Below are 110093 nucleotides of genomic sequence, written 5' to 3'. Positions count from 1 at the left end.
TTTTTTAACTAAACTATCAACTCCCGTCAATTTTAAAGAAAAGACCTTGGGATAACAAACAACCCCTTCCAATTTATTTTGAAGCATGAACTTAAGATTTCTTTTACTCTGGGTGCAGTTTGTGTTACCATCTATTTGTGCTGCTACTCACAAAGTAGAGAAGAAAGAATCAGAGTGTCCTGCCCTGTAAGTTTTTTAAACCATTACAGGGGCATATGCAGGGAAGATGCTTTCCTGTGGTGCTTGCCTTAGTGTTTGACAAAAATCAGTCTAAGATGTCTTTTAGTTCAGTGGATCATGAAAATAAAACACTGTATGAAAATCTGAAACAAAATTAACAAATTAAGGTTAAAATAACTCATTTTCCACTTAAGAATACTCTATGGTACAATTCTTCTTATCAAATGTTACCAAAAACTAACTTTAGGCTGTAAGCCAAAACATTTCATAAAGTAACCCATATTAGTTAGGAAACAAAGGGTTAAGTTGTAGATTGCTTTCATATGTAATCCAAGTTATGCAGGCATGTGCTTAATGCTATTAAACCAGTTACTGTGTGTTTGACCTCTTGATATACTAAGCTTTTGCCTTTCACAACAGCTGGGTCTGCTAAGAATCATTTCCCAGTTCTCTTCATTGTAGATCAGATGACTCTCGCTTTATCACCCTTGGAGGCCGCATGAAGGACAAAGCAGAAAGATACACACACAAAACTAATGTTTATGTGGGGGGAGGGGAATGGGAGACATACTTGGCCCTCATCTTCCAATGAACATAACAGAAGGGAGACCAATTGAGACTTGAAACCACTGTGTTATTCTAACCATTATTTAGTTATAATCTATCCACCTCCTGTTCCCTTCCTATTGAACAGTCTCCTTTGGCTGCTCTGACTTTTGTAAATATTTCATTCACTTAGTTATGGTTTATCATTTGGACAGAATGCTACATCGGGGATTCTTCTCCCCTCAAGACCTCAAGGGAAAATGATTTCTATATACTTCGTATATGATATATGAACATACACTCTATTCTCTTCATTGCTTTAAGAAGCAACCCAAGTGTATCAACAATGGAGAAATCTTCATTTCTCAGAAATGTTTCTGCCCTCTAAAATGTACTTCAAAGTAACATTAGGAGGGTTCATTTTTTTGGCAGGTATGTTAGACAAGGAAGTAAGATATTTTTCTATCTTTTGCATAACCTAGCTGTTTATTAAAGCATCCATCCCTATGATTTTGAATTTAGCTATGAGAAATGCTCTGTAATTGGCTACTCCTGTGGTCCTAATGTATCACTGAGTATTTCTGCTATTTTGCAACCTAGCTGCACCAAGTTCAAAGCACATTCTTAAACTGGTTTCTAATAAATATAAGCAGTATTTATACTATTACAAGTTTCCTTAAGGATTACAGTGTAATTCAGTATTAGAGTGAATCCATCTGAAAAATGGATTCTTACAGAATTTACTTACAAGATACCTTGGATGTTGGTAATTACTTTTAAAGTTTCTCTAATTACCTAGAAATTGGTAACTTAGAACTTCACCTTCACTAAATTAATATTGTGTTAAATTCCAGTGTACTACAAAATTTAAAATAGTATGAATGAGGCTTTACCAGCCAGCCAAGATACTGACATTTGGGCACAGTGATTACAGATGGCGACCATGGACAGCGCTGCTGATTCGCTGCTGATTCGGCAGTGGCTCAAGGCTGCTGTGCTATGCTGTGCTGTGCTGTCCTATGCTGTGCTGACCTGCTTGAGTCTTTATGCACATTTGCTTTGAGAAAGAAATACTCGATTGTTTTCTTCATCTAAACTCGCTTTTCTTTATCTCACTGAGAAACAGGTAACTTCTTAAATCAGCCGTTAGCTGACCATGTCCAAAATGTACGTGTATGTGTGTATGGTTGGAATTGCACCATTTTACATTATAACACCATTTAGTATACTTTAGTGGCTACTTTATAGAAGATATATATTCATTACATAATAGTTAATGATGAAAATGACATTATTGTATCAGACTAAGAATGCTGTAATATGAGAAACTAAAAAATAGATGTTCTACATGAGGACTGAAGTAGACTTGTTTTTGCTAACAAAAAGTGATACTGTATTAACAGAACAAAAGTAACCTGAAACATAATTTGAATCACTATCTATGACACTGGTAATATTGATCCTAACAAAAAGGATGAAATCTTTTTTTTCCTGTAAGTCATGGGGCTTGAACTTGGGGCCTGAATGCTATCCCTAAGCTCTTTTGCTCAAGGCTAGCCCTGTACCATTTTGACCCACTGTGCCACTTACGTTTTCTGGTGATTAGATGGAGACAATGCTTGATAGGAAATGTACTCATTACTTTACTCATGTAACTGTAACCCCCTCTGTACACTATTTTTACAGGGAAAAAGGAAGTCTTACGGACTTTCCTGCCCAGGCTGGCTTCAAACCAAGATCCTCAGATCTCAGCGTTGTGAGTAGCTAGGATTATAGGTATGAGCCTCCAATGCCCAGTGGATATAATATTTATACACCAGTTTAAACAGTTTGATTCTAGAAGGATAGAACTAGTAATTATAATTAATAAAGAACTTTAGCGGGCTCTTGCTGGTTTACACCTGTAATACAATTCAGGAAGCTGAGCTCTGAGGATTGTGGTTCCAAAAAAAAATTATTTAGACCACTTAATTTAAATTCAGAAAAAAATGATTTATGGATGCAGATATACCTATATTCTTAGAAAAAAACAAGAATCCATTTAATCTACTTTGCTTTGTTTAAACATTCATGTTTACATATCTAATCAATGAGAGTCAAATTTCAAGCTGCTTAATTTACCTTCTCAGTAATTAAAAAGATTATCCCAAATTTGCCAGGCACTGGCAGACTGACACCTGTAATCTTAGTCACTCTGAAGATCACAATTTGAAGCCAGTCCAGGCAGGAAAGACTATAAGACTCTTAAGTCCAATTAAGCACCAAAGAAACAGAAGTGGTTCAAGAAGTAAGAGTGCTACTCTTGAGCAAGAAACCTCAAGGACAGTGCTCAGGCCTTGAATTCAAGCCCCAAGGCTGACACAAAAAACAAATAGACCAAATTTATTTTCCTGAAATACTTACTGCACAATAAAGTATACATTACTTATATACTAAAATGTAAAGGAAACTTGAACACTAAAATTTGTGATTTTCTTTAAAAAGAGCATTGTAATTGCAAATTTTAAGATAAACTTTATAGCATTCATTTCCCAAGAAAATACTGGGAGTAAGAACATTATTCTCATATTTTACCACTTAAATACTGTGAATACCAGGCGCCGAAGGTTCACACTTGTAATCCTAGCTACTCAGGTGGCTGGGATCTGAGGATCGCAATTCAAAGCCAGCCCAGTCAGGAAAGTCAGTGAGACTCTTATCTCCAGTAAACCACCAACAAACTGGAAGTGGTGCTGTGGCTCAAGTGGCAGAGCGTTTGCCTTAAGCTGAAGAGCTGAGGGACACTGCCCAGACAAAGAGTGCAAGCCCCACAACCAACAACAAAAAAAGCTGTGACTATTAAAGTACAATATGCGTTGGCCAAGTAATACTTAAAAGCCTCCATTGATCTTTGGTCCCATTATGCATTTATTTTGTGCACACACAAAAAAAGCTTTTCACCCTTTTCTATGATTCCATGATTCTCAAAATGATCATTTCATTTATATATATAACAAAAAGTTCACATTTGTTTGGGAATAAAGATTAGTTGATTTTCTTCTGACTTCTTCCATGTTTAGAATCCCACATGATTATAATGTTAAAGTATAACAAGAAAAACAGGAAGTTCATGCAGGATATAAAACACACCAATACAGAAAATAAATCTGGCAATTTCTGAGGAGGATCCAGTGAGACGGTCATCAATGTCAGAAGGAGCATAGTGATTACTGAAGTAAGAAACTAGGAGAGAAAAAAAAAATATTTAGTATAGATAGCAAAATGAATGCACTGCTAACATTGGTTTGTAGTTATTGTAGATTTAAGGAGAAGTGAGAGTCCAGTCTCTTCAGCAGATGGATCTCAACTCGGGCTTCATGTTAGAATCATCAAAGAATTAAAAATACCTCCATGATGGAAGTAGAGATGTGGCTCAAATGGAAAAAATACCACTCCTGAGTGGAAAAGCCAAGGTAGATCTTTGTACTTGTTAGGGGCAAAGCTTTCCAAGTAGTTTCCCTGTGTTAACAGGTAGGTGGGAGAACCTGTCTAATACCTCAAACTACCAAGGTTTAAGGAAGTATTTGGGACACTGAGTAAACTTGGGCTATTATAGCTACACCCTATCTCAAAACTAAAAAGGCTATGTGGCTCCAGCCCATAATCCTAGCTACTTGGGAGGCAGAGATACGGGATCATGAATATTCTTACAGTAGTGTAGTAGTTCTTTAACACTCCCTGGCTTTTCATTGTCTAATATAATGATATATTCCATAGTATGTGGTAACTCAACCATCTCTTGGGTAACCAAGAGGTATTAATGTTTTTCTTGTTCCAAATAAAGACAAAAGACAACAACTACGGTAAAAGCCAGGGCATCTAGTCCATACCAGTGGCTCATGCCTATAATCCCAGCTACTCAGGAGGCTGAGACCTGGAAGATCATATTTGAAGTCAGCCAAGGCAGAAAAGTCAGAAAGATTGCATCTCCAGTTAACCAATGTCAATCTGGAAGCATGCCTCAAGTGGAAGAGTACCAGTCAAGCAAGCAAGCTGAGCCAGAGCACAAGGTCCTAATTTCAATCTCTATAATAGAAAAGAAAAAAAGCCAGGATATCTTTTCATAGTTGGAGATTCATCTAGCTTCTTTTGGGTCTCTTCTTAAGTTTCATCCTCATGAATGGTGAATGCAGGCTGTTAACTGTTTTTCAAGGGAAATCAGTGATACGCTCATGATTTATTGGAATATCCAATAAAAGATAATTTGTCACATCTTTGACCTCTGCTGCAGCATAGTGATGGGTCCTCAATACGTGCCAGTAAGCTTGGATTTGAGGCTGCTGGCAGGAAGAATCTGCCCCAATCTTAAGAGAGAAAATCTCACCTACTTAACAAAGGCATATAGAACTTAAAGTAGACAGGATCCAAGAAATACTTCTAGAAAACACTGGACTTAAGAAACAAGGAATCAATTTTAAATGTAGCAAAACCAATTGAGGAGCTATATTACAACAGAAAGAAGATCAGAATCACTACAGATTTCCCCACACAAACACTCAATGCAAGGAGAACCTGGAATGGTATACTTCAAATCCTGAAGATCAACAACTGCCAATCCAAACTGATGAGCCTAGCAAAACTATCATTTACAATTTAATTATTTTGTCATCCTAGACAAAAATTAAAGGAATTCATGAACACTAAACCAGAACTGCAAAACATACTAAAGGGAAGCATACATCACGTAATACAATTTTTCCAAGTCTTTCCATTTCCTAACAAATGGGGCAGTGTCATTCTTTCTGATAGGGCATAGGTCATAGGGGAGCTCTATGTGTAGTCTTTTGAGGAACCTCCAAACTGCTTTCCAAAGTGGTTTGACAAGTTTACACTCCCACCAACAATGCAGTCGGATTCTAAAGGGAAGCATACAATCTGAAGAAAAGAAAGTCAAGGAAACACATCAGATAAAAATCACTAGATGGGCTGGAAAGGTGGCTCAGTGGTAGAGCGATTGCCTTGCATGCCTGAGGCCCTGGGTTCGATTCCTCAGCACCACATAAGCAAAAAGAAAAAAGCCAGAAGTGGCGCTGTGGCTCAAGTGGTAGAGCGCTCACCTTGAGCTGAAGAGCTGAGGGACAGCACCCAGGCCCAGAATTCAGGCCCCACGACCAGACCCCCCCCCCCAAAAAAAAAAAACCACTAGAGGACTAGTAAGCAGTTAAAGAGTAAAGAAGCAAAATTCAGGAAATCAAGAAAATGGCAGGAAACATGACACACTTCCCCATAACCTTAAACATTAATGGACTCAATTCCCCAATCAAAAGAAGTAAAGCAGATTGGATCAAAAAACAAGATCATCCATTTGCTGTTTCCAAGAGACCCATCTCACAGTAAAAGATAATAAATTGCTTTCATGCAAATGCATTTTGCAGGAAGGCAAGAATGGCCACATTGGTATCTGATCAAATAGACTTCATTAAAATCACTATAAAGAGACAAGGAATGTTATTACATATTAACAAAGGGAATGATCCAAGAAGAGGAAATCACAGTAGTATTTATGTACCCAAACAATGGAGTACCTAAATACATTAAATATTTTTGAACTTTAGAACATGATAGACCCCCAACACAATAATAGTGGGAGATTTTAATATTCCGCTCTCACCAAAGGACTGTCAACCAAACACCAATACTCCTCTAGCTTTTCCATGAACTAGAAACGGAACAAATGAAACCAGTATCATACTCACCCCAAAATTGGGTAAGGATCCAACAAAAAATGAGAACTATAGACCCATTTCTCTAATGAACACAAATGCAAAACTCTTCAATAAAAATACTAACCAACAGAATCCAGAAACAAAAAATCATAAATTATGACCAAGTAGGCTTCATCCCACAGATGCAAGGCTGGTTTAACATATACAAATCAGTAAATGTAATTCATGTCAGCAGAGCCAAAGATAAGAACCACATGATCATCTCAACAGATGCAGAAAAAGCCTTCAACAAAATACAACATCTATGTTCAAAGCTTTGGAAAAGCTAGGAATATAAGGAACATTCCTTAAAATGATACGGACTATATATGACAGACCAACAGCCAACATCATACTGAATGGGGAAAAACTAAAACTATTTCCCCTAATATCAGGAACAAGGCAAGTATGTTCACTCTATCTACTCTCTTTAATAGAGTTCTGGAATTCCTAGCCAGAGCAATAAGGCAAGAAAGGGTCATAAAAGGGACTCACATAGGGAAAGAAGAAATCAAACTATCCCTATTTGCAAACGACTTGATCTTATACCTAAAGGACCAAAAAACTCCACCCCCAAGCTCCTAGAACTGTTCAACCATTTTGGCAAAGTAGCAGGACACAAAATTAACCCACAAAAGTCAGTAGCCTTTCCAGATGCTAACAATGTAAAAGCAGAAATGGAAATCATGAATAAAACAACTCCATTTGCAATAGCCTCAAAAAAAAAAAAAAAGTCCTAGAAGTTAACCTAACCAGAAACATATAAGATCTTTGTAGTAGGGGATGGGAATGTGGCTTAGTGGTAAAATGCTTGCCTAGCAGTACCACATAAACTGAAAAAGCCAGAAGTGGCGCTGTGGCTTAAGTGGTAAGAGTGCTAGCTTTGAGTACAGAGAGGCTCAGTGACAGAGCCCAGGCCCTGAGTCAAGCCCTAGGACTAAGGGGGAGAGGGGAGAGATCTTTATAGTGAAAACTCTAAAAATCTGAAGAAAGAAATCAAAGAGGGCACCAAGAAATGAAAAGACCTTCCATATTCATGTATAGGTAGAATCAGTATTATGAAAATGGCCATACTGCCAAAAATTATATACAAATTCAGTGTAATCCCCATCAAAATCACAATGATGTTCTTTATGGGAAAACAAAAGACCTAGAATAGCCAAAGGAATTCTAGGCAAAAAAAGGGAATGTGAGTGGTATCACAATACCAGGCCTAAGACTCAACTACAGAGCCATAATAACAAAAACAGCTTGGTATTGGCACAAAAAGATCAATGGAATAGATTAGAAGAGCCAGAAATAAAACCATACACTTAAAGTTATCTGATATGTGATAAGTGAGCCAAAGACACACAGTAGAAAAAAAATAGCCTCTTTAATAACTGGTGTTGGGGAAACTGGGCATCCATATGCAGAAAACTAAAAGTGGATCCTTGTTTGTCATCATACATTAATATCAATTCAAAGTGGTCAAAGACCTCAATGTCTAGGAGAAACATTAGAACTTACAGGTATAGGTAAAAATTTCTTGAATAGAGTTCCAGGGACACAACAGGAAAGACTTGAAAGTGGAACCACAATAAAACGAAAAGTTTCTGCACAGCTAAGGACATAATTACTAAACTAGAAAGACTGCCAACCAATTGGGAAAAGACCTTTACCAGCAATATATCAGACAAAGGTGTAATATCCAATATATACAAGGAGCTCAAGAGGCCAACCCCTACCCAAACCTAATAAACCAATCACTAAATGGGCAAGGGAGCTAAGGAGAGATTTCTCAGATGAGGTAAGAATGGCAATGAAATAATTGAAGAAATGATCATCATCCCTGGCCATAAAAGAAATGCAAATCAAAACAACTGAATTCCAGCTCATTCCACTAAGACTGGCCAACATTGTGAAGTTGAACAACAAATGTTGGTTGGGATGTGGGGGAAAAGGTACCCTTCTGCACTGTTAGTGGGAATGTAAACTAGTATAACCACTCTGGACATTAGTCTGGAGGTTCCACAAAAAAACCAAACATAGACCTTCCCTACAACCCAGCCATACCACTCCTGGGCATCTACCCTCACATCATGAGCCAGTATATATGATAAAGACACCTGCACATTCATGTTCACTGCTGCACTAGTCCCAATAGCCAAGATAAGGAAACAGCCCAGATGCTCCACCATAGATGACTAGATCCAAAAATGGAATTTGACACAGCCTTTAGAAAGAACAAAATGTCATTTGCAGGAAAATGGATAGAACTAGAACAAATCATGTTAAGTGAGGTAAGGTAAGCTCAGAGAAACAAACAGCACATTTTCTCTGATATGCAGAAATTAGATCTACAATGCACTGGAATGTGACAAATTATACAGATTATACAGATTTCTAGATACTCACACACAGCAAGGCCAAGGAGGTTGTTAAAGTAGTGCAGGCACTGTGGGCATGAAGGACCAGAGACACCAAGGGATATAGCAAGCAGCCTGCCCCAAAATTTCTGAAAATGCTACAAATATAATTACTCTAAGACCCAGCAATTCTACCCCTAGATATATATTCAAGGAAAATGAAAACACTATGAGCTCAATCCTTTGAACACAAACGTTCATAACAGTATTATTTATAATAGCCAAAACATCCTAATGTCCTTTGAGAAACAAAATATGGTATGTTTGTATAATAGAATATAATCTGGCAAAAAAAAAGGAATTTAGGTATTGATACATACTGTGATATGGATGAATTCCAAAAACAGACTAAGTGAAAGAAATGACTCATAAAATGCCTCCTTTTGTGTGAATCCATAGCAAGGACCTTATTGTGTATTGTGTCCTACCCCAAATTTCAAAAATTGAAACCCTAGCCCCCTATGTGATTATATCTGGACTTAGGGCTTTTAGAAAATCAACTATGGCTGGGTACTGGTGGCTCACACCTGTAATCCTAGCTACTCAGGAGGCTGAGATCTGAGGATTGCAGTTCAAAGCCAGCCTGGGCAGGAAAGGCCATGAGACTCTTCTCTCCAATAAACTACCAGAAAACCAGAAGTGGCACTGTGGCTCAAGTTGAGCTGAAGAGCTGAGGGACAGTGTTCAAGCCCAGAGTTCAAATCCCATGACAAAAAAAAAAAAAAAGTCAGCAATGGAAATAACTGAGGCCCTTAACCAATAGCACTGGGATCCAAAAGGAAGATACTGGATGTCTCCATGTGATCACAAAAGTAGATTCTGTGTGAGAACATAGCATGAAAGTGGCCATTTATCAACAAGAAGAATGGCCTCACCTAAAACCAATCCTGCCAACACCATGTTCTGGACTCTAGCCTCCAGAACTGTGAGGGAATAAATTTCTGTTCAAGCCACTCAATCTGTGGTATTTGGTTATGGCAGCCTGAGTTATCTTTGACATTCCACTTATAGGATGTATCCAGAATAGACAAATCTATAGACAAAGAAAGTAGATTAATACTTCTAAGGCTGGGGGTTAGGATGAAAAGTATGAGAGATGACTGCTAATGGATCCAGGGAGGGTTCCTTTCTGTGGTACTGAAATAAGATTATGGTGATAGTTATAAAAATATGTGTCCATACTAAAAGTCACTAATATATACACATTAAATGAGTGGATTGCATGAATAGTATCTCCAAAAGCTATAGAAGACATCAGTAATTTTTTTTTAAAAATAGGCATGCTAGAAAATGTATCATTCCTTAAAACAACTTACCAAATATCGTATTAGTTTGGGTAGAAATGTAAAACGCGGAAGATACCTCCTTACAGAAATGCAGAAAGATTTCAACTTCAGTTCTTCTTCTGAAGTCTTTCCAAATACTGGAAAGAAAGTTGTACAGGCTACAAAAAATGCCATCACTGTCACAACTGAAGGCATTAGGAGTTCATCCTTTAGTAGAAGAGGTAGCATACTGTAAACAGGAAAACCATCAAAACAAAATCATCAATTCAAATCACCACTTTGTAAAAAGTTTTATGTATTTATAAAAATAAAGAAAATGGCCAGGCGCTGGTGGCTCACGCCTGTAATCCTAGCTACTCAGGAGGCTGAGATCTGAGGATCGCGGTTCAAAGCCAGCCCGGGCAGGAGAGACCGTGAGACTCCTATCTCCAATAAACCACCAGAAAACCGGAAGTGGCGCTGTAGCTCAAGTGGTAGAGCACTCGCCTTGAGCTGAAGAGCTGAGGGACAGCGCCCAGGCCCAGAGTTCAAGCCCCACGACCGACAAAAAATGAAAGAGAGAAAGAGAGAAAGAAAGAAAGAAAGAGAGAGAGGAAGGAAGGAAGGAAGGAAGGAAGGAAGGAAGGAAGGAAGGAAGGAAGGAAGGAAAGAAAATGTTACATGGGAAATGATACATAGTTTGACTCACCTAAAGGTTGATACAAGCAAAAACCAAGTAGCCATAAAAGGAATTTCATGTAAAACTAAGCAGACTGGCCTAAAATGACAAAGAAAAAAGTTTTACTATTACAGAATATAATTTCAACCTCTGCTTGTAAAAAAATATAAGTAACATTTTATTTATCAGATTTTTAAGGGTAGCTTACAAGGAAAAAGCCATTTGTCCACATAACACTGATTCATTTTTTTATAGTAGTCTAATCTGTGTCTACAAAGAAGGTATCAACTCTACACAAGCACTTGAAAACTGCTACAATCATATGCCATTAGTGGAATGTTTTTATTTTCTGTCATACAAACAGTACCTTAAGGAAAAGATCAGATAAGCCCTATCTGAACATTCAGAGAAAGAAAGGTTTTCATATTTTTCTTTTCTTGTATGACAGGGTCTCACTATGGAGCCCAGGTTAGCCCTGAATTTGTGATTTTTCTGCCATCAGCCTTCCAAGCTATGGAATTGCAGGTATGGGCCACCACACTCAGCCTATCTATTTCATTCTACTTGGAAAATATAAGATGAATCCCCATGACAGCTTTTTTTTTCAAACTTTGGTTTTTATGTTCTTCAACTTTACATATTAGCTAAATTAAAAAATAAAGTTTTAACAGAGAAGATCATCATGTCAGTGAGGAAAGGAAAAGAAAGAGAAGATAAAGGGAAAGAAATACTAATGGGAAACTAACAGCAGGAAACCGAGTCATAAGAGACAACATGAAAGCCGGGCGCTGGTGGCTCACGCCTGTAATCCTAGCTACTCAGGAGGCTGAGATCTGAGGATCGCGGTTCAAAGCCAGCCCGGGCAGGAGAGACCGTAAGACTCCTATCTCCAATAAACCACCAGAAAACCGGAAGTGGCGCTGTAGCTCAAGTGGTAGAGCGCTCGCCTTGAGCTGAAGAGCTGAGGGACAGTGCCCAGGCCCAGAGTTCAAGCCCCACAACCGACCAAAAAAAAAAAAAGAGACAACATGAAAAGGGCTCTCCTTTAGGAACAAAAAGCACAATGCCAATGAAGTAGGGCTGTTGGGTTATCAAACAGCTGTCTAAGATCATAGCTCCAAATTCGCTGGCCTCCCTTACCCTTGTTCCAATACCTTCTGGATGCAAATATGTGAGTATTCACAGAAAAGGGGTTAAGTCAGAAGCTTTGAGTGCTAATCCTATTTCTGTCACTTACTGTGTGACTGTGAAACAATAATTAGCCTGTCTCATGCCTATATGGCATCATACTAATAGCTTGTATTGTTAAGTAGTTGAAAGAATTCTGGGAGTATCTAGTATTTATTTTTATCAATAAAAAGTACACTTTTCTAATGGTGATGGCGCTGAATAATTGTTGCTTCTATTAATATTTGGGCTTCCCTCACTTTTAAACCTGCTCCTAAAAAGTTTGAGCATTCTCCCCTTTATCAGAAGGAAGCTTCTCTCCATATCACCTAGCACATGAAATTAAATCTTGGGATTAGAAACTCATTGAAAGCTCCCATACTAAGAAATAATACTATGGCATTTTCCATTTCACTGCTTAAATATATTCTAAATCAGAATGCATTCACTAGTAACAACATAGTAGTTGCTCAATATATGCGATTTTCCTAGATCTTAATTATTTCCATTAATTTGTTTAATATATAATGTAGATATATGTAGATACTGCTCTGAAAAGAATATAAAGATAACTAGAACTCAGCCCTTAACCTCAAGGTACTTTATTGATAGGAATAAACTCAAGCAATAAAATCTCCTACATTTTAACCTCTGCTCTCATCTCCTTCACCTTGTTTGAAGCCATACCTGGTTCCTCATTCCTTTTAGAATAAAATCCAAAGTTTCTAATGTCACCTACAAGGTCTTATACAACTTGGACCCATTACCTTGCTAAGAGGTAAGATCTAACCTAAGAGAAAAGCATGTCCTCCCAGCTTTCAGTGAAATGAGACTACTGTGTTCAGAGTAAGGACACTATTCACATAGGCCAGCCCAGCTGCTTTCAGACCAAAACTCCACATAATAAAAGAAATACTGCATTCTATTTGTCATGGCTCATTCTGCACATATATCTTCCACAGAAACCTTACAAACATAGTCAAGTACAATTTTTGTTGTTCTTCTTTGTGAATGGAATGGAATAAATAGTAGTACCCAGTTGGGATTGATCAAGGAGTGGATGCAAGTATCCCAAAGTATTCTGGTCAAATACTGTTTAAACAATATCAGGAAAACATGCCCCAATTATCAACCAGTTCTTTCTATGAAGATTGGGAAAATTTTAATCGTCTTATAGTAGTCTGGTTAAGGACTACCAATAAGTTATTTAAAAAAAATCTTCATCTAAAGATCGTAAAGACAAGGCAAACAACAAAAACAAGAAAAAATGTAGGAAAAATCCTGTAGATGTAAATGTAGAAAACTATCAAATAAATGAGAAAGTGAATGGAATGAAAAAGGCAAAAAAAAGGAACAGGCTCCAATCTAAAAAAAGCCTCTTTGGAGAACATTTTTTCATTAGCATTAAGAAAATAACAAAACTAGGTGCTGGTGTTTCACACCTGTAATCCCAGCTATTCAGGAGGCTAAAATCTGAGGATTGCAGTTCAAAGCCATCCCAGGCAACAACAACAACAAAAAAGCCAGAAGTGGAGCTGTGGCTCATGTGGTAAAGCACTAGCCTTGAGCAAAAAGCTCAGGGATAGTACCAAGACCCTGAGTTCAAGCCCCTATTCCCCAAAAAAGGAAAGAAAAAAAAAATAATTAGAAAGAAATGGGAAGGAGAAGCATATCAATAATAATTCTATTATTTTGGCCTAAAATATATGTTATAACTAAAATTGTAGATATCATTCTAGGAAAAAATGACTAAAATCACTATATACAAAAATACATATTTGTATTTTTATATATATAGTGATAAAGTGCTAGCCTTATGCACAAAAGCTCAGGGACAGGACGCTGGCCCTGAGCTCAAGCTCCCAAGACTGGTGCACGCACGCACACGCACGCGTGCGCTCACACACACACACAAATTGTTTAGCTTTAACATTTAACCAACACTTATATGTAAATTACAAATTTATGTATATAATAAAAACAATAAATGCAAACTTCAAAGATTTCTACTTACAATGATACCAACAGAATGGACTTTTCATGTACTTGGAAAGAAAATAAAAAGAATGACAGTGCACAGCTAACCTTTAAAAAAAGGGGGCAGGGGGAATAAAGTGTTACAACATGCAAAATATACCAGCTGAATTATGAATCATAATCGAAATCAGTTCAAGTGAATTTTTAATGTTAATTACAGCTACTATCTAGAGGTCAAACAGAAATAGCACTAATGTGTCTACTATTTAATCAGATTTTAAAATGTACATATTATTTTTAGAAAACATACAGCTAGATATATATAGCTACATAAAATGAGTTCACTGAGATTCAATATGTAATAAAATTACTTAACAATAACCATACTTTCATCTTCTCTTGCTATTTGATTAAACTAAAAAGTATTAAGTTTACAAAAGGGTCAAAAATCTAAAACTGGTCAAATCTATAGTTCTTTAAATGTATGCTTCAACAAAATATACTAACCATTTTACAAATTCATCTATTTGGGGTTTTAAGTAAATTACTTAGATCTATTTTCAGAAGGTTATATTTTACATATTAGATATGTCTATATACGTATCTAATCTATCTCCAAATCCAAAGGTATCTCCTAAATATATCCTTCTACTTCTCCCCATTTCTCTCTGAAGATGGTGGCAGAGTAGTCCAAACCACACCCGTCTTTCTCCTGTAGTAACCAGTAACACTTCTCCTCACTGATAATGTTGTTGCCCCCTTATATTCTACTCTCCCAAAAGCTACCATGTCACATCATGAGATTTACCTTTTTAAATCCTCCCTTAGATTCCCTCTATACTTTGAATAAAATCCAAACTCCTAGAGGTCTAGCTTCTGTCTCTTGACTTCTAATTCATTCATTCATTCATTTCATACCAGCCACTTCATGCTTTTCCAAATTTGCAAGCCAAATTTGTTCTTGTCTTAGGGTAATTTTTTAAAATGAGAAAAAATTTTTTTAATTATTTTTCTTATATCCCTAAAAGTAATTATCTTCTAATACCATTATAGGTATTCACGTCCTAAAATTCTATTCCATTATTTTGAAATATACATTTTAGTATGCCATTTCCTAGAAAAATCAGATTGTTTCTCACAAATTTGAAAACATTTCATAAGTCCCTTGAAAACATCACAATACAACTTTACTAACCATGTCAAATCTGTCTAAATATTAACAATGAATAACATGTTCACAGTTCATTCAGAGAATGAAACTTAAAGAAACCATCAATAAAAAGATAATTAAAATAATACCAGATATAATATCACACACTTGTAATCTCAGTACTTGGAAGTCTGAGGCAGAAAAAAAAATAAAAAGTCTATGCCAAGCCAGGTGCCAGTGCCTCACACCTGTAATCCTAGCTACTCAGGAGGCTAAAATCTGATTACTGTTGTTTGAAGACAGCCTTAGCAGTAAAGTCCAAGAGATTCTTATCTCCAATAAACTACTTAGGAAAAAGCAGAAGTGGCACGGTGGCTCAAGTGTTAAAGTACTACCTAGGACTGGCACCAAAAGAAAAGTATATGCCATCCTGAGCTACAGAAACTTTGTATCATATATTGGAAAAAAAAAAAAAAAAAGCTGGGCACCAGTGGCTCATGCCTATAGTCCTAGCTACTCAGGAGGCTGAGATCTGAGGATCACAGTCTCAAGCCAACCTGAGCAGACAAGTCCATGAGACCCTTTTCTCCAGAAAACTAGAGGTGGAGCTGTGGCTCAAAGTAGTGCAGTGCTAGCCTTGAGCGAAAGAACTCAGGGACAGTGAGTGTCCAAGCCCTGAGGTTCAAGCTTCATAATAGACCACTGGGAAAAAAAACAAACAAAAAACAACAACAACAAAAAAAAACAGGAACTTAACTGCACTGTGGCACAGAGGTCACTTTTGAAATATTCATCTGTCATGCTCTGCTCTTATTTTTAGAGTGCAATGTATGTAGTACCTGTCCCAAAAGTAAAGCTAATTCCTAAAATGAAACCCACCGGGATTACTATTTTCATAAACTAAATGCTCTTAATACTTTAGAAACTAATGTTATTTTATAGAACAAAATAGAAACAAAATTTTAATATTATAGAAATATAACCAGGAGTAATGCTGACACAAGTGACTCATGATTGTAATCCTTGGAAGGACAAGATCCAAAGGATCACAGTTTGAGGAAGTCCAGGCAGAAAAGTTCTTGAGACCCTTTCTCAATCCATAGGGCTATTATAATATAAAACTCTCATCCTAAGATATGTAGGAGGCCAAGATTGGAAAGACAGAAGTTCTAGGACACTCTGGGCAGGAAAGTCCTTAAGACTCCATCTCAAGGAAGGAAAGTTGGATACAGTGGCAAGTGCCTGGAATTCCAGAAACTACAAGAAGCCTAAAATATTCAGATCAAGATCCAGGCACACCCAACAGGAAGTGAGGTTCTATATCAGAAATAAGTAACAAAAACTAGGGCTACAGGGGAACTTAGCAGTAAAGCACCTACCTACCCAGCAAGAGTCCCTGAGTTCAAACCCCAGTTATTGCCCCCACAAAAGAAAAAAATACAACCAGGAGAATTTATAAACCCACTCAGAAAAACCCTAAACTATAGGAAATATACCCAATCCATCTTAAACTGACATGGCACCTTCATAAAACAGATCTACCCCTTCCCATCCCATTTTTCAATCCTCTTGTACATAGATTAAACTGCTAACCATTCAACAATATATTCAAAGTCACCTGTAATTTGGTCTACTGTTTTACCTCTACCTCTTTCCTATTCTGAACACACACACACACACACACACACACACACACACACACACACCCATAAATTTTACTGCTTAAAAGGTTTCTCAAAACATTTCCTTTCACACACACACACACACACACACACACACACATACACACACACACACACACACACACACACACACACACACACACACACACACACACACACACACACACACAAATTTTATTGCTTAAAAGGTTTCTCAAAACATTTCCTTTCCTACACTTTGAGCTCTTCTGGTTGTGAATTTCTCTTCTACTATAATCTCCTATTCCAAAATTTGCCCAACTTTCAAATTTGGCTCAAATCCCATTTGCTCTAAGCAGCTGTCTAAATACTTTCTCCAATGTCTCCCTTTCCCATACCATCAGCATAGGACTTGATTTGTACCTGACAGACTTAACACCATCTGCTTGATAGCGTAATTATTTAAGTATGTTTATCACTATTTTCTCCTCTGTATCCTCTCATTAACCAATACAAAATAGAAATTGAACAGTTGTTGAAGTAAACTGGAATGTCCTACTGCTTAGCCTTGTGCCCAACACAGCACCAAAATATGGGAGACACTCAATAATTGTCAGCCAATAAATAAATGTCTTACTTCCCAAATCAGCAATTCTTGTTCAAAGCAAGAAAATAACTATTAATACTTTTAAAAGATCAGTTTTAACAGACTTAAGTACCTAAAGTAATAAAAAACTTACCAAAGTAAATTTGAATCCTTTGGGTGAGGGCTGAAGTGTTAACTTTATGCATGCAGGAAGCACACTCAAAAATGTAAAACAAAAGCTAAACAATGAATAAAAATAAATTATGTGGGTTTTTTTGTAGCCATATGAAATAGCTAAAACAAACATATGTCCTAAAATATAAAGATCATATTTTTATCAATTTAAATTGATTTTAAACTAAAGCTAATTTTCATTTATTAAATTTAAAACCAAGTAACATTTAAACAAAATCTATACAGAATTACCTGTAGACTTTGTACATGACTATATGATACAATACAAAATAAAATATATTTTAGTATCTAATACCATGTACAGAAAATATATAAAGCTATATAGTTGGAGGCCAAATGTCAAACATTTCCTATAAGAAATTCAGAGATAGCTACATTTTTAACACAAACATAAATTTACTCCCAAAAGAACCGCTCTAGCTCTCATTTCACAAAAGATGAAAATCTGGTTTTCAAGCCCATGATAGATCAGAAAGAGCAAATTATTTAAAAAGAGAGCAAGCAGGAAGCTAGCGGAGTTCCTCTTGGTATGACTGGCCACGGGGAAGAAATATATTCAGCAAGCAGCAAAGTCAGCCACTTAACAGCAAGGATAACAGTCCTCAAAGCCCTGAAAACAAGTACATAAACTAATACAGTAATGTGTTCCCACTTCCAGTGGTTGTGTAACTTGTCAACTTGGCTAGACTTAACTAAAGTCCTCCAAATTCCCTGCCTACATGCTTCCTATTTGGGTGACTATGAGGGGTATTCTCACTAATCTCTCAATTCTTTAATTTTTCTGGTTGACCTTGGCAGATATAATTCTGAAGAATATAACTCTTCAAGATGATGTTAAATCATGTTTAATGTATGTTCTGTTCAAGTTAGAAGTTCAATTTTATTAGACTGGGAGTATAAATCAATGAAGTGCTGGCCTAGAACACACAGGGCCCTAAGGCCAATCCCCAGCACTGTTAAAATAAACAAATAAATAAATAACACCTGTATTGTATGCCTTGTATAGAGGCAGAAATTTAAGGGAAAAATATCAAATAGAGAAGATTTCATTTCCTAATATTGACAGATTAATGACTTTACTTAATTTTGCAATAACATATAACACCATATGTAAACTATGTCTCTTACCTTATTATTATCTGGATATGACGTGGCAAAATATCCTTAATCTTCAGGAAAATGCTGAAGCTGCACCAAATATTGGCAACTTTATCCTTAAGAGAGATTTGTTAGGTTTACATTTGGTATAATTGAAAAGTTATCCCTATAAAGTACAACCCTTAAATATTAAACAATAAATAAAATTTGAGACACATAAAAGTTCTGTTCACATTTATGACAAAGATTAAATTCTTCAATCAATAAACATATACCTATACTCTCAACATACTTCTTTTGTCTTTCTGCAACTGGAGCTAATATAAACCATTAACTATAATGTAGACATTTCCAAGAAATACTTAGTATTTTTTCAGAGCAGTACACTATCCTTAAATATATTACCAAATTTATTCCTTTAGAAATTGCTCTAAGAAAACTTTTCTTCCTCTAATTTATAAGACACATTACATTTAGCTGACTTAATTACACATCTGAATTTATTTAGACCAATCTACTAGATACTAGCAATAACAAGAGCTAATTGCTAATAAATCAAAATGTTTTTTTTAAAAAAACAACAAATTAAATTTGTAACTGCAGGCTCTCCTGGTCATAAACCCATCCTCAACAAGCTGCTTGATTCACAGCTGTATAATAAAGACATCAAGAAAAATCACTATCAATGACAACTGTACCATCCTACTTCCCTCTGCCAGATCAAAGAAAATCTCTTCAGAATTGGAGGGCAACAACTGAATGGAAGAATGGAAGAGAGTGGCAACACTATCAAACATGCCATCAACATAGTCACATACGCCAATTCCTTCATTATAATTCCTTTCTTAGTTTCTTTCAAAACACTGATTCCATCCTCCTATAAACCCACTGAAAGATAAACCCATTGAAAGATGAAATTTATGAGTTCCAATATTAAAAAGACATATATGCATTAATTCTTTTTTAAAGAAATGTTTTTCAAAAGCAAATTATCTATAAATATGTTGTCTCTAACTTTATTAAAAGGTCTTGTTTCAGAAAAATGGTTTGTTTAATTTAATTACTAAATCTAAATGATCAAATTATTCATGTAATAAAAGTTTAACAAGAGTGATTAAACTAGCATTAAATGAAATGAAATGAAAGATCTCATTAAAAATTACTATGAATGAAGGTTACATATCTCATAAGGAATTATGAGTTCTTTCAGAAGCAAACATGATTATTAGTTTAACAAATAATTTCCTCAGACTAAAAAGAGAATATAAGCCAAAAAATTACAGAGCTATTAACTTTTTATCTACAACTTCTTGTATTATCTTTCATCATGGACCCAATTTCATTGGAAAAAATTATGAATTTAATGGTAAAAATACCACCAATTCATGCAATATCCTAGAAAACTGTGTTCGAGGTTCCATATTGGTTAAAGTAACTGTCAGGGAATGGTTGTAGGAGGAAAGCAGTTGGGGTTTCTGTTCCTGTTCTACAGAAACTCCCCAGAGGTTACAATTACAATAACAGAAAGTACTAAGTTTTGGAACATGCCTCAAATAACCCACGATCAACTGGAAAAAGTCTTCTTAGAACCTGCAGTGTTTGTTCCCATTCTGTAAAGAATGGAAGCCAGCAGAGAGTGAAGGAGGCTACAACAGTACAAACCAGCTTCATTAGCAGCACACACCTAGAATAAAACCAGAGGGGAGCAATAAGATAGGGAAAGGTAAATAGGTCTGCAAAATCAGTGTGAATCTCATGGAATACAATGAGTGCAATAGTAACTATGCTACCAATACAGATTTAAGATTTGCGGGGAGGGAGTTGCTCACAACAGAGTTGATCATTTCACAACTGTTAAGATGTGCACCTCTCCAACAAAAAGCTGTTAGTGCCAATCTAATTAAAATTTAACTTCGATGACATTTCTATGGGGAAAAAAGGGATGTAGTCATAAAGAAAAATGTCAAATGGGGACATATTTCTAGTAAGTATACAACATACTAAGCTCTAATATAATGAAATCCACAGCACTAGTCTTAACAAACTCCACTATTTCCTTATCTTCAGAAAAGATACAATGAGGAAAATATTTAGGAAGATTTAGAATACAAAACACAGCTTAAATCACTTTCTTCATCCATCTACAGCCAACACATTTATAAGAAATCACCAAAAACCAAAATAAAAGACTACCTTCCTCCAAGTAAGTATGCCAAATCAATTCTCTGAAGAAAAACTCTGAATTCTATCTAGAGTTAAAAGTCACTCACCCCTTTCCTTTGAGGCCTTTTTTAAAACATTTGCCAAGTAAAAAGCAAAAAAATGGCAAAGAGTGGTAAAGTTCCATCTGTTTATAATTTATAGCTAAGCAAAACGCCAGTGACCCTAGCAGGTCCCAGTCACAAGAAACTCCAAGAACACCCCACAGAGCAAAGCCAAGACTCACAGAATTGTATATGTTCATATGTCAAGGAAATTATATCAATAATTAAAAGAAGGTCTTACATTTATCAAGTATATTTCATATGATTTAAAAATAATATATGCACCATGAAAGCCACATCTAGGTAGAAATTGAAAGTTATTGGCCAGACTTGGTTACACATGTCTGTAATCCTAGTACTTAGGAAGCTGAGGCAAGAAGACTGTGAGTTTGAGGCCAGACTGGCACATGAGTTCTATGCCAGTTTGAACTATACAGAAAGACCCTGTTTCAAAAATTTTTTAAACAAAAAAAATTTTTTTAAAAAAAAGCTAGATACCAGTAGATCACACCTGAAATCCTAGCTACTGAGGAGGCTGAGATCTAAGGATCACCATTCAAAGTCAGCCTGGGCAGGAAAGTTCATGAGGCTCTGTTTAACCACCAGAAAACCAGAAGTGGTGCTGTGGTTCAAGTGGTAGAGCACTAGCTACTCTTGAGCAAAAGACCTGAGGGACAGGGCCCAGGCCCTGAGTTCAAGCCTACAACAGACAAAAAAAAGAAAGGAAAAGGAAAAGAAAAAATTTTAAGGTCTCCAAAACAACTATGAAGACCTCTGGTACCTAAACAAATCACTATAAAGTCATACATCAAAAGATAAGTAAAGGGCTGGGAAGGTGGCTCAGTGGTAGAGCACTTGCCTTGCATGCATAAGGCCCTTGGTTCAATTCCTCAGCACCACATAAGCAAAAAGAAAAAAGCTGGAAGTGGTGCTGTGGCTCAAGTGGTAGAGCGCTAGCCTTGAGCTTAAGAGCTGAGGGACAGCACCCAGGCCCAGAGTTCAGGCCCCATGACCAGACCAAAAAAAATAAAAATAAAAGATAAGTAAAATAATTGTATAAATATTAATAAATATATAATGCTTAAAATCCTCCCATGAGCTATTTTAAGTGCTTTGCATACATTAATTCATTTAATTCTTAAAACAAGCTCACAAAGCAAGGGTTATTATTATCCCATTTCTCCCATGTGGAAAGAAGCACATAATAGTTAAAAAATATGTCCCCATGAAAACTTAAAAAAATATAAAAACAGAGCTTAATTCCAATCACAAGGAAGAAACAAACTTACCAGAACGTCTAAAATGAAAATGTGAATCAAAAAAATAGAGTACATTAGGAGCTCTTACAGTATTTAGTTATTAATTGCAGTTGCTTGATTTCTGGTGTTAGGCAAAGGACTGTTAAGCAAACCTCTCCTACTAGCCATGTCTCCAGGTCTTTTTTGGTACTGGTTATTTGCAGACAGGGTCTCACTTTTTCTGGGCATACACCTAGATGTAATCCATCTATCTTACATTTCCTGCCACCATGCCCAACTTTCTTTCCTTTTGAGGTGGAGTTTCATAAACTGATTTTTCCCTGAGCTGGGCCAGACCTCAATTCTAATCTCAGCCTCCCACATAGCTCAGATAATAGGTGTACAACACCACACTCAGCTATTATTGGCAGAGAAGGGGGGTCTCATGTGTATGCCCAGGGCTGGCCTCAAATCCCAACCCCCAAGTAGCTAGGATTACAGATGTGGGCCTCTTGGTGCCCAGCCTATTATATCATTGCCAGTGAGAATGTTAAATGGTATTCTACACTTAGAAATAATGAGATTATCTAAAATTGGACATCTTATAACTCAGCAATTTCACCCATGAAAACATACTTGTATGTGCACAGATACAAGAATATTTGTAACAGCAGTATTTTTCATAGTTCAAATCTAGAAACATACTAAATGTCTATCAGTAACAGAACTATCTCTATTCATGCAATGGAATATTTAAAAAACAATGTTAACAACTAGAGCTATATGCACAACTACATGAACAAGTCATACAAACAAAATGTTTAGCCCAAACAGCAAGCACAAAGGAATCTCTACTGTATGCTCCTTTTATGAAAAAAAAATTTTTTAAAGAAACTTTAAAGGACAAAGAGGGGCAGAACTAAAGTATAGTAGTACTAGCAGTATACCTTCAGAAAAAAATGGAGCAAGTAATTGGGAAGTATACATATAAGGGCAGTTTTTATATACTGGCAATGTTCTAGTTCTTTTGCTGTTGTTGGTTGTGGGGCCTGAACTCTGGGCCTGGGCACTGTCCCTGAGCTCTTCGGCTCAAGGCTAGCACTCCACCACTTGAGCCACAGTGCCACTTCTGGCTATTTCTGCTTAGGTGGTACTGAGGAATCAAACCCAGGGCCTCATGTATGCAAGGCAAGCACTCTACCACTGAGCCACCTTCCCAGCCCTTGTTCTAGTTTTTGATATGAGTATACTTTACCAATAAAATGCATATTTGAATAGTCATATGAAATGTCATATTTCAAAGTAAATATAATTTTTTTAATATTGTAAATAATTTATCTTTTCTTTTTTTGAAACAAGGTCTCATGTGTAGATCAGGCTAGCCTCATAATCCTCATGCTGCACAGGAAGCAGTAAAGGCAATGGGACCAAGGACTAGTTATATATTCTTCCAGGGCACAACCCCCAGTTACTTACTTCCTCTAAGTAGGCCCAATTCCTATTTTCTACTATTTCCCAATAATGCCATCAAATTACAAATCCATCAACTGATTAATTCATTCATTAGGTTAGAGCCCTCATGATCCAGTCACTTCATAAAAGCCCCACCTCTGAGCATTGCATCAAGGACCAAGACTTATACACGAGTTCTGAGGGGACATTTCATATTCAAACAATAGCATTAATATCTTATAGCATTGCATAAATAGTTCCTATTAGCACCCAAGCATGTAAGACATTATTGGATGACATTATACAAATTAAACGTAGATTTCAAATCATGTGACTGATTTTATTTCTAAATTAGTAAAGGATACTGAAAATGTCCATAATCAATAAGAATAAGACCTGGATACAGCAATATGCATAATGCATTGGCAATCTGTAAAGAGAAACATTGTGAAATAAGTCATTTCATTACTCAAACAGGGTAAAGGCTTTTACTTAATGTAATAGCAAATGTTCCCATTTTCCTCAGCTGTTTTTTATCAAAATATTCCATTTTCATAAAACAACTGGTGTTGTTCACATACTGGTGTTTTTAAAGAACTTAGGACCCTTCACTCAAAAGGAAAAATCACTACAGGGTATTGGTCAAAGGAAGTATTTTTAGATATACAAATCAAAGAGGTTAATCTAATGATTAACCTATCTAATCATTAAACATAAAATGGTCAAAAAAGAAGTGTATAACTACAACTATAAGATCACAGCAACTACTCAAAATGCCTTTTCAGTTTCATCAGTCACATCAGCTCAAAATTCATATCTATCAGTTAAGCAATAAATTCAGTATGTACATAGTAGAATGAAATTCAGTACTTTCATTATTACTATAGTAGGACATTAAGTAATTATGATACTGGTTTCTCAATGAAAATTAACTGATAGTGCATACACTGCTCCCAGCCTCATTATCCTTTATTTGGGAGAGGGAGGGAGATGAACAACAAATCCTTTTTTTGAGGGGAGTAAGGGTAGGGGGTGGGTAATTGAGGGTTGAACAAGAGCCTCACACTTGCTAGGCAGGTGAATCATTCCACCAATCCATTTTTTGCATTGTTTATTTTTGAAGTAGGGATGCTTTTATACACAGACTAACCTTGGCTGTGATCCTACTTGTAGTATCCCATGTCACTGGGGATGACAGTCACATTCCATTGTGCCCAGCCATTGGTTGATAGAGTCCTGTGAACTTTTATGCCCAGGCTGCCATGAATCACAATCCTCCAATCTTTGCCTCCCAAATATCAAAGATTACAAACTTGGGCCACATCACCCAGGCAGTATGAGCTCATAAAAATAAATCTCAAACCAGGTGAGAGTGGCTCACACCTATAATTCTAGCTACTCAGGAGGCTAAGATCTAAAGATTGTGGTTTGAAGCCAGCGTGGGCAGGGAAGTCTGTGATACTCTTACCACCAATTAACCACCAGAAAACCAGTAGTGCTGTGGCTCAAAGTAGTAGAGTGCTAGCCTTGAGTGGAAAAAGCTCAGGGACAGTGCCTAGGCCCAGAGTTCAAGCCTCAGTACCAGCAAAAAATAAAAATAAATATAAATAAATAAATTTCAGAAATAAAATGCCAGATTACTTTAAAACTTACCTTTTTTCTTAGTTCAATTAATTAACTAATTAATTTCAGAGCCAGGCACCACTGGCTCATGCCTATAATTCTAGCTACTCAGAAGACTGAGATCTGAAGACTTATCTCCAATTTACCACAAAAGGCTGGATGTGGAGCTGAGCTCAAGAGGTAGAGAGCTAGCCTTGAGCACAAAAGCTTAGGGACAGCACTCATGCCTAGAGTTCAAGCCCCAGGACCAGCAAAAAATAAAAATAAATATAAATAAATAAATTTCAGAGATTAAATGCCAGATTGCTTTAAAACTTACCTTTTTCTTAATTGAAATTTCTTTTAAACAACAACAGTACAAAACTACTGCAGGTATGTAAACCAGCAAATCAGCAATTAAAACTGAAACACAAGCAAATAATTTCAAGCATGAGTACATGGGGATCTTTAACTGCCTTTCTTTCTCAACCTTGATTAAGAATTCTATTAACACAAGGCTCCTACCAACTATGTACCAGGTCCTGACACAATTAACCCTTTCTGTTTTCTTCATCTGTGCCTAATTTCAAATATATTACAAAAGAGTTTCTTCATTGTCCCTAGCAACTCATACATCCCATCAATTAGATGTACTTAATCTTTTCTCTTTGCTCTAACTTTAGCTTAAAAATGAAGAATGCTCAAAGCAAGAAAAGGTATTTTTTTGCCTCAGTATCTGTATACTCTGAATTTTCTCATGAGGACAATTCAAATGTGATTTATAGGAGAATGTGTATGTGTTTTTGTGTGTGTACACACACATATGCACACGCATGCACACACACACGCGCACACACACTAGTGCGGGTGCTTGAACTCAGAGCTTCACACTCTCAGCCTTCTTACTCAACGGCTGGCAAACTACCACTTGAGCCATGCCACCATTTTTGCATTTGGATGGTGAACTGTAGATGGCCTCAAACATTTTTGCCTTGCTGGCTTTGAACAGAAATCCTCAGATTGCAGCCTCCTGATTAGCTAGGATTACAAACAAGAGCTAGCAAGCACTCTACCATTAAGCCACCTTCCCAGATCCAAGAGAATCATTTTTAAATGTTAGTATTTTATAGGGTTGAGGTATACTAACTCAAGAGGCAGAGTACTTTCCTAGTAAGCCTGAGGCCCAAGTTCAATTACTGGCACCACAAAATAGGTAGGTAGGTAGGTAGGTAGGTAGGTAGGTAGGTAGGTGGGTTAAGTGGGTGGGTAGAAAGTTAAGAGAAAGGAGGAAGGGAGGGAGAGGAAAGAAAGCAATGGGAGAAGGAAGGGCAGAGGAAAAGGGAAGGAAAGTAATTTTTAACTATTAATGCATATAAAGAGCTTGAGGGTGGGTTGGGTAGATTGGCTCATGGCCTTAATTTCAACATTGAAGCAGGAAAATCAAGAGACTTATCGAACACTTTCCTTCTGATAGACAGATATCTGTTTATGTGTTCTTTTAGAACCTTTACAGAAATAAATTATATTCTCCAATAGGACAACCTAGCTGTCCAGTGACTTTTTCTTGTACCTTACTAAATGTAACATGGAAAAAAGGTAATAGTAAACTGTCAGTGTTACTGTGCACAACCTACAATCATCTACAAATGATACATTTAAGATGATACTGTGGATGTAGCTCAATAGTAAAGCAATGCCTAGCATGATCAATTCTATCACTTAAAAAAAAAAAAATCCAATATGGTATAATCCCAGCACTCAGAAGATTGAGGCAGGAGGATCTAAAATGAGGCTATTCTGGGCTACAGAACAAGACCCTGTTCTCAAAATGGAAAAAAAAGACACTGACAAACTGAAACATACCTAACTGGTCATCTAAGGAATAGTTAAAACAATATTCAACCTGGAGGAATGCTTTCCAATGACTGCAGGTCATTCAGTATATAAAGGAACAAATTTATTCTATTCTAATCTATTCTAGAATGACAAGGAAGTTATAATTCAAGAAGAAAAATTTAAAAAAAAAAAAACAGAGCTCTCTGAAAATAGAATAAGGCATTGTGTGTGTGTATGGGGCGGGGGGAGGTGGGGGCCTTGAACTCTGAGCCTAGGCGCTGTCCCTTAGCTCTTCAGCTCAAGGGGAGTGCTCTACCACTTGAGCCCGAGCACCACTTCTAATTTTCTGAGTGTTTTAGTGAAGATAAGAGTCTCACAGGGCTGGGAAGGTGGCTCAGTGGTAGAGCGCTTGCCTTGCATGCATGAGGCCCTGGGTTCGATTCCTCAGCACCATATAAGCAAAAAAGAAAAAAGCCAGAAGTGGCACTGTGGCTCAAGTGGTAGAGCGCTAGCCCTGAGCTGAAGAGCTGAGGGACAGCCCAGGCCCAGAGTTCAGACACCACAACTGGACCCAAAAAAAAAAGTTTCACAGACTTCACTGCTGGGGCTGACTTTGAACCACGATCCTCAGATCTCAGCTTCCTGAGTAGCCAGGATTACAGGCATAAGCCACTGGCGCCCAGCAGAATAAGGCATTCTAAAGGTTGAGTTTGATAATGGTTCAGATAGTGAGAACATAGCTGGCAAAGGAATAAAGCATTGGAAGAGAAGGAGAAAGATGTGGGAAAGAGAAAGAGAGACAAGATAGGTAATCTCCTGGACCTGAAGATTCTAAAAAAACAGATTCACAAACAGACAGCTACACTAATTTAGACTAATTAATGAGAACGCCCAGCTAGCACTAAAATCTTAGTCATAGAAAGCTTATAAAGAAATCTAAACTTGGGGCTGGGAAGGTGACTCAGTGGCAGAGTGCTTGCCTTGCATACATTAGGCCCTGGGTTCACTATTCCTCAGTACCACATAAGCAGAAAAAGCCAAAATGGTGCTGTGGCTCAAGTGGTAGAGCTCTAGCCTGAGCTGAAGAGCTGAGGGACAGCACCCAGGCCCAGAGTACAGGCCCCATGACTGACCAAAATAAATAAATAAATAAATAAAAAAGAAACCTAAATTTGTTACTTCCAAACTCCTAGAACAGCACACACAGGTACTCAATAAAGTTAAGATGGGCCTGTGGGTACAGATTAGTGATAGGGCATTTGCCTACCATGGGCATATCTCTGGATTTTTATCCCCAGCACCACAATGTTGAAATGCAAAACGTGAAAAATTATTCAATTTAGCAACAATGAACAACTAGAGATGTATGAGACATAATGGTGAGGTTGACTTTAAGGAAAAGTGAAAAATTAGGATATGGAAGCAGCCATCTAACCAACTGAAACTGCAATGCACAGCTCTGCAACCTCAGAGAAGTTATATACCTCACCTATCTGTGCCTAAATAGCTTCCTCAGCTTAAAATAAGTTAGAAGCTAGCTATGTATCAGTGGCTCATGCCTATAATCCTAGTTACTCAGAAGGCTGAGTAAGATCTGAGGATTGTGGTTCAAAGCCAGACTGGGCAGCAAAATCCATGAGACTTTCATCTCCAAATAATGAGAGAGAGAGAGAGAGAGAGAGAGAGAGAGAGAGAGAGAGAGAGAGAGAGAGAGAGAGAGAGCACACCAGAAATGGTGCTATGGTTCAAGTGGTAGAGCACTAGCCATGAGCAAAAAAGCTCAGGGATAGTGCACAGGCCCTGAGTTCAAGCCCTAGGATAGACACACACAGACACAGACAAACACATGGACACACACACAAACACACAGCCCAGGGACAAGCACCCAAGCCCTAAGTTCAAGCTCCAGGACCAGGAAAAAAAAAAAAAAGACAAGAACAGTATTCATCTCATTTGGTGACTCAATTAGAGATAATAAAATACACAGAATTATTCCTTTCTACTCCTTTGGTTTTTAGTTTACATATACTTTTAGCTTTATATCAGATATGTATATATATATATATATATATATATATATATATATATATGTCTATACATATGGTAGTTGTTCAAATTTAAAGTCATTAGGTACTTTTTATTAATTGGTCTGAAACTGTCAAAAACTCAAATTTGATACCCAATTCCTATTGTTTACCTGTGGTACGCATGAAGAGCTTATGCTCCGGACTCTCATATCCTCGTGATGCATGGAGAGCAATCCACTCTGGATTTATAAATTTTGCCCTGCAAACCAAAGCACATACACATGTACTTTATTCCTCACTTCTTTTAGCAATAAGGACACTACAGGACATGGGACTTACTTTGAGAATTAGCCATTGCTTGTAGTAATCAGTGATGAAGCTTTACTCTTTATTAACCAGATGAAACTCACTTAAGCTATAAAACTCATGTCTTACAGCTCATAATCTTTTAGTTATAACTATTGATGATAATAAACTGTTATTAATCATAAATCACTATATAAAACTAAATTAGTGGGCTAGGGATATAGCTTCGTGGTACACTTCTTGCCTAGCATGAAGCCCTAGGTTCAATTCCTCAGTACCATATACACAGAAAAAGCTGGAAATGGTGCTGTGGCTCAAGGGGTAGACAGCTAACCTTGAGTAAAAGAAGCTCAGGGACAGTGCCCAGGCCCTGAGTTCAAGCTCCAGGACTGGCAAACAAAAAACAAAACAAAAAACTAAGTTAGTATTAAAGAGACGTGAAGTTTTCAATCATATTATAACATGCATGCTGAAAAGTATAACTAGTTGTTATGATGTTTAGGAGTTTATTTTCAATCCATAGTTTATTTTTACAAAATATAAAAAAGTTAAATGTTAGAATAAAAGAACATGGAAAATGAGCTCAAGAAATACTATGAAAATATTCCTTGAAGTTTTGCTGACAAACTTTAAGTCTGAGATGAAATACTAGTAAGAGTAGAACTAGGAAACTCCACTAAAACAAGTCTCATTTTCCATAAACTATTCCATTTCTTCAAAGGAAAGAGGAACTCCAATCCCAAATCTTAAATCAAAGTGAAACTTATTTGGGTGGTTGAACAGGAGGGGGGATGACACATATTTAATATGGGCACAACTAACCAGTATTACATATATCTCTCAGTGATCAGTGTACAATTAGTAATGTTTCCACTCCAAAACAAGGCTGCTGAATTTTTATATCTTGATCTAGCCTATCATCCACAAAAATTATAGAAATGTACAAATTTTGATACTTTCTTAAAATCCATTTGTAATACACAGTAAAACTGAACTATAGGGGGTATCTTTCCTCTCTTCAATAAAGCCAGATCAGACTTTCTTATGTCTACCAATGGTATAAAAATTCAGTTACATTAAGGAAGAAAAACTTACACATAAGCACACAAAAAGCTATGGTAAGCTGTGAGAGGTGGATAGTCCAGTCCCCAATATTGTAAATTGTTATCACTGCTGTTAAAATACCTGGAAAAAAAATCAGAAAAGAAAAAGAAAATTAAAAAGCACCATTCCATTATCAATATTCAAGATTTATTCAACATGTATTATCTAACTGAATTTCATCTTAAAACTTAACTATTACAATAATAATTAAGCTGTGAAAAGATATAAAGCAGATATTTTAGGCAAATTAGGACTAACCACTTTTCAGTTAATTGATCTAATCAATGACTAATACTCATACAACAAAAATATACAACCAAAAAAGACAATTTGCACATCATATTCTTAACACACTAAAGAAATGGTATTTTTTTTAATTCACAATTTTAAAAGATAAAAGTCAATTTCAAAAATACATTAAGATCTAGCTTAGGGAAAAAGAAATACCTGCAGGCAGGCCTTGTTGTCTTGAGGAAACCAGCTAAGCAAGCGCTATCCCACCGAGCTTTCCCCAGTCCTAGGAAGGCTTGGAATTAAAGTTATGTTTGAAGTGAGTGCTGGTGGCTCACACCTGTAATCCTAGCTACTCAGGAGGCTGAGATCTTAGGTCCCAGTTCAAAGGGAGCCCAGGCAGGGAAGTCCATAAGATGTTATCTCCAATTATCACCTAACCACCAAAAAGCAGGAAGTGGAGCTGTGGCTCAATGGAAGAGCACTAAAAATTCAGAAACAATGTCCAGGCTCTTTTTGTTCAACAACAAAAAAAAAATTTTTTTTTAAGATTATGTTTGAAAGGGCTGGGAAGGTGGCTCAGTGGTAGAGCACTTGCCTTGCATGCTTGAGGCCCTGGGTTCGATTCCTCAGCACCACATAAGCAAAAAATAAAAAAGCCGGAAGTGGCGCTGTGACTCAAGTGGTAGAACGCTAGCCTTGAGCTGAAGAGCTGAAGGACAGCGCCCAGGCCCAGAGTTCGGGCCCCACGACCAGACCCAAAAAAAAAAAAAAAAAAGAAAAAAAAGATTATGTTTTTGAAGAAGTCTCACTATAAGTGCTATGCCTCAAGAAATAAAAATTAAGCTTCCATAAACATTCTTAGTCCTGCCGGGCGCTGGTGGCTCACGCCTGTAATCCTAGCTACTCAGGAGGCTGAGATCTGAGGATTGCGGTTCAAAGCCTGCCCGGGCAGGAATGATCGTGAGACTCCTATCTCCAATAAACCACCAGAAAACCGGAAGTGGCGCTGTAGCTCAAGTGGTAGAGCGCTTGCCTTGAGCTGAAGAGCTGAGGGACAGCACTCAGGCCCAGAGTTCAAGCCCCACGACCGACAAAAAAAAAACTCTTAGTCCTATCCTTTGTAACTAAGCAGCTTCTCCCATCCAGTTTACTTTGTCATAGGAATAACTTGTAATAATGTATATCAAACTACATAATCTACAAGCCGCCACTGCTCATAAGCCTGTTTATAATAAGTCACAGTTACAAATTACAATCTCATACTTCAGGATTAAAGTTTTTAAGCTGGTACTCAACATAATCTTCATTAAATAATCTATTGCCCTTATTCAGTAGTACCAGTTGGCCATTAGCCAGACAACTGCTGGGACAGATATGGCCATGAGAAATCAAGTAATTCAATTAATCAAGTAATTCTAAAAATCAAGTAATTCATTTTGATCAATACAACTTGGTTTTCAGCTTCTTATAAAGCAAAAACTAGTTTTCACTCACTTTCATGTGTAGATTCACTGGAAATTAGCGAGAGAGGTGCTAAAATGATGGCAAGCTGTAAGCATTCAATATCTTCAAATAAAGTATATTATCATAAAAATAAAATTCAGCCAAAATCGTCCATACCATTGTTTAATAGGTAAATTATAAGTGACTTCTTGCCAGTGTCTCTGAGCTTCATAATCCCCAAACATGGGAGGTTTTCCAGCACCTACAATAAAAAATAAAAACAGCAGAACACTAATGGACTTCAGTACACCAGTGATTTTAAATTTTCTTATAAAATTTTTCTAGGGCTTGGGATAAAAGTCAATGGTAGAAAATCTGCCTAGCATGTTGGAGGCACTCTGTTCAATCTCTAGCACCAAAAATTATTAATTAAATTAACCAATTAATTAAAGCGAAGGAGGGAGAGAAGGAAAATAGGAAGGGAGGGAGGAAGGGAGGAAAGAATTGTAAAAAAAAAAAAAAAAAAAGAATTGTAGAGACAATGCTGGCAAGAACATAGCAAGTTACCAAAAAATCAAGGAATGAGATAGAATCCTGGCACTGCTAGCAAATTGAGCAACTGTGTGATAAACAAACTACTTATCTTTCCTAAGCTTTAGCAAATTAAAAACAGGAACAATATAATTTATCTAGAAAACTACCAGAATTATAGATACAAAGGATCCAGAATAGTACCTAGTACATAGTAAACATTCAGTCAATAAAAATACTATTTCATTACTGTCCATACTATTAACATTTTTAAGTTATAAGAAGGATTGTCAAACTAGGTGCAGTGGTACACTTGGGAGGCAAAGACAGAGGACTAAGTTTAAAACCAGCCTGGGCTATATAGTGAGACCCTGTTTTTAAAAAAAAGTCAGGGGCTGGGGGTTTAGCCCAGTGGAAGGGCGCCTGCCTGGCGCGCACAAGGCCCTGGGTTCGGTTCTCAGCCCTGGAAAAAAAAAAAGTCAACTACACTGTCTAAGAAGTATCAAAAATAATCATAAATATGTCATTTGCAAAGAGCTTTTACAAATTAAATATAAATAACTTACAGTGGCATACAGAACTAAATACAGACTATGTATTACATAGCCATTAGTCAGGTCAGGCTTTGAGTTTATAAACACTGTCAGTTTATAACATTTTCTATTTCAAAACTGCAAAGAAGGGATAAGGGACTTTTAGTAAGTAACACTTGATAGTACACAATACAACAACCCTTTGCAATAAGTATTAGTATTATCCCCACTTTAATTGACTTATCAAGTACCAGGATTTGAATTCAAGACCTCATGCTTGCTAGGATGCTCTATCACTGAGCCAGAACTCCATCTGTTATTATCCCCACTTCACAGCTAGAAAAATAGTGACAATGGTCACTGAACTAGTAAACACCTACTCAACTGTTTTTGCAGTTCTGCAGCAAGTACTGAGAAAGTCTGGCCAGGGACACAGAACAAATTAATACATCCAGTTACAGAGAATGCTTTATTACTAGAACTAGGTTCTCCGGTAAACTAGGCTGCACTAATTGCAGGACCCCTTTCATCTAACCAGAACCAAAGTACTCAGATCCTATTTCATTGCCCTCTAAGTTCACACCCAACATCAGACCAAACAAAATGAAATATACCAAAAAACGTTCCTCTAGCAAACCTTATCTACCTCATCCAGTCCAAACCTTTTCAGGGTTGGGTCGGTTCCTGTTAGCCCACATTCTTCACTACATTTGGGAGTGTGCAACTTGTAAATTCCAGCTATGTCAAATATTATATCCTGTGGTTTTAATCTGGATTTCTTTCATCATTAATGAAATAGAGGATATTTTGTCATTTGCATTTTTCTTCCTATGAAACACTTTTGAACATTCCCATGAGATGTTTTTTCTTTTTTTTTTTCTTTGGGTCCGGTCGTGGGGCCTGAACTCTGGCTTGGGCACTGTCCCTTAGCTTTTCAGCTCAAGGCTAGCGCTCTACCACTTGAGCCACAGCGCCACTTCCGGCTTTTTTCTTATATGGTGCTGAGTAATCGAACCCAAGGCCTCAGGCATGCAAGGCAAGCGCTCTACCACTGAGCCAACTTCCCAGTCCCCCATGAGATGTTTTTTTTTTATTTTATTTTTTTTTTTTTTTATTTTTCCGGTCGTGGGGCCTGAACTCTGGGCCTGGGCGCTGTCCCTCAGCTCTTCAGCTCAAGGCTAGCGCTCTACCACTTGAGCCACAGTGCCACTTCCGGCTTTTTTCTTTTTGCTTATGTGGTGCTGAGGAATTGAACCCAGGGCCTCGAGCATGCAAGGCAAGCGCTCTACCACTGAGCCACCTTCCCAGCCCCCCCATGAGATGTTTTTATCTAATGTCCCTATTTTTTTTTAAGTTTCAGTATTGGGGTTCTAACTCAGGGCCTCATATTTGATAAACCTGACCACTTGAGCCACACTCTCAACTCTTTTTTGCTTTAATAATTTTTCAGGTAAGGCCTCACATTTTTGCCCAGATTTTCCTGTCACAATCTTCCTATCTAAAGCCTAGTGGGATAACAGGTATGGACCACCAGGTCTGGCTTATTGTTTTGTTTTTTTTTAAATTTTATTTTATTTTATTTGTGAACATACTGTACAGAGGAGTTACAATTACGTGGGCAGGATAATGCATACATTTCTTACCAAGCATTGCAGTCTCCTCCTTTGTTTACCCTTCACATCCCTTCCCAGCCTCCCCCCTCCCCCCAATCCCAATCCTCCTCCCCTCCCCCCCACCGACCTGGCTTATTGTTTACATAGGGTCTCACTAACCTTTTGTCTGTTTGACACCAAACTGCAGTTCCCCCCAATCTTCACCTGCAAAGTGGCTGAAATTACAAGTGTAAAATATCACACCCAGCCCTCAGAATTTAACTAGTGATTGACTACAAAAGTGTTGAGAGCGGGCACTGGTAGTTCATTCACAACTGTATCCTAGCTACTCAGGAGGCTGAGGCCCAGAGTTCAAGCCCCATGACCAACAAAAACAAAAAGTGTTGAGAAAGCACAAAATGGTAGACACCGGTTTCTAAGTCAGCAAATAAGGTGAAAATCACATGAGTCAAATATACTAATTAGTCTGACAGGAAGATGTATCACATATTAATGTTCACTAAAATCTAATCTAGATTTTTCTACCTATAGAACAATGAAATAAATTATTTGCATTGAATGACTCTATTCTACCAATGCTCCTTAAATATTAAATTTCTACTCAAGAAGGTATTCCAAGCATGGGGTAATTTCAGGAAAAGTAGATTCATGACAGAACATCACACAGTGAGTAACTTAAAAATTACCCAGAGTAGCTGGGTGCTGATGGCTCACGCCTGTAATCCTAGATACTCAGAAGGCTGAGATCTGAGGAACACAAAGCCAGCCGGGGCAGGAAAAGTCCAGGGCAGGAAAAGTCCACGAGACTCTTATCTCCAATAAACCACTCAGAAAACCAGAAGAGGCGCTGTGGCTCAAGTGGTAGAGGGCTAGCTTTGAGCTAAAGAGCTGAGGGACAGCGCCAGACCCAGAGTTCCAGCCCCATGACCGACAAAAAAATAAATTACCCAATATACACATACATACCCATGCATATACACATGTGCATGGGCACACACACAAACACACAAAAAATACAGCAGCCTCTCAGAAAGAACCATGTCTTGGGCTGGGAAGATGGCTCAGTGGTAGAACGTTTGCCTTGCACGCCTGAGGCCCTGGGTTCGATTCCTCAGCACCACATAAGCAAAAAGGTAAAAAAGCCGGAAGTGGCTCTGTGGCTCAAGTGGTAGAGCGCTCTCGCCTTGAGCTGAATTGCTGAGGGACAGCGCCCAGGCCCAGAGTTCAGGCCCCACGACCGGACCAAAAAAAAAAAAAAAAAAAGAACCATGTCTTACTCATTTTTGTATTTTCTGCTAGTAGACTCTCCATGATGATAAATTCACCTAATTCTCATGGAATGTTGACATAGCATGATTATGTGTATGACATCAAAGATTTTTAAGTTCAAAGAATATGTGAGTCCCTGACTTTTTATTTACTGAATATGCAACGTTAATTTAGATGGCAGATCAATTATACCAAGACTGATTAAATACAATGTCCAAATACTTGTCTTGCCTAAAATATCCTACTTTGAAAAAAATACTTTTCTTTTGAGACAGGTTCTAGCTACATAGCTCAGGCTAGTCTTATAAGCCTCTTTCTATTCATGCTACCCACCCCCTATTCCATTCATGTCTTCTACCAACTCATATGCAATCTTCAAGAATCACCTCAAATTTTCCATTAAATTTCTCTTATAAATTAAAAACATACTGACCAGCTAGGCATTAATGGCTACTGTAGTTCAAAGCCAGCCCAGGTAGGAAAATCCATGAGACTCTTATCTTCAATTAATTACCAAGAATCAGACACAGAGCTGTGGCTCAAGTGATAGTGTACTAGCCTTAAGCAGAAGAGCTGAGACAGCACCCAGGCCCTGAGTTCAAGCCCTATTATCAGCAGGGGAAAAAAAAAGTGACCATTAGTTATTGACTTCTTATATTCCTTACACTTTCAGTATCATGTTTTGCCATATAACTATACATTTTCCTACTTGCTTCCAAGCAACAGTTTTATTTCCTAAAGATAGAAAAAATTATATTCTATTCAAAGGAAACATTGGCAGGCATATATAGTACATTCAAAACATAATTAAGCCAGACACTGGTGGCTCACGCCTAGAATCCTAGCTACTCAGGAAGCTGAGATCTGAGGACCAAGGTTCGAGGTTCGAAGCCAGCCTGGGCAGAAAAGTCCCCATGAGAGTCTTATCTCCAATTAACCACTCAAAACTCAGAAGTGGTACTGTGGCTCGAATGGTGGAGAGCACTGATCTTGAGCACAGAGGCTCAGGGACAGTGCCTAGACCCTGAGTTCAAGCCCCACAACCAACAAAAAAAAAACATAATTAAGCTGAATGTGTAGTTCAAGCCTGTAAACCTAGCCACTTGGGAGGTAGAGATCACAGTTCAAAGCCAGACCAGACATAAAAAGTTCAAGATACTACGTCTCAATCAATGTCACCTGACACAGAGGAAAGCACAAATAAAAAAATGGCGTGGGCATAATGAGATCCTATTTTGAAAATAACAAAAATGGGGCTGATAGAGCAGTTCAAGTTGTAGAATGCCAGGTTAGCCAAGCACAAGTTCAAACCCTAGCATCAACAAAAAGTAATTATAATAATAACCGACTTGCTTAGTTAAGCTGGAAAAAACCTACAATATTTTTAAATGAAAATAATTCCCCAATAAATTGCCTCATTTTTACATGTGTATTTTAGAGGTATGTGTATGTTTGTTTCTATTTCAATGAATACAACCACTGAATACTAATTTATGAGAAAAGTTGATTTTTATTTCTCATTTGTTTTTGGACCACTGACATGATGAAAGTCAGAAATGTTAAGTAATTTCCTATAACCAAAAAAACTCAACTGTCTAGATTTTTTGCAATTACTCTAGATTTGTGGTCAGTGTAGAAGAATTTATTACTATTCTCTAACAAATAGAAGAATGGATAATGACTCTCTTTAGGGTTGGGAAACAAGTTTTTATCCAGAGTCTGACCTACTTCAATAAATTCAGCTGACACTGGCTATGAAATTAGTACTTAAGTTTTAAAACTGCTAAAGTGCCCTTAAACCAACCCAGAAGGACAACCCAACTGTACCTGTGGGAGCTCCACTTGGGAAGGACAAAGAGGATTCCTTCCACAGGGTGATTAATTCTACAAATTCGTTTACACAAGATTCAGAATTACACAAAGAAAACATACTAATGCATATTTATACAGACTTAATTGTGTCTCATTCTTACGAAAATGGCCAGTACTTAAATGTTCATTTTATTAATATCTGAATTCATCAGAATTATGCTTGAATTTAAAGAACAAGTAGTGTGTTAACAATAGATTATAGTACCTTTCACATTACTTGTTATTTATTTATTTATTTACTTTTTGCTAGTTCTGGGACTAGACCTCAGGGCCTGGGGGATGCCCCTGAGCTTTTTTGCTTAAGGCTAACATCTATCACTTGAGCCATAGCTCCACTTCTGACTTTCTTTTTCAGTCCTGGTTAATTGGAGATAAGTCTTGTGGACTTTCATGCCTGGGCTGGCTTTGAACCCCAATCTTCAGATCTCAGTGCCCCCAAGTGGCTAGGACTAAAGGTATGAGCCATCAGTGTCTAAGCTTGCTTACATTGCAATTTTAAACATTCTAAAAGAAAGATTTGGCTAGAATTTTTCATATAAAATTGTCTTTTATGTTTCTAGTTAATGAACTTGTAAGAGCACTGGGTGCCAGTGGCTCACACCTATAATCCTAGTTACTCAGGAGGCTGAGATCTGAGGATCACAGATGAAGCCAGCCCAGGCAGAAAAGTGCTCATGAGACTCTTATCTCCAATTAACCACTCAAAAACTGAAAGTGGCACTGTGGCTCAAGTGGTAGAGCGCTAGCCTTGAACACAAAGAGGCTCAGGGACATCACCTAGGCCCCATTTTCAAGCCCTACAACCTTAAAAAAAGAACTTTTAAGTTCTTACAAATTACCTTAAAAAGAAGAATCTAACCAATTACATAGAGTAGAATCATACTCTAATATGTTGAAAAAGCTCATTTTGTATGACTTTTTCCTTCAAAATAGCCAATACAACTTTTAGGATAAAAAAATTATTAAAGTAAAAAAACCTTTCTCTGTTTAAGTGCTGTTATTTTGTCTAAAAACATCAATATACTTTGGATCAAGTACAGAGGATTTGTGAAAGGAATTCTCTACAAGAAATAATAAACAACAACCATCACTAAATTAAGAAACTGTCTACTCCGCATATTTTTTTTTTTTGTTGGTCGGTCATGGGGCTTGAACTCTTGGTTGCTGTCCCTGAGCTTTTCAGCTCAAGGCAAGCGCTCTACCGCAGTGCCACTTCTGGTTTTCTAGTGGTTAATTGAAGATAAGAGTCTCATGGAGTCTCCTGCCCGGGCTGGCATTGAACCTAGTTATTCAGGAGGCTGAGATCTGAATAGTTAGAATTACAGGCATGAGCCACCAGTGCCCGGCTAGATTATTTAAAAGCAAAAGGCAATATTTGTTCAGTATTTTTAGTTCTATGAAAATTAATTTACATGAACATCCTAAAAATTTAAGGAGTACAAATTTTAGAAAGAAATTCAATTACAGTAACATATTTAAGTAGTTTATCTAAATAATGGATAATTTCCAAAGGAGGAATAATACAGTAATAATAAAGCAAGCTAACTTTAGTTTCTACACTTTAGTGTGAAAAAGAATCTGGATCTATATTGCTTTGTCACACTGCATATTGCAGGAATCTGGACCGATAAGAGTCTTGTCACACTGCATATGGTGAAGGGAATTTGAGAAACACAGATGCAGGAAGCAGACCACTAGACCCTTGTTATGTAAGCAGGGCTTTCTTGCTATACCCAGAGGGACCACCCTTATCTACCTCCAAAATGAACAGGCTTTCCAAGTTTCCCTCAATTTGCTACTCTTAGCTCATCCTCCATGAGTCCCTATATTTTTCACAACTTTCTTCTCTCCAGCAAGCCTAGTACAAAGACACTCAGGTTTAACTGTTTCCTCAGCAATTCTTCTTCTACAAGATCCCATGTCATATGAAATTTATCTTGAATAAATATATATGATTTGCACTTATGTCTTCTTATATGAGCCCTAGCAGAGAAACTCGGAGAGAAGAAAAAGGTACATTCCCTCTCCTAGAAGTGCTTCCCAAGTACAAATGTCAGGTGGGAGAATGTGTTACTTTGTCACAGTGATGAAGACTGGCTAACACAGACCATTATGAAACAATTCTCTTCCTGTATTTATAGCACCTAATGTAATACCTAAGTGTTAAATAAACACTTGAAATGTTAAGCTTGATTATATCCCCAGTCTCCAGAACCACACTCCAGCAACTCTTCCTTCCTCACAGGTTTTTTTCTCCATTGATCTCCTCTTCTCAACCTAGAAATGTACTTTTAAAACCATCAGCAACAACGAACTATGACTGCATTTCTGTCTCTTCAATATCTAAGACATAATCGTTTCATATTTTGCTATATTTACCATTAGTATGAAGTTTTGTTTTCTCATAACATAAAGTGCATTTCGTTTTTAAACATTTCCTTTAAATGTTCTGTTTTTGTTTTTTGTACTACCAGGCTTCACAGCTGCTTGAACTATATTAAGCCTTTCAATCTTATTTACTTGACCACACCAATAAAACCTTGAATTTTCCTGTTTCAATTAGAAAACTGAAAACTGTTACCAAAACATATTCAGGAACTGAAGGTGTGGATCAGTGGTCCAGTACTTTATTAGAATTATGAAGACCTGGGTTCTATCCCCAGCACTGAGGAAGTAGGGGAACCCTACTCAAAGGAAATATTTACCTATAGTTTAAAAATAGTTTTAAAAAATGTTCTACCTGAATAAGAATTAAAGGAAACAGCCCAACGCACTGTCAGTCCCATTAAGACCACTACTGTCATCCAATACCACTTTTCCATAGTTCTTCAAATTCAGAGAAGAAAACAGGACCAGGATCAAAGTACTTTTATCATAGAGTCAGTCGCTTATTTCCTTGATTAGAGGAATGTTATCACTTCTTTGGAATTACGTGTTTGGATGATCTTAAATGATGATTTGCTTCCAAGCAGTCCGAAACTGATTGTGTCTGTGAAGAAACCTAGGGTCGAAAAAGATATCAAGAATTAGCTTAACAATAAAATCTCTACACCAAGTAGAAAGATGTAAAATGAGGGGGGAAGGGTGGAGATAGACACTGAAGGAAAGGAGATTCTATTAAATTTTTTATTCCCTATTCTTTTTTTCTTTTAGTTTTTTTTTTTTTTTTTTTTGGTCTGGGCCTGAGCTGTCCCAGAGTTCTTCAGCTCAAGGCAAGAGCTCTACCACTTGAGCCACAGCACCACTTCCAGTTTTCTAGTGGTTAATTGGAGATAAGAGTCTCAGGAACTTTCCTGCCCCAGCTGGTTTTGAACCTCGATCCTCAGATCTCAGCCTCCTGAGTAGTTAGGATTACAGGAATAAGCCACTGGCGCCCGGCTCCCTATTCTCTGTAAAATGTGACCTGTTTTCACAAGAGTGTATTTCTGAGAAAAGAAGATGCACAGCTAGTGGCACAGTAAGTTCTATCTAGAGCACATTTACCTACAAGGAGACAGAATACCACAAGATGGACCAAGAGTAAATTTCTCTTTGATGCAGGGAAAAGGAGGAATTTTACCTTTGTATTTAGTAACTCAAAACCCTCAGTTCAAGCCCCCCATGCAACCAAGAAGAGGGCAGGAACGAATCCCTTTCTCTTTCCTCCTATTGACTTCATTCTCCTTTGGTCATTTCACTGTTCCTAGGAACTTGCCTCTGTGAAGCAACATAAAAAGAAAAATGCTAAATTAAATCATTCTCTAATTGAATTCTGGATTTGACATAGGTTACAGCTACTGTAAACTATTCAAATCCTTGTATTCCCATTGCTTGAATTGCTTTTTATCAACATTAATATATTCCAGAACTGCAATACAACAGACTATTTCTTACCAAGACATATTAAAATTCAAACTTTAAATAACCCCTAAATTTAAAAAAATATCACTAAGGGGCTGGGAAGTTGGCTCAGTGGTAGAGCGCTTGCCTTGCATGCCTGAGGCCCTGGGTTCGATTCCTCAGCACCACATAAGCAAAAAGAAAAAAGCCGAAGTGGCGCTGTGGCTCAAGTGGCAGGGCACTAGCCTTGAGGTGAAGAGCTGAGGGACAGTGCCCAGGCCCAGAGTTCAGGCCCCAAGACCAGCCCCCTCTCCCCCCCCAAAAATGACATGATCCTCTTCCAGAGGAGGAAGTTCCTCTTTAATAATTTCAGGTGTATTTCTTAAAGAGTTAGAGGGGCTGGGAAGGTGACTAAGTGGTAGAGCGCTTGCCTTGCATGCATGAGATCCTGGATTCAATTCCTCAGCACCACATAAACAGAAAAAGCCAGAAGTGGCACTGTGGCTCAAGTGGTAGAGGGCTATCCGTGATCTGAAGAGCTGAGGGACAGCACCCAGGCCCAGAGTTCAGGCCCCACGACCGGACCCCCCCCAAAAAAGTTGGGGGGTACACAGAGATGGGGAAACAAAGGAGGAGGCACTAATGCTTGATAAGAAATGAACTCATTTTTGGTGGGGGTGCGGGGGGAGGCTGGGAAGGGATGGGAAGGGGAAACAAAGGAGGAGGCTACAATGCTTGATAAGAAATGTACTCATTATCTTGCCCATGTAATTGTAACCCCTCTGTACAGTATTTTCACAATTTAAAAAAAAAAGTTAGAACAAATGGCTTATTTCTAAAGTGTCCTTTAAATCTGATTTTGAAAACAAATTGAATCTGCATTACTTCTAGAAATTTTCCCACTTTTGCTGGGCATTCTACTTTTTTTCTGGGGTCAGGAGGGAAGGTTAGGGAGAGGATGGCTGGTACTACGGCTTGAACGTGGGGCCTAAGTACTCTCCCTTAGCTTTTTCACTCAAGGCTGGTGCTCTACCACTTGAGCCATACCCCCACTTCAGGATTTTTGGTAGTTTATTGGAAATAGAGTCTCACAGACTTTCCTGCCCTGAAAGTCTTGAACCACAATCCTCAGATTTCATCCTCCAGAGTTGCTAGGATTATAGAATGAGCCAGGCATTTCTGGTAGTAAAATGGATAGGCCTTCATGTCTTATACAACTGGGTCATGCTAGGAGCTGAAGGACATCAAGATCATTTCTTCCGGAGCTCCAGTGGCGCTTAGCACGCGGTACTTATAAGATCATTTCTTTTATATTTTTTTATTTTCTTTATATTTTTTTCTTTTTTCTTTTATATTCTTTTATTTCATTTATATCTTCTACACTTAATATGAAATCTAAGTACCCCACACAGAAGCATATCTATGACCTGGCCTTTGCCAGCCTTTACAACTTCCTTTCTTGCTAGAACCTAACAAGTTCACTCAAGCTCAGCAACTTTGTGCTTCTGTCACTCTGTTTGGCCAGCTCTTAGCTCATTGGCTAATTAATCTTTTGTCATTCATGCTATATCTCATGATGATATATCATCACCACATCCTGATCAAATATCCCTTACTTTTTATAAGGTTACCGTGTCTTCCTGATTCTCTTCATCATTAGAAAGTATATTTTCAAACAACAAAGAATATTCTCATACAAAATTCTGAGTAAAACAAACTAAATACTAAAGAATACTACTTATCGGCAAAAGGCTCATAAAGAAGCAGAGGTTGGCAGCTAGATGGCCTACAAGGAACAAAGAAGGGATGGTGATTGGGAGGGGATCTAAGTGGTTAAAAGATGTGTTGGACTGGAGGTGTGACAAAGCTGTATTGCATCTGCCTAGAAAGCTTGAGCCTTGAGTTTAGGCTCCAGTACTACTTCAAAAAACAAAAACAAAAAACCTTACTTTGTGACGTATTAAAAATACTGTTAGTGGAAAACTGCTTTATTTTAATTAAAAAGTACAAATTATTTCTATTACAATACTTTTCATTGACATTTTCATATCTGTATACTAATATACTTAACCCACTACCCTCTTTTGTCTCCCTTCTCACTAGTCCCCCCCCCAAGTAGTCCTCTTGTACCTCATGAGAATTGTTTCTTTTTCTTCTTTTTTTTTTTTGGGGGGGGGGGGGGTCCAGTCGTGGGGCCTGAACTCTGGGCCTGGGCGCTGTCCCTCAGCTCTTCAGCTCAAGGCTAGCACTCTACCACTTGAGCCTCAGTACCACTTCTGGCTTTTTTCTTTTTGCTTATGTGGTGCTGAGGAATCGAACCCAGGGCCTCATGCATGCAAGGCAAGAGCTCTACCACTGAGCCACCTTCCCAGCCCCTCTTTTTCTTCTATAAGAAAGGATTCTCCATTAACATATATAAATGATGGGGGGGTTGGCTGTTCGTCGTGACACTTCCAAAGAAACGAACAATACACTGTGATCAAACTCACCCCCTTACACCTCTCCCTAACACTTCAAAAGTAGTTTCATTTTTCTATTCTCATTTATACAAATAAACTAATGGATGACATAACAAATAATAAGATAAAGGGAAATGACATTTACATGTCAGCTAAAATAAAAACCCATATGAGGGGCTGGAAACGTGGCTTGGCGGAAGAGTTGCCAGCCTAGCATGAAGCCCTGGGTTTGATTCCTCAGTACCACATAAACAGAAAATGCCAAAGTGGTGCTGTGGCTCAAGTGGTAGAGCGCCAGCCTTGAGCAAAAGCAGCTCAGGGGCAGTGCCCAGGCCCTGAGTTCAAGCCCCAGGATTGAAGGGAAACAAACAAACAAACAAAAAAGCCTATACGAGTAGAGATGTTGTGTGTAGTTCTTAGTACTCAGAAGTGTGTTGGCCAAGAAGCAGGAAGCCAACTTGCTGCGTGGTGAAGATTCGTGTGTGTGAGTGAGCTAGAGTGACGGAGACGGTGACTCCTCCTCCCCGCTTCTCTTCAACAGGCCTAAAAGCACAAACCGCGTCTTCCCAACTTTCCCCCCGCCGAGCAGGCGGGGAACGGGCTAACCCAGCGCCCGCCGCGCGGGGCCCCGCTGGGCCGAGCGGCTCGGGGCGCGGGGAGGCAGGGCGGCCGTGGGGAGCCCGGCCAGCGGGCCCCCCCCCCCACACACACACACTCGGGGCCCGCGCGGCCGCCCCGGCGGGCACGCAGGACCGCCAACCCCCTCGCTTTCCCGGAGGCCGTCGCTCAGGACCGCGGGCCCCGGGGGCGCCCCACGACAGACCCAGGCCTCGCGGCGCGTCCCCCAGGGCGCAGCGGGGCTGGGAGTCGAGTCCCGCGCCTGCCCGTGGCGCGTCGCGAGCCTCCTTCACCTCCCTACCCTGGCCCGGGGTCTACAGGCCGGGAACCGAGGCTCTTACCCGCCGCCGGCTGCCAGCTGCAGGAATTCGCGCCCACAGCTTGTCCCGGAAAAGCGCCTGCGCAGTCGACCCCGGCACAGCCTCACGAGCGAGCGCGCGGGCCAGAGAGCGAGCGCGCAGGACGTGACGGGCGGGGCCGAGAGGGAGGCAGAGGTTTAGGGGGCGGGGTTCCCGGAAGGCGGGGCTGGGAGGGGGCAGAGGTTTTAGGGGCGGGGCCTAGAGGAGGTGGCGGCTTAGGAGGCGGGGCTCAGGAACCCGAGAGGTGCCACCGCCCGGGTTAGACCCGGGGCAAGCGGAAAGCCCCTCGCTCTTCTTTCCCGGGATGGCGGCCAAGGCCACAGCCGCTGCTTAGCGCACGGATTCCTATCAGGGGCGGGCCCTGGCCCGTGTTGCGGAATGGACCGTCTTGGCTGGTCCCCGTCGCGGGGCAGCAGAACAAGGCCAGCCTACCTCTCTCTCCCAGCCACGCGTCCGCGATGAAGAGAGGTGGTCTGGAAACTCACTTCGTGTGAGACACGTGGGTCGCACCTAAGAACAGCTCTGGCCGGGCAGGGAGGTGCAGCACCTGGGATCCAGCACCAGGGAGGCTGGAGGCTTGGAAGCCCGCCAGGGCTACATAGGAGCAAGATCCTGTCTCAAAAAGGAAAAACTAAACGTCCCCCCCCCCCCCCCACTAGTAGCTGTTAGGCATGTCCCCATCAAGACAGCTTAAACATTTGCCAAAAATGGTTGCATTAGCCTTCCTCCGGAGAATACTCTTATTCCCCCCCTTCATTATCCTGCCATTCTGAAGGCCTCTGTGTCTCTCAGCTGTGCAAGGAACCAGCAGGGCTACGTGAATTTCCAGATCTAAAATTTTACTATTATTTACAAGACTGTCAACCTGTGATGTGGAGCTGCGGCTCAAGTGGAAGCCCGCCTTGGGTGAAAAGGCTAAAAGACAGCTCCCAGGCACGGACTTCAAGCCCCAGTACTGCCGCACGTGCACACACACACACACACACACACACACACACACACACACACACACACACACTTATCGTGAGCCTAGAAATATGGAGAAATACGGCTACGTCCCTGCCCAATTTGGAAAGGTACTTTTACACATAACTGCACCGGGCTCGGTGGCTCACGCCTGTAATCCTAGCTATTCAGGAGGCTGAGATCTGAGAGTCGCGGTTCAAAGCCAGCCCAGGCAGGAAAGTTCTTCAGACTTTTTTTTTTTTTTTTCAGTTATGGGGCTTGAACTCTGGGCCTGAGCTCTTCAGCTCAAGGCGAGCATTCTACCACTTGAGCGACAGCACCACTTCTGGTTTTCTTTCTTTCTTTCTTTCTTTTTTTTTTGGTTGGTTGGTCGTGGGGTTGAACTCTGGGCCTGGGCGCTGTCCCCCTACCACTTGAGCCACAGAACCACTTGCGGCTTTTTCTGCTTATGTGGTGCTGAGGAATCAAACCCAGGGCCTCATGCATGCGAGGCAAGCACTCTACCACTGAGCCAACTTCCCAGCTCACTTCTGGTTTTCTGAGTGGTTTGTTGTAGATAAGAGTCTCAAGGCTTTTCCTGCCTAGGCTGGCTTCAAACCTTGATCCTCAGATCTCAGCCTCCTGAGTAGCTAGGATTACAGGTGTGAGCCACCCACTGTCAGCCCTTGAGACTCTTATCTCCAATAAACCATCAGAAAACTGGAAGTGGTGCTGTGGCTCAAGTGGTAGAGCGCTAGCCTTGAGCTGAAGAGCTCAGCGACAGCACCCAAGTTCAAGCCCCATGACCAACCAAAAAAAAAAAGGGATAAAAAGTAATATATAGAAGTACATATTCGATATCACACTATTGCTATACACATTAAACACTTACAAGTTGTGACTTGGGCTCACTGTAAAGGAACTAAACAGAAAATGCTTTTCTAAAACAGTCAGCTGAACTTTGAAGAAAAAGCTAGATATAGCAAGCCAAGAGAATGGGAGTCCTAATCTAAAAAGATGATTGAAGCCACAGTTCTTGCAGTTTAAAAGTGCAGAATGTTTGTTGGTGACGAAATGGAGAGATTGTGGAGAACCTTATCTTTTTATCTTTTTTTTTACAAGTTTAGTTTCCTTATTCAGTTTGCATACATGCACACAATGTATTTTGATCATATTTCAACCCCTATCTCCCTTCAACTATTTCCTTTCACCCTCTTCCCTGGGCTTCCCCTCTCTACAGTCCCCATTTTACATTTATCTCATCTTTTTATCATGTTTTTCTTCCTAACTCTGGCTTTTTTTGCTTAACATAATCTCTAGTTTCATCCAATTTTCTGAAAATAACAATTTCTTATCTATGGCTGAATAGTATTCCATTTTGCATACATACATATTTTCCTTTTGGATAAGACTGCAGTTTAAACTCAGGGTGTCCTACAATTTGAGTCACCCCCACCCCACCCCCAATCTCTTTTTACTTTTTTTTTTTTTTTTTGGTCAATTGTAGAGCTTCATCTCTGGGCCTGGGCGCTGTCCCTCAGCTCTTCAGCTCAAGGCTAGCACTCTACCACTTGAGTCACAGCTCCACTTCCAGTTTTCTGTTGGTTAACTGGAAATAAGAGTCTCAGAGATTTCCTGTCTGGGCTGGCTTTGAACCTTGATCCTCAGATCTCAGCCTCCTGAGTAGCTAGGATTACAGGCATGGGCCACCAGCACCCATCACTTCAGTTATTTTTTAACTAGGGTCTCATATGTATGCTTGGTCAGGTCTTGTTTTGTTTTGTTTTGTTTTTTGGGTCCGGTCGTGGGGCCTGAACTCTGGGCCTGGGCGCTGTCCCTCAGCTCTTCAGCTCAAGGCTAGCACTCTACCACTTGAGCCAGAGCGCCACTTCCGGCTTTTTTCTTTTTTTGCTTATGTGGTGCTAAGGAATCGAACCCAGGGCCTCGAGCATGCAAGGCATGCGCTCTACCACTGAGCCACCTTCCCAGCCCGTGCTTGGTCAGGTCTTGACTATGGAATCTTATTTATGTTTCCCCAGCATATGAGATGACTGCTGTGCAGTATCACTCTCAGGTCTTTTTTTTGCCCCAGCTCTTTTTATTACTTGAGACGAGTGTCTCCTGAACTCTTTGCCCAAGCTGGCCTAGAACCATGATTCTACTAATCTCTGGCTCTTGAGTAGCTAGGATTACAGGTATGAGCCACCACACCCAGTTTATGCCATATTTTCGTTGTCCATCATTTGATAGACAGCTAATTCCACAGTGTTGCGATTGTGAATAGTTCTGAAACAAACACAGGTTTGCAAGTAACTGTTGGATGCTAATTTACATTCCTTTTGATATATGCCCAAAAGTATGGCAGTGTAGGTAGTTCTATATTGTAGGTTTTTCTGAGGAACTTCCATACTGATTTTCATAGTGCCTGAACTCTTAATATTTCTCCTCCCTATACACACACACACACACAGAGGGAGAGAGATACACACACACATTGCTAGCATGTGTTTCTATTTGTTTTCTTGATTATAGTCATTCTGACAGGGATGAGACAGAATCTTAATATCATCTTCATTGCATTTCCTTTATGGCTAGGATATTGAACATGTCTTTATGTATTTAATTTGCCATTTGTTCTTCTTTTGAAAATTATTTTTCTATTTTATTTAATCACTTATTAATTGGGTTGTTTGTTCTAGACGTTAATCCTTTGCTGGATAAGGAGCTGGAAAATATTTTTCCCACTAGAGCACAATGACTTATGCCTATAATTCTAGCTATTTGAGAGGCTGAGAGTGGGAGGATTAGAGTTTGAGTACAGCCTAGGCAGAAAAGTTCTTTAGACACCCCTACCCTAGCAACATATTGCTAGATGAGGTGGAATGTACCTGGCATACTAGCTGAATTTAGGAAGACAGCAATCCAGGCAAGTTCTGGGCACAAAAATCCATGAGATTTGTCTCAACAGAAAAATCTGGGCATGGTATCATTGCAGCTGCTAGAGGAAGCCTAAAACAATCAGATTACAGTCACATATATGCCTGGGCAGGAGGCCAGATCCTACCTCAAAAGAACAATGCAAAAAAAAAAAAAAAATAGGGGCTGGGAAGGTGGCTCAGTGGTAGACTGCTTGCCTTACATGCATGAGGCCCTGGGTTCGATTCCTCAGCACCACATAAGCAGAAAAAGCTGGAAGTGGGGCTGAGGCTCAAGTGGTAGAACACTAGTCTACAGCTGAAGAGCTGAGGGACAGCATCCAGGCCCAGAGTTCAGGCCCCATGACTGACAACAACAACAAAAAAAAAAAATTGCTCAAGTGCCTGCCTAGCAAATGTGAGACCATGAGTTCAAACTTCAATACTGTCTATTTTATGTAGGTAGTATCTACATTGAAGGAATTCTCCTTTTCTTTTTTAGTACTGGGGATCAAACCCAGGGTGTTGTACTTGCTAGTCAAATGCATTATTCCATCCCCTGACAATTATTTTCAGCAATGTGCAGAAGCCTTTTTAATTTGGTGCAAACTCACTTGTCAATTTTTGCTCTTACTTCCAGGGCTATTGGAATATTATTCAGAAACTATATCTTCAAATGTTTTTTTTTTTCTATTTCTTTTGTGTAGTTGTTTCAAAGTTTTAGATATCACTTGAAGGTTTTTGATCCATTTTTAATTGATTTCTGCACAGGGTGAGACAGATGTAGTTTTAGCCTTCTATATGTGTTTTCTAGATATCACTTATAGAAAGGATGTCTTTTCTCCAATATATGTTTTGAGCACCTTTGTAGAAAATCAGGTAGCATGGTCTAGAGGTGAAGCTGTGGCAGAGTGCTTGTCTTGCATGCACAAAGCCATAGATTCAATACCTAGCTCCAAGGAAAGGAAAGGAAAGGGGAAAAAGGAAAAGGGAAAAGGAAAAGAAAGGGAAGGAAGTTGGGCACTAGTGGCTAATGCCTATAATTCTAGTTACTCAGAAGGCTAAAATCTGAAGATCACAGTTTGATTATTTATTTGTTTGTTTATTTATTTAGGTCCTGGGGCTTGAATTCTGGTCTTGGGCACTGTCCCTGAGCTCTTCAGCTCAAGGCAAGCACTCTACCACTTGAGCCACAGTGCCACTTCTGGTTTTCTGGTGGTTAGTTGGAGATAAGAGTCTCAGGGACTTTCCTACCCAAGGCTGGCTTTGAACCTCGATCCTCAGATCTCAGCCTCCTGAGTAGCTAGGATTACAGTCATGAGCCACCAGTGCCTGGCCCACAGTTTGAAACAGCATTAGCTTAAGCACAAAATCTCAGGGGCAATATCCAGCCTCTGCATTCAAGCTCCAGGACTGGCAGGAAGAAATAAAAGAAAGAAAGAGGAGGGGAGAGGGACGGAGGAAGAAAGGAATGAAGAAGAGAGAGAGGGAGAGAGAGAGGGAAGAGGAGGGCAGGAGGAGGAAGGAAGGAAGGAAAGGAGGGAAAGAGAAAGAAAGAAAGAAAGAAAGGTAGAAAAGAAAGAAGGAAAAGGAAAGAAAGAAAGAAAGGAAGGAAGGAAGGAAGAAAGCAAGCAAGAAAGAAAGAAAAAAGAAAGAAAGAAAGAAAGAGAAGGAAGAAAGGAAGAAAGAGAAGAAGAAAGAGAGGAAGTGGTGGTGTGGCTCAAGTGGTATAGTGTTAGCTTTGAGCTGAAGAGCTCAAGGACAGTGCCCAAGCCCAGAGTTCAAGCCCCAGGACCGACAAAAGACCAAAAAAAAAAAAAAAGGAAGAAGAAGAAGAAGAAGAAGAAGAAGAAGAAGAAGAAGAAGAAGAAGAAGAAGAAGAAGAAGAAGAAGAAAGGAAGAAAGAAAGAGAAAGGAAGGAGGAAGGAAGGAACAAAAGGAAGGAAAGGGAGGAAAAAAAGACAAGAGAATAGTCATATGTCTGAAACTATGTGGGCTTATTTCTGGATCTTCTATTCCATTGATCTACATATTTGCCTCTGTAGTCTAATTTGAAGTTAGATACTGAAGTTAGATACAGCATTCTCTTTTTGCTCAAGATTACTTCAGCTCTTTGTGATCTTCCATATAGATTTAGGACTGATTTTTCTGGTTTTGCCATGGAAATTTTGATGTCAGCTGCATTATTTTTAGTATCATAGCCATTTTTACAATATTACTTCTACCAATATATGAACATGGGAGTCTTTTTATCTTTTAGTGTCTTATTCCATTTCTTTCTCCAGTGTTTTATAGTTTTCAGTATGGAGGTCTTCCATAACTCTAATTAGGTTTATTCCTAGGTTTTTTTTGCAGTTATTATGAATGAGTTAATTTTTCCAATTTCTTTTTCAGCCAAGTGTTATTGGTATGACTTCTTCTCCATCCAGCCTATTGATAAGTCTTGCAACTGAGTTATTAAATTAGATTTATTGAGCTTTTTATTTCAAAACTGCATTTTAATTTTTTTTAGGATTTCAATATCTTTACTGAATTTCTCCTATACACCTTTCATTATTATTTTTTTTTTTTTGTCAGATGTGGGGCCTGAACTCTGAGCCTGGGCGCTGTCCCTCAGCTCTTCAGCTCAAGGCTAGCACTCTACCACTTGAGCCACAGAGCCACTTCTGGCTTTTTCTGTTTATGTGGTGCTGAGGAATCAAACCTGGGGCCTCATGCATGCAAGACAAGCACTCTACCACTGAGCCACCCCCTTCATTATTTTCATTGTTTCATTCTTTTGAAATTTATTTCAGTGTCTGGAAGGTGGCTCAGTGGTAGAGTGCTTGCCTTGCATGCATGAGGCCCTGGGTTCAATTCTTCAGCACCACATAAATAGAAAAAGCCGGAAGTGGTGCTGTGGCCCAAGTGGTAGAGCGCTAGCCTTGAGCTGAAGAGCTGAGAAACAGCATCCAGGCCCAGAGTTCAGGTCCCACAACTGACAAAAAAAAAAAAAAAAGAAGAAGAAGAAGAAAGAAATTTATTTCAGACATTTATTCATTTGTTTTTTAATTCATTTATCATTCTTACAATCGTTCTTTGAAATTCTCTGAGATTTCATCCACTCTAGTATCATCAGAATCTGTTATTATGAGATTGTTACTTTTGGAAAATTCATGTCATCTTATTGTTTTGTATTTCTTGTTTTTCTGCATTGAGATTTTCACATTTGAGGCCAAGTTATTAACAGAAATATTGTCCCTGTTCAGGCAGAATTGGATAGTTTCTCTTCAATGAATTGCCATAGCTCAGTAGCCAAATATTCACCAGGAAACTCAGAGCACCAGATCTGGTCCTTAGCACCACTCACAGAGAAGAAAGCTAGCTAGAGTCTCCTAGTGTACAGGTTTGTGTTATGTGTAGGCTGATGGTGGGGCCAGTCAAGGGTTAATTGTCCTCTTTAGGATTGCTTTAGATATTTACTTTCTTGGTAAAACCAAGAAGCCACCCACTGCTGGCCACAAAAAACTTTGCTGCCTAGGGTGAAGAGGGTAGTGGCCGACCAGGTTCCCATTTCTCCATAGTTACTCAGCCAAGCTTAGCATAGGGCTGTAGTCCAAATGTGCCAGGGAGTGTGGGAGAGGGGAGCAAACAGAGCACTAAGTTTGGTACTAGAGAGGCAAAATTGAGCAAAGCATGCTGTCTGAGTGTTGGTCTCAGACTTTTCAGACCCTGCCCAGCAGTTAACCAACCTGTGAGAAGGAGGAGATTTGGGAAATCATGCAGTATATGGGATCTGGGCTCTGAGCTCTCAGTCCCACTGGGGAACCTCATCACCCATACAGATAGAAAGCAGAACCAAGCACTTTGCCAGCCAAAAGCTTGGTGCCGTTTCTGTAGTGACCCTCCAGTGTTGAGGTTTGCTTCTCTCCAGAGAAAGTGGGCCCAGCAACCACAGAGCCTGTCTCTGCCCCTGCTCACTGTTGTTTAAACTTCTCAGTGGGTCCACATCAGATTTCCTCCTCTCCATGACCCCTGTTATGGCCATCTCACACCAGAGTGGCAGGGTGTCTCCACATTCTCTGAGCCATAACTGTTCCCTGTTTTCAGGTCTCCAATATAGCTCGGTTTCAAATAATAGGCCCTGTGTCAAGATGGCACCTAGCTATAGCAGTCTAAGATATGCAGAACAACAAAATAGCTTTCTTCTCCAACCCTTGTCTGCCATGCAAGAGTCACTATTATAGCAAATCATCACACTGGGTTTAACATTTGCTAGAGTTATGACCTCTGGATTACCAGAATGTGGTAATTGGTGGTAATCCGTCCTGTCTGTCCTAGGGTCTACAGTAGCTATGAGCAAATAGCTCAGAACACAGTCAGATACAAAAAATGGAGACAGGGAATGCCAAGCTCTCCTCCTGCTTTTAGTTAATTCATGAGTTCTACCAAGCAATCAACTAAGGAAATGGCTTTTTCCACATAAGTAGCTCAGATAACTGATACAAGATGAGCCTGAGTTACATAGCAAGACCCAGTCCAAAAAGAAAAAAGAAAAAGCTAATTAAGATCTTTAAATTTGTTGTAATTTTGCTTTATGACAAAGGTTGTATAGTATCACTCCTAGGTACCAATCCAGCCCTGATTAAGCAAAGGGGAAATAAATTCCTCCTTGCAGTGGAGGAGTCTGAGCTATCTCTAATCTACCACTGATGGTTTGGGATGAAAGTGCAAATAGAAAAGAACCCAACCACTGTCCCAATCACTTACTTGTCACTAACCAGGAAATCAGAGTTAAACCCTCTTAATTTCTTGTCTTTCTACCACATCCTTCACAAAACAGCAACCTCTGGTTACTACTACATGTATAAATTTTATGGCACAAATAGTATATACCTACTTTGAGGCTGAATTATTATATCCTGAAATTCTTTTTTAACCCCCAACTCCCTACTACATTAGGAATGGCTATACTTGAAGATAGGAATTTTAAAGAAGCAATTAAATCTAAATGAGGTCATCAGGGTGGTTCCTAATCCAATATGACTAGTATGATAATCAGATTTCTGTCACTGTAACAAAATACTTGAGGTAATCAACTTAGAAAAAAAGAAGGTTTGTTTGGCTCTTTCAGGGGTTCCAGCAATGGCTGATTGGAATCAATGCTTTTGGACTTAATGGCATGACATCAAAGCAGAAGCATACAGCAGAGAAGGCTACTCACTTCAACAAGTAAAAAGAGAGGGAAGAGGGGCCAGGGTCTCAATACTTCATTTAAAGGCATAGTGACCTAACTTCCTTCTGCTAGGCCACACCCCCAAGCTTTTGCCTTCTCTCAGAAGCACCACAGGCTGGGAATTAAACCTCCTCCTCCTCCACTTCCTCTTCCTCCTCCTCTTTCTCCTCTTCCTCGCCCTCCTTCTTCGTCAAAGTTGTTGTTTTCAGTTGTGGGTCTTGAATGCTGTCCCTGAGCTTTTTTGCTCAAAGCCAGCATTCTACCACTTTGAGCCACAGTACAACTTCCATTTTTTTCTGGAGATTAATTGGAGATAAGAGCCTCACAAACTTTCTTGCCCAGGTTAGCTTTGAACCATAATCCTCAGATCTCAGCCTCCTGAGTAGCTAGGATTACAGGCATGAGCTACCAGCATCTGGCCTGGAACTAAACCTTTAATACATGAACTTTGGGAACATTTCAGATCCAAATTCTAATGGTAAGGTGTGCTTGTTAGAATAGGAAACTTGGACATGGACATGCATGTACACACAAGAAAGATTATATGAAGACTGAAGAAGGTAATTTTTTTTGGGGGGGGGGTCCGGTCGTGGGGCCTGAACTCTGGGCTTGGGCGCTGGCCCTCAGCTCTTCAGCTCAAGGCTAGCGCTCTACACTTGAGCCACAGTGCCACTTCTGTCTTTTTTCTTTTTGCTTATGTGGTGCTGAGGAATCGAACCCAGGGCCTCATGCATGCAAGGCAAGCGCTCTACCACTGAGCCACCTTCCCAGCCCTGAAGAAGGTAAATTTTACGCCCAGAAAACTTAAAAACTCTTGGAAACTTTCATATGAGATTCCTAGGACAATGAGGAAATATATTTTTGTTGTTTACACACCATGGCCTGTTACATAAGGTTACAGAAACCCTAACAAATTAATGCATACCTCAGTAAAAGTGTTGTATTTTGCTTTTTTATTTAGTATTATTTTTTTGTCAGTCTTGTGGTTTGAGCTCAGGCCGTGCACTTGCTAGGCAAGCATTTCAGTACATAAACCATATGACCAGCCCTTTTTGCCTTTCATCATTTTTCAAATAAAGTCTCACAGTTCTCTTGGGCCAGCCTGGACTTCAGTCTTCCTATTTATACTTCTCATATGGCTGGGATGACAGGCATGTGCCACACTTTTTATTATTATTGCTATTGTTGTTGTTGTTTCTGATTGAGATTGGGTTTTTCAAACTTTTGCTTGTGCTGGCCTTGAGCTGCCATATTCCCATGTACCACGCCTGGCTAGATCTTACTGGTGTCAAGGGAACATGCCTGATAAAACATTTAAAAGGGGGTATTTTTTTCATACTTTTTCTTTAATAGGTTAATCAATAAACCTAGGTAAGTGAGAACAGCTCAATAAATGCTTTAATGCCTATACTTCTCTTCAAGTACTGAATAAAAAATTATGAACACCAGAATTATGAAAATGATAGCTGGAAAGGTAGATCAGAGTACTGAACTTGCCTAGTATGGGAGAAGCCCTGGGTTAGAACCCCAATATTGTATAAAAAAAAAGAAAGAAAGAAAAAAGAAAAAAAAAGACTTAGGAGCTAATTTGAAGAAATTCCCTCCAGTAAAATACACTACAAGCACAATAGCTACAATGACTTGAGAAACAACAAATATGTATATCAACTTCAAATATGGATATCAAATTTGGATATCATAGGGTTTTTTTTCTTTTTTTGGTGCCAGTCCTGGGGTTGAACTCAGGGCCTGTGTTCTGTCACTACACTTTTTTGCTCAAGGCTAGCACTCTACCACTTGAGCTACAGCTCCACTTTTGGCTTTTTGTGGTTAATTGGAGATAAGAATGTCATGGACTTTCCTGCCCACTCTGGCTTCGAACTGCAATCCTCAGATCTCAGCCTCCTGAATAGCTAAGGTTGCAGTCATGAGCCACTGATGCTGGATTGTATATCACTTTCTCTATGTCAATTTTCTTTAGGAAAAAAAAGTCACCAATGGAAGAAGCTAGTAAAGAAAAAAAGAACAAAGCAGTTATTCTGTTCTTATATGAATGATTCCAGTGGGTTGCTAAATAATTGTATCAAACCAAATAAAAATTAGTGAGAGCCAGGGACCAGTGGCTCATAGCTGTAATCCTAGATAAATCCATGAGACTCTTAGCTCCAATTTACTAGCAAAAAGCTGGAACTGGCGACATGGCTTAAGTGGTACAGCATCAGCTGTGAGTGAAAAAAGTGAGAGCTAAAAGTGTGGAGCTTAAGACCCAGTGCTCAAACACACACACACACTCACACACACAGAGGCACACACATGCACTCATTAGTGACAGCAAGATTCTCTTAAAACTAAGGATAGTATTTGGAAGCCCAGCATGGTGATACAAGTCAGTAATCCCAGTACTAGGGAGGGTAAAATAGGATGATCAAGACTTCAGATCATCTTGGTTAATCAATAGACCCTACCTTTTGAAAAGATAGTATTTGCATTGCAGTAATGTCATAAGGAACTATGACTATTCAAAAAAACTGAAGAGTGAGGAAGGGGTGAATCTTATCAGGGTACATTGAAAACAAATATGGATATGTCAAAACGGAACCCCCTTCTACAACACTAGATGCTAGTTTAAAAAAATATTGAGGGATTGATGCAAGGGAACCTTTTTAAATCTAAAAATGAGGAGGATTCATAAATATTTGGAAATAGTACTTGGCCATAATAATTAATAACAGGGGTGGTATTGTCTGAAGCCAGGCAGTTGTCCTCGTCAAAAAATGCTTCTTATGTGGTGACTTGTATGTGTTTATAGTTCTTTTCTGATTTCAGTATTAGGTTACCTTGTAGTTGTAAGAGTATGTTTGTGTACCATTCTATATTTTTAATAGTGTAAAAAAAAAAACTCACAGAAAGGAGATGCTGGTACCTCATGCCTATAACCCTAACTACTCAGGAGGCGGAGGTCTGAAGCCAACCCAGGCAGGAAAGACCAAGAGATTCTTATCTACAATTAACCAACAAAAACACCAGAAGAGGAACTGTGACTCTTAGGGTAGAGCCTAGCCTTGAGTGAAAAAGATAAGGGACAGCACCCAGGCCCTGAGTTCAAGCCCCATTACTAGCATATACCTATGCACATGTGTACACATGCATGGACACACACACACACACACACCACTAAAATAATATAGGATCATGCTTATATCTTTACAGCTAAAGTGTTCTTTAATGTGGCAGTATAAGGTATTCATTGGTTCATGGACCTCAAATCTCCAAGGAGTGAAACAAATGTACATCTTTCTCAGCCTAGGATTTTGAATTTAAATTTAAGTATGTAATATATAACTTAGCCCAACATGTTTCTGAGAACTGTAAGCACCTTTAATTCCAATAATAAGCAACACTTTTGGGTCAGTGTTGAAGATTTTTAAAGTCAATGTGATATCACAAATGCTGCTTTATTACTTTATCTCCAGTGTCTTTCACAACTGAGTGAATTGTCACACTCTATTATGTGGCACACAGATCCATTGGCTTACAGCTGTCATGATACTTGTCTAAAATGGTCTTTGAAAATGAAAATTTGGGCTACATATAAAGAAGGTAACCTCCCAGTAAGAACTATTCAAACCAAAAGTCTTCCCGAGGGAAATGGTGAGAACTCCATTTTAAATTCATATAAATCAAGAAGGTAGGAGGTTCTATCCTGTAATGTTTCCAGGAAGTACATCAAGATTTAAAGTAATATTTATTATTATTATCTTCAAATAGCTGTACAAAGAAGTTTCAATTCAGTGTCAATTAAAGTCAATTTATTTTTTTAATAAAGTCAATTTTTAAAAATAAACTTTCACTACCACAAGGAATCAAAGTTCATACCAATGAAGCAGAGTAAAACACAAAATAAAACTGTTGCTTCTGCTTGACTTTATTTATTTACTTATTAATTTGTTTGCTTATTTATTTTGCCAGTTATGGGGCTTAAACGCAGGGCCTGGGTGCTGTCCCTGTCTTTGTGTTCAAGGCTAGTGCTCTACCACTTGAGCCACAGCAACACTTCTGGTTTTTGAGTGATTAATTGGAGATAAGAGCCTCATGGACTTTCCTACCAGGGCTGGCTTCCAACCATGATCCTCAAATCTCTACCTACTGAGTAGCTAGCATTGCAGGCATTATCCACCGGTGCCTGGCTATTGACTTGATTTTCTATTTTTATCACCAATTTGTGTGTGTGTGTGTGTGTGTGTGTGTGTGTGTGTGTGTGTGCGCGTGCGCACGCGCGCATGCTCGTGCACATGCACGTGCGCATGAGCTCACTCATGTGAGCACTAGGACTTGAACTCCTGGCCCCATTCCACTCGAGGCTGCCCTTCTACCACTTGAGCTATACTTTCCATTTCTGGATTTTTGGTAGATTAATTGGAGATAAGTCTCATGGATTTGTCTGCTTGGGCTGACTTTGAAATGATTCTCAGCCTACTTAGTAGCTAAGAGTATACCAGATAAGCCATCAGTACCTAACTTTGGTCACCAAGTTTTTCTTTACAATGCTCACTGAATGGTTAAAGTTTGAGGCAGTGACCATTACGTGTTGCTTGTTTCTGTCTAGCAAAGCAACACGTGGTGATAATCAAAACACCTGATTGATTGTGTGCCTTTATAAGACCTGCAAATCCTTAGCTCGGGGCTCTCCTCCTAGCCTCCACTGTGTCAGAGTGTAGGACGAGGCCCGAGCTGCAGCCCGTTTAAATAAAACAGCTGTAGAATCTGACTCTCGGTGGTCTTCTTGTGGGAGGTCCTGCTACCTTGGCATTATACTCACTAAAAAGGAGTGTTAAGAGAGGGACAGGACACAAATGATATAGGAGGTTTACCTCTAGGAAAATGGGTTTAAAAATCTACATGAGATGTCACATATGCTAGATGATACCAAACATATAACAACAAATTACTTGAACAGCTCTTATAAAGTGAAAGGAAGACTAGGTTGACTTTGTTGATGTAAAGGAAAATAGCCCTTTGTATGTACACAGTGAAGACAGGCTTGGAAAATCTCATGTATAAAAAATTATTTCCTATCATTTTTTTTTTCCAGAATAGAAGCTGAACTGAAAAGAAATAAATTCTTATTGAGCCCATAATAGTTAAGCAACAGAAGTAACCTATCAATGCCCTTTCTAGGATTTCTTTTCTTTGTACCACTACTGGGACTTGAATTCAAGGCCTCTTGCTCAAGGCTGGCCCTTTACTACTTGAGCCACACCTCCACTTCTAGTTTTTGTTGGCTCATTGGAGATGAGAGTCTCTCAGATTTGTCTTCCCAAACTTGCTTTGAACATTGATGGTCAGAACTCAGCCTCCTGAGTAGCTAGGATTTACAGGCATGAACTACAAGCACCTGGCTCTCTAAGATTTCTTCCAGAACTCTGTCTGGGATTGAAAGATGTCAAGGAACAGGAAAGCATTTTCTCCCTTTAGTTATAGCACATAAGTCTTCAAGGAAGTGTTTGATGTGTAAGGCTGGGCGCCAGTGGCTCACGACTGTAATCCTAGCTACTCGGGAGGCTAAGATCTGAGGATCACGGTTCAAAGCCAGCCCGGGCAGGAAGTGGTGCTGTGGCTCAAGAGGTAGAGTGCTCACCTTGAGCTGAAGAGTGCAGGGATAGCATCCAAGCCCAGAGTCCAAGCCCCATGACTGACAAAAAAAAAAAAAGTGTTTGATGTAGAGAAATTTGTTTTAAAATTTTCAAACCTAGCTGGGTGCCAGTGGCTCACATTAGGTACTTAGGAGGCTGAGATCTGAGGACCGTGGTTCACAGCCAGCCTGGGCAGAAAATCTGTGCAATTCTTACCTCTAATTAGCCACAAAAAGAGCCAGAAGTGAAGCTGTGGCTCAAGAAGTAGAGCACTTGAGCACAAAAACTCATGGACAGCACTCAGGCCCCAGGACTAGTAAATTGAATTAAATTTAATTTAAATTTTAAAAAAATCAAAACTCTCTCAAAGCTGTTGTGGAATATTGTTGTGTTGTTTGTTTTTAGTACTTGAGTTCTTGCTTTTCACAGTTGTTTTGGGAAAAGATGGAATTAGTGTTTTACCCTTGGTATACATTTTAGCTGATTGGCTGGGTGGGGCCACAGAGTAGTAACTTGGATTTAAATAAAGGAGGAAGGCTGGAAAAGAAAAGCAGGAGGGCTGGGAAGGTGGCTCAGTGGTAGAGTGCTTGCCTTGCATGCCTGAGGCCCTGGGTTCGATTCTTCAGCACCACATAAGCAAAGAGAAAAAAGCCGGAAGTAGTGCTGTGGCTCAAGTGGTAGAGCACTAGCCTTGAGCTGAAGAGCTGAGGGACAGCGCCCAGGCCCAGAGTTCAGGCCCCACGACTGGACCCCCCAAAAAAAAAGAAAAGAAAAGCAGGAACAGTCATTCTCCAAAATAGACCCAGTAAAATACCATTATGATTCATCAGCTTCATGCATTCTCCTCTCAAAGAATTCCAAAGAACATTGTGACTTAAATGAAATGTACCAAAGCAGGCAGCAAGTTACATGAATTCTAATTTGACTTCTAGTTTTTCCTTTGCTAGAAGCTTGCAAGCAGTGTACACTTTTCTTCCCAAATGGATTTTTTCCTATGGGTACCAGGGCTGTGGGAAACTTTCCTCCAGAGGTTCCTCTTCTAACTTTTTTCTTTTTGTAAAATACTCAAGGCCTTTAAGCCATTTCACAGAGTAAGATTTAATTGCATTCTAGATTGCTTTTTTTTTCCTGGTCCTTCTTTGCTATTACTGATTTGATAGAATCCCCTAAGTAGAGATTTTTTTTTTTTTATTGAGTCCTGAAATCTAAGACATCCAGATCAAATTTTGGGGAACCTTAATAAAGTTCTCTACTTTCTCAGCACGTTTATCTTACAATGAATTAATAAAGTTTTGGTAGTTGTTTAAATAGATTAAATGTCACACTTTAAATAGAAAGAGAAGGCTCTACCTAACTGACCTATTTTTCATCTGTGATTTAGAAAAAAAAAGGCAAGATTAGCATGGATATTGCATTTTCAAGGACCTCACCACTATTAAATAGACTGTTAAGTGCATTTTATGGCTGAAGAGTCTGTTCCCAGTTCAGTCTACAGGACGTGCGAAGTTCATCTCTACCTGCTACATTGAACATTCACTGACTAAAATACTTTCTGTGGAGGTAATACCTATGCTCTGTATCTTTTAAGTACATAACTCTAAATATTTTAGGATAAGTAAAAATGTAACTCTATAAAAGCCCTAAGTCGATGTGTTGTCCCTTAAGAACAATATAGTGTTCATATTTATCGATGATATACATCCTTTGCTCCATTAGCACTTGCAAATCATAAGGTGACCAAGTGTTTGAAAAATAACACAGGAGTTCATAAAATGAAATCACAAGTTTTATTTAAAGCCAAGAAAGCAACAATAGCTGGTTGGAACTGTTTCCTCACATCAACTCAACTTGCTCATGGGCTTTCAAGGCTATTTGAGAAGTGGTTTATGGACTAATGTTCTAAGTTGAACACAATCATTGTTTCCCTTCATCCTCACTAAAATCTGGGCCCAGTTAAGATGGTAAAAAAAAAAAAAAAAAATCTTAGAAGTCATTTAAATAAGGATACAAGTGGACCTGTTGCAACAATGAGAAGTACAAGTTGTCCCGTCGAAAAGGAACTTTACAACTTTGGTGGGGTGGGGGGATTGGGGAGGTGGGGGGAAGCTGGGAAGGGTGGGAAAGGTAAACAAAGGAGGAGGCTACAATGTTCGATAAGAAATGTACTCACTATCTTGCCCATGTAATTGTAACCCCTCTGTACAGTATTTTCACAATTTAAAAAAAAAAAAAAAAAAAAAAAAAAAAGCTTAGGCCAGGGCTGGGAATGTGGCTTCATGGTAGTGTTTGCCTAGCATCCATGAAACTCTGGGTTCAATTCCTCACTATCACATAAATAGAAAAAGCTAGAAATGTTGCTGTGGCTCAAGTGGTAGAGAGCTAGCCATGAGCAAAAAGCTCAGGGACAGTTCCCAGGCCCTGAGTTCAAGCCCCAGAACTGGAAAAAAAAATGCTTAGGCCAGGAGCTGGTAGTTCATGTCTTTAATCCTAGCTACTCAGGAAACTGAGATCTGAGGATCATGGTTCAAAACCATGGGACAGGTGAGTCCATGAGACTGTTATCTCTAATTACATAACAAAAAAGCAAAAAATAGAGCTGTAGCTCAAGTAATAGATCATTAGCCTTGAGCAAAAAAGTCTTGGGACAGTGCAGAGACCCTTAGTGTAAGCCCCAGGACACACACTCACACACACACACACACACACACACACACACACACACACACACACACACACACACAGAGTCATATTGTCTTTTTTTTTTATCTAGGTGGCTTAAACACAAGCTAAATTGTCATAAATGAACATAAGATAAAAATGAAAGATATATAAATTAAGCAATTATCTTTTTGTATTCCTTTCCTTCCATTGCGGCACATCATCTATTATATTATTGTAAACAAACCCAGAAAGAAATACAACTGGTTATAGATTCAGTTAAAAAGGACCTTTTGCCTGCTCTTACTCATTTAGCATGTCAGAACTTTGATTTTGTTTGGTAGTCTCCATCTAATCCATATACCCATGCATTAGTAGTAACTAGAGGAATTCTTCAATTCTTGGGGCTGGGAAGGTGGCTCAGTGGTAGAGCGCTTGCCTTGCATGCATGAGGCCCTGGGTTTGATTCCTCAGCACCACATAAGCAAAAAGAAAAAAGCCGGAAGTGGCGCTGTGGCTCAAGTGGTAGAGCGCTAGCCTTGAGCTGAAGAGCTGAGGGACAGTGCCCAGGCCCGGAGTTCAGGCCCCACGACTGGACCCAAAAAAAAAAATCTTGATGATAGGGGAAGACTGTTTGTTCTGAGGACTCCCAATAGCCCAAGCATCATTCTAAGCATTTAAATCATTTTAAGTCCCCCACTTCAACTTTCCATGAGGAAATCCTACAGATTATTCTAATTAAAAAAAAAAAGTCTCTTTGGCTTCTTCCTTTCTCTTGCAAATAATGATGTAGCCAGTAGACATGGTGGCACATACCTCTAGACCTACCTACTAAGGTAGGAGAGGTAAGAGGACTGCTTGTGCCCAAGTGTTTAAAACTAACTTGGGCCACACAGTAAAACCCTGTCAAGTTAACTGAATGACTGGGATAGGAATGTGGCTTAGTGGTAGAGTGCTTGCCTAGCATGCATGATGCCCTGGTTCAATTCCTCAGTACCACACAAACAGAAAATGCCAGGCATGGCACTGTGTTCCAGGGGTAGAGTGCTAGACTTGAGCAAAAGAAGCTCAGGGACAGTTCCTGGGCCCTGAGTTCAAGCCCCAGGACTGGCAAAATTAATAATAATAGTAATAATAATAATAATAATTAAATGACTGAATAGAAAAATAGGTCATGCACTTACCTAGCATGTATGAGGCTCTAGATTCAATCTTTAGTAACACACACACACACACACACACACACACACACACACACACACACACACACACACACACACAGACTTTATACTAGATAATCTCCAAAGTCTTATCTAATTCTCAGAATGTTATGTTTTGGCTACAAATGGCATTGTTATTTTCTTTTAACTAAGTGGTACTTTTACTGAGAAGACTAACATATACAAGTAATGGATTTTAAATTCTATGTATCTCCTCTCAGTAAGAAATGGAGTCTTGGAACTATGCTAGATCTGGGACTTATTTTAAGAGGCAGACTGTGGGAGTTTTATGTGAAATCCTCTGGAATCTAAATATAAAAGGGCTTCACAGTGATTGTTCTTATTTTCTACAGGCATCTTGTGAAGAAACCAAAGCCATACTTTCTTGAGATAGATGGCTCAGATGATAGCCAGTATCAACATCTAAACATTTAAATGACGCCATTTTAGACCATCCACTCTTGACTAGTCATGAAATGACTGAAGCCACATTAGTGGCTCCAAACAAGGCCAGGAAAAATGACTTGCTGAGCCAAGCCTTAAATGCTTTGAGCCTTGTTTGTTTATTGCTTTCTCTAAGACAGGATCTTGCTATGTAGCCCAAGCTGGTCCTGAAGTTGTGATCCTCCTGTCTAATCTTTCTGAGTGCTAGTATTACAGGAATGCACCATCACACTTGGTTTTATCTCAGAATCATAACAATGTTATCTGCATCATGGACCCAGCTTTGGAGAGTCCACTTCTAAATAATTAAACACCTTCATTGTTTTAAGTCAGCATTATTCAGATTACCATTTACTTGCAGCTGAACAGATTCTGAGCTATTGCTTTCAGTGTTCAAGATTTTACAGAATTGGATTACATGAAGCATGTATGGGAAAGGCTTTGTATATTTTGCTTAAATTGTGATTCTGAAAGGACCATAGTGTTTTGGAGCCATTATTCTTCCTTCCTATATTCTTTTTTCTTTCTACTCTCTCACATACACTGAACTCCATGTACCTCCATTCACCTAGCTAGCTCATACTTACCATTTCCATATCTTTTCAGCCTGCCAGAAGTCCACCTCTGCTCACTACAGTTCTGGTTATATGTTCTGTCTTTATATATGGTGTATTTGTGCCACCCTGGCCCTCCTGAACATATCACAGTCTACCTGTGAGCTCCTTGAAGTCAGAGATTATGTTTCTTCTTACTTTGGGCTGAATCTGTATATTAAAGGATAGCAGGAATTGGTTTCCCTTCATTCCTCGGATTTCCTTTTCTTTTTCTTGGCTTCATCCTGGGCAGATTCTTCCCTCATGGAACCAGATGGCCACCAGTAGCTTCAGGCTCACCTTTTACCAACTTGGCAGCCCTGATGGAAAGAGAGTGTCTCTCTTACATTAGGTCCAGAAAAAGACCTGGCCTGACTTTCACTGGCCCAGACCTGCCTGGGCCCCACAGCAACTACTCAAGCAGAGATATGGGGTCAGCTCCACTAGAATCACAAGCATGAAGACAATGAGGAAAGTTTACAAAGGAAATTGAAATTTTGTGACTAAAAAATGGACAGTAAAATAATTGATAACCACTAGAAAAGGGAATATATATATATATATATTTTTTTTTTTTCTTTTCTTGAGCACTTACTATGCTCCTCAGACATCAGACTAAGATGTTTTTGTTTGTTCAAAAATATATTTACTGGAGACATAGGCAGGAAAGGTTGACCAACAAGTACTAAAGTATAGTTAAATTGGAGCAAGAAGTTTTGGTGTACTATTGAACAGTAGGGTAGCTATAGAAAATATTGTACTGTTTGTTTCAACAAGCTGGAAGAAACTTTTAAAAATTTTTTCTTTCTTTCCTTCTCCCCCCGCCCCTTTTTTAAATTGGAATTGAACTCAGGACCACATACTCTCACTTGACTTTTTTCACTCAAAGCTGACACTACTACTTGAGCTACATCTTCACTTCTGGCTTTTTGCTGGTTAACTGGATTTGTCTGATTTGTCTGCCTGGGATGGCTTCAAACAGAGAGCTTCAGACCTCAGCCTTCTGAATAATTATGATTACAGATGTAAGCCACCAACATCCTGCATTTTTGAATGTTTTTACCATATAGAAATTATATGTTTGTTTGAGGAGATAAGTATATCTAGCTTTATTTAGAGATTATACAAATTTACATATATATTGAAACATGTGGACAATTTTGTTTCTGTGTATCAATTAAAACATATTTAAGGGGCTGGGAAGGTGGCTCAGTGGTAGAGTGCTTGCCTTGCATGCATGAGGTCCTGGGTTTAATTCTTCAGCACTACATAAGCAGAAAAAGCCAGAAGTGGCTCTGTGGCTCAAGTGGTAGAGAGCCAGCCTTGAGCCCCACAACCAACAAAAAAATAAAACAAAACCAAAAAAACATATTTAATCAGCCAGGCACTGATGGCTCATACCTGTGTTCCTAGCTACTCAGGAGGTCACAGTTCAAAGCCAGCCTGGGCAGGAAAGTCCATGAGACTCTTATCTCCAATTAACCACCAAAAAGCTGGAAGAGTGGAGCTGTTTTTCAAGTGGTAGAGTGATAGCCTTGAACACAAAAGCTCAAAGACAATGTCCAGGCCATAGTACGTGTACATGCATGTGCACACACACACACATACACACACACACACACACACACACACACACACACACGCAAAGCCCACAAATACTTATATTGGTTTAATTCTTTTTTTTTTTTTTTTTTTTTGGGTCCAGTTGTGGGGCCTTGAACTCTGGGCCTGGGCGCTGTCCCTCAGCTCTTCAGCTCAAGGCTAGCGCTCTACCACTTGAGCCACAGCGCCACTTCCGGCTTTTTTGCTTATGTGGTGGTGAGGAATCGAACCCAGGGCCTCAGGCATGCAAGGCAAGCGCTCTACCACTGAGCCACCTTCCCAGCCCCTTAAGGATGATTTTTTTTCTTTTTTTTTTTTTTTTGGTCCGGTTGTGGGGCTTGAACTCTGGGCCTGGGCGCTGTCCCTCAGCTCTTCAGCTCAAGGCTAGCGCTCTACCACTTGAGTCACAGTGCTACTTCGGGCTTTTTTCTTTTTGCTTATGTGGTGCTGAGGAATCGAACCCAGGGCCTCAGGCATGCAAGGCAAGCACTCTACCTCTGAGCCACCTTCCCAGCCTGGTTTAATTCTTACATTATGACCTCCTTGGCCTGAGACTCTGCCATAGTCCTTAACCACTACAAAACTGCAACCAACCACTTTACGGGGGTTTTCCCTCTCAATCAATTTTGCAGAGGCCTACCCACTCCCCTAGTGTTTTTGTTGTCATCGACCTTCATAACGTTAATTGGATGCTGGCACAAAGGGTCTCCACCAACTCGACACACATGGGCTCATTGCAGTTGGATGCAAGCACACAAAGATGTGCTTGGTGCTTGTCTAAGGCTTTGACCGCTATGCAGCTTCTGAATGCTAGGCCTCTGTGGATGAGGGTGGTGTTCAGCGTCCATTTAGTGTCCATTATACCTCCAGCAGCAATGCCTTCTTTGGCCATGGTAGTGGAGGATTACATGTGAAGTCCAATCTTGAGCACACCCCAGCCTCCACCTCTGCATGATTTGGTGGCTGCAGGGGAAGAGCTCCTCTTTTTTTTTTTTTTTTTTTTTAGTATTTAATGTAAGCTTTTTATGTAGTTTTTGTTTTGTTTTGTTTTTATTGTGAAAATACTGTACAGAGGGGTTACAATTACATGAGCAAGATAATGAGTACATTTCTTATCAAGCATTGTAGCCTCCTCCTTTGTTTCTCCTCCCCATCCCTTCCCATCCTCCCCCCACCCCCCAAGAGCTCCTTTTTACTTCTTTCCTAACCCCTATATTCATCAGGACTTAGAACCCAAGAATTAGAATGCTAGATGCAAGGAGCACATAGTAAAAAGCTCTTCTTTTTTTTTTCTTTGTCGGCCGTGGGGCCTGAACTTGAGGCCTAGGTGTTGTCCCTGAGCTCTTCTGTTCATGGCTAGTGCTCTACCACTTTGAGCCATTGCTCCACTTCTGGTTTTCTGGTGGTTAATTGGAAATAAAGAGTCTCATGGACTTTCCTGCCCCTGCTGGCTTTGAACCACGATCCTCAGATCTCAGCTTCTGGAGTAGCTAGGATTACAGGCCTGAGCCACCACCAACTGGCTACTTCTTTGTTTTGGAGACAACGTTTCACTGTGTAGCCCAGACTTGAGCTCACTATATAGTCCTGGTTACATGGTAAAAAAAAAAAAAAGATCAGGTTTGTATCATCATGTAATGTTTTGTTTAGTTTTGTGTTTTGAGAAAGGATCTCACTATGTAGCCCTGGCTAGCCTAAAACTTTCCATCCTCTTGCCTTAGCCTCCTCATGACATGAAGCACCAAGCTGGATCTTTAGATTAGAGTTAGAGACCTTTAGATCTCTTCCTTATCCAGATGGCCACCAAATCTTGTTCTGAAGGCCTGCTGAGGTCGATTCAAACTCCCATTTCACCTCTAGTGGAAAAATACAATACCCTATCCAGCACCTCTGGAGTGACACGGAGACTTATTCTCAGAACATTTGGTTCTGACTCCAATCACTTTGTCTTCTGTGTTCCTGGTTTTCTTGTACTATTGCTTCTCTTTCCTCAGTCTCATTACTGATTCAAAAATGTCACTCAGCCATATTATACAAAGATAAATGCATTAATCTCAGATACCTCTTAGGCATGTGCTAGTTAGAAGACTTGCCCAAAATGACCTCGCTGACAAAGGACAAGACTGGGCCAAGAAGTCAGGTTTCCTTTCTCCATTATTATACACCATCCTCAAGTGTTGGATGTCCTTGAATAAGGCAGGTGATAAGGAAACTGCCTGTTTTATGTTTTATGTGCCCATTCACTGGCACAAAAATACAACTTGAAGAGGTTTTAAGTCTTAGTTAACAAATCTATTTCTTATTAATAAGCAATCTGTTATAGTCTGCTCAGATTATAACATATACCATAGACTGCATTGCTTAAGTATCAGAAATTTTTTGTAATACTAGATGATGAAGTCCCAGATCAAGATTTAGTGGGATTAGTTCTTGGTGAGACTCTCTCCCTGACTTGTATAGGAAACTTTCTTACTCTGTCTTCATGTGGACTTCCTTTATTTTATTTTTATTTATTTATTTATTTTGTCAGTTGTGGGGCTTGAACTCTGGGCCTGGGCGTTGTCCCTCAGGTCTTCAGCTCAAGGTGAGCACTCTACCACTTGAGCCACAGCGCCACTTCTGGCTTTTTTTCTGTTTATGTGGTGCTGAGGAATCAAACCCAGGGCTTCATGCATGTGAGGCAAGCACTCTACACTGAGCCAAATTCTCAGTCCCCCTTTATTTTATAAGAGGACAGAGAGAGAGAGAGAGAGAGAGAGAGAGAGAGAGAGAGAGAGAGAGAGAGAGAGAGAGAGAGAGAGAGAGAGAGAGAGAGAGTTTTACAAGGCCAGCTGCTCTATCAAATTAGGGTCCCACTCTTACAATACCATTTAACTTTCCTAAATATCATCTCTGTAACCAAGCATAGTGATCATCTCAGCACTTGGGAGGCTAAGGCAGAAAAATCATGAGTTCAAGGCCAGCTTGGGTTACATAGAAAAGCCCTTTCTTCAAAAACAACATTTTAAAAAAGTATGTCTAATAGTCACATTGGGAGCTAGAGCTTCAACATATGAATTGGTGGTAGGAGTAGGGGGCATAATTCAGTCCATAGCACAGTCTATTAAATATTAAGGGAACAACTGTGTCATCTTTGAAAACCTCACTTGCCTTCCCAACTCTTAGAGCTTCATCATGAAAGTAGTAACTTATCATCTGGATGTTGGTGGTTCATACTTATAATCCTAGCTACCCAAGATCCTAAGACATGGAAGGTTGTGTTCCAAAGCAAGCTTGAACAGAGAAGTCCACTAGACTCTACCTCCAAAATAACTAGTAAAATCTAGACTGGAGAAGTGGCTCAAGTGGTAGAGCATTTGCTATGAGCAAGAAAATGAGAGATCCCTGAGTTCAAGCTCTAATAGCAATGGCGAAAGAAAGAAGGAAAGAAAGAAAGAAAATTATGGGTAAATTAAGTTTCATCAGTAAGAAGCCAGGCACTGGTGGCTCATGTCTGTAATTCTAGCTACTCAGGAGACTGAAATCTAAAGATTGAGATTCAAAGACAACCTGAGCAGAAAAGTCCATGAGAGCCGGGCGCTGGTGGCTCACGCCTGTAATCCTAGCTACTCAGGAGGCTGAGATCTGAGGATCGCGGTTCAAAGCCAGCCCGGGCAGGAGAGACCTTGAGACTCCTATCTCCAATAAACCACCAGAAAACCGGAAGTGGCGCTGTAGCTCAAGTGGTAGAGCGCTAGCCTTGAGCTGAAGAGCTGAGGGACAGCGCCCAGGCCCAGAGTTCAAGCCCCACGACTGACAAAAAAAAAAAAAAAAAAGAAAAGTCCATGAGACTCTTATCTCTAATTAATCAGAAAGCCAGAAGGAGAGCTGTGGTTCAAGAGGAAAAGCTTCAACCCTGAATGAAAAAGCCAAGTGAGCAGCATGAGGCCTTGAGTACAAACCCCAGCACCAGCACCAGCACACACACACACACACACACACACACACACACACACACACACACACACACACCTTCATTGGTAAGGCAAATGAACCTGCAGATCATCTAAAAATTCCTGAGTGCCTACTATGTACCAGTTACAAGAGCATTACTGCTACAAGCACGTTCCACATATTAACTGTTCTCATCCTCACACCTGTTAGGTAGATACCACTTCCTCACTTGCAACCGATGTAAAATGTGTTGTATTTTTATAATACTGGCACTACCTCATGGATCTGAGTGATAAATTAATTTGAGTAATAAGTTAATACAGTGTCAAGTGTAAGTTGGTACTGCACATGTGTTGCCAGCCTTTTTTAAGAACTACATTATTCATCCCCCTCAACACTTTCATGAAATAGGCTCTGCTTGTTACAGATGAGGACAGATCACAGTAAGGTTACCTGGATAGCATGAGCAGTAGGTAGTAGAGCTGGATTTTAAGCCAAGGTGGTGATGCTGATGGTCCTGTCCATTCTTGTCATTCTGCTTCTGTCTCTAAGAGAAATGGAGAGATTACAGGAAATTCCAAGAAAAAAAGCAAAGCTTAGCTACAGGGGTAGCTGGATATGGTGAAGGATGTGAAGATGGAATGTGATATTTGATTTGGATTGTGTAAAATGGATAATGAATAATTTTAAAATATAACTATAAGTGTGTTGTAGCTAAGACTTCCCTGGTAACTTGTTACTTTAGCTAGTAACTGTAATTGTAACTCTGTAACCCTGTAACTCTGTAACTCTGCTTCTGCTATTTTCTGAGCAATGCCAGCCCTAACCCAGCTGAACCATCACCACCCTTTGTTCTATTCCCCTGCTTCTTGCCGGCAAAACCTTAGCAGAAAATTTAAACTTAAAGTGCACATTTCTTGTAACAATTATTGGCTAAAACCAACACCCAGCCTCTCCCTTTCCCCGCCCTAGCCCAAAATGCTTAAAAGCCAATGTGGGCTGGCACTCAGGGCCATTTCCTAGGATTCCCAACACCAGGTGCGGTCCTGGTGCGTCAGCACTTTTTGCTCAATAAAATCTGTTACATTTTCACTGAGGACTGAGTGGTCTCACTGCATCTCCCCACTACAGCTCATTGGTAGACCATGTGCTTAGCATGTGAGAAGCCTAGGGCTTCATATCTCCCCCCCCCCACCCCATACACAACTTAGCTTTGGGAATATGACTACAGCACTCTCTCCTTTGTAATACATCAGCAAAGTAAGATACTAAGATACTAATGATGGCTGGGTGGGTAAACATATTCAAATATTGATTGCAGACTTGTGTGTATACAGATATTGATATAAAATTCTTTATTTTCTGTGTCTAAAATTTTTCACAGTAAAATATATGTTCCTAAATATTACTACAGCATATTTATACCTTAAAAGCAGCTCAGGGGCTGGAAAGGTGGCTCAGTGGTAGAGCACTTGCCTTGCATGCCTGAGGCCCTGGGTTCGATTCCTCAGCACCATATAAGCAAAAAGAAAAAAAGCCGGAAGTGGTGCTGTGGCTCAAGTGGTAGAGCGCTAGCCTTGAGCTGAAGAGCTGAGGAACAGCGCCCAGGCCCAGAGTTCAGGCCCTACGACCGGGCCCCCCCCCCAAAAAAAAAAGCAACTCAGATGATTCTCTTCATCCAGCCTCCCTGTCCATACAGCAGCATATACTTATCTACCACAATGCATAGGTAAGACAAAGCACCAGGGGACTCTGTATAAGAGTGAGCCCAGCCGGGCGCTGGTGGCTCACACCTGTAATCCTAGCTACTCAGGAGGCTGAGATCTGAGGATCGCGGTTCAAAGCCAGCCCGGGCAGGAGAGACCGTGAGACTCCTATCTCCAATAAACCACCAGAAAACCGGAAGTGGCGCTGTAGCTCAAGTGGTAGAGCGCTCGCCTTGAGCTGAAGAGCTGAGGGACAGCGCCCAGGCCCAGAGTTCAAGCCCCACGACCGACAAAAAAAAAAAAAAAAAAAAAAAGAGTGAGCCCAGGGGCTGGGAAGGTGGCTCAGTGGTAGAGCGCTTGCCTTGCACACATGAGGCCCTGGGTTCGATTCCTCAGCACCACATAAGCAGAAAAAGCTGGAAGTGGTGCTGTGGCTCAAGTGGTATAGCACTAACCTTGAGCTGAAGAGCTGAGGGACAGTGCTCAGGCCCAGAGTTCAGGCTTCACAACCAACCAAAAAAAGAAAAGAAAAGAAAAGAGTGAGCATAGCACACTACCTAGAGTCATAAGGAATGTCATTATGAATCCTATTACTGCAGACTGTGGCAAGTGGAGAAAAGGAGAGGAAAAAGACTCAATTATAGCTCTGTTCTGGTGGCTCATGTTCATAATACTAGCTGCTCAGGAGGCTGAGATCTGAGGATCGCAATTCAAGCCTGGGCAGGAAAGTCCATGAGACTCTTCCCTCCAATTAATTAACAAAAACTGGAAAAGGAGTTGCAGCCCAAGTGGCAGAGTGCCCTCCTTGAGCAAAAAAAAAAAAAAAAGCTGAGTCAGCACCCAGGTCCTGAGTTCAAGACCCAATGTTGGTGCGTGCGCACACACACACACACACACACACACAGAGACTAGGTTTCACACAGAGAGGGTCTTTGTACTAATAATCATTGAATCAAAATTTTAAAGGAGGTGTCTTAGTAGTTTGCAGTGCTACACCCAAATACCATAGGCTGGCTAAGTCATCAATCACAGAAATTTACTTCTCACAATTTTGAAACCTAGGAACCAAGGACCACAACAGTAGCTGTCAAGAATAAAAAGTATTCGCTTTGGGCTGGGAAGCTAAATGGTAGAGTGCTTGCCTTGCACTCGTGAGGCCCTGGGTTCGATTTCTCAGCACCACATAAGCAGAAAAAGCCCGAAGTGGCGCTGTGGCTCAAGTGGTAGGGCGCTAGTCTTGAGCTGAAGAGCTGAGGGACAGCACCCAGGCCCAGAGTTCAGGCCCCACGACCAACCCAAAAAAAAAAAAAAGTATTAACTTTATTTCTGATGAAAGCCAAATTAAAGGATAGACAACCAAGAGGACTTGATATTAGCTGCTGGTCTATCCAGTCACAGGAAATACTAAACCAGTGCAGACCGTACTCAAAAGTGAGAGCATGAAAAAAAAAGTAAGACAATGGTGGCTCATGCCTATAATTCTAGCGACTTCAGAGGCTGAGATCTGAGAACCATGGTTGCAATCTAGCTGGGGCAGGAAAGTCTCTAAGTAATCACCAAAAAACCTGAAATGGGGCTATGGCTCAAGTAGTAATATGAGCAAAAAAGCTCAGAGACAGCACCTAGACCCTGAATACAAGCCCCAGGACCTACAAAAAAAAATGGTAAGAGCACGTTCTGTCAAAATTATAGAATGGCAGAGACTGAAAACCATTGTGTGTCTTCTCTAAGCACAACAAACACCTTGTTCCTGATCAGGTAAATTACTTAGCACTAAGAGTCCATTAGGAGTAAGGGAAAAATCTGAAATATTCCTCTAATGAAAGTTCTCTATGAGGGCTGGAAAGGTGTGCTTGCCTTGAATGCATGAGGCCCTGGGTTCAATTCCTCAGCACTACATAAGCAGAAAAAGCCAGAAGTGGCACTGTGGCTCAAATGGTAGAGTGCTCACCTTGAGCTGAAGAGTTGAGGGACAGTGTCCAGGCCCAGAGTTCAGGCCCCATGACCAACCAAAAAAGAAAGAAAGAAAGAAAGAAAGAAAGAAAGAAAGAAAGAAAGAAAGAAAGAAAGAAAGAAAGAAAGAAAGAAAGAAAGAAAGAAAGAAAGAAAGAAAGAAAGAAAAGAAAGAAAGGAAGGAAGGAAGGAAGGAAGAGAGAGAGAGAGAAAGAAAGAGAGAGAGAGAAAATTCTCTATGAAAACAAGTTCTTCCCAACATAGCAAGGATTTCCTCACCCAGGACCTCTTAGTTCCGCTCCATTAGAACTGAAAAAGGAAACTACATACATATACATGTAACTTGAGATCTTTCAGAGCACATATATAATATTTAAAGCTGAGGTATCTCTAAAAGGTCCTTGAGGATAAAAATAAAAATAAAAATTAAGAGAGCTGGATGCTGGTGGCTCACACCTGTAATCTTAGCTACTCAGGAAGCTGAGATCTGAGGATCATGGTTCAAAGCCAGCCAGGGAAGAAAAGTCCATGACATTCTTCTCTCCAATTAAAGTGATAGAGAGTTAGCCTTGAGCGGAAGAACTCAGGGAAGATGCCCAGGCCTCCAGTTCTAGCCTCATGATCAACCAAAAAACAAAACAAAACAAAACAAAAAAACCTAAGCAGAAAAACTCCTGCCAAAGCAGTATTTGTAATTCAGAATAATCAGCTTAAAGTACTAGGCACATTATCTTTTTTTTTTTTTTAGCGGGGGGTGGGGGGCCTGGGGGGGGGTCTGGTCATGGGTCCTGAACTCTGGGCCTGGGCGCTGTCCCTCAGTTCTTAAGTTCAAGGCTAGCGCTCTACCACTTGAGCCACAGTGCCACTTCCAGGCACATTATCAATAGGGAAAACATGCTGATAGAAATGAGTAACAGTGGGGCTGGGAAGTTGGCTCAGTGGTAGAGCGCTTGCCTTGCATGTATGAGGCCCTGGGTTCAATTCCTCAGCACCACATAAGCAAAAAGAAAAAAGCTGGAAGTGGCGCTGTGGCTCAAGTGGTAGAGCGCTAGCCTTGAGCTGAAGAGCTGGGGGACAGCGCTCCGTCCCAGAGTTCAGGGCCCAAGACCAGACCCCGCCCCCCCCAAAAAGAAACGAGTAACAGTGTATACTAAAGGACCTGGCCATCTACTGTGCTCATTCTATTTATGATGATCAAACCCTGGTGCTCTGGTGAGCATGCTACCATTAAATCACATCCCTTGACTCTGCAATTATTGTATTTATACAAACTTTGCAGTCAGAACTGTTTGCAAGAGCAACTCATTAGAATAAACAGAATTTTATGGCCACTCTCCAGACTCAAGGAGAATCAGCTCTGTAGGTTGGCCCATGACTAATAGGCCTTAAGGACTCATGCTGACTATGGAGATGGCTAAACTGTGAGCCTCCTTCCCCAGGGAAAAAAAGGCAGAAGCGTAGATCTGAGGGCCGAGGCTCAGCTTCCATGATATGCAGGGTAGGTGCTCAAGGACCGGCAGTGATGGCCGCTTGTAAACCCAGAGCTTGACGGAGATGAAACTATGAGTGAGGATCTTAGAGTGCCCGAGAGGAATGGACGTGCAGAGACAGGAAACAAGAAGTGATGATGTCCAGAACGAGTGACTGGCAGCCACTGGATGGTCCCTGGTGGCCTGTGGAGTCACGGCCACGCTGGCTTGGTGAAGGGCAAGCCCAGGGGCCAGAGAGAGGCTCAGGAACCAAGGCAGGGCTGGAGGAGAAAGAGCCCCAGGCTTCAGAGTGCAAGCTCTAGTCCACAGCATGGGTGCAGGAGGCACAGAGCAGACCTGAAAAGGTCAAAGATTGCAGTCTAGAAGCCAGCAGGAGATTTTTGAATTGTTTTTATTGGAGCATTAACTTGGGAGCCATCCTTTCATTAGGAGACATTGCCTATGTCCAGCAGAATGTGAGGTTTTCCTCTGGTCTTCTAATCCCCATGGTCTGTGTGGCCATGGCTTTCATGTGGAGACCTCTGTGGCCAGAGCAACTTCATCACCAAGCCCCCTGATGGCAGCAGCTATACCTGCTGCGCCCAGAAACACGGTGTGGGGTACGTAGGCGGTAAGCCTAGCTTCCTCAGTGTGCCTTCAAATATGCGCATGATATCCTCCCCAGCACCTGATAAAAACAGTGCATCACATGGAATGTTGGACGGAGGGCCATTCGCAGAGGACAAAGTGGAAGACTTGAAAGCACTGGTCAAGATCCTGCCTGTGTTCTTGGCTTTGATTCCTTACTGGACCGCGTAAGTACCTCCAAATGCAGACCATGTATGTTTTGCAGTCTTCATCTGAAGATTCCAGAACTCTCAAATAGTACCACCACCACCCTCACATGTTCCCAGCAGCCTGGCTGGCTCACCATGTTTGCTGTCCTGCTCGTCCTGATGCTCATCCCACTCAAAGACATGCTAGTGTACCCTGTGTGGAGAAGAAATGGCCTGCTGCCATCCTCCCTCAAGAGGAGGATGTGGGGGTGTTCTTCCTGATGTCCTCTGCCTTTGCCACAGGAACCTTGGAGAATCAGAGGCTAGACCTCATTAAAGAGAAAACTAATCAAACCGTAGGTCACATGGTTTACCACACATCAGACCTGCCCATCTGGTGACAGATTCCCCAGTACCTACTGACCAGCGTCAGTGAGATATTTCCAAGTATAACAGGACTGGAGTTCATACATTCATATATTCTCCAAGTCCATGCAGAGCACCATCATGGACCACTTCTTTTTCTTTTTTTCCTTTTTTAAATGTTATTGTAAAGGTGATATACAAAGGTTACAGTTACATAAGTCAGGTAATGAGTACATTTCTTTTTAAACAGTGTCACTCCTCCCCCATTGTCTACCAGTTTTTCCCCTTCCCACCCCTTGAGCCCCAAGTAGTATGGTTCATTTCCAACAGTGTCTAGTATCATTGTTGAATTGGTTTCTCTTTGTCCCATTGTTTCTGTGCTTCCCTTCCTCTCCCCAAATCAGATAAACTTATATACAAGAAATTTAAAACAAAAACAAAGACAAAGGGGAATAAAAGAAAGACAAAAGGGAATAAACCAAAGGTGTATGGCAAAGAACTGCAAACAGTAGATATAAAAACCTCCTTTCTATTTCTTGGAGTTTGTTTCCATAAGCATTGTTTTATATCATGGTATGCACACAGCTACTGAGCCTTTGTGAACGTCTCCTAAGAATATCCTCCTTTGGTTTCACTGTGTGAATGTTCAGAGGCCCGTTTAATTAATCACATCCAATTGTAACTTTTTGTCTTTTACTATCCTTTGGGTTTATTTGGAGATTTAAGGCCTCTTCTTTTTCTTCTTTGGAGTCAGCTCCCTTGTGGGCTCCAGTCTGTTGTCTCTGGTGTCTTTCTTTTTGGGTCTGGTCGTGGGCCTGAACTCTGAGCCTGGGCACTGTCCCTCAGCTCTTCGGCTCAAGGCTAGCGCTCTAGCTCTTGAGCCACAGCGCCACTTTTTTTTTTTTTTTTTTTTTGCTTATGGGTGCTGAGGAATTGAACCCAGGGCCTCAGGCATGCAAGGCAAGCGCTCTACCACTGAGCCACCTTCCAAGCCCCTCTCTGGTGTCTTTCAAAGCCATTGGGTAGATAAGAAACCACAAGGACTTTGGTAACATCAACAGCTGCCACCTGAACTACTATTTCTTCCTTCTTGCTGCTATTCAAGGCATCACTCCCCTGCTTTTCTTCATTGGTCTGTGAAGTATGACTGCCAGTGATCAAGAGTAGATGGAGGTCCTTCCAGAAGAAGAGCCTGACAGCAGAGGGGTCTGGTGCCCTTATACATACCAGACTGAGGAGCCTTGTGTCCTTGTGTATACCAGGCTGGGGAGCTCCAGTGCCCACATGTGCTTACCAGACAGGTATCCGGGCTGCTGGCCAGGCACGCTGAAGACAGCCTTGCCATTGCCTGGCCTCCCAGACTTGCATGGCACATGAACTGTTTTCTCTTTCCTCTGTCCAGAACCAGGTAAGTGCCTTATCGTGTCTTACTGTGTGCTCTTTCTGCTGGCAGCCTGACCCTCCTGGTGGAGAAATGCAGAGCATAAAGTCTTGGAAAAATATACATGTGTTGGTTATATCCTGAAACACATTGTTACTTGCCACAAACCATACAAAATCTCTATCTGTCTGTCTGTCTATCTAGATATCTAGATATCTATTTATTTATTTATTTTTGGTCATGGGGCTTGAACTCTGGGCCTGGGCGCTATCCCTCAGCTCTTCAGCTCAAGGCAAGAGCTCTACCACTTGAGCCACAGCGCCACTTCCAGTGTCCTGGTGGTTTATTGGAGATGAGTCACACTATTATTTGCAATAACTAGTACATGTCTAGGACAAGCAAAAAGGTCAAAAGCTATGTACATATGACCATATAAGATGATGTTAAGTGAAATGAACCCCAAGATAGGGACAAAATTTTTCTTTCTTTCTTGCTATTGCTTCTAACGTATTTATAATGTACCATGTGATTTTTGTGTTTCTTTGTATGTTCCTCCCCCACGGTATAAGCCCTGTTTTCACTGTATTTGATGTTCATGCCCTGCATCTTGTATATACACGTCTCTAATTTGGGGAGGGGAAGGGAAATAACAAAATGCTTAAATAGGGATACAGGATGACCCATTGTAACAATGAGATGTACAAGACACTATGTTGAAAATCAACTTTACAACTTAGGCAGGGTGGAGATGGGACGGGGGGGGGGGGGGCGGGGGGGGAGGAGTAGTTGTAGAGGTGGGAAGGAAGGGATGGTAGGGGAAAAAGAAAGGAGGAGGCAACAATGCTTGATAGGAAATGTACTCATTACCTTGCTCATGTAACTGTAACCCCTCTATACAGTATTTTTACTGTATAGAGGTACAAAAAAAGGTACAAAAAAAAGAGTCGCACAGACTTTCCTGCTGGGGGTGCTTTGAACCGTGGTCCTCAGATCTCAGCCTCCTGGGTAGCTAGGATTACAGGCGTGAGCCACTAGCGTCTGGCTACAATCTCCTTTTATAAAGTAGCAAACATTTACTTATACTGAGGAAGGGCAGGGTTCTTGGAGAAGAAGAATGCTGAGAGGCTTCCTCACAAGGTCATGCCTGTGGTTTCCATGTTCATGGCCATAAGTCTTGCCCTTGCCAGGTTTCTTGGGTGCTGGTTGGTGGTATGAACACCTCATCTGCCTCAAGGCACTTCTTCCTTAAACTACTGACCATACTTTCTGGAGGAGGCAGGAGCATGCACCACTAATAAGACTGTATCTTGCTGGGTGCTGGTAGCTCATGCCTGTAATCCTAGCTACTCAGAAGGCTGAGATTTGAGGATCACAATTCACAGCCAGATCAAACAGGAAAGTTCATGAGACTCTCATCTCCAATTAACCACCAGAAAACTGTAAGTCAGTTGTGGCTCAAAGTGGAAGAGTGCTAGCTTTGAGTGAATACTTCAGGGACAGCACCCTGAGTTCAAGCCCCATAACACACTCTCTCTCTCTCTCTCTCTCTCTCTCTCTCTCTCTCTCTCTCTCTCTCTCTCTCACACACACACACACACACACACACACACACACACACACACAAGATTGTGTACTTTCTAGCTACCAAGCCAATAAAAGTGTAAACCTAACCCCCGCCCCCCACCTCATTCCCATACCAATGAAACTGAAGACCAGTTGTGGTCGGCTGTAAGGACGCCCTTGTTTTAAAGACAGAGAATTCCTCATGGAACATGGTGACTTATACATGAGATCACCCAGGCTGGGAGCTGTTGGCACTGTTAACTCTGAACTCTTCTGTTTGTTATTGTGCTTTGGCATAATTTTATTAAATCTGCCCATATGTGAAAAAATAAAGTGCTAAGCACATTTTCTGATGCAAGGTGTTTCATTAATCTTTTAAGCTCTTGTCTTTAAAATCATTGTTAACATCATGATGGTGATTGTTCTCTATTAGATATAATTTGCTTGCTGTGTGAAACCACAAAGTAAATAATAGTAGTAGTAGTAGTAGTTGTTGTTGTTGTTGTTGTAAAAATCTCCCCTGTACCAGTAGCTCAGGCCTGTAATCCTAGCTATTCTGGAGGCTGAGATCTGAGCATCATGGTTGGAAGCCAGCGGGGGCAGGAAAGTCTATGGGACTCTTATTTCCAATTAATTACCAAAAAGCCAGAAGTGGAGTTGTGGCTTAAGTGTAGTGTACAAGCCATGAGCAAAAAAGGTCATGCTTATCATAATTAGCATCCAAGCCCTGAGTGAAACCACAGGACTGACACACATACTAACAAAATAAAACAACACTAAATCAGGCACTGGTAGCTCACACTTGTAATCCTAGCTACTCAGGAGGCTGAGATCTGAGGATGATGGTTCAAAGCCAGCTCAGGCAGAAAAGTCTCCATGAGACTCTTATCTCCAGTTAACCACTCAAAAGCCAGAAGTACAGAAGTGGTGCTGTGGCACAAATTGGTAGAGCCCCATCCTTAAACAGAAGAACTCAGGGACAGTGCCTAGACCCTGAGTTCAAGCTCTACAACTGACAAAAAAAAAAAAGCTTAGATTACTAGTCAAATCTTTCTCAGAGAATAGAAACATTTTATACTTCACAATGCCAAGAACACTGTCAAGCACTTAAAGCATGTATTATTTCACTTAATTTCCAAAACAACACCGGCAGAGCAGATGTAAAGATTACATCTTTACATTGTTGTAATCTAAAGTATCAAATATGGTATACACAATGGAATTCTATGCCTCCATCAGAAAGAATGACATTGCCCCATTTGTTAGGAAATGGAAAAACTTGGAAAAAATTATATTAAGTGAAGTAAGCCAGGCCCAAAGAAACATAGGTCCCATGGTTTCCCTTATTTGCAATATCTAGTATATGTATGAGTCAAGCGGAAAAGGTCAGATAATGTGATGTTAGAAAAATGAAACCTTAGATATGTATTTTAATATTTTTTTCTTTCATGCATTTGTTTCTAACGCATTTATAAGATTATTTCTTTGTTGTTTTGTATGTCCATCCCCCACAGTATAACCCCTGCTTTCACTATATCTGATGTCAGTATAACTTGTGGAGGAGATGGGGAAAAACAAGTCATTTAAGGATACAGGGGGACCTGTTGCAACAATGAGAAGTACAAGTTGTCATGTCGAAAACGAGCTTTACAACGTTGGTGCGGGGCAGGGGGAGGATGGGGGGGGGGAGGCTGGGAAAGGAAAAATAAAATAATAAAAAAAAAAAGAAAAAGAAAAAGAAAAAAAAGAAATCTTGGTGCTGAGAAGGTGGCTCAGTGGTAGAGTGCTTGCTTCACATGCATGAGGCCCTGGGTTCAATTCCTAAGCACCACATAAACAGAAAAAGCCAGAAGAGACGCTGTTGCTCTAGTGGCAGAGTGTGAGCCTTGAACTGAAGAGCTGAGGAACAGCACCCAGGCCCAGAGTTCAAACCTCACAACCAACAAAAACATTTTTTCACAATAAAAATTAGCCACAGAATCCCTTAGATTTGTCTTTGCATATTAAACTAACATACCATTTCTCCCTTGACCTATTAGCTCTTCCTCTGATTGAGCTCTACAAATAACAGTTGACTTGTATTTAAGGTCATGTTGTACAAAAACTAAAGGCAGTGTATTTCAACATGAAGATGTCACTTTTGGAAGCATGATTTTCATACTGTAAAGTCATAAAGGGAACTGGAACTAACTATGGAAACAACAGCCTGGTACTACACTTATCTATCTGATGCCTATGTCCATCTGATGTCCATGTCAAGTGGAATTCAGAGCAGCTTCATATTTAAATGTTCTCCCCCCATCTCTCTGTCTTTTTCTGTCTCTTGGTCTCTTTCTCTCTTTCTCTCTCTCTCTCTCTCTTTCTCTCTCTCTGTCTCTCTATCTCTGTCTCTGTCTCTGTCTGTCTGTCTGTCTGTCTGTCTGTCTGTCTGTCTGTCTGTCTGTCTGTCTGTCTGTCTCTCTCCAGTCCTGGGGCTTGAACTCAAGGCCTGTGTGGGTGCTGTCCCTGAGCTTTTATGCTCAAGGCTAGTGCTCAATCATTTCATGCTACTGCACCATTTATAGCTTTTTGTAGTAAACTGGAGATAAGAGTCTCACAGACCTCCTGCCTGAACTGGCTTTGAACAGATCCTCAGATCTTTCTCCTGAGTAGCTAGGATTATAGGCATGAGCCACTAATGCCCAGCTTTCTCTCTATCTTTTAAAATGATATTTGGTTTAAATTTGATAAGCTAAACACTTGCAGAATATGTCTCAGGCAGATTTTATAATCAGTAGCTTGGTATTTCAATTGACTTAATGAAGACACCAGCCAGCCAGCAAATCCAAATCAGTTTCTATCTCATCTTCTTTTAACAATGCAACATATTTACACATTAGTTAGATAAAATAACTGGGTGGTCCTTATAAGCTCAAAATCAGATCCAGGCAAGGCAGAGACAATCTTCCACTAGTGAAGTTTTAGTATAGATCTGGGAAAACGTTAAAATTAGTCTACTCAGACCAAAGCTCAGCAAAGAACGTAGGCATATGTCCTTGTTCTTGTGAAAGTGCTATCATATCTTTAATGACTATTGTCAGGATCTCTCATCCACAAGACTGAAAAATATCCTGAAAGTGAAAAAGTGATTTACCAGGCAGTACTACTGAGTAAATTGTTTCACATTTGTTAAGTTGTAAGAACACAAAAATGAAACCTAACTTAAACAGATGGAGGAGACAATGGTCTCAGCAACTTCATTTTTAAATGTGAAAGGTGACAACTATTGGCTGTATGATTTCAGAGGAAAAACACAGGTAGTCTTATGAAAATATGACCGTTATACAACCAGAAAAAACTGCACAGTAGTAAGTCAGAATGATGAGCCCACCAAATACATCATAGTAAATCTTTATGTTTTGATCCCCACGTTATAAGAAAGCCAAGATTCAGAAAAAGCTAAATAACTGGTCACCAGTACATGCTTCCATGCAACAGTGGTTCATTCTTACCATCAGGAGACTGAGATCTGATGATCGTGGTTCAAATCTAGTATGGGCAGGAAAGTGCATAACACTCTTATCTCCAATCAAGAACAAAAAGAGCCAGAAGTAGAGCTGTGGCTCATGTGGTAGAGAGCTAGCCTTGAGTTCAAGGGACAAGCTTCAGGGGCAACACACACACACACACACACACACACACACACACACACACACACACACGAATATATACTAAGGAAATGAAGGACCATAGGATGTTCAAATCCAAAGACAATAATTTTTCAAGAAAATTGTTATCCCTCAAATAATATACCCTCCTTAGCAAAGAAAACAATTTGAAAAATACAGTGTCGCTATCTGTCACAACGTCTTTGGTTCTTACAAATAATAAAATGCTTTCTCAAACTTCATCTCACTTAATGTAAGAATATTTTAAAGCAGCAGACAAAAATAATGTAATCCATTAAGTTTGTATATTGAATAAATTATATTAGCTTAAGGCTTCCCAAATTGGAAGACAGATTTGCTCAGTCTCCCCTGGGGCTCCTTCAAGTTATTCCTGGGGTCCCTTGGGAGTGGTAGATCGAGAGAGGGCTTCAGCCCTGTGTAATATAGAGTATTGATATCAGAGAAATGAAGTCTTCCATGGCTGGAGGGTTGAATGACAGATGTCTTAGAATGACAGCTATCTTAAATCAAGACAAAAGTGAAATCATGTTTTTAAAAAATCTTTAAAAATTTAAACAGTTAAATCAAAAAGTTAAAAATTTGAAATTGTAGTTATTACACTATAATTTCTCTCTCAGCTCAGTTTTCAATAGTGGTTTTTACATGGGCAAATACAGTCTATCAGATACTTCCAAATTCAATGTCAAGACTAGAGCTAGGAATTGGTCATCTTTTAATTGAGTGTATTAAATCTTATATTCAATTCCTTCTAGCAACAGGAGTAACTTTATCATAAAGCCATAATGCCTGATATATGTGGAGAAGTATTGCTGTCAAAGTACCTTACCTTGCTGTTGTAATCAACATTTATATTTGCAAGATGGTAGAATCTGAGAAATGGTTTACAGGTAATAATCTACAACAGTGCAAAAAAGATGCTTAACTGGGCGCTAAAAGACTAATGACTAAATGAAAGACCATCTACACTGGTATGTAAGTTTGCAAAAATAAATAAATAAATACTTAACAAGAGCATATTAAGTTGATCCCAATTGGAAGGAAATGGCCAAATCTGGAATGTCCCTTCTCCATATTAAATAGAAAAATTGGAGCCAGGCTCTGGTGGCTTATACCTGTAATCCTAGCTACTCAGGAGGCTGAGATCTGAGGATTGTGGTTCAAAGCCAGCCCAGGCAGGAAAGTGCATGAGACTCTTATCTCCAATAAACCACCAGAAAACCCGAATTGGCGCTGTTGCTCAAGTGGTAGAGCATTAGCCTTGAGCTGAAGAGCTGAGGGACAGCACCCAGGCCCAGAGTTCAAGCCCCACGATGGACAAAAAAGAAAGGAAAAAAAAAATTTAAAAGATCTACATGAATATTTCAGAAAAGATCTCTAAATTCCTAGTGTTCTATTAAGTAGCTTGGATGACTGCTAGATAAGAGATAACTTTTATGCCGATTAAGTAATGAAAAGGAAATTAGATGATATTTCACTTAAAAAATACTCATTTGGGGTGCTGGGAGGGTGGCTCAGTGGTAGAGCACTTACCTTGCATGCATGAGGCCCTGGGTTCGATTCCTCAGCACCACATAAGCAAAAAGAAAAAGGCTGGAAGTGGCACTGTGGCTCAAGTGGTAGAGCTCTTGCCTTGAGCTGAAGAGCTGAGGGACAGTGCCCAGGCCCAGAGTTCAGGCCCCACGACCAGACCCAAAAAAACAAAACAACAACAACAACAAAATACTCATTTGGAAGCTGGGCATTGGTGACTCACTCCTGTAATCCTAGCTACTCCTTCAGGAGGCTGAGATCTGAGGATTGAGGTTCAAAGCCAACCAAGGCAGGAAAGTTCATGAGTCTCTTATCTCCAATTAACCATCAGAAAGTGGGAAGTGGTGCTGTGGCTCAACTAGTGGAGCGCTAGCCTTGAGCTGAAGAGCTCAATGACAGTGCCCAGGCCCAGAGTTCAATCCCCAGGACTGACAAAAAAAAAACAAAAACAAAAAACAAAAAACTCATTTGGACCAGGTGACAGTGGCTCATGCCTGTAATCCTGGCTACTCAGGAGGCTGAGATCTGAGGATCATAGTTTGAAGTCAGCCTAGGCAGAAAAATTTGTGCAATTCTTTTTTTTTTTTTTTTTTTTTTTTTGGGTCCAGTCGTGGGGCCTGAACTCTGGGCCTGGGTGCTGCCCCTCAGCTCTTCAGCTCAAGGTTAGCGCTCTACCACTTGAGCCACAGCACCACTTCCGGCTTTTTTCTTTTTGCTTATGTGGTGCTGAGGAATCGAACCCAGGGCCTCAGGCATGCAAGGCAAGCACTCTACCACTGAGCCACCTTCCCAGCCCCTTGTGCAATTCTTATCTCCAATTAAACAACAAAAAAAGCCACAAATGGAACTGTGGCTCAAGTGATTGGACACTAGCCTTGAGTAGAAAAGCTCAGATTTGAACCCTGAGTTCAAGCCCCAGGAACAGCCAAAAACCAACCAAACAAACAAACAAAAACCCTCATTTGATTGGGGGTGGGGAGAGAATACACACACACACACACACACACACACACACACACACACACACACACATTTGTACCATTAGTGTAGCCTACATGCAACTGTAGATGAAAGAGTAAATAACTAAAAGCTGCCCACGTAAGTCTCAGAGCCAGGTCTGTGAGCCTCATAGCTAGGTCTAGGAACAGTTCTCCCCTTCCCCCCAGGTACCCCCCCCACCACCAAAAAAAACAACAACCCTGGTAGTTTAATGAAGAATCAAACAGGGAATTCTTTTTATGTATTAATAAAGAACCCCAACAAGATGTGGTTATCTTTGATATGAAGACCAAAGCAAATGATTGTTAAATTCATTATTTTTTCTCCTTAGGAAAAAGAGTTCTATAATAGGAGATACATTAAGAAGTAAAGGCTCCCTAAGTACAATGGAAAGGCTGAAACAGAGGCTGGTTGAAAGCAAGTGACACTGGAGAAAGTGGAACTAGTACATGGTATTTCACAAAGGGAAAAGTGTTCAACTAGTTTCACAATGGCAGAGAAAACATGGCAGGTAATTCAATTACATTATTAATAGTTTTCAGGTCTGCCTTTTCTAGATCTCTAATAAATGCTTCTTATTATAAAGATGCACTTATTATAAAGAAGAAAACTGAATAAAATAAATGGAATTTCTTCCCCCCTCAAAAAAAAAATCCCTCAAACATCTGAGATCAATTTTAATCCATTAACAATGTTCAAGATTGCCCCTATCCCATGGTCCAAAGATATAATTTTTTTAGACAAATAATTTGGATTTCCTCTGGGCTCTGCAATGTTAGGTAGTAAAGAATCCATCAGGACACTGATCATTTCAATGGTTTCTTATTTAGCAAGGTAAGGTGTGCTGGGCATGGTGGGATCCAAGGTGGAGGTGGGGCCTCCCAGGTAGAGCTTGAGAGCAAAGGGAAAATTTGGTTTTGCTGTAGCATTGATTGCATATCTTTCTGAGAAACTAGACTTGCGACATGTATCCTTTGCAGAAAATGGTAACAAGGGCAAAAATGTGCTGTTCTTTTGGAGAGAACCGAATCTCACTCACCATCCATGGATAGACAGAAGGATAGGACGAGGAGCAATCGAGGGAAAAAGAAAAATAATCATGCTTTCCTCTTCAGTAAAACCTGCCCTGCACCTCTGGTCCCGGGACCCCATTCCAAATGCTTTGGAGGCCAGAGAGACTCAAGCCAAGCTGGAAAAGAAAAGAATTCCCAGCGGTGTGGGTTCGGGGGCACTTCTACCTATCTCCCGGCCCAGCCAGTTGACCAGGGGTCCTTTCTCCAGGTCTGCGTGTGGCCTACACTAGTAAACTTGAGGTCTCAGCCTGGGCCAAGCAGGTCGGCTCAGGTGAACTGGGTGGGACTGGTTTCCCATCCCGAGCCTCCACTGGGCCAGTCCCCCCACCCCCCTACCCAACTCTCCACAAGCCCACCTCCGCAGCGCAGCGGGTGTCTTTTCACCACTGGGTTTGCTCCCTGGTTATCTTCCATCCTCATCTCCAGGCAGCGGGGAGCTGGGGTCCCCCAGGCCGAGGCCTCCATCCTGGCCTGCGAAAGGGGGATGGGGGACGCAGGTGGGGACCGGCTCGGGACGCTGCGGCCCGGGGGGGGGGGGCGGCTGAGCTGCACCAACGGGTGCAGGGAGCTTTGGGCCTAGCATTCCGTCCTTCCTTCTCTCCCAGATCTAGAGGCCAGAAGGAAACGGGGTTGTAGATCCCCTGCCCATCTGCCCAGCGGGATGTTATCGGCCTAGGTACCCAGCTGAGAGGAAGCTCCCAAGCTCCGAGTCTACCCACCTCCGGGAGCCCCTCGCTTCCGTTACGCTTTTTTTTTTTTTTGTCTTCTCTGCAGTCTCCCCATCCTTCTTTGTCCTTTGTGCTGGCTGTTTTTCCCCCCACCAGCGAAGGTGTCCTACCTGGGTAAACACTTGTCCCTCCCTGGAGAATTTCTGCAGCTTACACTTGGTCCTGCTGAGTGACCTTGGGCAAGTCACGCCGAATCTTCTGGGCTTGAGTGAAGAAGAGAGGGAGGGGGAGGCTCCTAGACCACTTCTATGGAGGATATTCCAGGACTGTTTTTCCAAAGATGGGCCCAGAACCTCAATCATCAGATGACCCAGACACAAGGGAATGGCTGCCCTCCCCGCCCCCTCCTTCCACCCTAACCGACAGGACGGAGCGGTGGGCGTAGAGGGTTTTATAATAAAACAGGGAGGTGCGACTAATTTAATTCCTGAGGAAATTTTAATCCTTTAGAAAAATTCTGATGTAAGACACCATCTAGGGAAATGAAAATGGGATGATTATGCTCTCTGGCTGGTTTTTGCAACATTTCTTCTCGAATTTTGCTCCATGCACCGCCCTACTTGGCTGGGTTTGCCTCGGGGAGCAGAGCCTGGCCTGTACATTCCTAAGAGGGCACGGGGAGGGGGCCAGGGCGGGGGAGGGGGCCGGGGGCGGGGGGGGGGGGAGAGGACTTGGCTCTGGGTGCAACTCTGCCAACTGTTGGAGGGCGGCGCAGGGAGGGTGGTCTTTTAAGCGAGTCTGGGATCTGGTTACCTTTAACTCGCTACGTTTTGCGCTAATGGGCGTCTGTCAGCGGAGGGCTCGGGTTTCCCCACTTGCCTCGCTTAGTAGGAAGCAAAGGGGCAAATGGCAAGGCAGATCGCTGGACGCCATGTGCCGGCCTCCGGCGCTAGGGTGCGAGCTAGAGGCTCGGGTGGACACTTGGACACTTCAGGCCTAGTCCTTGGGCCCAGGGTGTGGTCGAAAAAGAGGGGCTTTCAGCTCGAAAGTTCCCTCGAATTTGCCCCCATCCTTCCAGTTAAGGGCTGAGATAGGTTCTGTGCTCCTCTTTGTTTTTCACACTAAAATCGAGCCTTTCCAAAACAAAAAGCTTATTCAGAATCACTTCCTGAGGACAGAGTTGTTTCTCCAACCCAGAAGCCATTAAGACAAATACAAACAGGTCTTTCCAGGCTTTTACAATTTATGAAACCTTTTGTCACTGATGCCAACTCACCTAATTCTACAAATCCAAGAGGAAGGTAGGCTCATTCTCATGTAGTCATGGAAAATAGAGACATTAAAACACACACACACACACACACACACACACACACACACACACACACACACACACACACACACACACACACACACACACCAGGCAGGTTGTCTAAAGTAATAGGAAATACTTAATCTATGATTGAGACATATTGGGCAAGGCCCGGCTCATCCTGTGGCTTCCTGTCACCCCACCCATGAAATACAGCACACACATACACTGCCCTACACACACAGCACTTTGCACCCGCACAGACTCAGGTGGACTTGGCCACATAGTTAAAAACTGGCTGTCAGATAATATTCTCTTCAGGACAGTTTCTCAAGGGGACCCACGCTAAGAACCCCACCCTACCTTTCACGTTCTTGCTAAGAGTCTCCTTATAAACCACATGAAACAAACTCAAAATACAACTCTTTAATGCTTTCAAGCCAATGTTTCCTGATCACTAAACTTTATTGCTTCCCAATATTTAGGACCAACTCTGCTGAGGACCCTGTCCCTTCCAAGAGGAAGACAACTTCTTTGAAATTCACATGAGGTCCACTATGGGAGGATGAAGGAGGGTGACCTGGGGGTGGGAGGGTGTCAGGGCTTAGGGGAAAAGGTGAGGCCTTGGGGATTTGGGAAAGAAAGGAAGTTTTCCATCTTTTCATCGCCCCCTACAGGTCATATCGGCCATCGCAGCAAGAGCTCTTCTGTACCTTGGCTCCCATTTTTCCAGACCTCCAGAACCAACCTCTGTTTCTTCATGGCTGGGGGTTGGAGGGGTGGGGGGAGGTCTATTCAAGAACCCCCATCCTGAGGGCATTCTAGGGGCCACAGAACTCAGGAGTATATTGGCTTTGTTAGAAATCGATATCCGGAGTGGGAAAATGTTTAAATCTGTGTATAGTCGAAAGCTAGAATTCTCGGCCTAAAATTCAACCTGCTTCCTTTTAACTCGAGAAATCCAACCTTTCCTTTAACTTCTGTTCGGAAAGGAAATAAAAGGCGGACGTCAGTTTCATTGCCTTTAAATCTCAACGCGATAGCAGCGCTCAGTGTCTTGTGCAGGCGCCTGCAGAAACAGTAAACAGAGGTTCCAAGCTTCTGTCACCCGCCCGATGCTAAGTGCTGGCAATCCCCCCCCCCCATCTTTATGTACGATATTTGCATTTCTCTTTCTGCTCTAAATCATCGCAGTTGAAAAAGCTTAAACCCAGAAGAGGTTTTCAGAGTTGACATCTAGGCCTACCTTCCTAGCAACTGCCAGGACTTTTAACAACCGCTGGCCGGTTGGGGTTCTGGGTATGAGGGTCTCCTGCACTCCAAGATCAAGGGGGAAGGGTCCTTCTCCAGGCTGTACTTTGAAAGTGAGAGTGGCTGGAAGCAGAGTCGCCGGCGGATCTCTACTCCTCCCAACCCGTCCTTGGAAAAAGCCCTGCGGATCTCAACCGGCAGCTTGAGGCCGAGTGTCACGCCGCGGGCTCAGGCTCGGCCGGTATTGCTGCTATGCGCGGAAATATGAGCGAGTAATTTTATAAGTAACAAAGGATCAGGGATGGAATGAGGCCCCTGTTATCCAATGTCATTTAGAAGCCTTGGATCAGCAGCTTCTTGAGGCTAAAAGTGAATTCAAGAAGCCCTGCCTTTCCCTTTTCCCAGGGGTGTCAGCTAAATTTAGAAATAACCTCTGTGTGTTTGCACAAATCATGTACCATTTGCTGTTTGTGTAAAAAACCGATTAGCCAGACACAACTGTGAAACAACTTGTTACTTTTATAGCTGCAACACACAAACAAATTTAGATCCATTTCGTTTTCCTTGTAAAAGGAGATTAGAAGGGACCCGCCCTTAGACCGGTCGGTCCTTAGTATCTCCTGCGGGAAGGTTACTGGGGCTGTGGTTGATTATCAGGTTCTTGTTTATCGAGTTAAACTCTCACCACCACTCCCCCCCCCCGCCCCGAACCCCCCCCAACCACCCCAACCACCCCCCCAAGCAGCCTGTTTTATTTTAGGACCCTGATCCTGAAGGAATGTTTACTCAAGGACACAATAATGTTTACCAGGAAAACAGATTCGGTATTTGGGAGGAAGTGTATTTCAAAGGAACCTCCCTAACCTACCACGGTCGTGGATTTAAAAAAGTAATAATAAGGCTGGGATGGACCGAGAGGCATCTCCAGCACCCGGGAGGGAGGTGAAGCGGATGACAGCGTCCGTCTGGCCGAGGGTTGTGCCACTCCGGCGCGCAGGCCGAGCAAACAGGGCTGCTTACCCGCTCCGGTTTAAAAAAGCGATTTCGCATAAGTAATGGTAACAACTAAATTAATTACAAAAATAATTAGAATTGATGCCGTTTGAGGATACGCTGCTGGTGGCGGGAAGCGGCCTCCCGAGTCAAGACGTTTTATTTCTTAGTATTTTTTTTAAAGGTTGAAATAGCTGAATGGACATTAAGAATGATCTAAGGGGACATTGTCCATTTTTGTCCTACGATCTCGCATTTCACACTAACCTAGCTTGAGGTAGAGAAAAGGGGGGCGTGGTGCTAATGTGCACCTGTTTTTAAAAGGGTATTAATGGTGATTCCTTGTCCTGTAGCAGGCTTCGGAGGGAGGGAGGAGAGCGTCTGTAAGGGAATCCTTCGGAAATCCAATTACGATGCAGGTTGATTGTTGCCGGAAAGAGGGCACCTTTTCAAAATATTATGAAAGAATCAAACAACAATACACTGTCTATCAGGTTAATATACATCATTCCATTCCACTCCAAAATGTAAAATGTCATCGCATAAATTTTTTTTAATTGGCTTTATTTCACCTAAGGAATTTCAAAAATTTAAGATTTAAAAGCTAAAATGAAGGATGTTTCTAATTACTTTTGAAGGGATAATTAAAATGACCAAGAAATCTAGGGAAGTTTGCTTCGTGGAAGATACTAATCTGATCTTTAAAAATGTAAGACTGCTGATGTTTAGTAATAGACTTTTTAATGACTTAAAAAACAACTTTACCGAAGTGTCTAGTCATTTAGATTTAATGGGTTGAGATAATCTAGCTCTTCACCTACACCTTGATTTTGCGTGAAAACAAAAGAAAAAATATTAATGATTCAATTTAGGTAGACACGTTCTCCAATTAAAATGTTCTTAAACCCAAAGTTTGAAAAAGTCATTACTTGAAACTCTTGGATTTTTTTGGAGAAAATAAAATGCAAATTCCATTTTAAAATCTTGCCATTTAGACACCCTAAATAAGACACTAGGATGAGCATTTTAAAAATTTATTTACAAATTTGTGTACAACACGATGGAATAACATTTAGAATACCATATATTCATTCATATATAAACAGACCTTTATAATAGTATGACACTTCGCTCTTTTGAAAATTTTTTTTGTATTTAAAATCTCCCAACGTCTCTATACATTCTTTTCTCAGATAAAACTGCGGAGAGTGAACCTTCCAAAAAAATGAAAGTTCAGAGCTCTAAATCTACTGAATTTGGTTTTTTTTTCCTTAAAAAAATAAAAACCCCAAAAGGAAAGTCATAAATTTTATACAAATATGTACAAAGAATGTTCCTCCTACCCTCCTCACGGCGAGCGACGGCAAGCGCCGTCGGGGTGGCTTCTTTTTTTGTTTTTGAAATTCGGTTATGGGTTTTACCTGTTCGGAAAGCTATTCCCGGGCAGGCGCGCGATGAGTTTGCTGGGCCAGCGTGGTGTAAGCGAGGGGATGGAGGTCACGGAAGGTCGCGGTGGGGTGGGGTGGGGTGCCGGGAGGAGGGGGGGGGTGAGGGATTCGCAGAGTCCAGGATTGGGCAGGGTCACCGGGACCCGGGCGGAGCGCTCAGGGTTTAGAGGTGCGGCCGCAGCCCGGGGCCGCCGCCCGGCCTTGCGTCCCAGCCGCGGGCCGGCGCGCCCCTATTGCGCGGGCCACTTGGCTTGCGCAGCGGCGGCGGCGGCGGCGGCGGCGGAGGCTGCGGGCTGCAGGAACTGTCCCGAGAGCGGCACGCTCAGGATGGGCGCGATGGTGGCCGTCGTCCGGCTCAGCGACAGTGGCTGGTGTGTGGCCATGAGGGCTGCGGATTGCACCGTCCCGGGCGGCCGCAGGAAGGACTGCGCGGTGCCGCTCCCGCCGCTCCCGGCTCCCCCGGTGCCGCCGGTGCCCCCAGAGCTCCCGGCCGAACCCCCGGACGCCGCGGGGCCCCCGCCGATGATATTCTCGATGCTGAACGACGGCCGAGCGCTGGGTTCCGACTTGATGAGCGACGTGGTGCCCGCCGCGCCCGCGGTGCCCGCGGCGGCCGCGGCGGCGCCCAGGCTGTTGAGCTGGAGCTGCAGGCCGGGGCCGAGCTGCGAGCCGAAGGCGGCGGCTTTGCGGCCCAGCTCCCCCGAGGGCAGCAGGGGCACGGCGGGCGGCAGCACGGGCGCCACCGGCGGCAGCGCGTACGGGTACTGGAGCGCCGCGGCGGCGGCGGCGGCGGCGGCGGCCGCCGGGTGCGAGTAGGCGCCGGCCGCGGCCGCGGGGTGCAGGCCGTAGGGGCGGCCGTAGGGTCCCGCGGCGCCGGCCGCCGCCGCCAGGCTGTAGGCGCCGAAGCTCTGCATCATGAGCGCCGTCTGCTCGCGCAGGTGCTCCTGCTGGTGGCGCTTGAAGCGCTTCCGGCGCCGCAGGAAGCTGCCGTTGTCGAACATGTCCTCGGACTGCGGGTCCAGGGTCCAGTAGTTGCCTTTGCCCGGGTTGCCCGGCTCGCGGGGGATCTTGACGAAGCAGTCGTTGAGCGAGAGGTTGTGGCGGATGCTGTTCTGCCAGGCGGGGAACTTCTCCCGGTAGTAGGGGAAGCGGTTGCTGATGAACTCGCAGATGCCGCTCAGGGTCAGCTTCTTCTGCGGGCTCTGCAGGATGGCCATGGTGATGAGCGCGATGTAGGAGTAGGGCGGCTTCACCAGGCTGTTCTTGGGTTTGCTGGGGGTCAGGCCGCCCGCCGCACCGCTGCCCGCGCCCGGCCCGCCGCCGCCGCCGCTGCCGGCGCCCTCCTCCCCGCCCTTACAGCCGTCCGCCTCCGGCGTTCCCGCCTCGCTCCCCGGGCCGCTCCCGGCGCCCGCAGCCTCCTTGGGCAATGCCAGGGCTGGCTGGTGGGGCGGCTGAGGCTGCCCGTGATGGGGCGCCGCCGGCGGCCCCTCGTCCGCCTCGTCCAGGCGCAGCTCGGGCGGCCCGGCGGGGCTATCGCAGCCCGCGTCGCTGTCCTTCTCCTCCAGCCCGTCGTCGCCCTCGCCCACCACATCGATGTCCACGTCCTCGGCCGTCAGCACCGTCTGGCCGGACATGTCGCTGGCGCTGCCGCCGCCGGAGAGGGTCATCCCTCCTCCGGGTTGGTGGCGGCGGCGGGCGAGGAGGGAGCCGAGGGCGATGGGGGGTGGTGAGGGGCTGCCGCGGAGCTCAGGTGAAGTGGGGGCGCCTCTCCACTGCCCCCCCAAAGAAAACAATAACACCGGGGGCCGGGGAGAGGGGAGGGGGCGCAGGTGGCACGGGGCCCGCCCGGCTCGGCTCACTCGCGGAGGCCCGACATCGCGCGGCACGGGCGCCGCCGTCCGCCCCCACCGCCGCGCTCCGCCAACTCCTGCGGTCCCCCGGCGCGCCTTCCTAGGCGCTAGCGAGCGCTCGCGGCCCGGGTAGGGCTCTCCACGCCGCGCCCCCTCACTTCGCCCGCCTTCCTCGGGCCTCGGGCCGGGGCGTGGGACACAGGAGCGGTCCAGAAGAGCGCGGGGCCGCCGGGCGCCAGGCAGCTCGGGAGGGCGCAGGCTGGGGCAGCCGCGGGGGAGCGGGAGGGGAGGGAGGGGAGGGGGTGTCAGGGACGCCGAAGCCCCGGTAGTCGAAAGTCCCGTTTTAAGGACTGGCCTGATAGATTACTTTCTACTTAAAGATCCAGCGGGAGGCGGGGCCACGTGACCACGCGTGACGTCAGGCCCGCGGCGGAGCTGGCCAAACTCAAGTTGGTTCAGGGAATTGTCAACAAAGGGACCAGAGACGCGCAAGTCCGCACCGCACCGCGAGCCAGCCATCCCGAGGGCCCCGAGGGCGCTTCAGCCCATCCGGAGACCCCTTGGCTAGACTGGAACCCGGCGCGGGGTCCAGGGAGGGTGTGAGTGGTGTGCGTGTGTGTGTATGTGTGTGTGTGTGTGAGAGAGAGAGTTCGTGGGCCTTAGAGTGTCCGCGGGACCGTGCGGCTCCAGCTGCCCGGCCTTCTCTGCCCCCTACCCCCCTGTCCCCCCACTCCTGAGCTAACATTCCTTTGACTCAGACTGGCAATGTAGAACGAGGTTGCCGTCTCATTTTTAAACATGTGCATCGCTTTGGGATTTTGGTTTGGATGTTTTACCTCTAAAGAGTGAGCTTGGCACACTCGGCTCCCTTTTACTAGACTCCTACATTTCCCCCCCCCTCGCCCCCCCCCACCTCCGGCCTCTGCTCTTGGGGGCTGGGGAAGGCAGACACCTGCTGAGGGGTCTCTACCTTCTCCTAAACCTAAGGACTCGTCTTACCTTCGCTTTCCAGGCTTGGCGCAGGCATGTTTTTCTCTCTATATATTTTTTTCGCTCATTCACAACAGCATCAGCTGGGGTTCCCGAAGGTCAGAAAATAGCTATCGATTAATCTATTAGAATAGTTGCCGAGAGAAATAAAAACGACACGTAAAATGCCGGGGAACCTATAAATAAAGGAAGCCCTAACTAGCCACAAGAGTTGTTAAACGACTTAGCATATGAAAAAGTCGGAAACGAGGAGCTGGGGAAGGAAGCGGTACTGGCTGCGGCCTGGGTAAGTGGGGAGGGGTGGGGGGCGACGGGCCCACAGGTGAGCCGCCTCCCCCCAGGTCCGGATAGCTGAAAAAGTCTGGGGAGCAGGCGGCTAGCACGGCCTCCAGGGATCTGCTGTGGTCTCGGGCAGCTGGACGGATTGGATCTCTCTTTCTGCTGCTAACTAACGTGTATTCTCCCTTAAAGCTAGACAAACCGTCCAAGATTTAACTGCCTGGGAACGCAGCGACTGAGCAGGTGGAGTAGGACGCGAAGACGTGGCCGGTGCACAAGGAGTTTCTTTGGCCGGGAGTCAGCGATGGTAAGAAAGACGGTGGCGATTCCGAATGGGGGTGGGGACTGCAGACGGCCCTGGGTGCGGGGCGTTGTGGTGGCGCTTGGACCTCACACCTGCGAATAGAATCAGTGCCTCTGACCCGGTAGATCGCGATGCGCCGTCTTTCTTCCCGCATTTAGTTCGCTTCTTGGCAAAGCGCAAGAGCCTGCCGAGGGTGGTTGGCTTTTGGAACTCCAGACTAGTCCTTCGGCCGGGTGCTGAAGGCCTGGGGCGGGGAGAGGGCAGTCTCACCCCAAGGCGGAGCGCGCAGGGAGGAGGTCAGGGAGGAAAGAAGTCCTGAAATATTTACAAAAGACAACGGAAAATGTGTTTAATTCCGGGAGGACAATGGAGCGCCCCATACTCTTAGTCTGTCTTCCCATTTACGCGACCTCTTTGCTTTAACGTCAAATAAATTAAAATAAAAAAATTTCCTGTCTGTAAACTTGCTTCATTACAGGCATCGCGACACACAGATTGACTTTTACCCACTAGACGATTCCCCTGACTTAACATTAGCTCTTGGATCCCGAATTTGCTGCATGTTCCTCTTTGGGACGTGGGGACAGGTTGGGAGTGGGGGGGGGGAGGGAGGGCGGCGGGACAATTTCTAAGACACCTGGCACCTCTACTACGGTTTTTATTTTCAAGTGATCTCGAGGTGACACTTAACCCTACAACGCATCTCTGAGTTGATTTCTGCAGCTGCCATTGCTTTGTGACCTGCAGTCTCTGAACCGTAGTTAGTGCGGTCTATAGACAGCCTCCTGCGAAGCGGACCCGAGCTTGGCGCTGGCTGCCCATCACCCCAGGCTACAGAGGTCGCAGTTGCAGGAGCAACTCAAAGAAAAGAAAAAGAAGATAACATTTGCACATTTAGAAACTCCTTTTGCCTAACTTGCGTGGACCAGTTGTAAGAGGCAGGCACGGGGTACAGCGCGGGGTGGGGTGGGGGGGCACTTCGGCCTTGGTGGCTGGGCCGCGGCGGCGCACGCAGCGGAGATCAGCAGCTCTAGGGATGTCCTAATCGGTCATTTTGAAGTCTCCAAATGAACCTAATTTCGATTTCACCGCTAGCAAGAGCTGGCTCTCGGGACTTCCTCCTCGCCACTGGTGGTTGACTCTCACCCGCCCTCTTCCAAGGCCGTCCATTCCCCGGGTGTCTCCTCGTAACCTCCCTGGGGAAGGGGGTGGTGAACAACTCCCAGCTGCCAGTTCCATTTGTTGCGCTTTTTTCTTTCGACACAATAAAAGTCAAATTAATTGATTCATACCATTAATTACGGCGCGTAGCGTGAAAAGCAACGCTTCCCCTCGGTTAGAGATCTATTGTGCTAATCTCTTGTTCAATCAGTGTTACCATCTGATGCTGGGTCCGGCCCTTACAAAAACTTTTCGACTCGATTAGCTAAATGATGAGACGTGCAGGATCCTCTGGCTCCTGCCCGGACAGCCCACGCCAGCACCGGCCTCAACGCTTAATATCGATTAGCAGCGGAGGCTGAGGATTTTTTCCGCCACTGCTTTGAGCTTGGGAACCGGCTGCGTGCGCGTCTCCCCCTTCCCTTTGTGCTTGCACGATCTCCCTGAGAGGAAAGGAAGAGATGGTACAAGTGGGAGTCAGGAGGGGTCCTGTGGCCTTTGCCACGGGAGGGCATGGATGGCCTAGACGGTCAGAGTCCGATCCAGAGCCCTTGCTGGCTCTGGTCCCTAGCAGCTATATCTAGATTCTGGGCGGCGAGCTTGCAGTTTGAAGCCCCAAACCCACAAATCATTAGTTACTGCAAACTTTAACACAGCGATGGGGAAGCAAGTAGACCAAAAAGAAAGTGAGATACGTTGGGGAGGAGAGTGGGAAGGAGCAAACGAAAATAGGTAAACATTCTCTGAGTCTCCACGGATTATTGGGAGGGGCCAGGGAGAGGCGAACACAGGTAGACAATTAGGAATGGGAGCGATGACTTGGGTCACAGCAAGCAAACTTCGCAGGAGACTTTAGACGAAGATGGTAGCTAGTGCTCTCATCTGTTCAGTTATTAGAAAGGATTCACAAATGACAATGGAATGAAAACTCCTGTTTGTCCTGATGCTGACAGGGGAACCAGTACCCGGCTGTGGAAGCCACTGGGACAAATTCAGGGAAAAAGGGACCTAGGCTGTGACAACTGGACCAGAGGAGTGGAGTCAGGATCGATAGGAAGGAAATTGAGACATCTCCTGGGGAGGGGAGATTTAGTATGTCCTTCTTGGGCGCGAGCAGGGGTGGGTGCGAATGGAACAATTTATGACAGAAAAGGAAAATTAATTACAGCTCAATTTGGGTTCTTAAATGGTCAACATTGGGGGAGGGGAATGGTTAGAAAGTACAAGAGTAGCAATGGCCCACCAATACCTCTCACCAGGCCCAAGTATCCCAGATGCTCTCTTTATCTTCCATTAAGTCACAGACTTCTACCAACCACTTGACCAAATCATTGATGCTCTCTAAGATAGAATCATTCTCGAGCAGATGCAGTTTTCTTACAATCGGGGTTAGATGGGTCCAGGTTCTGAGGAGTGAGGGGAGAGCCTCCCCTCAAGGACTGCTACCTGCTTTCCTGCAGAGAAAACAAAATATGGGTGGAGCTATTTGAAAAACAGCTCCCCTTTCCTCCTCACAACCACCCCAAACAGAAGTGTGCTCCGCGGTGACAATCTTTCATAGATTGTCTGGATGGCTGCCACTAAGGAAGGTGGGAAGGACAGAAATACCAGGAGCCCTAACCCATTCCAATTATTTACACTTCCCCCAGCAGATGAGATTTTCCAATGCACTTTCTCACCACTGCCCCTTGTATATCTCTCTAGATCTCGTTTGGCAGGAGAAAAAATAGGGGGGGGGAATATTTAATGTTCTTGTTTGGATTTGCATCTCAAAACTTCATTTATTTTCAGTGTCTGCTTCTAAGATAGAATCCATGCCAAGGTGTGCTTGTAAATGGTGAGACCAAAAGCAAAGAAAGAGAAGAGAGAGAGAGAGAGAGAGAGAGAGAGAGAGAGAGAGAGAGAGAGAGAGAGAGAGAGAGAGAGAGAGAGAGAGAGAGAGAGAGAGAGAGAGGATGGTTTCGAATTTATTTATATTGGAAATGTATAAACATCCATTCTGTAAAAGGCAACACGTTTAATTAACGATGAGAGAGCAGTTAGGGGCAGAAAGCTAGTAAAATTGTGTGATAAATTTATGGCATTGTTAGCGTGCTTTTAATTATGGCTATTATGTTAATTATTTCACATTAGCATGGAGTTATCAGCAGCATGTCAGATTTAATCAAAACGAGCCTTTCTCTCGAAAATTGTTCTTTTCATCCGCGAGGAAAAGAGTCCTGGGCAGGATCAGGGCTTAAAAATGACTTGGCATTGAATGCTCCAGGCTTTCCGACGCTGTTTGGTGCGATGCGGTGGGGGCACGGCTGTCCGCCGGGTCCCTCCAGGCGATCGGCTGCTCGTGGAGGAGCCGAGGGCTGGGTTTTTTAGGATTCACCATTTTCACCCCCTTCGGAGGCGACACTTCATCACGCGGGATCATTCTGTCAAACACTATGATGCTGCTCATTTTTATCTGTCCCCGCTTTACAAAATCGCCATTCAGCGGGGCCGAGGCGCAACAAAAGCCTGGGAGCTGTGCAGCGGCCGCGGGCGGCCACGGCTTCCAGCGTGTGCAAGGAAGAAAGGCGACCGAGGCCCGGGGACAGCGCGGACAGCAGGCCAGCGCCCCTCGCCGCCCGAGCCCCCTGGACCATCCGGGGCCCGAGCGCCCAGGTGTGCAGGGCCCCCGGTGTGGCCGGGGCAGGACGGGCCTGGGCCCCGCCCCGGTCCTCCCTGCAGGCGCCAGGTGAAAACGCCCTTCCCTTTCCGCGGGCAACTCGCCCACCCAGGCCACATCGATTGCTTAATCACCGCGGATCGATTTATTGGGTGCAAATAAATAGCCCGTTTTCGAACGTTTCAATTGTTGGCTTGATGGTTGGGGCGCGCTCTGGCAAAGGGCTGGTGGGAAGGCAGGGGCACGGAGACGCTGCCGCCGGCCCGGGAGCCTCGAATGCGCCCGCTACAGGGTCCCCGGCACGTGGATCACGGGTGGCATCCGGAGCCCTCGAAGGTCCGCTTCTTTTCCTCTCTCCCCTTTAGCTCCCTCTGGTGATGGGGTGCGCAGGACCTCAGCGCCCCTCCACGGCCTTACGGACAGGCACGTGCGCCCTCTTTTCTAGGTCTTTCGGAAAGCCCCTCAGCCCAGAAGCAGTCCCTGGGACTTTTCTGGAGACAGTTGGCCTGTCCAGTGAATGGTCCTTGGGCCCCGCCTGAAGATGCACGGCCTCCTGATCTGATTAGGAGCGACCTTTCTGCACAAGACCCCCGCAGGCCTCCGCCCTTCCCGGGACCGGGCTGTGGACCCGCCAGCTGTTGCCTTATTTTTAGCGCCATTCCATTCGCGCGGTTATATTTAACTCGATCCACTCCTCCGAGGAGGACGTAGCTCGCACATCGAATTCTCCACATCGCAGCCTGGTCCCGCCCGCCTAGCTTCAGGGGCAATTCCTCTAGGGGCAAGTTGGGAAACCCATGCTAAAAAATCTTTGACATCTCTAAAGCTCCGGACCCGAGAGAGAGCAAGCGAGGGACGCCCTGGCTCTAGACGAAGCAGTCACTGCAGAGCCTGTAAATGCAGAGCGCCCGGATTCTTCCCTGTGGGGGAGAGGAAGTGGGAGGAGGATTCCAGTCCCAGGAAAGGATTCTCTGCGGGGAGTATTGGGGCCAATTCTTACTTATGTAAGACCACGGGCACCTGGGCGATGTGAGATATGTCTTACAGCTCTGCCCTTCAAAACTTTATGATTTTGTACGCGTGCAAGCAGTTTCCTCTCTCTTCTACTTCCCAGTGTACCCAACAAGAAACTTGGTTTTGAATAGTTATGTGTGTTAACTGCTCAGTTCCAAGCCAGTCCGGTCTTCCCTTTTCCTCACCCAAATCTGACTCATCCACCGCTCTCCCCCTCCCAAGGACCCACCTGGATAAAACTTAGAAACACCATGGTAATACAAATTTTATTCTCAAAGCAAGTCAAACTGAATTCGCACAATGCAACAGCTATGAACTATAGGTGCATATACAGGTGTGACATGATCAAGGATGTCAAAACACACTTTGCAAATCTAAATTTCTCTGTCTCTCTCTCACACACACGACTAATTTTTTTTTTTTAATTGGAGCTCGAAGCAGCTATTTCCCGCTGCTTTTTTTTTTTTTTTTGATAGGTCTCCCTATATTCTAGAAACTAGTTGGATGGAGGTCATGGAAGCTGAATTCAGGAGGATACATTACATATGTATGTAATTCTTTTATTAATACTTTATTGACCTGTTGTGGATTCTGGAAAGTGCTAGGGATGAAAAGAATTAAAGCTAAGGTCCCTCAAGGAAGAATCTATCTATACCCTGTAAGTTTGACAGCACTGGCAAAGAGAACTGAGAAAGGTCTATCTCACTGGATAGGAAATGAAAACGGGTGAAGCCTTCCAATTTAGGAGAAAGTCAGGTGGCTTATCACTGAGCAGGCCAGGAGACCAGAGGATGAATTTGAAGCCAGCCTCAGTTTATATAGTGAGATCCTGTCTCAAAAAAGCAAACCAAATAAAAGAACCAATAACATTGTCCAGCTACTTCTCAATTCAGGTGCATGCAGGGAAAAATAGGGAGATGGCCTGGGAAAAGCAAAGAACTACCATTATTTCTGGACAGCCAGAGGGTACTTGGTCTCAAGGGAAATAAGCAGCAGAAATGTGACAAGGAAGCCAAAGAGGGTTGGAAGAAGAGAGAAAACAACATCAAAATGGAACTTTGCTGGGAAGTTCTATATAGGTCTAATCTGACCCCTTTTAGACTACATGGAAGAACTTTAACAAACACACGGGAGGAATTAATGGAAACATAAGTAAGGGGAAAGGATTAGAAGGAAGAGAATGGCAGAGACTATTGAAAAGGCTATTTGGTGGGCGGGGTGTAGTTCAGTGGTTGAGTACTTGTGTACCTGTCTGTCTTGCATGAGATGCTTCATCCTTAGCACTGCAAGGAAACAAACAAAAAACAATAACACAAAGGAAGAAAGGATAAAAAGAAAGAAAAGAAGAAACAAGCAAAGGCTAATTGGTAGAACCAGTGACTTATTGTGCTTATCAAGGGCCAGACATTGGAAATATGAATGTAAATAAGATAGGCACCATCATCAGAATGATACTCGCACAACATTTCTGATCTCTTTGTTCACTATTGCATCCCTAGCCTCTCACCAAGGTGAGGGTATGAGGCTCAAATTAAAGGACCAGATCAGTAAAATACAACCCCTTTTCTCCGATGGGTTTCTTATTAGAGAAAATCCATAGTTAAAATATAGTGTGATGAGCTATTACTACAAATCATAGAATGTTACTAGAATGAAGGATAGTCATAACTAATTCTGTCTGGAAAGGAGAAGAGATGTATAGGAAGGTCCCCCCCCCCACACACACACAAAAATAATCCTTGAGCTGTCTTGAATGATGAGTAACAGTTCGGTAGATGAAGAGAGGAACAGTTCTAGGCAGAGCACGGTACATGAGCCATGGGGACACCTGGCAGGAGGAGCAGTGTTTAGTATGACTGACAGAAGATGAGAGTGGTTGGTGACATGGGTAACATTAGAAAGGTTTCTAGATATTAAGCTAAAGAGCCCAACGTTGATTTTTCTTTAAAAAAAAAAAAAAAGCCAGTAAAGGAATTTAAGCCTGTGGCTGACAAGTTTAGAGTAAAAGTTTGGGACAATCCTTTCAGGGCAGGTGAAGGATAAATTGGAGGGAGCAAAAAATAAGATCTGGCATAGGCATTAACATTTAACTTCACTCTCTACTGCAGTGGGACTGTATTTCATTCCCCAAACACACTCAGACTTCCATTCTCCACTAGTTGTGTGAGCTTGAGCCAAGTTCCTTAGAGTCATTGTGACTCATTTCTTCATCTGTGAAATGGGAATAATAATACCTTCCTTATTGTAAGGTTATTATAAGGATCACAGATGCCCAGATAGGGTTTAACCTCTATCATACACACACACACACACACACACACACACACACACACACACACACAAATATTTTTAAATGGAGTGTGTCTTTGCAATGCCTTTTCTTATTTTCTGATTGAAAATCCTTGAGGAGTCTTCAGTTGTGAAGATTGAGAAAGGGAGACATTGTAAGCCCTTGAAGATAGACATTGAGAAGCTTAGATTATTATTATTTTTTTATCCTGAGAGTGACTATTGCAGAATTTTGAACAAGGAAGGGATGTGTCTGGATGTACTTTAGCCATTCTATCATCAGTGGGGAGAATGGACTGAAATTAAGTTTTGTGCATATTGAATTTGAAGAACTGATAGAATTCCTTTTTTTCTTTCTTTTCTTCTTTTTTCTTTTTGTTAGTCATGGCTCTTGAATTCTGGGTGTGGGTGCCGTCCCTCAGCTCTTCAGCTCAAGGCCAGCACTCTACCACTTGAACCAACACAGTTCCACTTCCAGCTTTTTCTGTTTATGTAGTGCTGAGGAATCGAACCCAGGGCCTCATGCATGCAAGGCAAGCACTCTACCACTGAGCCACCTTCCCAGCCCACTGGTAGAATTTCTGAGCATTGATGATTAGTCTGAGATAAAAGTCTAGAGTAATGCTGACTAATGGAAAAACACAAATGTGAGTCATCTATCTACTATCTATCTATAGATCTACCTACCTACCTGGAATGTACTTAGCTACCTATCTTTTTGTTGTTGTTGTTATGAGACATAGTTTCACTATGTAGCCTACATTGGCCTCAAACTCAAAATACTTCTGCTTCAGCCTCTCAGTGCTAGAGATATCTGCCACTACATTCAGCCTAACAGACACATTTTAAAAAGAGAAATGCATAAAAAGATTTCAATGATATATTTTATTTAACTCAATGCTCCCCAAATTGTTGCTGCTTCAGTATATAATCAGTATAACATTTATTGAGATATTTTCCATTCATATGTTTCCTACTAAGTGTTTGAAATATGAGTGTAATTGAACCTTTCATTCATCTCAATTTGAACTAACCAAATTTCAAGTACTCTGTAGCCACATGTAGAAAATGACTAGCTTGTTGGATAGTTCAGATAAAGAGCTTACAGGAGCTGTCAGGGATTGTGATCATGGCTTAAGGGCCTGTTAGGTCGAGAATTCTTTGCATCCTCCTGAGGTTTCCTGAAGGTAAAAATTGAATCCATAAAATCCTGTGATCCCCAAAGTATCTATATATCCATACTCCTTGGATAATAAAATTGATCCATTATACACATGAATTTATGAATTTTTAGAAACATCTGTGACATCCACATGTATTTGTGAATTTTTAGAAACATCTAAGCAGAAACTATAATTATCTCCATGTTACAAATGAAGGCAGACCAGTCAGGATTTGAACTCATGCAGTTTGGCTTTAGAGCTAATCTTCTTAATCACTATATCACACTGCCCTTTGATATCTTACTTTTCACCTGCCTCTTTCTCTCTTCCTCCCTCCCAATAACTTCCTCACTAACTCCCATAACTGAATTAAACCTTTCAGTGTGACACATTGAGCAAATGTTTCTGTAATTTTATTTGAATTACAAAAATGATGCATAAACAACAGGTTTTATTACCTAGTTAGTACTGCACAGTTTGATATTTTTTGTTTTGTGGTATGATATATGTGTCAACCATATTTTCTTTTAAAAGGTACCATAAAATGGCACCAATCGCTTATACCTGTAATCCTAGGAATGCAGGAATCTGAAATCTAATGATCAGGGTTCAAAGCCAGCTCGCCAGCCTGGGCATAAAAGACCATGAGACGCTTACCTCTAACAAACTAACAAAAAAGCTAGAAGTGGTACTGTGGCTCAAGTGGTAGAGAACTAGCTTTGAGCAAAAGAAGCTCAGGGACAGTGCCCAAGCCCTGAGATCAAACCCCAGGACCAGCACACACATACACACACACACACACACACACACACACACACACACACACACACACACACACACACACAGAGTACCTTCCTTCCTTCTTTTCTTTTCTTCCTTCCTTCCTCACTTCTTGCTTTCCCTCCCTCCATTCTTTCTTTTTTGCTAGGTACAGTGGTACATATCAGTGAACACAACACTTAAAATGTTGAACAAGGAAGAAGGTGAGTTGGAGACTATCCTGTGCTATAGAATGCAAAGTAAGAGAAACTTTGTCTTAAAAACAAACCCAAGGGCTGGGAATGTGGCTTAGTGGTAGAGTGCTTGCCTAGCATGCATGAAGCCCTGGCTTCAATTCCTCAGAATCACACAAACAGAAAAAGCCAGAAGTGGCACTGTGGCTCAAGTGGTAGAGTGTTAGCCTTGAGCAAAAGAAGCTCAGGGACAGTGCTCAGGCCCTGAGTTCAAGCCCCAGGACTGGCAAAACAAAACAAAAAACAAAAACAAAAAGCCAGCTCCCCTCCCCCCGCAAAAAACACAACTATTGATGCTTTTTCATAGTTGCTATGGATGAGAAATTCAGAAGGGACATAAGGTGGTTCTTGTTTAAGATCTACAACATCTACAAGATCTACAAGATCACACAAGCTGCTGCTTGGGGTTCACGTACATGTCTTGCTTGCAGGATGCCTCCATTCCTTGTCAGGTAGGCATCTCCACAGGACTGCTTAAGTGCCCTTATGCCATAGCAGCTGGCTTCATGAAGCAGGTGAGAGAAGAAAGATAAAAAGCAAAAACTGGACCCTTGCTCTTAGGTCATCTTTGATGACTTAAACTCATCATGTGACATCATGTATGCTGAAGTGGTGGGTCCCAACAGACCAAGCATTTCAGTGTAGGACTATTTGAAAATGTGAATGCTAAAAGATGGGGGTCACTGGGTGACATTCTGAGGACTAGACATCACAGTGTACATGTTAATCCCACACTCCCAAGAGTTACCCGAAGTCTGATCCCATTTCAATAGCGCCTCAGATTTCAGTATTACCATGTAAGTCTAGTTGGGGTTTAGCTGATACTTATCAGGCCGAGTTCTATAGGTGCAGGTCCTTGATTAAAGTTCTTCTCCACACAAAGACCAAAAAAATAAAAAGATAACTTCTATTTTCCTACATGCATGTTACAAGCAGCATAAACTTAACTGCTATCTAGATAGTTATATTCAAGTGGAGAGAATAGGAAGCTGGGTGCGGAGGCTGAGATCTGAGGACTGAGGTTCAAAGCCAGTCCAGGCAGGAAAAGCCATGAGACTTATCTCCAACAAACTACTCAGAAAAAGCTGGAAGTGGCTCTGTGGCTTAATTGGTAGAGTACTAGCCTTGAGCAAAACAAAAACAAAACAAAACAAACCAAAAAACTCTTAGAGACAGCACCCAGGCCCTAAATTCAAGCTCCAGGACCCACACCAGAAACAAAAGAAAGGGTGGGAGGGGGGAGAAGAGGGTATTCATACAGGTGCAACTGACCCATAGCATTTCTGAAATCCAGCTCAGCATAAGTTGGCATTTCCTTGATTAGGGCTTTTGGGAACAATTCTTTGTGGCTCTTGGCTCTGTCTCTCCACTCTTAATGGTCATTTCTCTCTCTCCCTCTCTCCCCCCTCTCTTTCTTTTTCGTTTCTCCTCCCTCCATCCCTCCCTTGCTTCCTTCTTTTCTTGCTTTCCTGCTAGTCCTGGGCTTGAACTCAGGGTCTGGGTGCTGTCCCTGTGCTTTTGTGCTCAAGGCTAATGCTCTACTACTTGAACCACATTTCCAATTCTGCCTTTTTGGTGGCTAATAGAAGATAAGTCCCACAGACTTTCCTGCCTGGGTTGGATTTGCACTGTGATCCTCAAATCTACATCTCCAGAGGAGCTAAGATCACAGGCATGAGCCAACAGCACCCAGGCTTTAGTTAGCTATATTTTCTTTCTTGTGGAGAGAGCAGCTGAGTGCAATAGGTATTTTAACATAGTAGGTATTTTACATTACTTCCTGTTTGTAGAAGTTTGGGGATGGGGAGCCCAAAGACCTCTTTATTTTGTACTGTCTATCTTTATTTCAGTCAACCCTAATAATGTTCTACTAATACAATTCTCTCCTGGTAATAGAATTCTCCAGGTATCTCCTGTCTGCCCCATGGCCATGTATATTGATGGAAATGAACCTCATTCCAGTTCCAGAGGGTGAAACTTGTTTGATTTAATCCAAATATGATGGTTTCATTGACCTTGCCTAAGACTTAAGTAAGACATATTCAAGTGATGCCATTGTGGCTGCTATAATGGAAGAGAAAGATTATTTAGGGGTTTCTGTGAAAAGTTTTCTTTGCTGATCTTTGAGGTGTGCGTGCATGTGTGTGTACGTGTGTGTGTGTGTGTGTGTGTGTGTGTGTTGGTGTGAAAAGATCACCATAGGAAGAAAAAGTCCCTTTACTAAGCAATGGCATGTCTATATATCATACTTACAGTTTTCATCTTGTGGCCCTGAGGCTGACTGAGTAAAAACAGGATAAAAGTAGAAGGTACTTAGATTCTTTGTCATGTACTTGAGGAACTGAGTCAAAACCAAACTTTATATTAAAACCAGTGACTACCTAGGGAATGAGGGTGGTTCATACCTAAAATCCTAGCTATTCTGGAGGTTGAGGTTTGAGGATTACAGTTCAAAGGGGGCAGAAAAGTCTGTAAGACTCTCCAATTAGGCAAAAATAGTTTATTGGAGATGTGACTAAAGTGGTAGAGCAAGTGAAAATGTAAAGTCCAGACTTCAAGCCCCAGTACCAGCACAAATAAATAAAACTAGTGGCTATTTGTGGTTATGAACTTAAGTAAAGCCCAGTTATATCTCTGTGCCTTTTCCCCCTTCTAAGGGTATGTGTTTGTGTTGGGTGGGAGTTGAGGGATGTCAAATGCTCAAGTGAAAGTTAGAGAAAGTTAATAATTCTGTTCAAGAATGTAATGTGCCAGGTGCCAGTGGCTCACACCTGTAATCCTAGCTACTCAGGAGGCTGAGATCTGAGGATCGTGGTTCAAAGCCAACCCTGGGCAGAAAAAAGTCCATGAGACTCTTATCTCCAATTAACCACCAGAAAACTGGAAGTGATGCTATGGCTCAAGTGCTATGGCACTAGCCTTGATCTGAAGAGCTGAGGGACATCACCCAGGCCCAGAGTTCAAGCCCCACAACCAAAAAAAAAAAAAAAAAAAGAATGTTATGTGATTATGTGTTTACCAAGTATAGTTGGTGGGTGGGTTTGTTTTTATTTTTCTACCAAGAACTGATTATAAGTATACACGTCAGCTGGGACCAGTGGCTTATAACCATAATCCTTGCTACTCAGAAGGCTGAAATATGAGGATCAAAGTATGCAGCCAGTCCTGGAAGGAAAGTCCATGAAACTTTGGAAGTGGAGCTGTGATTTAAGTGGTAGAGTACTAGCCTTGAGCAAAAAAGCTCAGGGACAGAACTCAGGTCCTGAATTCAAGCTCCAGGACTGACATATACACACAAAAATAATTATGCATGTTCTTCTTTCCTCTTTTCTCTCCCCCTCTCTTCCCTCTTGTTTTCTCTTTCACCCCTTTCCTGTGCCCAGTCCCCACTCCCCCTTCCCCTTTCTAAATCTCTTTCTCTTTTACCTTTCTCTTTTCCCTTTCCCTTCCCCCTATGGGGCTTTTTGATGATGCTCAGTGTTCTTGCATATGCAGTTTTGTTTTGTTTTGTTTTGTCAGTCCTGGAGCTTGAACTCAGGGCCTGGGCATTGTCCCTGAGCTGCTTTTGCTCTACCACTTGAGCCACAGCACCAATTCTGCCTTTTTCTGCATATGTGGTACTGAAGAATCGAACCCAGGGCTTCATGCACACTAGGTAAGCACTCTATCACCAATTCATATTCCCAGACCATCACATGCAGGTTTTTTGTTTTGTTTTGTTTTGTCGGTTGTGGGGCTTGAACTCTGGGCCTGGGCACTGTCCCTGAACTCTTCAGCTCAAGGCTAGTGCTCTACCACTTGAGCCACTTCTGGTTTTCTGGTGGTTAATTGGAGATAAGAGTCTTACAGATTTTCATACCTGGGCTGGCTTTGAACTGCGATCCTTAGATCTCAGCCTCCTGAGTAGCCAGGATTACAGGCATGACAGTTTTATTTAGTATTTCTATTTTATTTTATTATTTATCTTATAACCAGTCGTGGGGCCTGAACTCTGGGCCTGGGCGCTGTCCCTCAGCTCTTCAGCTCAAGGCTAGCACTCTACCACTTGCTAGCACTCTACCACTTGAGCCACAGCGCCACTTCCGGCTTTTTTCCTTTTGCTTATGTGGTGCTGAGGAATCGAACCCAGGGCCTCATGCATGCAAGGCAAGCGCTCTACCACTGAACCACCTTCCAAGCCCCCTTATTTAGTATTTCTAAAAGCTAGTTAGTAGCTGTAGACACTAACAGATGCTGACCAGTAGAAACTGATAATCTTTCCATTATTTTAATCAATGATTAGATTAAACAACTTGCTCAGGGTCAAAGAGCTAAAAAATTGTTCAAGCCTGTATGACTCTAGTCTATGCTTTAACCTCTAGCAGAAACAAAAGGAACTCTTCCAAAAGAAAGACAATTTGGAGTGGGGGTATTGTTCAAGTGGTGGAGTGTCAGCAGTGAGCTTTGAGGCTCTGAGTTCAAGCCCCTATACCAGCATTTGGGATGCTGAGGCAGGAGAGTCTCAAGTTTGAGACCAGCTTGGGCTATATAGCAAGACATTGTCTCAAAAGAAAAAAAAATGCTAGCTCAATGTTTAAACTCAAAATCCATATACTAAAGTGATGGCTTTTATTTATTTTATTTTGATGCTACTGGTATTTGAAATCAGGAACTACTACTTGCTAATGAAATGTTCTGCCATTTGAGCCACAATACCCAGCCCAAGGCTAGTAGTAATTCTTGGAAAAGCCAATATTATACTTTAAAAGAATTTAAAAAATTAAGTGTTTTATTTTCTTTTGAAACAAAAGAGCTAAACTCATAAAAGTTTAAAAATCAAAATCAAGATCTTAATTTCTTCAAA

At 42.0% G+C, this 110093-nt stretch overlaps 2 protein-coding genes and 2 pseudogenes across 3 annotated transcripts; 1 reads left to right on the top strand and 3 right to left on the bottom strand.

Annotated features, from left to right (window-relative positions):
* Positions 1-3303: 3303 nt before the first annotated feature.
* Positions 3304-45280, bottom strand: Alg6 (ALG6 alpha-1,3-glucosyltransferase). 2 transcript variants are annotated; one of them, XM_070004412.1, is made up of 16 exons: positions 45197-45271; positions 41519-41655; positions 40700-40960; positions 32319-32403; positions 30456-30545; positions 29225-29313; positions 25532-25614; positions 23955-24019; positions 20906-21091; positions 20184-20319; positions 18666-18751; positions 17497-17581; positions 14004-14074; positions 10853-10921; positions 10195-10393; positions 3304-3948 (listed from the first exon to the last, which is right to left on the bottom strand). In XM_070004412.1, exons 3-16 carry the CDS (start codon positions 40779-40781, stop codon positions 3751-3753), a joined length of 1524 nt encoding a protein of 507 aa, XP_069860513.1. In that variant the 5' UTR covers positions 40782-40960; positions 41519-41655; positions 45197-45271; the 3' UTR covers positions 3304-3750. The 2 variants fall into 2 exon arrangements, with proteins under 2 accessions (XP_069860513.1, XP_069860514.1); XM_070004413.1 differs by lacking the exon at positions 41519-41655 and having other exon boundaries at positions 45197-45280.
* Positions 40874-67331, bottom strand: LOC138815144 (small ribosomal subunit protein eS12-like; annotated as a pseudogene).
* A 2514-nt stretch (positions 67332-69845) lies between these two features.
* Positions 69846-77838, top strand: LOC138815143 (solute carrier family 15 member 4-like; annotated as a pseudogene).
* Positions 77839-92758: 14920 nt separating this feature from the next.
* Foxd3 (forkhead box D3) lies at positions 92759-94195 on the bottom strand. Its single transcript, XM_070004406.1, has one exon. The coding sequence runs from the start codon at positions 94193-94195 to the stop codon at positions 92759-92761; it is 1437 nt and encodes a 478-aa protein (XP_069860507.1).
* Positions 94196-110093: the final 15898 nt, after the last annotated feature.

This window comes from Dipodomys merriami, unplaced genomic scaffold (genome assembly GCF_024711535.1).
Source record: "Dipodomys merriami isolate MVZ:Mamm:240054 unplaced genomic scaffold, mDipMer1.0.p SCAF_627, whole genome shotgun sequence".
Classification (NCBI taxonomy): domain Eukaryota; kingdom Metazoa; phylum Chordata; class Mammalia; order Rodentia; family Heteromyidae; genus Dipodomys; species Dipodomys merriami.
The sequence above is the reverse complement of the archived record's forward strand: the minus strand, read 5'-3'. Positions and strand labels throughout refer to the sequence as shown.

Excerpts from the sequence above, each read along its gene's own strand:
- Alg6 (XM_070004413.1), bottom strand. The coding sequence starts at position 40,781 with ATGGAAAAGTGGTATTGGATGACAGTAGTGGTCTTAATGGGACTGACA. Across the intron at positions 24,020-25,531 it reads AAATTTCAATTAAGAAAAAG|ATTGCCAATGCATTATGCAT; the intron begins GTAAGTTTTAAA and ends TTCTCTTTACAG. Across the intron at positions 10,394-10,852 it reads TTGCTTGTATCAACCTTTAG|TATGCTACCTCTTCTACTAA; the intron begins GTGAGTCAAACT and ends TCCTGTTTACAG.
- Foxd3 (XM_070004406.1), bottom strand. The coding sequence starts at position 94,195 with ATGACCCTCTCCGGCGGCGGCAGCGCCAGCGACATGTCCGGCCAGACG.